At 38.6% G+C, this 144,179-nt stretch overlaps 1 protein-coding gene, 2 non-coding genes and 1 gene segment (V, D, J or C); 1 reads left to right on the forward strand and 3 right to left on the reverse strand.

Annotated features, from left to right (window-relative positions):
- Positions 1 to 5,067: 5,067 nt before the first annotated feature.
- Positions 5,068 to 5,843, reverse strand: LOC118805112. The segment is given in 2 exon segments: positions 5,068 to 5,542; positions 5,682 to 5,843. Coding segments are annotated over 2 exon segments (354 nt in total).
- A 7,299-nt stretch (positions 5,844 to 13,142) lies between these two features.
- On the reverse strand, positions 13,143 to 13,214 carry trnap-ugg. The gene has a single exon. It is a non-coding gene; the product is annotated as a tRNA-Pro (tRNA).
- A 689-nt stretch (positions 13,215 to 13,903) lies between these two features.
- On the forward strand, positions 13,904 to 13,975 carry trnap-agg. The gene has a single exon. It is a non-coding gene; the product is annotated as a tRNA-Pro (tRNA).
- A 1,355-nt stretch (positions 13,976 to 15,330) lies between these two features.
- Positions 15,331 to 97,309, reverse strand: grb10a (growth factor receptor-bound protein 10a). Of its 2 annotated transcripts, XM_036567258.1 has the most exons (17): positions 97,109 to 97,309; positions 82,172 to 82,264; positions 72,596 to 72,683; positions 65,391 to 65,637; positions 60,285 to 60,420; positions 34,167 to 34,323; positions 29,483 to 29,598; positions 25,920 to 25,994; positions 24,658 to 24,795; positions 23,839 to 23,949; positions 22,993 to 23,091; positions 21,760 to 21,837; positions 19,997 to 20,113; positions 19,839 to 19,905; positions 19,615 to 19,702; positions 19,418 to 19,511; positions 15,331 to 18,843 (listed from the first exon to the last, which is right to left on the reverse strand). In XM_036567258.1, exons 2-17 carry the CDS (start codon positions 82,220 to 82,222, stop codon positions 18,697 to 18,699), a joined length of 1,809 nt encoding a protein of 602 aa, XP_036423151.1. In that variant the 5' UTR covers positions 82,223 to 82,264; positions 97,109 to 97,309; the 3' UTR covers positions 15,331 to 18,696. The 2 variants fall into 2 exon arrangements, with proteins under 2 accessions (XP_036423151.1, XP_036423152.1); XM_036567259.1 differs by lacking the exons at positions 60,285 to 60,420; positions 65,391 to 65,637; positions 72,596 to 72,683; positions 82,172 to 82,264; positions 97,109 to 97,309 and adding an exon at positions 36,317 to 36,466.
- Positions 97,310 to 144,179: the final 46,870 nt, after the last annotated feature.

Consider the following 144,179-nt stretch of genomic DNA (forward strand, 5'->3'; position numbering starts at 1 on the left):
TCTTTAAAATAAGCAACAATTAATTTAAGCCCAAACAAGCTAACCATGTAATTAGTTTAATACATTGCTAGGTAACTTTAGTTGAGGCATTTAAAATTTCCCTCTTACATTTATGAGTTTTACACAGAGAATTTATTTTTGTCAGTGGGTCGTGTCATCTACTCCCTCAGCGCCTGCCTTTGCACGATGATATATCAATGTATGAACACAGTTTTTGTTTCCATTGTCATTTAGACTCTGACAGTAATAAACTCCTGAATCTTCAGGCTGGACTTTACTGATGGTCAGAGAGAAGTCAATCTTGTTTCCACTCTCACTGCCACTGAATCTAGAGGAAACTCCAGACTCTCTCTCATCTGTGTTTTGAAATCCTTGAAGAGATTCAACTAAATGTGATGATTCATGCTAAAATTTAAATGTAATTGAAATGTAATGTTTTCTTACGTGAGGTGCAGGTGATGATCATCCAGATGAAGATGGTGATTAAAGTCATGATGGCTTTTTGATGTGTGATCATGTAGATCAGCTCTCAGTCATGAAGTGTTAAACTGACAGAGCTATAAACTCTCCCAGAGCACTGAAGCATGAGCTGCTAATGCAAAGTGTCTTCAGCGTGAAAATCATCTTCCTGACTGCAGAAACAGGCAGAGCTGTGGAGTTAAAGATAACTGAACTGCTTTTATAAAGGGTTGCTATGTGTCTTTCACTGTATGTGTGACATGACTGTGAGTCTGCATTATACTATTTTATTACTCTGTTGCATTTTCTTCATTTTCTATTGATGTGGTTGAAATTCTTCTGATCTACTGACAGTTGGCTAAAGTTGAAATGGCTCGAGGTAATGCTGATGGTTACTGCACTACAGGTGCCTCGCTGTGTCTTTTTCTGTTTATTTATTTGTATGTTACACTGCAATCTAGGTCTATCAAACACTTATGAATGATGAATGAATGATATACACTTGCCAGCAATGTCATTAATTGTCATAATTAAAAAAACATTGAAACTGCTAACAGTACAGCACAGGTTACAGTGCAGTTTAAAATGGATTACAAATCAATTGATGTTAGTCTTTTTCAATTAACCTGTCTAAAATGTTGTTAATCAGTAAAACTTTTTTCACTTCTTTTCAAACTTTCATTGCAGCAACACAATCTAAATGCTGTTCATCTCATTGGCTCTTGGCTCTCTTGTCATTGATGGCACTCAATAGGCAATTCAAACACACAGTGTGAGTTGTCACTAAAGAGCACTATTTCTAAAATCGCACAGTGTATGCTTGGATTTAAGTAAACCTAACAAAATAACTCACAATTCATATTCAATAGTCATCTTTGTAATGCCCCCATGGCAGTTATTTCCTGTCATACAAGTTCAGGCTCCTACGCCACATTCACATTTCATATTACAACATGTTAAATAAAACATATTTGAAAACATTGGTAAAATCTGACAAAAATAGCATACATACATTTCTATGTGCATATTTCCACAACTCACTTATGGATTAACATACAAGTTGATTATCTCTTTTTATTTAAGGACAGATTTTCCATAATACAGCCACCACATTAAGCGTTAGGAGCTATCCCATTCATACTTCAACCAGTGAAGTGTCTCCTCCTTTATAATGTCTCTGGTCATGTCTTTATGGATACCATTTAAGGTTTATTTCTCTTTTATCCTTGGTTATTTCAAAGTGCTGGCAGGTAAAACCCCTTTACATCAGAAGTTACAGACAGAGACATCAACACATTTGCAAAACTTTGGCTTCAACCTACAGCAGACAAAGACGAGCTAGAAGGGAGAGAGCTAATATGCATAGAGCAACCTTTTCTAGTTATCTTTGTTTTGGCAATATAGTTAATAATAATGCATGGAAAATCATAAGGAATTAAAAAAAAAAAACACATTTTCCTTAAAGGAAAAAATGCAGTTACATTGATTTGGTATGACTATTTAGTAACCCAACAGAATATAAGAGCGTGAATTCAGACATGCACTTAGTTCCAAAATATAAAATTGTGCCATTAATACAACTTGTGCATCAAAGTATTATAATGCAAATAGGAGTTCGATACCCAAATGTTTTGATGAGCTAAGACCCTGTTTTTATGATGCAAACACATCATATATCTCATATGGTGCAAAGTCATGATAGCATTTATAAAATGTATTAAAGCACTATGTATAAAAAGTTTGGGAGCACCAGAACAGAAATAAGAAAGTGTGGAGATTAATTAATTTCTCTTTAGTCAACAATTTTAATCATTTTGTATCTTTTAAACAGCTGCACGGAGGGGAATTCCTGAACGTGGAAATGTAGCAGTAAAAACACGACTAAGAAAGATTCAGATAGGCATGTTTGTGTTTAAGGTGCAAGCCTAAATGAGCAAATATTTAGAACTTTCTCCAGTTTTGCTTGCATGTGTCTCAGGTGAAGAGAGCAGACTAAATTCAGGTGCTCTGTGATCAAAACAGTTCACTGTATGTGTGGATGAACTAGCAGCAGCCTGAGGTTCACCAGCAATCAAGTCAAGGAAATGACCCTTTAGTGCATCTAGATTAGCATGTATACAACACTTCAATATTTGTGTTATTGTGGTATAAAAGCTTATATTAGTTTACAAAGTGATTGTTTGAAAGCATCACTGGCACACATGATCGAGGAGGTAAGGGTGGTGTTTTTTTTTAGCGGCTCAGGGTCAAACCCCTGCCTAAATTAATAAAAGCCTTTTTAATGAGCTCTAAATGCCTAATATGCTGCTTTGCAATACCTGTGTTAAGCTAAAAAATGTCCCTGATTGCAGTTTTCGGCCTGTCGCTTTCAGTTTACATCATACAACAGCACCAGCGGATCTGTGTGAGACTGTGAGGTACATTGCTCTTAATTGTTATGTATGGCAATAAAGATGTGTCATAAAACAAAAGCAATGCAGTTTGATACTAATATCAAGACTGAGCTTTTTTAGGTTTCATGGCATTTTAATTACTGTTATAAGCAAGTTTGGCCAAAGTTTTCCTGGCTAGCTAACTTCTGTTGTCACACAGTGTATATGCATGGGTTTCCTTTTAGAGTATGTCATTGTCCTCTTGTCTACACTCTTAAAAATAATGACTCTTCCAGGTTTCTTTAACAGAACATTTTATAGCACCAAAAATGATTCTTTTACTGTAATGACATCGAGCTAGTAACATCGTAACACTTTTGCAGTGCCATATAGAAGCCTATTCCAAAAGCCATCTACAGGACATTCGCAGTCAATCTGAAGAACACTTTCATGATGCAAAGAACATTTTAATCATGCAAAGGGTTGTTTGAGTATTCATGGGTCTATACATAATCATTTTCTTCACTAAAGACTCCTTGAAGAACCATCATTTTCAAGTGTGTATCATAGCCACCTAGCCATAGTTCTACATTTTGTAAAATGCTAATGATGTTTGGTTGATTGGATGAATTCCAACTTCAGTTTGTCACAACACACAGTCCAACCCCTGCCAGAAAATAAAAGCTTAAAAAAAGAAACCACAGAACCGTTTTTTGCAGTATTCAGAAAAAAACAGAACATCTCTCACTATTACAGGAGACTGTCCATTTTAAACACACTCTTTGGTTAACTACTAGTTGTGTCAGTCAATCTAAATCATAGACACAGCAATCACAACACTGGAGATTTATTTACTATTGCTGTGGGATTTTAAAGAGACAGGTTGTTAGGTTTTTTTTGTTGCTGTTGTCATTTTTTATAGTATAATAAATAAACGATGCTTATACTGAATTCCCCATTCATCCAACATCAGTGTTAGAATTCTGAATCACAGAAATGGCATAAGACGTCTTGCTTTCTGGGTTATTTTTGACTGGGTTTATGGACTTTGGGACCCCTGTAGTTGCACTGGCCACCCAAACACCACCCCATTTATATAGTCAGTCAGCACAGCCACTATAGGGTCACATACAGGTGCCTTGCCATGCTTCTGTATTGAAAAAAAAAATATTTCATACATCCAGAATAGATACAGAATCACTTTAAATGAAGAATGATATCAATCAGCTACAAGCATGTGGCTATTATTATAAAAAACTATTATTGTAAAAAATGACAGTTAAAATTCAGTTAAAATATTTTCAGTTAAAAAGAACTCCTAATAGTAAGTCTTACATTCTGTTAACTATTTGAAGTTTAATTAACTGAAAAATCTTAAGGAAAGCAGTTTGTTTTCTTTTTCTAGGTTGAAATACTACTGAAATAATACTTTTTCTGACAGTCAATTTATTTTTTCTAAGATAACATTGCTTTTTTCCCTTCTGACTGGGTGCCTAGATTTAATTCCCAAGGGACTGTGTTTTCTGCATGAATCTTTATCTCTACTATTTTAATAACTATCTCTTGCTAACTGGAAGTGATGGCTTGTTTAACTTCAGATTCATGGTAAGAACAGTGATAGATTACTGACCAGGCATTGGGGCCAGTGCACATAGGCCTCTGACTGCCAGGGGCCAAGAGTGGGTGCAGATCCACTGCAGTTGCAAACATTAAGCCCTTGAATATGTGGCTATTAATAAATGAAATAAACAAATAAATATTGTCTGCTTTTAGGCCCATTTTTAACATTATCATCATCACTCTTGGTAAGTCAAACTCGCAAGTAAACACCAATTCAGAGTGGTCAAGAAAAAAGTAAAATAGCCTCTACAGTTAGAGCAGCACCCTTAGCCTCACAGAGGAGCAGTGGCGGAACATGTGAGCAGTGAGTAATGTTTGCCAAGAACATTATTCTTAACATCACTGTATTAATTGTACAGCACCAGCATGCATTTTGTTTGTGCTTAACATCCAGCAACTTCAAAACAGCAGACTGAGCTGATTTTACACTATGGAGACGACAGAGCGTAACTTTGTATGTATTATCAGCAGTTAAACTGGTAAGCATTCATCTGTTACATCTGGAGGACTTTCTAATTTTTTTCATAAAGATCACATTATATGCAGTAAATATCACTGTAGCTGTTTGCATGGAAATAAAAGTTAACATGAACATTGTGTGTGTGTTTGTGTGTGTTTGTGTGTGTGTGTGTGTAGGTGTGTGTGTGTGTGTGTGTGTGTGTGTGTGTTTGTATGTGTGCAGTTCTGTTCTGTGTCTCGTCATCTGCCTTCAACACCTGCAGTTGATGCAGCGGCAGCAGTGCAGTCTCTGTATAGTCTGACTGAGGGGGGTTTTTCTATGACGGTTTATCAGTGTGTGAACACTCCTCCACTATAGAAACCCATACAGTAATAATCTCCTGCATCCTCAGGCTGGACTCCACTGACGGTCAGTTGAAAGTTAAGCTCTGAATATGAACCACTGAATCGTTCTGGGACTCCAGACTCACGTCTGTTTGCCTTATAAATCAGGAGTTTAGGAGCTTCTCCAGGTTTCTGCAGGTACCAACTCATATCACTGCCAACTCCACTAGTTCCAGTACAGCTAATAGAGACACTCTTTCCTGCTTGACCAGACAGAAACTCAGGAGACTGAACCTCTTGATGGGAAACTGAAGAAAGAGAGAAAAAAAAAAAACATATTAGAGAATCAATATAATTTCAAAAAATGGTAAAACACTGTTTGCATTGAAGTTACATTCTTATCAGACTCAACACTTCAGAAGAGTGTAGAAATAAATGTGCTCTTACCCTGAGGAAAGAAGACCAGTGTGGTCAGCAGTAGAATCAGTGTGGTCATCATTGTGCTGTGTGTGAGTGAGTCTGAAAGGACTGAAGTCTCCAGTGTTGATCACACCAGCTCTCTTAAAGTGTGTGGAGCTGTGATCATGCAAAACCCTCTTCTATCAGCTGCACTTCCTGTCTTTCATATGCAGTAACTCACACAGTTCATAATAAAAAGGGTAAAAAGAAAGAAACAAAGGTTTGATTTTAAACCAAAGTCAAATCGAGGGACAAATAAATGTTAAGAAAAATGAAGGAGACATGTTGTTCAACAATACAGTTGTTGATGACAGTGTGAATTAGAGAATTAGACATATCATCTGAATGAGGTTGTATCACTGTGGAACACTTTTGGTGGAGGAACTCGACTCTCTTCTTTAAAGAAAGTATAACACATTTCAATTCAATTTTCTAAAGTTTGCAATTATTCATAATTTAATTTAAGTATCATTCAAATTGTTTTACTATTGTTTTACCACATATTACCCAGGTTACTGGAATTATTAAAGTGAACTTCAGGGTAACATCAAGATTTACATTTTATACAAGCCTTTAAATGTGTTTTCTCTCTCTCTCTCTCTCTCTCTCTCTCTTGCTCTCAGTAAATGTCATATTTTACTATACACTATTAATAACAATTATAACTACTATAAAATTTCTTCAGTTACACCAATATATGTATAATACATGGTCTTCTAGTTTAACATATGAAATATTTTAAAAATACTGCTACTACGTTATTCATTTTTTTCAGAATTCATCTTTTGTTTTTCAGTGTTTATTAAGTTACTACAGTCACACAAATAGAAGATTAAACACAGTGAAAACATGTTAATTATTTACTATAAATGGTGAAATGTGTTTGAATGATCTGCTGCTCTCAGTTCTGCTTTATGAACATAAAGTCTGTTAAAGGGAAGTGAAAGAGTCTCGGAATGACTGATAGAACTGAATATGACTATTTCAGACAACAGAAACTCCGGACTATCACATCTCTCTCTCTCTCTCTCTCTCTCTCTCTCTCTCTCTCTCTTTCTCTCTCTCTCTCTCTCTCTCTCTCTCTCTCTCTCCAGGTGAAACTTGGCCCACCCTCACAGTGTTGCCCCATAGATATAAATACATAGATGCAGCGTTGTCTGTTATTCTCTATATGCAGCGACACGTCAGCATGTCTGCCATGTTGAAGCAGTCAAGATTCCTTTGTAAACATATAGACCTACACATGTACTGAGATGAGCTCTTTCAATTAAATCGGCCATTAGTTTCTTAATACCCAAACAAAATTTGTTATGTTATAATTCTCAGACAGTTAGGCACATTGCTGATTATTTAAACGTATGATTTATACGGCACTATATTTGAGATTCTTCTCAGTTTCCTGCCAAATTCAAATAAGGAAGCTGCTACAGCCATAAGAAGAGTCTGAATAAATTAATATTTAGATTTACATTTACCTGATGCTTCAGGCAGCAGATCAAGCACATAACTATTAATATGCTTATATATCTAGATTTTAAAAATCTGAACATTAATGTTGAACTGGCTGTCATAAAAATACATACCAGATGCAAATGTAAGTGTATTTACGGTCAGATGGTGGAGCTCAACTATCACAAAGTACAAAGTAGATTTCATTGTTTCGACAATTTGCTTACACTTGTGCACAGACTATGTGCCAAAAATAAACTCAAATAATCTAGGTTGCTTTGATTGCTCTCTGTAGCTTTTACTTCATAACTATGAAAGGTCTGTCTGGAGCAGCAGGAAAAGTATTCGGTCACCTGATGGTAAAGACTGAGTTTAGCAAGCTCCATCAGAAACACAATCACACACACATCAGTAAATAGGCCAATATGTGAATTGGTTCCAATCTCCATGCACATACAAATGCAGTAAACCCCCCAAAACACAGTAAGAAGGTGCTAATCTAATATGAATATCTATACGGATTAAGGAATGCTGTACCTACAGTGCTTATTTAGCACTGACAATCATTGTAAATTAATTAACTATTTCACATCAAGTTAAGATTCCCTATACAGGTTATTAATTGAAAGAAGCTTAACACAGCGGAGGAACATACAAGCAGTGAGCTCTACATAATCAGCAGCACACTGACCTGAGAGTGTAGCCTACTGTACATACTTAATTATACAAGCATATTCTCATGTCAGTCTGTGCTGTTTCAGTGTTTCTGCTGATGATCTTCAGATTTATTTCATATTTTATTGTCATCAATTCTGACCTTTATATATTTTCAATGCTTTAAAAAGTACTTTATATGGTTGCATTATAAAGCATTTTGAATCAAAAATGTCTATTCTGATATTATTTGCGTGATGTAGACGTTAGAGACTTTTTTCAAAGACATTAATAATTATTTGGATAAAGTCCTTGTATTTGGACATTTGGATATTGTTATCAGATGAACAATTACAAATAATTACAAATATATTAAAATCCTGTACAAACCCAATTATACAAAACCAAAAAAATGCTCAGTAGGTAAAATGCAATAAAAAAAAGCAGTGATTTGTAAATTCACTCTGACCTGTATTTAGTTGAAAGACAAACCTTATCTGTAAGCAGTCAAAACACAAGATCTGTTTTTTGTAAATATGCTCTCATTCTGAAATTTATGCCTGCACCTCGTTGGGCAACTGGGTAATTTAAGACAAGAAACTTGGTGAAAAGTCCAAATCTTACAGTTTTTTTTTCTAACCTGCATTTTTAGTACTGAGTTCTCTTTTTCAAAACTCTTCACACAGTTAGCACAACACTCTGTTTGTGTTCTAGTCTATTTGCTTGTTTTTTTTTTCCTTGAGTGAATACAGAGTGCATTTAGAGACCATAATTTCCAAAACTCTTTAATACTCAGCCTTTAACAAAACTGTACACTTCTGTGCCTGAAACTGCAAATGCTTACATACACTGTTACAAAACTGTTAACCACATCACTAGAAATTGAAAATAAACTGGACATTCTTTTCAACAATTTGCTATTGGACAAAAATCAAAGCCCAAAACCTGCTTTATCTGTGCGTAAAGGGCATAGCAGAAAACCACAACTGCATGCATGTGATCTTTGATCCTGCAAAAGGCACTGAATTACAAATCGGCATGCTTCTGTGATGGATATAACCGCATGGGCTCAGGAATACTGTGACATAGTGTTATCAAGAAACACAGTTCCTTACTGCACCCACAAATGCAAGATTAGACTGTACAGAGTTCAAGGGATACCATATGTCAATACAGTCTAGAATGCTGCCAACTTCTCTGGGCTTAAGCTCATCTGAAATGGACTGATGCACAATGGAATCGTGCATTGTGGTCTGACAAGTCAACCTTTCAGATTGTTTACGGAAATGAATAGAGATGTCATGTTTTCTGGGCCAAAGAAGAAATAGACCATCCAGATTGTTACCAATGTGAAGTTCAAAAGCCAGAGTCTATCATGGTATGGGGGTGAACTGGTGCCCATGGCATGGGTAACTTGCGCATCTGTCAAGGCACCATTAATGGTGAAAGATATGTACACCTTTTCCATGCTTATTCAACATGACAACAAAAGGATATATTCCGTACATATTACAACAAAAAGAAAAATATGTAACAGGCTTGTTACTTTAGTTTTAATGATCTCTTTATTTATTTTATCTCTGTATTGATTCATATCTTTTTTTAATCAGGCAATCATTTTCAGGCACCTAATGAATTGGTGCTGTGAAATGGGAAAGGGGGAGGTGGGAGAGGAGTGAACCTGTGATTGGCTACTTTCACAGCTTACAGGCCCCAGCAGAGCATGTGGGAAAAGGAAGAAAAACAAACAGATGACACAACGGAATCCACAGAAAGTGATGGTGTTGAATCAGCGGTTAACGTGGATGATAAGTATAAAAATCTGTATCCATGGCCTTACTCAGTGCCAGAGTGAGTGACTGGGAGAGTCTGGAAATTCCCAGTGGGCCCGTTTTGGGCTGGTTACTGGGAGCTAATGAATACAGTCTTGTTACATCCAAGTGTGTATCTGTAGTAATTTAGGGGTTAAACCAGAGGCCCCGTCTAAGGTGATACAGCCCTGGTTTACTGACTGTAACTTAAATTCAAACAGTGGATAGAAATTAGACATTAGCTTCATTTCCCGTTCCACCTTAAATGATGTAGCAGTTATGTTCAGACATATGTACGGATGTTACTTCAGTGCATCAAGTCATTACAGGTAAGACATAAACAGACATTAAACATGTTTCATTCCTGCCATGGCAATATGCATTTGTCTACAATGATGATTAGGTTTAGGTTTTTAAAGATTGCTGTGTTGTTTTTCTAAGTCTTCGAACATCAGCTGTTCGATTTAACTTTCGTGTCACCTTCTTTCGGGTCTGCCCGCTGTGGCAGTACACTGCGTTCTTGGCTTTGGGAATTATCAGGTTTTAAGTTTGTACGTCTTTAAATTTGTAGGTTACCTTTGCATAAGTCTCAGTTGTCTGATTCAAAATTTTTGTTTGTTATCTTATCTGGGCAGAAGTTGTGTCTGTGTTGAACATGCTTTATAGTGAAGGTGCTGCAGTGTTGATTGTGTTTGTGTCCAGCTTTTTAATTGGCTGCTGTTGTTTTGTATCAGGGTGGAAGTGTTGGAATATGCAGGGTGATGACTGTAAGGCTGTTTGGAACAGCCTATAGCTGGATGTAATGACATTGCAGGACATTAGTGGATTTTGTGTGTGTGTGTCTGTGTGTTTATGTGTGTAACTCCAGGTCTGAAAACAAGTCCCACTCCGGCACTGGTCTTACTTAAAGGAATGATTTGATCTCATGTTCAGTATTGACTGAAATAAAAATCTATTTTTTTTTCTTAGTAGAGATTCCAACAATATCCATCTCTAATTCTTCTAAAGGAAATCAAACACATAAATGTGGGTGCTCTAGATGTGTGGATTTTTGTGGATGATGCATGCAGTTCCACTATAAACCATTTTGTGTGCTCAGTTTGATGGATGTTTACCTCTAACTCTCAGTAGAAAGATATCCTCTTTAAAAAATTTCATTAGAGATGATTTTTAAATAAATACTTTTACTTTTTTACTTTTAGTACATTTTGAGTATGTACTTTTATATTTCTACTTAAAAGTAAAGTAAGTAAAAATTAAAAAAAGTAAAAAATCTGCCATACTTTAACTTGTACTTGAGTATTTTTTTTTTTACTAAATTACTTGTTGAGACAGTAGCTTATCTGTCGCTGCACAGTTTGTGTTGGTCATCCTCTAGTTCCACAGTGGTCACAGGATGCTGTTGGCTGGATATTTTTGGTTGGTGGACTATTTCCTTTAGTGCTTTAGAAACGAATGACGTTTTAAAACACTAGAAGATAAAGATTTGGATTTCTGTCCCCCAAAACACAACAGACTTCTAGCTGCTGTTCAAGCTTTGAGTAATTAACCTTTTTAATGCAACTGAAAGAAAATATCCTTGCAGATGTCATTAGAAATCAGTAAAAAGGCAAAGGGAAAGGTGGATACACTGAATTTTCAAAAAATATATCTATATATTTTGTTTTATATTTAGTTATTGAGCCTTTTATGTAACTTTCTATGTAAGTGTGAACTGTATCAGTGTTATCAGAAGTTGTGCTCTGCTATACCAGTGATTAGACTAATGACAGCTCTTTTAAACAGCTCTCTGATGAACTAAAGTGAGACTCTAGTTTGTTTTTAAAGTTCACACATCCTGAATCTGTCCTTCTGCACACGAACTCAAACCTACTGAGATGGGTGTGTGTTTAGTTTCCTCCTCAGTGGGTCGTGTCACATTCCCCCTCAGCACCTGCAGCTGCAGCTGTGCAGTCTCTGTACCGTCTGACTGAAGGTGGTTATTGTATGATGATTTATCACTGTGTGAACACCCAGTATCCAATGTTAAGAGCACTCTTACAGTAATAAATGCCTGAATCTTCAGGCTGGACTTTACTGATGGTCAGAGTGAAGTCAATGTGGTTTCCACTCTCACTGCCACTGAATCTAGAGGAAACTCCAGAAGCTCTATTATCAGTAAAATATATCAGGAGTTTAGGAGCTCCTCCAGGAATGTGATGATACCAGTACATACAGCGCTTCTTTGTATTTGTATCAATACACCAAACTGCTGGTTCATGTTTGCAGGTAATAGTGACAGTGTGATCAGGCTGCACTGTCTGATCTCCAGACTGAGTCAACACAACCTGCCCTAAAGAGACTGTGGAGAGAGAGAGAGAGGGAGAGGGAGAGGGAGAGAGAGAGAGAGAGAGAGAGAGAGAGAGAGAGAGAGAGAGAGAGAGAGAGAAAGGCTGAAACTGAGACTGCATTGATACACATTATTAAAGAAGATTCCCTGTGTTACTCTGATGATGAGAATGCAGGAAATAAAAATTTCTATCTTAAACACAAACTCACAGGTGGAATAATAGTAATAATTACAGTTCACTTTTTATGAAAATACTTTCAAAAAGTCTACTATATAATCTACTGTATGATCCAATTTAAGTGAACATTAATAATAAACATTGTCTTACTCCGAGTGCAGGTTATGATCATCCAGATGAAGATGGTGATTAAAGTCATGATGGCTTTTTGATGTGTGATCATGTAGATCAGCTCTCAGTCATGAAGTGTTAAACTGACAGAGCTATAAACTCTCCCAGAGCACTGAAGCATGAGCTGCTAATGCAAAGTGTCTTCAGCATGAAAATCATCTTCCTGACTGCAGCTTGGTAAGATGTTTATTATCTTCGATTTTATTGGTATAATAATAGCATTAGATGCTTTTCCTTTTTTTCCTTTTGTATTCACTATTCATTCAGCTGTATCTTATTTTCAAAGGACAGATAAGACAAAGCTAAAATAGTCATAATGAAACTGGCACCTGCAGTACTGCCAGTGATGATGCTAACGCTCTAAGCTCTATGGTTTATTATGTAATTCCTCATTATGTACACAGATTTAGGAGACAGTGGGCCAATATTCACCAAGGCTTTGTTTTGGTGGAAAATGATAAGCACTTCACTAATTATAAGTATTATTATTCCTATTATTATTATTGTTGTTATTAAAATACAAAAAATACAAATATATTTACCTAAAATGCAACTCAAGAACTTTGACTCCAGCAGAGATTTTTAGTCTTTTTCATTACTGGGTAGTTGTGCAGTTAGGCCTGGAAGGTGGTTAAAATTAAAACTAAATTCCCATAATATAATGATACTGGTAATGAGACAGTTGGATCAAGAAGTGGTTAGAAATGAAACCTTGATGGAAGAAGATCCACAATAGAATATATCCTAATTGTCACCACCAGCATTCTGAAATACAAACATTAGGTGCTTTACAGTCCGGCTGACTGCTGTAGTAAGTGAAGGTCGGCGGGTCAGTATAAAGCGTAGACACAAAACTCGGGCTCGTCCGGGATTTGAACCCGGGACCTCTCGCACCCAAAGCGAGAATCATACCCCTAGACCAACGAGCCAACTAGTGATAGGACACCTAGGCACGTAGTTGTTTGCCGTCGTGTGCCGGGCTGTGAGTCATTCTAGTCCACGTTGTGCGGTAATGTCCAGGATTATTCGCCTGCCATCTGGTGGCGGAAAGCGTCATTACACCAACGAGGGGAACCAACACTGCACAGATCTGCTGTAGAGCAGCGGGAGACGCATAATACACATTTAGTGAATATTGTCAGAATAGCACAGTTTGTCAAAATAGTGAATAAGGGACAATTGTTCTGACTGATGTGATCTCTAGTTTCATGGTTAATAAGCTGCATCATGATTTCTTTTTAAAATAGTTGCCGGTTGACTATACGGCCAAAGTCAGTCGTATCAGCTGCCACGCCAGCAGTGCTTTGCACGTTTTGTGTTTTCCTTGCTCTTCACACCCGACCGAGCCAACGAGGAGCTTGTTAATTAGTTAATGAGCTGAATCGGAAGTGCTAGATGAAAAAAAGCACAAATGTATACATACTGTGGGGTCAACTGGACAAGGAACTCTTGGAAACTCTTGCTTTAAACGTCGGGACGCACTACATGCAACTGCCGCTAGATGTCGCCAAAGCAACGTAGGAGAATCAGCATAATACGGTCATATGTCCTTAATACGACCACTTATGCAACGTGGCAGTACTTTCAGAAGAGTTTGCTCTGTGCTGGACTTCAAGTAGGCTCGTTGGTCTAGGGGTATGATTCTCGCTTAGGGTGCGAGAGGTCCCGGGTTCAAATCCCGGACGAGCCCACCTTTTTGTCGTAGATGTAGTATGGAAAGGCTTTCAATAGTTTTTCACTTGGATGTAGGCAGGCCTTAAGTAATTTACTCTGTGTGTACCTCAATAGCAATTCAGGTGGTGGACATTCTCATATACATAGTGCAAATTCCCAAATGAACAGTATGTACACACACGCACACAAACACTGCAGGCAAAACAGGTCAGCTTAATATACTCTTTATAAAAAGACATTTGAGACATACAAATGAAAACAGATGATATAGTTATAATATGCACACTGGTACAAATCACTGAGAGGGAGTATGCAAAATACACACCATAATAATCCAATCTTCATTTTGTGTGGGAGCCCAACCCTTTTACGTAGTTATAGATAAGATAGCGTAGATACAGTGTTAGATCTAGACCTTAAGCTTCACGTACTTAGAAAAAAAAAGTATTGCTGCTGAAGCTGTGTTTGCATTAGATATGGCTGCACAGGAGTCACATGGTAGAAAGACACCCCATCCTATAGACTACTGCAGAGCACCAAGAACGTGTTGCATATTGTACTTGACTCTGTTCTTTCCTTCTCTGTTCTGCTGTTGGGATTTCAAGCTCCTGTTGTAGCCATCTGCCCCCTAAGCGCATCTGCCTAGTACTGCTGTATACTCAGTTTACGGAAGCCGGACTAGAGAATGCTCCACACAGACCATGCCTTACATGCTTTAGACTTAAACTACTACACGTTCTGTTGTTTGTCTGAAATGGAAAGATGCGCGAAGCGTTTCAAAAGAGTGAGGCGTTAAGGTGCAACTCAAAATAGCCAATGCCAAGATGATGATACACTACTGGATAAAGAAATAGAGATGTTTGTTTGGTGTAGCCCCAGAACTTTGTCTGGAAACCAGAAAAACAGATTCCTTGAGTAAATATATTAAAAGGGAGCTCATGTAACACTGCAGAGCATCTCCCGATCGTTGCGTCCATCTTGTGCTCTCTCTCGTCCATTAGATATGTGTACTTCGGCATCAGCAGTTTAACAGTCAGCTGTCGGAGTCTAGCATATCGAACTGTGAGAGGTTGTCATAGCTTAGTCTTGCTGGGCCCAGTGTAGGGAGGGTGTCAGAACTGACTTAAAATATGAGGAGACTGCCGCAGTGCTGTGTGTGGCTCGCACTCACTCGTCAATTCACCTGTAAGCTGAGGCTTGAGCCCCTAACCTTCTCGAATGAAGCAATGTGCGGGAGCAAATCTCCTCAATGCATGATGTCACACAGCCCTAGAGGATTTGCAGTCACACCAAGGAGTCCTGACACTGCAAATGCTCCACCTCTCCAGAGAGTGTGTGTGTGTGTGTGTGTGTGTGTGTGTGTGTGTGTGTGTGTGTGTGTGTGTGTGTGTGTGTGTATGTGTGTGTAGATGTTCTCTTTCTCCAGCTCTGCCACCTCTCAGGTGTTGTTGTGGCTCAAGGACATCACAGTGATGTAAAGGCAATTCTTAATTATAGCTATTCCAAAGTGTTTTCCAACCCCAGTCCTGTAGAACCCCCAGCACTGCACCATTTGCTCCTTAACCTTAATTATAAACAGGCTAATGATCAAGTGCTTCTAAGGCCCACAATATAAATAAGAACATCATATTGCAATCATATTGCTAGTAGTGGTGTTAAAGTTAACGCATCAGTAACGCATTAATGTGGTAAATTATTAACGCTGTTAACGCTTTTTCCTAGTTTGACCCTTGTAATCATCCACAGTTTAACAGTGAAGCCCAGCTGCAGACTATGTAGGTATGACTCCATGACTGTAGCTCTCTGTAACATTTAAAAGGGCAAGAAGTTCCACTGATGTTTCTCTCGACAAAACCAAAGTTGTTTCCAGCTACTGTCATGCTGTGAACTGATCAGTGAACTATGACTCATCTTAATTAAGTAAAACAGAGCTGATACTGGCAATGTCAGTAATATCAGTAACAGCAGCACTGGAGGACGCCTCAGGAGACTGCACTGAAGAGTGCTTGCGGGAGACCAATGGATAAGCAGCAAATTAACAAAAGCAACAGCAAAATGGAAAAGCTGCAGTTCTTCTCATAAGACATAACGTAAGGCTAAGAGAGCTGGAAGTCTGCAGTCGTGGAGGAGTTGACTGTACAGGCTACCATTGACTGTACGGGCTATGTGATACATGATATACATTCACTGGTTGGAACATGCAGCCAGTGTTGCTTTCAGTGGATGTTGGTGATGAAATTTGGATTTGGATGTTCAGACTGAACTCTGCGTGTACATGATAAAAATAATGCCAGTGAAACAAAAAATATATCTTGTCCACTCATACAGCTATGACAAAATGCACTGCTTTATAAAGGGAAAACAATCTTTCTTTAGGGTTCAATCTGACCAAACACAAATACGATTATTCGTGATTAACTACACAAAATTGTGATTAATCGCATTTATTTTGTTGAATCCCTAATTACTATATACGGCAAGTGAAATATGCAGAGCTTGCCCAAATCATTTGGAGTCTTTAGTATTTGTTTATTTGGTTGGTATTTGTTTCACGTACAAGTATTAAGTATTTGGAAGCTTCATCTTTTTTTAAGCCACCAAAGTTGTTGCTTTAATATGATACATTTCATCAGTAATGGCCTTTCTTACTGTTAATATATGAAAAATGTTATAAGTAAATAAATTATATCTGGTTAATTTGAATGCATTATAAATTTATATCAGGCATCCCGGTCACCTCGCCTCAGAGTGCTACAAACTGCACATGGCAAGCAACCATGCGTCCAGTCCACATCGTCTCCAACCTTAGGTGTGTAACCACTTCAGGTGGGAATATTTACTCTTATCTCCCTTTATTTTCTAATCAAACAGTTGTACAGCAGGCTTAAAACTTGGTTATTTTGACAAAATCACCAGTTTTACCACTTTATCTATGACGTTTAACCTCCACACAGGATTAGTACAGCGCAGTAGCTGCTCTGCGACAACTAGGCCACAAAGATAATTTAGTAAATTATTTTAAATATAGTTTAGGACTCCATGAAAAGCAGGAATGTGTGATTTGACTAGATTGATAGGAAGCTTATGCTTCACTCGTGTTCAAGTGGAAAAACAATATGCTCGTGATTAAAAAAATAAATAAAAAGGTCGGAATAGCCGTACCGCCTTTGTGAACTGAAACACTGATTAAAAGGCAAGTATGTCTGTTCCATAAGATGGACAACAAAAAGCACTTTAAATATTATTATAGGAATGATGGCCCAGCCCCAAAAATGCCTTATATATTATGTATTATAACACATTAGGGTGATGTGAAATGACTAATGACGTTTGTCTGGATATCCTGATTCATTTAATCACCCACAGAAACTCATCTGAAACCTCTGAGGCTGTTAAAAGCAAACAAAGCCATTACTAACTTGATAGTACATTTGCATATTACAACCTTCTACAATATCGTACTGCAAAGGCCAATATCACAATAACAATAAACCAAAGATATATTGTGCATTCATAGGTCGTTCTTGAGGAGAATCAAGTGTGTTAGAACAGAGAAAAACATGCAGGGCTGGTGGGCTTCCAGGACTGTTGTTGGAAAACACTGATATCCAGGATTGTACAGAAATTAAATAAAGACTGCTACATATTTAGGGGCTAAATCATTAATCTCAGTGATTGTGCTCTGGGCAGCCAACCTCAAGAAGTTGAGCATGGGTCAAGTTTTGTTTTTTCTTTTGTGGCCACATATGGCCTGGGTCAAGTTTCTACGGCCCCCCATAGGCTATACTTAAACAATATTGCACTTTTAATTAAAAGTAAACCATTTTTGTCCTCCTGACTTTACTGATTTAATGTGTGTCAACAAAGACTCAGATTCTAATTGTTCCAGCCAAATGCGCAAGTGACCTGGACTGTCGCTGAGCAGCCTCTGCCTCTGGACTGAAAGAACTGATCAGAGCTGAGTTACTGCAGCCTTAGCCCAATGCCCTCATATCTCCATTCTCTCTTAAGGCAAAGAGAACTGGGTGAAGAACTACTTATACTCAGCACAATGAAGCAGATGAGAGATGTGTCAGTTTGCTGATCCACAATTTTGCTAGCGTGTCGGCCGCCAGGTATAACCTTGGCAACAGAAAGCTCTGTCATGGCTCTGTGGATGTCCTGTGCTGTAATCCAATCAACATGCAAGGATTCCCCATAGAGAGCTTACCAAGGGACACGGAGAAACAGAAGGGACGGCAAGAGTGCAAGGACGGACAAAGAGGGTCATTTTACCGGTCAAAAAAGTGGGGCACCTGTTTTCAGCTTGAGAGTGCAAAATGTTGCACAGGTATGAAAACATCAACACCACAGCTACAAACCAAATGTAATCAAGTAATTTTACAAGATTTTTTTTGCAACTGTAGAAGTCCTGAATGATAGCATCGAGGTGACTGACACCGTCTCAGAAAACGAGGACCTAAGTGGCAGTGTCATAGAAACTGGAAGGAGGGGGGACTTCCAGAAAGTGTGTGCTTGTCAGAAGATCATTCGCAGCAGTTCTGCATCGATTCCCAGAGCCAAAATATGAAAAAAAAAACAAAACCGAAAGCGTCCTCCAGGTCTGAGGTATGAGTCAGCTTATCACTGATGTGGGACAGGGCCAAAAAAAAAAATCCAGTTTCTCAGCCATGTGTATGTAGAGATGTGTTTGTGTGTGGTGTAAGTTAATTTGTTGGGTCACGAGTGGGTGAGGGGTCATAAGGCCACCATGGTACAGGGGTGTTTGAGTTTGCAGGGCAAGACTCCTCTGTTGAGCTGGTAGAACTCCACCAGGTGGATCAGGTCTGTGAACTTGGTGGAGCCATCGTCAAGGCTGAAGAAAATCTGACCGTCCTCTTCATGCTGATGACAGCAATGAAAATGATGGAAATGAGCAAATGGGAAAACAACACAGATATACATATGTGGAGAAAACACATTTTGAACTGTGAATGGACTAAAATCCTTTTGCTTTGAGAGACCCTATAGCTTGATTATATTTATTTAATTAAAACAAATGACTTAACATTCCATTCTGTCACTATCAAAACATATAATAACTGTTTGCTTAAGGTGAGTAAAAAGGCACATGGATGCTACAATACAGCACATTGGGGTTCATTCTGTAACGTAAGAGCACAAGACAAAATATGTTCATTGGTATTAGAAAACTTTGCTGAGCAGTCAGAAATCTGGGGGACCCTGGCTTCCAAGTGATATGGCTGGCCCCCCCCCAAGATCACCACCCTGGTACAGTTATAAACTATAACACATTGTTTGTAACTAATAAAATGGCCAGTAAGTGTTAATACAAAGGACCTAATAAACGGCAACTCTGAGTAGACGGCCTTAGATTTTAAAAAGCAATTATTTATAATTAAATTAGATGAAATTGACTAAATTTGTGTTAGAGAGGAAGCGATAACTAGAGACTTACAGGTAAGATTTGGAAGTGTCTGATCTTCTGATGATGGCACAGTGTGAGTACAAAAGCCTTCGGGTTGCTCTGACTATCCCGCAAAAGGAACAACCTTCAAAGAAAAAACACTATACTTAACACATTGACCTGTCTAAACAGCTGTGCATTTGTTCTGAGAGGGACACATTGATTTGTGGGCAATGTAAGTGGCCTACCCATCCACTTGACCCTGCTGCATGATCATACGGTGGGACTCTTCTCTCATGATGCGACCGTGGAACCACAGTTGTGTCCGGTGGATCACTTGAAACAATAAAAGAAGAGGAACCAATTTAGTTGCTAAAGCACAAAAAGGCATTGCCTGTACACAGTCTTGTGGTGCACAAAGACAAGTGTTCTGGCAGTAAGATGGCTACCATATGCTAAAGGCTGTTCCTACCTGAACTTAAAGAGGAGGGATGCAGTGGACTAGGGTTGCCCAATGCATTCATTCTCTGACTCCGCTTCTACATAGATGGAAATCAGCGTATCATATACAGGGGAAAAGAGACATGGACTCTGCATGTGTGTGTGTGTATGTGTGTGTATAAAACTCACTCTCCAGTTGTGTCCCTCCTCCATTGCTGCACTCATTGCCTCCTCAGGATTGTCAATCACACGGCCTGTCCTTCCCGAGAAGTCCATGGCAACCAGAGAATTCTCGGACACACTCCGCTACAGAAAAATATCACAATATTACTATAAATTATACACTGTCAGAAAAAAGGTACTTTACCGGTGCATTTCAAGGTACAAAACAATAATTGAGCGTTCTTTTAATTTGGTAGAAACATTCTTGTATTTTGTTGGATGGGCATCTCTGAGGAACTACAATGGACAAAACAAAACATAAGACAAGCTTTTTTCAGGTGTTAAATAGCGCGCAGAATCATCTAGTCATTATTTAATAATTAAACTTTGGTAAACTGGAATAGATGGTTCATTATAAAAATATTCTTCTAGTATTTTGTGGTTTGCGAGGGAAACACTTGTAGGCACATGTGCAAAGATTGTATGATCTTATTATAGGCGCTAAAGAGCTGTCACACCTATATGGCTCATTCTACTGAGTTTGCTTGAAGTCAGAGTTTTATGTATAGAAAACACATTTCTATACCTTATGTTTTTTTTTTATTTATTTTAAAACACTTATTTACTTTATTAAACATTATAATGCTGGGATGTGGCTGAAAAAAGGTTCAGCCTATGGACTAAAACTCTGTTTTGCTGGTGACATGAAAAGACAGCATTTTTTTGGATAGTTTGAAAAGTTCTTTTTACTCATGATAAATCTACATCTTTTGACTTTAAACAAAATCAAAAAGATCATTTTAAAACAACAACAAAAAAAAAGTATTATTTTCACAAGAAATTGGGTCTGGGACAGTCACCTCCCACCAGGAAGCACCCTATAAATTATGATTTTACATGTCAATTAATGTTTTGGGTTTAAATAGATCATAACAAACAAATATCTATGATCTGAATACTTAACAGTTTTTATTTTAAAACTGTGCCTCCACAGTTTGAAACAAATCAGTAGAACGGTCTGTATGGTAGATAACCACAGTCACTTTAAGGCCAAAATAGGGTTTGTGACAGCACAAATCACTGGTAAATCTGCCATTAATGCTCACTGCACTTTTTGTGTGAAATATTTAAAATTATTAACTGTTGGTATCTGTATCTACTACAACAAACATTAATTATCAGTTGTCATCTGTCATGTGTATTGGTCCTGAAATTTCATATTAGTGCATCCTCAACAAAACCAGCTGCAACAATAAGGTTGACAGTGAACACTTTTTGTCATGTAGCTCTAAAAGCTTCCTCACTGGAGTGTGCAGTCTTGCTTGTTTTAAAATACCTTTGCTGACAGCCAACAAACTTTTGTTGCTGCCAGCTTCAGAAGCACACCAACTGCGAGGCAAACTAAACCTTACTAATTACCTGTGATATTAACGGCAGCTTCTTAAAGACAACTTGTCTTGTTGTTACCACAGAAACCCTTTGTGGTAGCCCGGTCATGCCACATTATCGAAAAGCTCCCGATGTAGAAAAAGGCATGAAGGAATCCACAGCTATGCGCCTCATTTGCGTTGGCGCTGAGTGTTTGCACGGCATCCTGCACCACTGTGATCTGATGAGCTAATATCGGCTTCATTTATCATACTACGGCGAACTAGGCCAGGCATGAACGGAGGATATTTAGCACAAAACTGTACTCAAGACCAAGCGATCACGACGGCTTAATGTAAGGCAAAAGCATGCACACATGCACACACTCACACTCTTAAAAAAAGAAGAGGCGGAACTCTCACCACGGGTGTAGTGAAGTTCGAGTTGCCCGACTTTCTCTGGTGAGGGATCTTGTAGTTCTGGTAGAGCAGAATTCCATACTGCACAAAAACAAATTTTTATTTATGTGAGGAGTGCCAGCTATGTATGTGAGAATGAGTGTCTGTGAGAGCGAGGATTTGAATTTTCTGTGTGGAGAATCTGACAATGGAGCATTAAGCTGTAATCTGAATTCGGCTCCCTGTAAACATCGAGAATTCCAGTTTTATTTAAATGATGATCTTTTTTTACATAAAAATAGAATGCATTTAAAGCTGCATGGGAGACGAACCTTAAAGAGGAGTGGGGGGAGGATTTATGTAGAATTCATGCATGTTCCATCAATGCAAGGCTTCAATTAATTCAATTAAATTTTTTTCATAAATCTACTATTCAAAAGTAAACCTGAATAAATCTATTCAACACTTGGAGCTCTGGTCCTGTTCAAATTTACACAAATTTGCACATTTGTGAATTTGATTCAAAGTGTATGATAGACTGATTTCTCCAGGCATGAGGCTGGTTGTTTTTGGTTATTCAGATGCTTACCTCACATTACCTAGCTGCTAGTTCCAAAGTCTTTTGACTTAGTAATGGTAATAGCTAAAAAAGCTTTCAGAGGTGGTTTCTGCTTTAAAACTAAAGATGACACAGTACTACAGAACTGGACCACAGGGCGAATTTGTCTGGAGCCCTTTCCTCGACTGCTAGGCCTGTCACGATCATGAAATTTTCACTGATGATCAATTGTCATATAAATAATTGTGATGAATGATTTGATTGTCTTTTCGTTGTTTGCAAGTATTAAAAGACAAACCTAAAGTCAACCCATGTCAGTGTCACTGCAGTGCTGAGAATGATCCACCACCCAAATAATACCTGCTCTGTGGTGGTCCTGTGAGGGACTACAGTCTGTAAATGTAGAACTACAAAGTGCTTCTATATGGTAAGTGGAGCTGATAAAATGGACAATGAGTGTAGAAAAAAGGAGGTGCACTTAATAAAGTGGCAGGTCGGGGTATATATGTGTTTTCTTGCCATCCGCACCAGTCCTAACTATGACTGCGATGGCAGGTCTGTTCAAATGCTTGTTTTTAATAAGACACTAAATATTTTTTTTAAAATAAGTGAATATCGGTATGAATATTTGTGTGTGTGTGTGTGTGTGTGTGTGTGTGTGTGTGTGTGTGTGTGTGTATGTGTGTGTGTGTGTATACCTTAAGCACTCTGAAGGCAGTCATCCAGCACGTTCTGCTCTGCTCATCATCAGCACAAAGCATCTTCAACTCCTTCACGTCAGTCCTGCTTTTACTGGGCTGTGAGTCAAACAACCAAACGATGAAGTCAATAAGTCAATTACTTAATTCAGCTTTTTCCACAGCACAAGCTTTACCCAAATCAAGCTTCAGCTTAAAAATATTTCTGAAAATACTACTCTATCAAGAGAAAATCAATTTAAGTGTATATTTGTTGAACAAAATGTACTAAATGTATCCAATACAACATTTTGCCACATCAGTATCATTAAGAATGTTTTTAATGCAATTTTAAACATGTCTGGCCACATGTTAATGTGGCAACACCTCACACACTCCTACTTTTTAAGTAATACATCATAGGGCTGAGTGATATGGCAAAAACAGATCAAAGAAAAAGCCCCAGCACTACCCCATTTAAAAATAATATAAAAAAATATGACTACAATGACGTTTTTTATACTGTGCTGCACTAATCTAATTATACAGAATTAATTATGCTCTCTTTTTAAACTCTTCAGTGTCCTTTAAGAACTGACATTACTGTTATTGTGGTAAACTGCCATGTGTCAGAGGAAGTTAAATTGGTGAAACTGCCGAATTACATTAAAAGGCAGTGTTACTAAAAACTAAATGACTGTAATTTTACAGATTTTACCCTCACTGAGAAAACATATTTTCACTGTTAATTAATGGGTTTTGTCTGGTACCTCAGGTGCCAGATTTTTTATTCTTTTTGTGTAGAAGTCTTACTACCAAATGTGTTACTGTGTACCAAAACCTAACCTTTGATTGGTTCAGAGTTACCTTAATGCAGAACTGGTAGTCTGCTGGAGCGTTGTACATTTTCCTGCCAGTTGTCACGGTGAACACGTTACTCTCCTCCAAGTCGGATATCAACTGCAAATGCCTGGGCTCCTGAACAACCCAAATGAAACATAATCACAACATTTCCACAGTCAACTTGTACCTCGACCTGACACTAAAATCTCAGAAACAAAAGGAACTGTCACTGGGGTGGTACTCTCAAGGATGTGTTCAGTACCTTTAGTTAGGCAACATAACTGTATTATAATTCACTGCAATTATATATTTTTTAATTGCATTGACTATACTTGCCTTGTCGAGTTCAGACATTTAATTAAAACATGAGGTTATGAAAAGTTGAATCTTGATTAATTAAAATGTACCTGTACAGTACCTTTCTGATTGTGTAGAATCAGATGATTAGCACTGTCCACTGTAATACTCATCACAATAATTAGCTAATAATCCACTACCAAATTTCAGAGAATGTGCTCAAACTGGTTTGAAGCTCAAATTAAGATATACAGGCCAATTGTAGAACTCCAATAACTGAGTGTTTGCACAGCTGTAAGTCTGTGTCCAGGACGGGAATCAAATTTGACTTTAATTTCACATATCCGATGCATATCTGACCCATATCTGATCTTTCCGCTGACGTCCAAACATGTGGAATCAATTCCGGCTTGGACCACATTCAGCAAACCATGCATTTTTTTTTGTTTTGCACACATTATTATCAGGACATAACAACAAATTCGATCTAAAAAAATATGGCCTCTTTTGAAAATGCAGACAAACGTAGCCAAAAGCTCAGCTTGCCTTGGACGTTCCTTTTGTGGAGTAGTAGAGGCCGGAGCGCCGCAGAAACATGTAAAGCTTCTTCCAGGACTTTCGGCCTGTCTCCTTCATGTAGAGGAAGCCCTGGATCTCCGGGCAGCGGCTGGAATTTAGGAAATTCTGCACAGGAGAGGAGAGCCGGCGTTATTTAGTCTGAAAAGCTTTCGGTTCCTCCACAAGGAGGCCTCTATACTCTCTCATTTTCTCTCTCTCTCACACAAGCGCTGGCATGAGGCCATATCTCATAAAGATGTGAAAGCACACACACACACACATAGCAAACAGTGTGACACACAGAATTTGCCAAAAGTAAAACAGTTTGAGTGCAAGGTGGGAGCTGACCTACATTTGCAGTGTCATGGACTTAGGGCTTTAGCTGAGTCATATTTCACAAGATTGTAGAGCACAGATAATTAGGGCTGGGATGATAAGCAATTTTGAATGACTGATAAATTGGGATAAAATCATGGGATTTTTACAGTGACGTACACAGTACATCTAGAACAGTTTGCATTTTCACAGACATCATTTAACTTCACACATAATGATTGGTACGTGAGAAGTACAATGATTCTGGGGCTGAGTAATACACATGACTTCTACTATAACCAAAGTCCAGCATCCCGCTGGACTTTGCTCGTATACCATTAAATAATAGCTCGAGTTTCCATATTACATAAAAGACCATACAATTTTATTAGCTAATATCACAGCAGCTAATTAGCACAGTGCTGGCTCCTACCGCACTACCTGAGGTAAGAATTACTTACCTGTTTTAAGATCACGTTTTTTAATTTATTTAAATGTGGCTTGATTAGTATTTTTATTATTAGAGACTTTGTATGATTTCTGCTGTTTATTTAACATGCAATTGACAAGTGACAAACGTTTGACAACTCATAGTCATATCATGTTAAATATATATATATATATATATATATATATATATATATATATATATATATATATATGTGTTAAAACACGTTCAGTCCGAGACCACTAGAGAAAATGCTCCTATTCTGCATTTGTTCTTAATTTAATACAATTCTTTAATGACAAATTATCATTGCTGAATCTTGAATATTTCTTTTCCATTTTGCCCATAATAACTATTCTTTGTTTAAACTTTTTTCAAAATTTGAAAACTTTGTTTAATTCCAGGTTTAAATGAAAAAATCCAGATTTTCATTGTGGTCTCAGACGTTTAGACCTCAGTGTGTGTGTGTGGTATGTACATATGTCACCTGCAGAAGCTGAGATGGTGGGATTGTGACATTGGACTCCTGACACCATGCTACCATCTGCTCTGGGAAGAAATTCTAGAAGAGTGAAAGAGACAGAAAGAGAACTGGTTATGTATCTTACCTGTGCGTAACGTTAGCAGCTAGCAGCAAGTCTAACATAGGATGGAAAGAATATGCCAACTCTTTGTTAACTATTGTAGATGAACGATGAATGATGTGTCGTCTTTATATTGAAATTGCAAGAGTGCAACTTCCAGTACACAAGAGCTGCAACTGTAATTATATCTTAAATTACTGAACATTATCTGGTAGGCCTGCAGTACTCAAGACTCAAAACGTTGTTAATAGTCACAGACTTGTCTTGGACTCCACAAAATTTGTACTTGGACTTGTCTCGGTTTTGGCCATCAGTCCCACCAAATGTATTTTCTGGTCTCAACCAAGTCTAACTACCATTTAAAAAATAGTTTCTTTCTCTTAACTGTCACAAGCACAAGCACCTCAGGGATTAACTGGAGCGAAGCTTCAGAACTTTTAGCTCGTCTTGACAGCAGAGCTCCAGTGCTGCAATCTGACGGAAATGTAAACCATTTTGTATAAAATCTTTGTTAAATCCATTTAACTATTTAGTGTGATACACCACTACGAGAAATAACCACTAAATAGTTAAACGAGGCAGCTGATCCAAGAAGGTAAATAGACTGAAATGGTTCTTGACATCATATAGGTGGCATTACTGATTGGAATCAGAAAATACCTTGATATAATTTTGGGGCACAATTTACTTTAACAGCCAAGTAAACTGACATATTAAGCCATAAAGACTGTTAATTTTAATCACATTTTCATGACGTGGCATTGATTGGATTCATTCAGAGCAGGCACTGATTGGATTCATTTAGAGTGGGCATAGGTTGGATTCATTTAGAGTGGGCATTGGGTAGACTGGTTGGATTTATTCAGAATGGGCATTGGTTGGACTTATATAAAGCACACATTGTTTGGATTCATTCAAAGCAGGCATTGGTTGCATTTATTTCAAAAAGCATTGGTTGCATTCATTCAGAGCAGACACTGAATGCCAAGAAACTTTTAATCCATACCACATTTGTACATGTAAGTAGTATGGTATTTGATTCTGATTTGAATTTGATGAAATGTATTTTTGTACACACTGTTTTTGTTTTGTGGAAAGAAAATCCTTCCTTTATATGTTTTCAGTAATTTGTGCTGGAAGGAAAAAAAGAGTAAACTGTCCCTGGGCTTGACTTGGTCTCAATCTTAATTGAACTCAATCTTTAGTCTCAGACAATCTCGACGAGTCATGGTCTTGGACTTGACCGAGGTGGTCTTGACTACAGCCCTGTTATCTGGCCAAGTGTAAAGTGGATAATTTAACCTAACAATGCAGAACTTGCAGCCTAGCATATCACATTCAACGTTCAAGCCTCAAGTCTGAAAAAGGGAATGTGCTGGTCTTGGTGACAAGAGAAAGGTCTGGAGCTAAATAATTGATAGAAAGTAATCACATTCTGGTTGGAAAAATCACAATGAGGTATTTTCCTTAAATTATTCAGCCTTACTCCAGTTCCAGATATATTTCTGCTCAAAGCAGAACCACTGACAGTGATGGAAACCACTCTATAGCATCTCGGCATGAGACCTCAGCACCTAATGAAACCCAGTATGGGGTGCACGCATGCGTATTGGTTACACAGCAGGCCTGTGCATGAGGTCATTCTGACGTAACCCCTCCAATGTGTTTGTGCGTGTGATCCTGCATGTTTCCCTCCGTTTTTCGTTAGATGAGATCAACCCAATTTCCATGAAAACAGTGTTAAATCATAATGACAGGTCAAGCTCTGCTAGCATACTGTACTCGCTGCAGAACATCCACACACACACACACACACACACACACACACAAACCCACACTGGCACACAGATTTTGTCCCTTCTAGAGCTGATTTGCGTGAGGTGAACTAAGCATGTGGCTATACCAGAGATTACCAAGACCAGTTTAAGTGCCCTGGTCAAAAGAGAGTCTTCATCACTTAACTACAAGAAACACGCAAGCACACATATTGCACATACCATTCTAAAGCACCGGATCTAGACAGATTAAGCTTTTGTCTGAACACTAGTGTTCAAAAGTTTGGAATTACTGGTCTCTACATAATAAAATCCATTTGGTTGCACAAAAAAGTCCTGAGACACTTGAAATAATTAGTTGGAAACTAGGAAGCAGTCAAAAATTAGGACATTTTAAATGTATCCTGAATAATACTGCAGTGCTGCAAATGATCCTAAAATAACACAGAATGCTGTAGAACAATCAAGAATTAAGCTAAAATACAAATATGTAGAATGCCTGTTTTTTTTTTAATCAGTTTTTAAGGCAGACAAAAATGACTAAACAATTACAGTAGGGCTGAAAGATTAATCGTTTTTATATCGAAATTTAAGGAAGTGCAATTTTCAAATCGCAAGAGGTGCTATTTCTAAAAAAATTACAGACTACATGATCAAAAACGCTGTCCTAAGTTTTAAGAGGGAAAATTTAACCAAATAACATAGACTATGGAACTGTCTGTAGATAAGGTAGACCAATCAAAAGGGAACCGAACCTCCATGTTTTGTGACATCACCACCACAATTTACTGGCAGTCTGGCACACTACGTACAGGGATCAAGATTCAAGCTAGGACAGGTCAATATTCTGGTCTGGCCTGAACCACAATTTATACCATATAATTTAAATCCCAGTGGCAACATTAGTACGAAAAATTGCAATTAGATATTTTATCCAAACCGTTCAGCCCTAAATTACAGTATGTGATGTATCAATTAATAAATTTCTGTTGATCACAAAATACTCTAAAACATCCAAAAACTTCATTTGGTGTCTAGTTTATTAGATGTAAAACTATGTTATATAAGTTATCATTGTATATAAAATAGTAAAACTTATGATGAGTGACATACTTTTCCACAAGTATTTCTGTCCATGCTTCCACTGTAGGAAAACAACTCAACTCTGTGGATCTAAGAGAATGTGTAGCTGTCAAGAAGCTGCTTTGAGATGAAAATCTGCTAAACCAAGAAGCTGCTGGTTTTCTCAGAACAAGGTACTGGCCACCCTAGAGTCCAGGCCTCAGTGAGTGGGTTTGGGATTACTTGGATTGTGAGATGCAGAAAATTCAACCAACTTCTAAGATTAAACTTTGTAGGTGCAGAAAAAAAAAAACACAACCAAAAAACGTCTGAATGGTAGTGTACATTCACCCAATCAGACAGAGTAAGGGGCTTAGAGAAGACAGCAGTTAAAGGAGGAGTTAAACTCTCATCTGAGACAAATTCATGTGCTCTTGACAAAAGTTCTTGTTAATCAGTGACGCATGCAGAATTATGGTAAACAAAGAGGGTTATAAGATGGGAACTATAGGGACATGACGGGTTAAACAGCTATATTTCAGCTCGGACAAAACTGAAGTTTAGGACCAAATTTGGGCAGTTTGGAGCCACAAGAACACACACAAAACCAGAGAGAACAGATTTCTTACCAATGGGTTTCTGAAGAACTCGTACTTGGCATAGTTCTTTCTGAAGAGGAACTTGCTCTCTGGAGGCATGCAGGCCTGCACCTGAACCACCAGCTCATGGTCCTCCAAACACCTCTCTACAAACACATACATACAACATGAACACAAGAGCAATCAGTAACAGCAGATGAGGACTGCACTAAAGCCCTGATACTGTGAAACCCCCAAAAGATGTTAAAGATGTAAATAGTTCTGATACTAAAATATAACTAGTTCAGCCACGTTCACAGCCACTGTGCATGCTGCTGTATGCCCAAATGACGGCACACAGCAATTCAGTTCAGTATTAATTAAGTAAGTATTAATGCGCCAAGTTAATCATTAAGACCATTACTGTTAACAAGCTCTATAGCTTGGTGAAAGAACTTAATTCAGTTATTTATAGACTATAGATTTATAGAACACTGGTTTAACAGATTATATTTTGTCAGCATTGTATAAGAGCAATAAGCCACATGAGGCCAAATTCACCATAAAGCATTGTGGCTTTACAGATGAGACCAAGGGTTTGAGAAGTATATCATTTGGTATCATTGCAACAGGCTGAATAAAGGCCCTTTTGTGGAAAATATATGGGTGTGATAAACAATTTGACCCTAGGTATCTTAGGATGGTGGTCTATATTACAAATTTGTGGCTGATATTGATTTATGGGACTAAAAATTTGAATAACTGGTAATGTTGGCTGTATATTTTGTATATGTATATTGTATATTTAGCTTTTAGATTTTAATTTTATCTTCCAAAAGCTTTAGTTAAACACTGCTTTACTGACGCACGTGTCACGATTCTATGTAAGTAATATAAATATTGTACCTTTAGGGACGAAACTACCTAGAATATTTAGTTTGAATACTAGTTTTGGTTTCTCTTAGTTACAATTTGCTTGGTTTAGGGACATTTTACGTGTTTTAGTTATTTCAACCATTTAAGTTCAGAGTCATCATTTCAGACCTGCATTTACAATGTAGCCGAATTACAGGAAAAACAAGTGACTTAAAAAAAAGAGAATTCTGTAATAATAAAAGCGCAACAAAGAAAGTGAATAAGCGTAAGGAAATAATTAAGTAAGAGAAAAGAACATTTTTAGACACTTTTAGAAAATTATGAAAACAAGCAAGTGAAATTATTAGTAGAATAATGAATAAAAAATGTACATACAATATCAAAATAGGATTAATATGAAGACGGTATAAAATAATAAAAATAATAATTATAAAAAAAATAAATAAATGAAGAGACAAACAACAATAAAACAATGAATAAAATCAACTAAGATCAACTAAAAACTAAAAACTAAACCTAAAATCGACTAAAACAGTTGCAGGCTGAGTGGAGGTGGTTAGAGATTAGAAGTGTAAAAAGGTGATGCCTCATATTCAGCTAACAGTCTAAGGTTTCACCCTACTGTTGAGAAGCTGCACGTTTGAATCGCAGTGATGCAGCAACCAAACAAGTTGCTAATTATCAACAATATTTTCAGAACTAATGACAAAACTGTGGGTCACTTATATCAAGCCATACAACATCAGCCAAACAATATACTAGTCGGACTCCAGCCCATATAAACTGTAGAAGTACGGCAGCAGGTTGTAAGAGTAAATGGGCATAGAGTTCCATTTTTGCCATTAAGAGTTTTACCATTGCTGGCCTTGCATCCTAGTTTTGGGGTCAAGTGAACTGGGTCTGTGCTTTAGACTAGAAATGGAACTACAGGTCTCTCTGGGATCTGCCCTCTGTCTCACCACACTCACTCTCATCTAATAAGAGCTCTGCCACTAGTGCGTGCGTGCGCACAGACAGCTAGAGGGAGGGAGGGGAGAGGGAGGGAGGGAGAGAGAGAGAGAGAGAGAGAGAGAGAGAGAGAGAGAGAGGGAGAGAGAAGAAGACGAAGAAGAGAAAAAAAATGCAGACAGCCTCAGTATTAGCTCTGTCTATTCATATGAGACTTCTGCCTCAGGGCACAGCTAAAATGAACAGAATATTTATTGTGTGTGTGTGTGTGTGTGTGTGTGTGTGTGTGTGTGTGTGCGTGTGTGCGTGTGTGCGTGTGCGTGCACAAGTCTGTCTGTGTGTGTATGTAAGGAACAGTGGATCCATATGAAAAAGCAAAGTAACAGTGGAGGTGTATTAGTGATAACAAACAGGTTTTAACAGCTGAAACCATATTGTGCAACGGCCTACATGTGTATGTGTGTTTCAGACATTTCTGTTTTTTTGATAGCGTGCGTCTTTGTGTGTATGTGTTCCAACGAAAGCAGCCAGACAACTCCACCCTGCCCCCAACACAAAATGCAAAGGGAGAGAGAGATCTTAAGAGACAGAGAAAGAGAGAGAGAGAGGGGAAAGCATTGCAGGGAGATGAGGTCATGTATTTAGCTTGATTGCATTGAGGAGCAGGGCTGATCATAGCGCAGTCAGGAGCCTCGCGGCTAATGGCTTACGTAAGACGAATGCTGCTGGAAGGTTGCTGTAACGTTGGGCTAGCGTTAGCGCCCAGATCAAATCTAAAGTGTCCCGAACTATCGGGAACATGGCCGAGTGCACTGCACACAATGTTCGGCCTAACCAGCAGCCCCGGCCAATCTGGTGTCAGCTGACCAAAGCAGACCGCCCCACCCCACGTCATCACATTGGGAACCCAGTTTTGAAAGGCTTCTGTTTTACAACACAAGGAACTAGCAAAATGAAAAAAAAACTCTCCAGACACTAAACTAGCATTAGCTTCTACTCAGAGTTAGGCCTAATTTTTGGCTGGTGAACTTTCGGATAACTTTAGATTATTCTTTATTCTCCCAAACATCAAGACAGTAAACTACAACCGAGGCAGCAAGCTACAGCTCCGTTTCCTTGAAAGGAAATGCAGCTAGCATCAGACTTTCCAAATGCCAAACTAGCATTAGCTTCTACATGGATTTAGGCCTACTGATTTTAGGCTGGTGAAGAATCAAGAGAGCAAATTACAGGGGTTGTATGCAAATGCTGATACATCTCAAACAAAACTCAACAAGACAGTGAAAATAAACCATCTTCTTCTTCTTCTACTCTCTTAGATAAGTGGTGGTGTGACTAGCATAGCGGCGTGATTCAGATGTTCTCCCTTGGCTCCATCTCCGTGGCAATGGGGGTGGGGCAGCAGGGCTTTAATCTGTAATCGGACTGTGAAATGGTTGGCCACACACACGTGTCCTCATTGATCAGCATCCAGATTAGCAGCTAATTCCTCCCTGGCCCTGAGTCCTCCTCCTCCTACTCTTCTCTTTCATGCTAGCTTCCCCTCCCCTTTCCGTTACGCTCCCACTTTTCTTGCAACCTCTTCTCTATCTGACACCTCTCTGCTCTGCTTATCTAGTCTGACGCCTCCTCACATCCTCTGCTTTCCTCTTTTCCACTTCTATCCTTTCCACGCCGTCCCCACAGCAACCATAATGCTCCTTCTAAACTAGTATAGAGCAAAAGAAGAAGACTCATAGCAGGCACTGTATCTACCGTATATGAGGACTCAATGACAGGATTAGTTTGTGTGTGTGTGTGCTGCATAGAGGTGATTTCCTGTTGCATGAGCTCAAAGAGCCTGGCAGGTCTGCACGAGACAGAGCTGTTCCAGGACTGGGCGTTTATGCTCTCTCCCTAACACACATGCAGAATTTAAGCCTAATCCTAAGCCTAACCTTAACCTTAACCACAGTATCCCAAAATAAATGGATTTGTTTCAGTTTTAAACAGGGTTGCCAGCTTTGGTGAGATGACTGGAGTGAGTTTTTAGGATGGCTAAAGTGAGACCCGAGTGAGATTACCAATTCAACAAGTGCATATTCACTGTTGCAATGGTTAGAACATTAATTTGTACTCAAAGTCTAGACCCGTGGTTCTCAACCAGTCAAGTACCCACGAATGGTCCACATTTGCTCTAATCCAGCTCCAAATACACCTCAAGCAAGCCATTCAGAATTTTCAACAATTCATCAATTTTCATCTTCATAACTGCCTGTTGTTCAGAGTAAAGGCAGCAATTAGTAACATACTTTTTAAATTATGTTTATTATGGTTACTAAAACTAATTTTCCCTTGTACTTTTAAGTTGGTACAGACCACTATTGGTAATTCAGAAGGAAAGAAATTAATAGTGATATTACTTTTCAAGTAATCTTATTACACTTTGAGAAATAATAAGTAATTTGGATTCCCTTTTCGAGTAAGTTCCCCAACAGGCTGCAGATGATGGGGATACCAAGTTAAACCGAACAAGAGTTTAAATTCTAAATTCAGGGATTCAGATCATCAGCTTTCTGGACATGCTAGTGACAAACAAGGAGACACAGCCCATGTCTTCTCAACATGCTATGATGTGACTCAGTCAGACGTCATGACACTGAAAGAACAAGTTGAAAGCTTTTTCTGAGCACATGGTTTGAAATTTCTTTGCATGGCGTGAGAGCATGAGAAAAGACCCACAATTACGACTCTCATGCCAAAATCATTTAAAAAATATTTTTGTAAAGAAGCACTTTACAAAGTCAAGAGCATTGTTGTTGTTGGTGCTGACAACGTAGGCTACCCTGTTTTTCTCTGGTTTTCCCACATCATCAAGATATTCTCATCCTTAAAGAATGTACAAAAATACATACATACGTTGTGCACTTACCAAGTCCAAACAACGGATGATGCTCCACCAAAGTCCAGCAGTTGTCATCCAGACAGTGGCTCTTATACACCAGGAGCTGACACACGTCTCTGGCCGTCATATCAGCAGGAACTTCCACCACCTTTCCAACACCATCCTCACTGAAAACTTTGATAATCTGGAGAATATACACCCATATTTTCACAGTTAGAATGCAAAGCTGAACGAAGACAATAATACTAATACAGAACATTTTTATGTTATACTTTACAACATATATAATATAATGTTACTTATTCATATATCATGTTTATGAACTACAAATAAATATTCTGAAAAAATCTTCATCCGGTCTCAGTCTTGACTACTACAAAGTCTTGGTCTCGATTTGGACTCAATGTGTCCAGGTCTCGGCCTTGACTCTGACTTGCCTTAAGTGGTCTTGACTACAACACTACACAGTTAAAAAAAAATTATTATTCAAGGGTTCTTTAGTAAAGAAAATGGTTCTATATAGAACCATGAACTCTCTGAGAATGCTTTGCATGATTAAAGGGCTCTTTGCATCATGAAAGGTTATTCAGAATGATGGAGAATGTGTTGTATATGGTTCTATATAAAACATTTTTTGAAAAGGGTTTTATATAGCACCAAAAAGGGTTCTTTTATAAGATAAGGTAAGGTAATTCTTTATTAGTCCCACAAACGGGGACATTTGTTGTCACATTGCTATAATGTCAAGCTTGTAACAACAGAAGAACACTTTTGGTGCTATACAGAACCCTTTTCCAAAAAAATAGACCCATCTACAGCACATTCTCCATCAATCTGAAGAACCCTTTCACAATGCAAAGAACCCTTTAATCATGCAAAGCGTTCTCTGAGTGTTCATGGTTGTATATAGAATCATTTTCTTTACCGAAGAACACTTAAAGAACCATCTTTTTTAAGTGTGTACAACACATAAAGCCACTGTATCACATTTGAGTTTGAGTTCTGCATTAATGTGCCAAGTAAATGTATAACCATCTCTGACCTCTGTGTTGCTTGGCAACCACAGACTACTGTTAAAGTACATTGCTTGATGGAAAAATCACTCAGTGATTATTATTATTAATAATAAATTATTTATTGAACATGAACAGGGTGAATTTCATCATATTTGTGAAAGCAATAACCCATGAGAGACCATGCACTACAATGATTTTACCACAGTAAAGGGAGTTTTATTGCTTCGCTTTATGCCAACACCCATTAACAGTTGTAAAACCACTGTCTATTACGGTTTATCGCTTTGATTTACTATTGTCATAATATTCAGGTTAACCCCTTAAACTCTCAGGAACCCATATGTGACATGTCAATGCCTCACTTTCATAACTACAGAGCTTGTATATTCATTGTGTAGTGTAGTCTTACTCTAGTAAGACATTGCTTATGAACAAAAATGTTCAAAACGTTCAAAAATGGATATTTGTGTATGCGAGAGCATGTCTGTTCCGTCATCAGCTGTATTTGAACAGCTCCAGATCACGTTTAGACATTAGCCAGGTCTTGCGTGCTCAGAAGCCTGAGTTTTACAGATACACACACACACACAGTTCTAAGACCCAGAACTGCCTCTTAATGCCAGCGGTCCAGAAAGATCACCACGCCAACCGCTTTACATTTTTGTTCATAACACATGCAAACATGCACATGTATACATACACCCCCCCACACACATACACATCCACTACTGTCAGCAACCAACATGTACACATTTGCACATCTATGAACACAACTCTTTTGTATACTTCTATCAGCAAAGAAACAGGTCCTCTTGCATGAACAAACACAAAATACAGTACTGTATGCATACGACATATGTGCACACACACTTTACAGAATAAACTGTTAATGGCAGCTCCACAAAGAGAACTACATAAAATCATACAAGTTTAAATTAAGTTACAGCGCTCAGAAGTACCTGTACTTTCTCTTCTAGGTAAAGCTAATTATACATGCTCAGGTTAACTGCAGTTTTATATAAAGGCCATGTAAAGTAGTCAGTGGTGAAGGTCTCGGCCTATATAATTTGTGAAGATGTAAAAAGTGCCTGCAAAGTGTATGTGAAGACGTAAAGCGCACGCGAAGTTAGCCAGAAAGTCTACGATAATTGTCAGCCTTACCTCTACAGCCTGGTAGAGGCAGCAGTCCGGAGAGCACGATGGCATTTTCACACTGAACCAACCTTCACTCGCTCAGAGAGAGAGAGAGAGAGAGAGAGAGAGAGAGGGAGAGAGAGCGCAAGAGAGCGACAGAGTGGGGGACGGGTGGGGGAGGGGGCGGAGGGAAGGAAGAAAGGAGCGGCTGAGATAGGAGTTGGGGAGAAGGGTGAGATTTGCTGGAAAGAGTGGTGACAGAAAGGAAGGACTGGAAAAAAAAAGAACAAAAGACAGGAGAGAGAGAGAGAGAGAGAGAGAGAGAGAGAGAGAGAGGGAGAGAGGGAGAGAGGGAAAGGGAGACAGAGGGAAAGGGAGAAGGAGAGAGAGAGAGAGAGAGAGAGAGAGAGAGAGAGAGAGAGAGAGAGAGAGAAAGTCTGCTGATGAACAGCCTGAACTGCATGCTACTCCATTTCTAGTGGATTAAGCTGTGTGGAATCGACACCTCCTGCAGAGTGTGTGTGTGTGTGTGTGTGTGTGTGTGTGTGTGTGTGTGTGTGTGTGTGAGAGAGAGAGAGAGAGAGGGATTTTAAGGCCACAGGAACGAACACCTCGAGAACTTTTACTTGATGATAATGCCTACATATTTTCTTTCTAAGTTACTTTTAGAACTTCAGCTTACATAACGCTGTTGTCGGAACAAAACCTTGTATCTTCAAAATGATAACGTTACAGGAGAAGGAAAAAACATACTTTACTCTTAATGCAAGTCATTCCAAGTCATTTTGGGCCATTTCTTTTGGTTCAATCATAATGACATTTACACACAATGTAAAGAGCAACAGGCATTTTCAAACTATGTCAAAAACTGAAAAAAGACAAAAATGGAAATACGAGATTTTGTTCAGACAGCAGTAATATATATGACAAATGGCACTTAAATGGCAGTGACAGCATTCATATACAGCACATACTCAATTCATTATTATCTTCTTAAACTGCAACACAGACTGGCTGAAGTAATAAACTGGTCAATTGACAAGAGATAAGATATAAGATAATGGACATACAGGGTTACCAAAAGGGTCCAAAATTCTTAAGACTACTAGTTTTTTGCATTCTTTTCTAATTTAATACAAAATGTTTTATTATAAATTATATTATCAGCATAACAGTCTGAGTGCAAAGTAGAATCGTTGAGAATCTCATAGTGTTGGACCTCCCTTTCGTTTAATGGCAGCGTGCACTCAAGCTGGCACAAAGTCTGATCAATAACAGTGACAAAAGCCTTTGACATGTAGATCAAAACCACCTCAGAGAGTCGTCTACATAAGAGCTTCAATGGAAAACGTAAGACTCAACAGAAATCTGATCTTTTGGTAAAAAGTCCTTAACATGGCCATTTGCGTAAATTTAAATAGCGAAACTTTAACCTTTCGTCTTCATTCCATTTTCAACTTTTCTTTATTCTCATTTTTTTCAGAATTGTAAAATGTTCTGTTTATTTCTAGAAAATAAATAAAAACAATCCCACATTTTTAATGTGGTCTTAGACATTTGGACTCAAACATGTAATATCATCAGGTGTGCATTTTTGCATTTGACTGCACATGTGTATATGTGAAAATATATAAACGTCATACATGCGCACACACATTCCAGCTGTGGCAGTAAAAAAATCCCGAGCTGTAAAAAGGCTGAGTGTATCTGCTGTAATCATTCCCCTCCGCATGCATACACATACACACTCACGTACTGCAAACTTTGCCTTGGCTCTGTAAAAATTTCAAATTCTCTCTGCTTCTCTGAAAGCCCTGAGAGCAACCCCCACGTCTCGCTCTCACCACGCAGACACACACACACAAACACACTGTGAGATTCGGCTCCTTTTCTCTTTTTTTCCAGACCATTTCTCCCCTGAAGTTTGGCTTTGAACTGCACAGCCAAAGAAAACCTTTCCCTCTCTCTTTCTGAAAACTCAGCATATCAGAATGTTACTGCTCTCTCTACACACACACACACACACACACACACACACAGACACTCACACCACACATGCCCTCTCAACCCAAATCGCACCCTGTAATATCCCTACAATGCAATGCCTTCAACACAAAAGGAATGAGCATTTGTTTAAGCTGGCCACACTGAACATCTGATATGACCAGTACTAACGGCTGAAGTGCATGTTCAGAAGGCCAAAACAGTTTATATCAACATGCACACATTCAAACACTCACACCCTTAAGCTGCGGGAGAACAATATCGTGTAATTTGACTCGACACTTAGCGCAGAAAGGCGTTGGTGGGGGGTTACTGGCAATCCTCTTTCATAGTAGCAAGCAAACGTTTGCGGAGCGTTGGTAAAACGCCCTCTTTAGGTTTTGCATACGCTCCCCTATTGATTCCAGGGTGTCTCTGGGTCAAAAAACCCTTCCCAAGGGTGTTTGCTTAAGGCTTTGCAAATGTATAGCCACAGTCATGTGACCGCTAGCAAATGTTTGCTCAGGACTGGTCAAGACATTATTCTTCTTGTGTTGGTCACGTGGGAGGGAGCTGACGCTGCTTAAACTTTTTATAAAAGGTTTTTCAAGTGTTCTGAAGATCATGTAGTAGTCAGTCAGGTAGTTATTAGAAGATACCTGAGGGTTTCTGCAGACTTGTTAGGTTGCAGAGACATTAGAAGGTGGGATGGACCATTTGAGTTTGATATTGCTGTTGGAACAAACTGGTAACTTTACAGGGGAAGGAAAAACTCACTTTAGCATAGCTAGAGTTGCTGCAATTGCAAACTGTAGTTAGTTACAGTAGCCTTAAATGTGAGATGACAGCTTTTTAAAAGGTCCGTATCATTTTTCATTAAAATGTGTCGCCACTGTGACCAGATCCGATTTTACTCAAAAGTGCATCAACACATACATCGTACATACATTTCCCCCATTGCGATAAGAGTCGTCAAGCTCAGCTCCAGTGTTGTGTATCCTCCATCTTTTGTTTCCCTTTCATCCTCTCACCTGCTATCAAACCTTTCATAATAAAGTCTGTCAACTTAACGACCACATTCAACACCCCCCTGGCAAATATTTCCACTCATGCAGGCTTCCTAATCAAAAGCTAATTTATAGTTTAAAAGCATATAGTAAATCACTGTTAAAATCTGACCACAATCGCATAAATTGTTTATAGCATTTGGCTCAAATAACACATTTTCAGCTTGTTCTGGCTACTGTAAAAGCACCAGTCTCAACAAGTGGGAGTATTTCTGCCTGCAGCTTTACCCACAATCCAATTGGCTCATTTTATTTAAGGGTGGGACTTTCCTTGTAAACAGATACCATGTCGAGCATTACTAGTGTTCCCATTCATTTTCCAACTAGTGACGCGTTTTCTTCTTTTTTACATTTCTGCTGCTAGTCAGCCCTCATCAGACACATTTACACTCACAGAATTGCGTACGATTAACGGAAACGCATTCTGTTTACTTATATTAAATGTGTTAAAGATCCGTCTTTGACAACGCGTCCTAAGGGTGTTTCCCCCTGGCTTTTCATGCGGTCAAATGAAATTTGAACTTGATCCAATCACCAAAAACCCATGCTGATGCAAGATGTAAACGGGCCCTATATGTCCAAGAGTTTGTAGATACCTGCTTATCCAAAAAATCTAAAGTATTAATAGAGAAGTGGTCCCCATTCTGTCACGGTGTTGGAGCATTTCTGTGAGGATTTGACTGCATTCAGCCACAAGAACATTAATGAGGTCAGGGACTGATGTTGGACCCACAGCCCAGTGCTGGGGGCGGGGGGTTAGATCTAGTCAACGCTTGGCCTGGAGCATGGTGACCTTAAGCTCATGTATGGCTGCTCCAGCATGTCCCATTCCATTAGCAATGCTTTCTATGGAGATTTGCAAGCTGTTTGTGCAAATTGTATTAGCAAAGGATGTGCTTTAAAGTAGTTGATTTCACTAATTAGAAGGAGTGGATACTTTTGGAGAAATAGTGTTTCATGTAATTGTGCATGTAGATGTCTTTAACATGGTGATGCTACCTAAGCACTGGGGCAGGTTTACTCAGCGTTTTCTGCGCGTGCAAATACTGGAAAAACGCAGGTAATGTAATACTGAGTCATAATCAGACTCATGTGTGTCTGAGAGGCCAAGGCTGCTGTGTGTGAGTATGTGTGTGTGTGACACTAATAAAGACTGAGAGAGAAATGTCTGCTATGTTAACCAGCGCCAGACACACAGTTCCTGCTGAGGATGTAAGCATATTGTGTATGTGTACACTAGAGCCCTGTGTGTCAGAGTTAATCCCCAGGTTAAGTGAGGTCAGAGTTTTCTAGTTAAAGATGGGGACTCAAGCAAGTGACTCAGATTCAGGACTTATGACTTGTGAAATTTTAGCCTGAGGAAAAAACACGAGGAAAAAAAATGAGCATGGCCAACTTTAATGCAGTAACTGAAGAAAGCCTTGCGTTTCCAACCATGTTTGTGTGACTTTGCCTGTCAGCTTTGCTATCATGGCTATCATGACCAGTCATTACAATATTTTTATCTAGCAAACCACATGGGGATCAGAATCAAAACAGAATAAATAATGAAGCTTTTATTATAGAACAGGCTTGTTTAAGAACCTGCTATACTTGGCATAGTCACCATTTTTGTTATCCTGTTTATGGTATAGCTTTCAATTCCTGTGAATACCTTTATTAGAGAAGTTTATAGAGAATGACATCGCATTATAACTCTCAGATATGTCTGAAATCTGAAATCTCAGTCTTACTGATTCAAATTGGTTTAGTTAGTTTCATCCGACTATTCATTAAAGAGCCACCTACAGGTAATTATAGCTCAACAGTTCTCCAGCGTATGCTTTCATACTTCAAATAAAAAATTACCATTAGGTTAGAATGTCAGCTTTGTTGAATGTTTACATACACAACAGCTAAACAGATGAAGCACAATCCTTTCTATACATAGTCTTCCAATGTCTACAAATAATAAGATTGCTTTGGGGGCTTATTGCCTTCAGTCTTGTCTCCAGTAAGTGAAATGTATAATGAAATGGGCATTTGAAATTTGAACCTGATATAAATAATCCTTTTTAGCAGTTCTGAGGTATTTGTTTTAATGAGAGCAATTACAATGTTTCAATTCAAAATCAATCCTGCTACTCACTCACATCATCGATAAGGACAACTGAACCAGTTCCAGCTGCTGTACATTCCTAATGATGACACTACCTCCATCATGTTTCGCAGGAAGCATGCTTTGGCTCATGCACAGTTCCTTTTAGTATAAGGCACTGAGCAAAAGTAAATCTCTACTATAAACCTGTCAGGTTTGACATGGAATCTCACTTGTTGATTATGTCCCCAGTTCCATCTTTTAACCTCAACTGAAACTTCAAATTCAAAGACTTGTGGACTGATAAAAAACTGAAGACTTGAAGCAACAGCAGATAGCAGAGGTTGCTTGGCAGAGAGTGTAATTATTTCATTGGCCATAATACAATGACAGCACTCACAAAAAACAAATAAAATTGTATTACCTTAAAAAATGTAGCTTAATGATTCCTCATTTGATTGAGTAGGCCTGTGATCGATCTGGACAGGCCCAGACCCAACCAGGCCTACCCGTTTCTATGCCCCTGATCCACCCAACATGACAGAAATGCTTGTTTTAGCTGTTTTCAAACACAATGAATTGTAGTTTTGTTTTGTTACAGAAATATTATCCACATTTTCTGCCTACTGTTCAAAATGTTTACCCATCAGGTTTCATGTTCTCTCCAATCGCCATTTTGTGTTTACTTGTCAGTCTAATGTGCTAATCTGTTCCTGAACAGTGTGTCCTGTTTCTTTAGCACTAGATGTGGAGTGCCTTGCAACCGAATAGGCACTATCTGAATGCCCCTTTTGTCTTTATTGCGTTCAGTTGTTGAAAACTGAGGAAAAAAACATTAAAATCATTTAAAGATTGAGGTGTCTCTAAACTTTTGACTGTTGAGATACTGTACATTCAGATGAAAAATCACTCTCCCATATTGTGAGGGAGCAGATACAACAGAGGATCTTCGAGGAGAAGAGAAAGACAGGGACAGAACAAAGGAGAAACAGAAGAAAAGAAAAAGAGAAGAACAGAGAGAACCAGAGGAGAGGAGAGTTCTCATGATGGTGTTTTTAGCAACGTTGGGTCAAGCCGTCCCTGGGGGAGTCGTATACCAGCAGCATTCATAATCACACTCAGCTGACTGAGCGGCACACACTGACACTGTGTGTGTGCTTCAGTGTCCTCAGGCTTGGTCACACAGACTAAGAGTGGGCTCCCACAAACAAACAAGGACAAAATGCACACACATGCACACACACACACACACACACACACACACACACACACACACACACACACACCTCTTGTGCTGCTATGGAGGTACCCCATGTCAGGCTACAACTACTGGATAGGTCTTCTGAGTTCGAGATTCTGGCAGAAGCACCACAAGTGGGGAGTATTTTAGTCTATGTGGTTAACCCTGAGCGACTGTGTGTGTTAATATGTGTTTTCATACATATCAGTACATGAACTATGTAAGAAACCCAGAAGAAGTTAAGCTACAATGTCATGCAACAGAAAATTCTCTTTACATATACAATAGCTTTAGATCACGTTTTATTTACTTAATTTCCAGTCAAAACAGCCATTCAACGCAAGTAATTCATTTTTCAAGTGATATTTCTGATTAGATTTAAGATAATCCACTTGCATAAGGAAGGGGAAAGTTAAAAGGAAAAGAACTGAAAAAACAGTTCAAAAAATGATTAAAAGATAAAGAGAACAGTGGGACAAATAACCATGCAAGATCTGGCAGACTACCAAACCATCAGATAAACATACTTAAAAACTTTTGTTTCTGTCCATTCTTCCACTGTGAGAAGACATCTCAATGCTATAAGTCTGAAAGGATCTGTAGCTGTCAAGAAGCTGTTATTGAAAAAAGAATCAGATATAAAAGGCAAAATATGCAAGTCAAATAAAGAAACGGCTGGTGTTCTCCCCAGAGTGTGGACACCCTGACCTCAACATCACTGAAAGTGTTTGGGGTAACTTGGAAGATAAGAAGCAGAAATTCTAACCCACGTCTAAGAATAAACTTGAGTACATTGTTTTGAACAGACATCTCTAATGCCACCCACTTCTGAGGACTTCATTCTAGCTTTTACAACTGCAATACAGGCAGAAGATATATATATATATATATATATATATATATATATATATATGGGACATGTATGACCACATGTCATGCCCTGATGAGGTATTAAACAGATCTGTGTGCAAGTGTGTATGTGTATGTGCGTGTGTGTGTGTGTGTGTACTCCAGCAACACATCACAGTTTTCACACACAGTGTGACTCAGGAGTCAAATGAAAAGTATGCGAATCATTTCAGCAGCACAATGGCTCTCCAGACTGTGCGTGTGTGTGCTGTGGTGTCCTTTGTTTTGCTGTGTTTGTTTAGTTAAGCATTTCCAGTAACAAAAAAAGATGAGTGTTTGGGGAAAGGCTGATCCCGCAGGCTGGGTGTTGGTGAAAGAGAACTCCATCACAAAGCCTCCCAAGAAGCTGATCTACAAACAGCTAAAATCTTCTATTACTCACTTAACTAACAACATGTAAGAAACAGATCTATCTACAACCAGCAACCAGCTAGATGTATGGTTGCGAAATGTTTTAGTCAGGTTAAGCTACAGACCATTGGCTTAACCTTAGAAATCAAAAGTTATTATTTTTTTGCTGTAGAATTCAAATTTGATTATGTAATTACATATTTGAGTACATTGTTAGTTATGCAATAAATTATGTTTAGATTTCATTTGCATATTGTGCCAACAGGTTGGAGTCTGCTCTTCTGGCTTTTATTCATAGTATTCCGATGATGTTATGCAATCGCGATGACACCATAACAGGGGAGGTTAGCTGCAAGAGAACAAAGTCATAACCAATTCAGTACACATGTTTATTTTTTTTAGAATACTCAGTTTAAAAATATTTTTAAAGAATATTAAACAATATATTTGAGTGTATGGCCTTGATTTTATTTGATTTGTTGCCGTAGTGATAATACAACTGAAATCTAAATGGTTGAGATTTCTCTCTGTATTACTTTGCTCATCCTAAACTGCACATGAGCACGATAAACAGTATGTAAAAAAGGAGCATTTCCATTAGAAGTGCACTCATTAGTAAAGTGTGTGGTTTGGGAAGCAGCATTAGATCAGCCAGAGGCCTTCCTCCACTTCCAGGGTTGTACCTGAAGCAACAGTGATGCAACAAGTTATGTTCAAGTTGCAGGTTGCTTCAGCAAAATGGCGGTGTGGCTTTCTTAATCTTCGAATACTATGAATTCTGTTACTATGAATGGCACAAAAAGACAAAAATGTAAAGGAGAGTATAATAATAACTTTCAAATTCAAATCATAACAAAGCATCAACTTATTTACTTATCTCCTTATCTACCAAACACACACGTGGCATCGATTGAAAGTTTAAAATCTATACTTTTAATTACTCCACTTGCCATAAGTAAGAAATAATTATTTACAATATATTTTTATCACCAGTAATACTTTGACCATTTCGCCAAGAATTAAAATTAGTGTCCGACCAATGTATCGGTCGGTTGATAATATCAGCTGATATTGACGACCAACAGTTTTATCAGTGTTGGCAAAATATTGCTAATAACGTCAATAATTAGCGATGGTTTTGGATGTGACTTGACTCTCATTCCCCCAGTAATATGGCAAAACCTTATGGGAACCCAACAGAGGTCACCCCTGTTTAAGTTATCATAGCAATACAGACTAAACTGGTAAATATGAACACAGACATGTTATAACACAACTACCTTTTTAAGGAAGAGAACTAACGAAAAATAAGGAAATAAGAGGTGATTATCACAAACCAAAATTGTAAAGAATTATGGGTACCTCCACCCCAAGTGCTGCAGTCTGTGAGTTTCTGTTCATTTGAGTTTCAGAAATCAATTTATATCAATCAGTAAATCACTGTTTAACAACTGTTTCAAAGTAGTTCTTACTTACAATTAAAAAGTAAAATAATTATGAAATATATTTTATAATCACGTATTATTGATTACTGGAAAATGTAACCCCCTAAAATGTTCACATCAGTCAGGCCCTAGTTAAACTCTCTATGAACTATAATTATAAAATGGCTATTCGTTGAAACAGCCTTGCGGTCAAATAAAGAGTAATAGGGTCTGAGCTGACCCTAAGTGAAAATGAACTAAATAAAAGAAAGACGAAAACAATAGTGCAACACAAGCATATTACTATTTGTACACAGGCCAATATGAACTGAGGCAATGACTGAAGCTGCTAATCAGGGTTGTTTTGACATCATTACTTCTCCACAATGTATATGTCATACAAACATGGGAATAGGGCCGCACACATGGAAAAAACACACACATACAGAATGCTTGCGTACACACACAAACAAAGACACACAAACACACACATTTATACGTAGAGAGTGTATTTTAGCCCATGTTCTGCGCTCAACCTTATTTAGATGAGGGGGATTTCCAAGAAGCCAGCCCATGACGTACACAATAAGTGCGTGTGTGTTTGTAACTCGTGCTGCTTGCTTGTGTGGCCTATTGTGTGTGCGTGTATAAACAAGTCAAACACAACAAATTTGAATGTGCAAAGAGCATGAAGAGCAGAAGATGCACAAATGTCACATACATAAACATACCATGTACATACACAGATAAACACATATGTACGCACATATATACATCTCACATACACACATATACAGGCCTGGCGTCAGGGGGCCATTTAGTGGAGCAATGCCACACCAACCAATCATCACAGCCCACTAAAACTAGTGGCAAGCAACAAAACACAATGTGAAAAAAAAAAAGTTATGAGTAGTGTTTTTTATACCTTCTCTTTAAAATCTACCATGAAAGTTTTGCTCCGACAAGGATGATATGCACTACTTAAGATAATTCAATATTAATAATAATAATAATAATAATAATAATAATAATAACAACAACAACAACAACAACAACAGCAACAACAGCAACAACTTGGAAAAAGTGCAATATTCTGAGTGGGACAAGGGCCAAAAAGACAAAACAATACACAAATAAAGAAGGTAAGAAAGTTTATTATATAATTAGATATTATATAACCTGTCATAACATTTTAAAAGAAGAAAATAATGTAATAAGCCTCTACTAGAGGCACACAGATAGTATAGACAAGGCTTCTATAATCAGTCTTCACAAAATATATCACTACATCTCTTTTTTTCTCTAGCCCTCATACACTCACACACACACACACACACACACACACGCACGAGCACTGAATTACTCTTCAGTTAGGGTCTACAAGGAAGACGGCTGCCGCCTACAACTTGCACAACAAGCAGGATCTTTTGAGGACAACCTCAGATCAAACAAGGAAGCAGACAGCTTTACAAACAGTGAAGGCCGAGCAAAGCATGCCATATGAGGGAGGGAGAGAGAGAGAGAGAGAGAGAGAGAGAGGGAGAGAGAGAGAGAGAGAGAGAGAGAGAGAGAGAGAGGGAGAGAGAGAGAGAGAGAGAGAGAAGAGCAAGCATGAAAATAAGTTGGATTTGCATGTTTAAATGAAGTGAGGATGCAAAGTTGCATCAGCTGAGCACCTCGTCCAGAGGCAACTACGCAAAAAGTGTAACCAAAAAAAAAAAGACAGCCATTGAAAAGTGCTGTTGAAATAATGGAAAGTGGACAATGGAAACTATTGCCTTAATATTAAATAACTGTGTAAGTGAAGGCAGCTGTGAGCTGAGCTAAATTTGAAGATGACTGAGGTCTGGAAAGCAAATGGAGGTTAAGTGGTAGTGATTAAAGGTGTAAATCTTCAAAAAAAAAAAAAACTGCACAGAGGATCTATTTACACACTGGTGAAACAAACAATCTTTTGGATTTTTATGAAAATACTGGATTGTATTTTGGCCAAAATTAAGTAATAACACAAAAGCAATTGTCTGCTGATACCACTGTGGGGTCAAAAGTGCAATGTGTTTGGTGGACCCAAAAGACAGAACAGTACACAAAAGATAAGAGAAGGTAAGTGGCTTACAAATTTGTACATTTTTATTTTATAAACATTATACCATGTTTTCTTACTAAAAGTTCTTCAAAAAACAATAACAAGAGTGAAGAGGCAGAGGGGTTAGAGTGACCTTCTAGTGGGCAAATCAAACATCCAGGGCTCCACTTTGGACAGCACAGCAGCTATGCCAACTTGATAGAAAGCATACAAACCAGGAACGGAGAGTGAGTGAATGAATAAAAGCAGACTGTAGTTTAAACAGACTAAGTAAGCAAGCACCTTGTATCATCATCAGACTTCAAAAGCTCTCAATACAAGGAATTAGAGATGTACTGAAATTTAAATAGGCCTACAACTAAAAGCCTGTTCACACCCCGCATTAACGTGTTTCTTGTCCGGATCGTATCTGAATAAATGTTTGCCGGATTCCATTTATACTTTTCACTAAAATGTGTCTCCAGTTTGACCAGATAAGATCTGATTTTACTTTCCTCTCTAAAAAGCATCAACAAATATCTTATTTCCATTTTACTTTTGATTACTTTTCCCCAGTTACAGTATGAGTCAACATGCTTTGCTCATATGCTTTTTATCAGCTCAGAGATCAAGAAGACTCTCGCCTGCTAGTCAGATGCGTTTCCGCTCATGTAATTGTGCATGGATAACAAAAACCCATGAGAGAATTCAACATCAAAAGACGTTTTCCTATTCCTCTAGCAGCAAATCAGCTCACATAATCTGCCTGTTTTAATGTCTCACTCTTGATAGACGCTCCTATCATTCTTGCAGCATGAACTGCTGTTAATAATGGCAGATGAGCAATAAAATAATAGCCAAAAAATAAGGAATCTTGATTTTGACACACAGATCCGAGAACATATCTTTAGCCAAGTATCAGTGATCTGACTGACTAAATTCAAATTGATAAACTAATAATCAACTAAGATTTATTATTATTGCTTCTATTGTGAGATTGTGACACACACAGATGTCAACAATCTCTATGTTCTGTTATTCTGAGGTCATGGGTGCAAACCTGACAGTAACAAAGCCTGTATCCTTTCAAAATTTCTAACCAATTAACACCTACATGTGTAATCTGGTGTACTTTAGCTGCTGCAGTGTGAAACCAACCAAATCAAATAAATAATAAAGATTCAGTATCACAAAAACCCAAATTCCGGGGCAGATTTACCAAACAAACTAGGTGTAAAAACAGCCAGAAAATGAAAGGTGCCAGGAAGGTTTTCTGTGAGATGCCACAGAAGAACCACTTTTGGTTACCTAAAGAACATTCCATTTGGCGGTTCTTTATGAGAACCACTTTTGTAAACGAGATGTGTCAGTCTGAGGAACTTTTATGCAGTGCCAAAGTAGAACCATTCTTGGTTCCTTAACGAACATTTCGCATGGTGGTTCTTTACGAGAACCTCTTTTGTGAGAGAGATGATGTCTGAGGAACCTCTGCGAGATGCCACAGTAGAACTACTTTTGGTTTCCTAAAGAACATTTCATTTGGTGTTTCTTTAGGAGAACCACTTCTGTAAATGAGATGTCTAAGTTTGAGGAACTTTTGTGTGTTGTCAAAGCAGAACCATTTTTGGTTCCCTAGCAAACATTTCGTTCAGTGTTTCTTTAGGAGAACCTCTTTTGTGAGAGAGATAATATTTGAGGAACTTTTGTGAGATGCCACAGTAGAACTACTTTTGGTTACCTAAAGAACATTTCATTTGGTGTCACATCTTGTAAATGAGATGCGTTAAGTTCAAAGAACCTTTGTGCAATGTCAGAAAGAACCTCTTTCAATTCCCTAAAGAACCTTTCATTGGATGAACTTTTATAGATGCAAATTTGAAGAACCCCTTTAAAGTGTAAAGAGTAAATAGTGTAAATTTAGTAAAAGCTAGGAAGTGGCCTAAAAATCTCTATTATGTGAAGGTTCTTTAAGACTTTAAAAGGTTCTTCTTATCATAAATGTCTCAAACATAGTTCTTTAGGGAACCAAAAGTGATTCTTTAGGGGTTAAAAAAAAACTATGTGGCACCCCTTTTTTTGACAGCAGAATAGGTTGGAAAATGCTGGAGCACCACTTTTTTGCCATTGTCTTTCTGTATGCGAGAGCAAAATCAAGCTCTTTGTGTAATAATATTGTTTTGATCTGTTGCTATACACAAGATAACTACACTACTCCACACTGCCTGAAACAGTGTGTAATGCAGCAGCCCAACAAACGTCCTAACCTGTCAGTGTGTGAGTGTATGTGGGATTTTATGTTGCACGCACGACAAAATACACACACATACCAGCTGACTGTTGGCATGCTACCAACAATAACTCCACCAGTCACACACTCTCACAAATGAGTGCAGGTCATGGCCAGGCCAGCACTTCTAACTGTATCAGGTCTACCATACGCACAGACAGACAGACACAGTGTGTATTTCAATAATGGAAAGTGCTTAGTGTAGGAAGGCAAGAGACTGGCATGAGAGCACTGATAGAGAGCATGAGGAGAGGATCTGTCTTCTGCAAACTCTCATAAACCCCTTTGTGCCTGACCTGGGGTCACAAACACGCACACGTGCAAGCAAGCACGCATCCAGCTCCCTTTACTTCATATAACTATCAGCCTGAGAGATTTTAAACAGACCAGCTGCTCGAATGTCTGAGCAATTCATTTCTCCTGCTGTTATTGATTTCTACAAGCTTTTATTGTGTCTGTGTGTATTTGTGTGCTTTCTGGAATTTGGAATTGCCAAAGTTTGTTCTGTTTGCAGCGTGCTTAGAGCAGTCACTAACCCTCTTCCTGGAGATCTAGCAGAGTTTAATTCCAGCCTGCACCTAACATGCTGCGCTCCCCTTAACAAACACTACTGCATTTAATCCAGCCACTCAAGACCTTCTGAAGAAGCTAAGTAGCTGGAGAAGGTGTGGCAGACTGGGGTTTAAACCTGATTCCAAACGAAGGCTGATCTCCAGGACCAATTACCACAGCAACTTGTGGTGCACTGAAATGAAAATTCCTGACCAAAACCAAAAGTCAAGACAGACTCACCTGAAAACTATTAGATATTATTTATGCTTTTGAATAAATGTAATAAACATGAACCAGAAGGTAATAAAGAAAATATAACTTCATTATTGATAAAATCCGCTTTTAATACATCACCTGTACGTAGGACAGCGAAGGAAACGTTCACCATTCATCACTATTTCTCATTTTCTTCATGATTCAGATTATCGGTTAACTGATAGATTTTGACATTTCAGATATTTCATTATAGACCTATTTAATCTTCTGGCTTTTGAAAGTGCCAGTCTTGACCATTTTCAGCCATGTTTTAGTTGCTGAAATTTCAGTGCATCCCGAATATCAACAGAACGTTTTGAGATAACTCTGCACATTGTGCATGCTAACAAGACCACCTGCTGTTTAAGCAAATTATATTTGTGGGCTTTGTTTTCAAGCTAAGACCCCTGACACAACAAGCTTATGAAGAACTAGGGTTGTTATCTGCTTTGCTCACTCCCTCTTTTCTACCCATTCATGGAATTCTCTAGGCTGAACAGCCAAGTGGCCAAAACAGCATTGAGATATTCCTGAGCTGCAAGTATAATTCATCCCCAAAGAGCAAAACACAACACATTTTTTGACACCCACAGAAAGTAAACAAAAAGACTGTCTTGTACACACGGGCCAGTTTGAGGAGCACTCTGTAGGTTTCCAATCAGATCACTGTTGTGTCCGAAATGGTCCCTTATTCACTATATCCTACCCTACCATGAAAATCTGGATCACTATGAAGAACATTATTATAGGGAACAGAATTTGTGCTGGTAGGAAACAATTTTGGACACTATGTTACACCAATTTGGTCACTGTGCGACAGCAGAAACCATAGCATAAACATTGTACCCATCATGCCACCAGTACAAAATATCTGCTAACTACAAACATGAGAAGAGCTTACTTAACATTGCACTTTTGTAACAGGTCTGTAGAGAGGTCCGTGGAGACATTGCCATTGTAGCTGGTCTTGGTAATCCTACTCAAAGAAGTTGCATGTGAATCTTCAAACCAAACAATGCAATGCATTATGGGTATCCTCAATCTACTAGGGCGCATTGGTTGTGCACTTTTTATTGAGGTGCACTGTGGGATTATTTGAGTGTGCTGGACTGTTTTCAGACACCACTATAAAACAGCGGAACCCCCAAAAAGTGTAGTAAATAGGGCACAGTTTTGGACACAGTTCACATTTACACTTGGTAATTTTATGTGTCTTGAATATCAGAATTATATGCTGATTACGAAGCGCATATGGTAAATGCATATGGTTTAAATCTTATCAGGTAGCAATCCAAATACAAGCCACATGACAACCAGGTGTTAATAAGGTCAATCGTGTTCATGAAGAAAAACTAGTGCTGTCGCCTCACATCCTGTGTGAAAAGTGCACTTTGCATCACACTGCAAAGACTTCAGCTGACAACCAACGAGCAAATACTTACGTTTTGTGTCAGCATGAAAAGAAACAACACCAGCAGGTGGCAGTAATCTATGTTTGTAGTTTGTAGTAAGAAAAAGCCTTCTTTCGTTTATCTGTCACTACTGTGTCAGTGCCACAGTTGTGCTGGGAATGGTCCACCTACATAATATGCTCAGTGGTGGTCCTATAGTCCCAATCCCTTACCTCTGATGGATGGGGTAGAAGGGAGGGCTGACACAGATGGGCTTCAGTCAGTAATTGTAAACCTATACAGTGCACCTACATGGTGCCTAATAGAGGGTATGAGTAGCTCCTGAGTTGTTTCCATTATTTTGTAGAACAACAAAGGAAGAGCCCCTTAAGAACACATTAATGCTGTGGACATTTAGCCAAAGCCTTTTTCATCTATGTAAACATATTTCATCTTTATTTTTACAAAGCTGCTTCCAAGCGTTTGGCCTGGCGTTCACACACCCACAGGTGACGTGATGCAAAGCAAAACACGTACAAAGTAAAACATATTCAAAAAAGGTCAAAAATATATCACTCTGTTCTTCCTGACAACCCATTCCCACGGTCTGTATGCCAGTTTGTGCAATGTGTCCTGTGCCCTCTTTAACATGGGCATCTTTCTGACGGCCGCCAGTCACTCAGGGTCATATAAACCCCCTGAGAAGAGTTAAGAAACCATCTGTGTTTATATGGGCGAGTGAGAGTGCGTGTAAAAAAGAGAAAAATGGGGAGAGAGAGAGAGACTTGCTGCAGCCTTCTCCAGCCATGACATCACCTTCAAAAGAACAGCTGGTCATAGGGCTGGCCTTGAGCTGACCATTTCACCATCTGCCCTTTGTGTGATGTGCTTTACCAGACTTCATAATGAGCGCAGTGATTTCACAGCAATGTACCCAGGAGTCCTGGGTAGATAGAAGAGGATGGGGAGACAACAGAACAACAGAGCGAGAGTATGAGAGAGAGACAGGAACAGGGAGACACAGAACAAAAGAGAGAGACAGCCAGGAGTTTAATCGGAGTTTAAAGGTGGTCGATCTCTTGACAGAGAGAAGGGATGGGGATGTAAATTAACTGGCAGTTTTAAAATCAACTTATTTGCTAGCTAATTACCAAGACCACATTAGCCTATATCAGGGGTGCTCAGGTCCTGGAGATCTACCACCCTGCACAGTTTAGCTATGAGGCACTGAAGGCCTTCAGGGCATCTGAACATTAGAATCAGGTGTGTTGGATTTGAATTCTTCAGGGTGGTAGATCTCCAGAACCAGGCTTGGGCACTCCTGACCTATACCATGAGCCAGTAAGCTAGTAAGCTAGCTAGCTAACTCCACGTACATGAACAGATGAATAAATGTAGAAATTATGGACATTAATTTGCCTGACTTAAAAGTGTAACCACCAAATATTTCATGAAAAGTTTGATTAGGTAGGTAGCCTTACAGCTTTACACCATGTAGACACTGAAGAACTAGCATCAACCAAGTTGCTAGCAGCAAGCATCCCAGTATAGTGGAATGACAACATTGGTTTATCCTCTCGTGCACTTGTTTGCTAGGCTTAAGTGCCAATCAGAAAAGGCCAACTGGCACCAATTTTTCAGGATTCAACTTAAAAATCAACAGACGACTTTAAGCCATGGACAATGACGGCTCAACAGCACTTAAACAGTGACCTGACTGAGCAACGAATGGGATACAATTTGTCAAAGATTAAACCTTTAGGTTTTCCTGAAAAAAATTACCAGTCCTTATTTTTTTCTGTGGCAGCAAACATAGACACTGGTTCAGTTTAGTCACACTGTAAATAAAACTATAAGTTATGAAGAAGGTGACAGAATTTTGTAGCCTAAATTTATCTAGAGGGTGCTGGTATGTTGTTCTGGACGGTTCTGATCCAATTTAATCTTCGGAGACCTAGGCAGAATGAATCCGAAATGACTCACTGGTTCCTATTTATGTTCTTAATACTGATTTTCGGGCCTAGAATGTGCACTACACGTCCAATAAAGAACCGTTTCAAATTCGAATACAGCAGAGAGCGAGATTTTTAATATCTTCAGCTGCGGGACGGCTGACTCAACAGGCGCGCTCAGTAAACAGGTTATAGATCATGCGGCTGGTTAGTGGCGGGCGTGTTTGGAGCCTGTGTTGTCAGCCAGCTGCAGCCGAGCTTACTGGAACTGGGAGGGCCTACTCGCTGATCTGGGACCAGCCAAACCGACACTGATCTTGGTCTCAACCACTCGGCGTCGGTACACAAAGCTGGGTCCCTTCCAGCAACTTCCACCAACATTGGAACTTCCTATATTTACTCAATTTTCTCAGCTTCATATAATTAACCCCTCAAATCCTAAGGGCCTGTGTATAGTCCCACACTTCAGTTTTTCACTCTTATAACTACGTAAGTTACATATTTTCATAGTAATTACTGAATAATCAGTTAATCTTGTTGAACGGTTATAAGAATTGTGATTAATAAGAAGCCTAGTTTAAGGGGTTTATATTGGTCATGATCAACATCAGGCCTGTGACAAATCAATATATAAGAGCTTGATATTTGTATAGTGCTTCCCAAAATTTAAATGGTCAGTTCAAACTCAATGTCATCTACATCTTCATAGAAGCTTCCATGGTTGCTTTGAAGAAGAAAACAAGGCAACAGGCCACATACTCCCACTTATCTGACCCATGTTCTTCAAACCAATGTTCTTTTCAAAGCAGAGCATTTTTAAATAGCTTAATCTTTGTACATTGTCAGATGTTCTCTGACAGCAGTCCTGCTTACTGCTCTCCCCACCCTGCGAGCTCCAGGGTTTGGAACGTGATGTTGCTCTCTGAGGCGTTTGATTTATGAGCTTGTGCGTCCTGTGCTGCTGGAACATTCCGCCTGTTACCCTCACAGGCCAGAGCTGTGGGCATGTGGACGTGATTATGGATAGTGCAAGGGCTTTCTCGGAATATCCGGCAGAAGAGGGTGTACTCACGCCCACAGGGACGAGGGCTGCTCTGTATGTCATTTTGGTATTGTGATATTGGCTGTTGCAATGTGGATATTGCAGCAGACTGCAAAATGCAAACACGCTTTAACAAATCCCAATATTCTATTGAGTGCTGTAATCATCTTGACCAATCTCAGACATTCCTAATGAGTGTTTCTGTTGGTGTACATTTATGCCATTCAGAAAGAAAAAGTAATTGGGTCTAATTTAATGTGGATAATTCCCAATAGATTATCTATTTATGTTCAACTTTTTTGTTATTTTTAACAAACTATCTGTTGAAAGTAAGGGTTGATGTTTAGGTTTTGGGTTGAGGTCAAGGTTAGCTAAATTAAGGAAAACTGAATAAATAATTAGTAAATTGCAAGATCAGCATCTACAAGGTGTGTACAGTGGGATATCCAAATAAAGCACTTCCAACAATCATAATTAAGGCTTCACCAATGTGTTTTAATATATTGTAAAGAGCATAACGGCTGCAGAACTAGAGAAACTGACTACCCCTAGATGGAGGTGACCCTCAAGGATCTGGAAAAAAGTTAGCCTCTAAATTTGACAAGCGGCTCTCCATCACTATATCTGCACAGGGCCCAGAAATTTAGGGAAAGGGTGTTGTTTACAAGGCATTTCACCCTATGGTATTTTGTTCATATTGTGCAGCCCTAATGAGGACCAGGGATGTGAATTCTGGATAATTCTGATATTCAAGTACCCATAAGAGTTAAAGAATGGACATTTGGTTGAGCGAGAGAGGCTGCCCCTTCAGATGAGCTAACATTTGAGCTTACAAGAGCAGTATTCTCACAGTAGATGATAATAGCCCAGTTAGTTAGTTTGTTAAGGTAATATTGAGCAGAGAAATATCTTCTCATTTTTTCTTATAGCTAGAGTTGAGTATTCCTCCCTTTTTTCAAAACTAACACCTTGACTTTAATATAAATCCCTAAATGATACTTTTTTTCGAGGCCTTCTTTTAAATTATATATGGGAAATGGGCGTGGCTTAAACCAGAAAGGAGTGCAAGCAGCTAGAAATGAGCACATTTACTGACCGCAACAGATTGCAGAGTAATGAACAAGCACTGTTAATAACACGCATATGGAATGTAATTTACACAGACAATCAGCAGTCTAGGTTTTGGAACAAGCATGCTTATTGGATCAGTGATGCTGACAAGACGGAGCACTTAGGTACTAAAATTTAGTATTGACAGAATCTTTGCATATTATAACAGGTAGTACTGAAGTAACCCTTCAGTACCATAAAAGTATTCAATTTCAATACCCAGCATAGTTCTAGCTAGTGCCAGCAATCATAATTAGTCTCAAAATCTACAGCTACCATTATCTACAGCCAATATTCTCCTACTGCATAATGGCCAAATGAGAACCACAAATATGAACAAACGTGTCACGCTTTAAAGGTTTGTTATTACAAAAATCTGTTTTTAACAGGGTTCGATTACCATGCAGCCCTTTCAAGAGGACAGAAGTAGAAGAAAGAATGAGCCATGACACCGTGGCATGTTGGCAAATATCTTTATAAACATAACAGAAACTGAGATAAAGCTTAAAAAAGAGGAAGCATGTTTCGCATGTGTTCGAATGGCCCTTTAAGCTGCAATACGTAAGGTTTGGAGATCTGGAGAAATGTGTAATTGCGCTTGGTAAAGGATGTGTCTTCTGAGGATATAAGTGAATTCTCTACTATTGTCAACACATCATCAGTATAATGTTCATTTTGCATCTATATAGGACTAAATTTTTAGCCGAAAGATGCTACATCTTTTAATTTTAACAAAAAAAAACTGTATAGTATATAATAGTGCAACTTCAAAGCATGTCTGCACTTGGCGAATAAAGCACCCACAGACAGATATACTGTCCTTGAGTTACTGCCTGCAGCAATGTGACCGGCTTCACATGAAAAGGACAAAAATAGTGTCAGAACACCACATGCAAACAGGACGGGACACCACCCGGGATTAAATCACCCGTCATGAGTGTGTGTGCACATCCAGAAAAACGCCATTACACACCCGACTCTCAGATCTTTATGAAGGAGTGAAAAGCAACAAGCCCCTTATACAACACATATGTGCATGCCAATGTGCATATGTGTGTCTTTTCGTTCGAAGAGGATCTGTGGGCCAGGGATTGTGGGAAAGAACAGACAGAACAAGGAGGCGGAAGGAAGGGTTGAGATGGTTGGCAGGGAAGTGCAGGCAAAAACACACAAAAACATCCACATACACACACACAGAAACACAGACAGGCGTGTGAAAGGAAAACGACTCGCATCTCTTAAGGAAGTGCCTCCGCTCAGAGGATACTGAGGAAAGATATGGAGGGGCAGAGTGCCAAACCCAGACACACACTTCTTCACACAGGGTTTTACGTGTAGTGTGCGTGTCTGCAATGCTTGTGTGTGCTTCATTGCACAACCTGAGTACAAACTATCTGAAGTGGTTTTACGTGCTCTTTGTCTTAAGATATTCTTTTTTGTGTCAGAGGTTGTTTGTGTGTGTGTGTCTGTCTCTTTGTTTTCATACAGAACAAAATGCCCTTTGAACTGACAGAGAACTAAAGGACCAATTTAAACAGCTTGCAATATTAACAGTTGTAAAATTCTTCAATATAGTAGTTCATGGCTTCCCAAAGGCATCTAAAGCTGAACTGATGATCGCGTCCACAATAATGATGAAAAACACCTAGTTTTTTTAAAGCACATAAATTTGAAACTCCTATGTAGCAGTCCTTTTCCAGCAGGGGGCGTTATGAGCATGCAAGTCACTTTAGCATTCATCCACTTCTAAATTTTAGCCAAATCTAAACTTTCAAATCTTCTGATGCTGATGATGTTTTTAAAAACAGAAATGTTCATGTAAAAAATTATGTTTACTTAGATTTAGGTGGGCCTTCTGGGGGCTCTTCCCTTGTACGTTAAAAAAAATGAGAAGAGAGATGATAAAAAAATAAATAACAAAATCCAACAAAATCACTAAGAATATGTTCATATTCACAAGACATATGTACAATATTTCTATTCAAGACTTTATAAGTTCTGCTGTTTATTTGGGTTTAATCAATGTGACGGTGAAGTAACAAATTAGTCAGTAGAGCACTGCTTAACCAAAACTATTCATTTTTCTCCACACTGTAAACAAATTTTCGCCTAATATTATTACTTACCAGAATTTTTAGCTATTTGAAACTTGTATCATTAACAAAATTAGGACGCATCTGTCAAGCCCTCTTACATTGATTATATGAGGTGTTCATATAATACATATGAGATGCATGCCTCCATGCTCTCACAAGGTTTAAAAACAAACATGCATGTGTATGTGTGTGTTTGCGTGTGTGGAAGCGCGTTTATGAAAAGACGGACAGCCCAAACCGCACACTGTGTGATAACCTTTGTCAGCGTCATTGTGTAATCTCTAAAATGTAGGTTGGAAGCCAAAGGCAACACAGGCAGTAAATATCCCCCAAAAGCAGGGGGACTGCGAATGCTTCTGACCAGCTAAGCACTTCTAAATGATAAAAAGAGTTTAAGAGCTAAATCCTAATACATACAAACAGTCATACACACACACACACACACACACACACACACACACACACACACACACACACTTATCAGGAATACAGCCTTCTCACAGCTCTGTTCCCAACCCAGAAACTATTTGTTTTGCCATTTCTCTTGCCAAGGAGTTAATCTGCAGTACTTTCTCTCTCTCTCTCTCTCTCACACACACACACACACACACACACACACACACACACACATATATACATATATACATATATGTGTGTGGGTGTGTGTGTGTGTGTGTGTGTGTGTGTGTGTGTGTGTATGTGTGTATACAGTCATGCAGTTGATTTCATTGTAGTCCCTCTCATTATCATAGGTGTTTGTTAAAGAATGAGGGTTAAACTAGGTGTAAGAGATTACAAGAATTTAAAGTGTAGTGTAATCACATTATAGTTACTGACTTCATAAGAAGGGACATAGCCATAGTGTGACCAGTTCCTACATGGCATGAAGCATGGCCACTCTTCTGGCCACCCTAGTTAAACAAGGTCAGTCATCATCAATTAAGCAATCACCAGAGACATTCTTTCCTACCAGCACTTGTTGTCATGACTTAATATTTACCAGACGACTAGCTGTCATTACCATAGTAAAAAAAGCTTGAGTGTTCTGGACATAGGGGTTGGTTCTAGCAGCAGATGCTGTGGTTTGAGGTGTGAGATGTGCACTGCAGAAGAGTTTCTGTTGTATTTCAGTAAGTTTAGCCTCAGGCTCTCTGCCCACAGAAGTACAGAGACTGTCTGATGTAAACTGCATGTTTGAATCACCACAGCAGTCAGAATCTCACCACTCACAGAGAATTTAAATTGGCTCCGGTCCATGCACTGCCCAGGGTGAGGTACAGGTATAGTCGCTGAACCACGAAACATTCATGATATCCCATTTTAAAGCGTTATTTCTGAATTGTGTTTGAAACCTTAAGTAGCAAGTAAGAGAGACATCCCTGAGCATTCGCCCAACAGTTCTCCAAGTTTGTGTTTGTTTCATTAAACAGTCTGTGACTGGATGTTTTGCATGTCTGTCAAATGGCCCATTCCTACTGCAGTTCCCTAAACCTACCCAGTCTGGCTTACAAGCCTGTATTTCAGTGAAGTCTTACATCCAGCTTGCAGGGCAATTGGTTTCATTTCCTGTAGTATGTCTGTACTATTAAAGCACATTGGGCTTTGTGTTTAACAGACAAACTGATTGCTGTTCTCTCTTCCTGCCTATTCACTGCAGTTTTACCACTGCTGTACTTCTGGCACTGCCCTCAACTAGTGATTGCTGCCCGTGAGACATGACACCTATGCAGGTATGTTATTTAGCAGGGTAGTAAGGCTTGTTGTGATATGTGTGATGACCGCTTTCTCAACCATGCCCTGTAAATATAGTATCCTTTGCCCAGTAGCACACAGTGTTACTAAAAAAAAACTGATGGTGCACGTTTGTATTCATGCATAATAATATAGTGGTAGTCATCATAATGAAAGTGATAGTTATGTTTTTCACCAAGCATAATTAACTGTCTTGTGCAGAGCAGAGGCATGGATGTGGACATGGCTTTTAAATGACATTCACTGTAATTGGCTATTTCTATTTTCTCTATTTGGGTTTTATTGAGTAACACTAAAGTAAATTCATAAGTGGTGAGATTACTTTTCCAGAAGCTAATCAATAAAGGAATCTCGTTACAAACTGTGAGAGTAGTAACATAAAAAGGAACAATCCCATGTGGATAGAGAAAAAGACTGACTTTGTGAAGTGTGTGACTCTTACGTGTGCATCTGTAGGTTGTGGCAGAGATGCTGGGCTGAGTGTTGGTGATCCTGCTGGACTACACAGTTCGGGGAATGGGTTGGGGATGGCCGGCAGAGATGCTGGCCGCACTTGCTGCTCCTCCTCCTGCAGACGCCTGCCGAACAGCAGTCACAACCCACTGTTAAAGCCCATTCTGTTGCATTTTGTTCTCTTCGGTTTATTTTAACACTATCTTTATTAAAACGTAAACTTGATCTTTAAAATATAATCAGACACCAACACATTTATTAAGTTTTTGACTAAATGTCTGCAGCAACAGTGTGCAACAGATTTATTTGCCTCCAGCTGAGCCTCCTGCAGTTTTATTGTAGCTCTAATCATATCCACCTCTCTCTCACAGCCAAATACTCATTAAGGTGTGTTAAATTAAGAGTATATAAAGAATTAAAGACTGGTTAATGTGACTTTTCCTATATAACACAGTAGAACTGAGATCTTCAAATCGAGACATTGTATCCAGATTAAGGTTTTGGATTTTGTGATCACTGGTAGGTATAAAACTAGGCAGCCAATCAGTTATGTCAACAGTTCAGTGCACCGTCATTTACAGATTCCGGGACTGCAAACTGGACTCAAGTTTGGATTTGAAGATCTCTGTGTCAGAGTAACACTTCGTCCTAACAGCACGTGACAATGACAAAACCAAAACGCTCCCATTATAATTAATGAAGCTATCTATAGCAGCTGTGAGCAGCAGAGCATGGTGTGGTGCGACACGGCGTTTTTGACAGACGCAACGTTTCTATTTTTAATGTGCCGCATCGTTCTGCCAAAAAGGATGAGGAGAATCTCATCCATGAAGTGAAGAAAATGAGGGATTTGTATGACCCAACAAACTGGTAATTTCCACATAAGTGGGGAAAAAAACAAGATATAATTTCATCTCAGATGGCTTTAAATAAACAAAAATAATAATAATAATTACAATAATGTTACTTCTATTAGAAATGCATGTTTGTTTATTATTACTTTATTGCTTATTTATGTGTATTTTAAGAATTTGTTTATTTTCCTTTTCCTTTCTCAATGTTTTTACCTTCTCTGCTTTCCAAAGTTCGCACCCCAATCACTGATGAAAAAGTTAATTATTTTACTTTGTCGTATTTTATCATATATTATTTGGTCATTATTATGTAATAGCAATGAGTCAGTCACTTAAGGATGGGTGTCAGTGGTTTTACCACAGTTAAGGGCCTTATTGCTGTATTCTGCTCTCAAGTAAAATGAGGATCTGAACTATGAAAAGGACTACAGTTCTGTACCACCACACAGCAGTCTCTTTAACGCTTTAGTACAACTCTGAACTGCAGTGGTGGATGAGAGAGATGAAGGAGATTTAGAAAAACAGCATCATGTAAAAGATACGCATCATAATGAGCCGCTCTACATGTCGGCCTTCTGTTCTCCTTCTCTCTCTGCCTGCAGTCTCACTTTGTCTCTCTTTTTTTCTCGAACACACGGTCCTCTTCAGTTCAACTGCAAGTGACATCTCTCAGTTTCTCTCTAATACAGAGAGAATATATGAATGAAGCTGGAAGGCTGAAAACTTTCGTTAAGCAGCTCCCTCCTTCCTCAGAGGAGAGAAACGAGTGCGCGAGAGAGCGGGTTCATGAACTCGCGTGGTGTTACGGCGAGTTCAGCAGACAGCCTCGCAGCCAATGGCGGCTCAACCTGCATCCGCATGCTTTGATCTAGATCAATAAGACTGGGAATAAACGCAGGCCTGCTGCGGCGCAGCCAGAGCCGTACAAAGAAACCGAGAAAATGATTTTTTTCTGAAAAAGTGAAGCGTAACGGAGGGGGGTTTGACGCCTGGAGTTCACGGCCGAGTCAGAGTGGGAGAGAGGCACGTGTGCGTGACTGTGTGTGTGTGTGTTGAGTCGGAAACCTTTGCGTGAACCCGTCTCGGTGCTTATGGGTGTAACACCCCGCTGTCAGCGAAAGTGAAAAGGAGAGCAGAGAGAAAGAGAAAGAGGGAGAGAGAGAACTGAAAGGTGATGAGCAGAACAGCTCATTATGACACGCAGCTCAGGAAGGATTTGTATGAGGGTGACGGATCGAGGGAGGGAGGAAAGCTGGGGTCTTCAAAAGGTAACTAGTTTATAACCCACCCCAGAGCGCTGAAGCAGCTCAAACTGAACAACACAAAACCCTTCTGTGAGGCTGCTCCAGAATTTCATCATCATCATGTATACTGAGTATATTTCATAAAACTAGGGCTGTAACTAACAACTATTTCTATACATGTCTAAAGTCTACAGATGATCATTCAATTCAATGACTCATCAAATCCTTATGTTATGCAAATCATTATGCAAATACAATGCTTACTTCAGTCTTGTTCATTTTTTTCAGTTTTCACAAATGATAGACAAGCAATATATGGAGTTATGGAATAAATGAAGTTTGGGGGGAGGACCATGCCTGAAACCCCTCCTCCTTCCAATCTAATGCCCTATAAATTCCCATCTATACTCTGTTTCCTGAGACAGTTTTTGCTGCTCCCACTACCAACCCATCTCCTCCCTGTTCCTCAGTCTTATGCCAGTCCTAACACAGTAATCACTTTGAATAACCAGCCGTTCTCTGATGTCAAGGACACTGGGTTTTGTGGCACACATTGGATACTGTAGCCTACATCCTTTAATCATTTAAGTTTATTTCATGAAAACTGTCATAATATTGTCATTTTTTTGGTTTCGGTTTTCGGCGCTCTGAATTATGGTTTTGGTTTCAGCCAAGAATTCAGTTTTCATGCATCACTACTTGCAACAGCTCTGTCCACCTTTAGAACATCAACATCCCAAGCTCAAGTTTCAACTTTTCTCAAACATGAGCAAGCAATGTGCCACTGGTATTACTGATCTGCATTCCTCAGTCAAATATGTGACGCACAAGTTATACAAAATGTCCCAGGAAAACCAGAGAAAAACAGAGATAATCTACTTCAGGTAAAGCACATTTACGGCAGCTCCATACAGGCTCCCACATGACACTACCACCCAACTGCCCGATCATTGGGAGATCACAAGTTTGATCCCGAGTGATGGCTGGCCAGCAGTCCAAGACGCCATAATTGCCTGTGCTCTGTCTGGGATTGCCCTCCTTTTCCCCCCATCAGCCAATGTGATGTTAGCCAACCTTCCAAGTGGGGCACCTTCCTAGTGGGTGGAAACTGAACATGAATAAATTGGGGAGAAAATTTGCTAAAAATCCAGTAAGCTACACGCTTCATTATCAAATCTGGTTAGATTACTAATGTTAAGGTTAGGTTAGAATTGGTCAAGAATGCTGTATTCTTTCTCAGAGGCTTTGTTATACATATAAGAACCATTCTACAAAATTAGTTCAAACCTCTTTAAAAAAATGAAAGACCTTAGATATTTATGAGGATAATGTTATGATCTATTTAAACCCAAGGCACTACAAAACCATCATTTATAGGGATCTTTCTATTGGGAAGTGGCTGTCCAAAACCCTAACCACAAATGTTAACCTGTGAAAATAGCAATGCAGTCTGCCTTTACAAACATTTGCGAAAGAATGGGTCGTTCTAAAGAGCTCACTGAATTTGAGTTTGGCACTGTTATAGGATGCCACCGTTGCAACAAGTCAGTTCGTGAAATTTCTTACCTCCTAGATATTCCACGATCACTTGTGAGTGGCATTATCGAAAATCGTTTAAGAACCACAGTAACTCTGCCACGAAGTGGCAGACCACGTAAAGTTACAGAGCGGGGTGACTGAGTGCTGAGGTGCACAGTGCATAAAAGTCACAAATGCTTTGCTGGCTCAATAACTGTAGAGTTCCAAACCTCCTCTGGCTGTAACATCAGCACAAAAACAGTTTGCCAGGAGCTTCATGGCATGGGTTTCCATGGCTGTGCAGCTGCATGCAAGCCTATCACCACCAAGCACAATGGCAAACGTCAGATGGAGTGGTGTAAAGCATGCTGCCCCTGGACTCAGCAGTGGAAACGTATTCTGTGGAGTGATAAATCAAGCTTCTCTATCTGACAGTCTGATGGACAAATCTGGGTTTGGCGAATGTCAAAAGAACGTTACCTGCCTCAATGCATTGTGCCAACTGTAAAGTTTTGTGGAGGAGGGATAATGATATGGGGTTGTTTTTCAGGGGCTGTTCAGTATGACTGTGTACCAGTGCACAAAGCAAGGTCCATAAAGGCATGGCTGAATGAGTTTGGTGTGGAAGAACTTGACTGGCCCTCACAGAGCCCTGACTCCAACCCCATCAAACACTTTTAGGATGAACTAGAACAGAGATTGCGAGCCAGGCCCTCTCATCCAACGTCAGCGTCTGACCTCACAAACGCTGTTCTAGATGAATCAGCAAAGATTTCCACAGACACTCCAAAATCTTGTAGAAAGCTTCCCAGAAGAGTGAAAACTGTTATAGCTGTAAAGAGGGGACCAACTTCAGAATGGGATGTCATAAAAGCTCCTGTAGGTGTAGAATAGTTGGTCCCCTCTTGACAGCTATAACAGTTTTCTGCTTTTATTTTATTTCTGTCCATATAGTGTAAACGCGTTCCCAAGTCTGAATATCAGTGTGTAACATTAAGAAGTTTCACTACCAAAACAAACATTCTCTACAATTAAGTAAGCTTTTTTGTGTTTTAATGAAAAACATGATTTTATGTGTGTACAACTGTTTAAAGCTGTATTTGCTACTCATGTACTGAGTAGCGTTTAAGTTATGCTTAAACTTAGCTAAAATTGATTCTACTGAATCATTTGGTAATTTGACAATGTTTCAGTAGTGTTATGATTGTTTGTTAGTGACAAAATGAATTTTTCAATGATTTATTTTAATAAAATAAACATAAGGTATAGGGTCACTCAAAGCAAAGGGATTTTAGCCTAAAGTCCAAGTTAGTTAAATGTCTGAAATGCAGTTTGAACCCTGGCTGTGAAGCAGTTCAGCAGAATGATCTATACACAATGGTGCATGTGTACATATGCGAGACATATAAACACACACATTGTATGTATCTACCTCACATCCTGACAAGATAAAATAAAATACATGTGCATACGTGTTACCTAACAGCCAGTATGTGCATGGGTTGTGAGCGGCGGACGTTCTGGGCGGGGGAGTGAGGGGCGGCCGCCCGGCTGCTCGGAGGACGCAGGGGGTGAGGTGCTCTGTTGCCCTGGAAACCGTTGCCGTGGCCATTGTGCAGGAGCGGGGTGGAGTCAGAGTGCTGGGTTTTGCACATGGAGTAGAGGCTCTCATAGGGCGAGAGGGAGGTCATGTCATTCACCAAAGCCTCCAAATCTACATCATCATCTGCAGGGAGGGAGGGAGAGAGTGAGCGCAAATAATTCATTTCATTCACCATGTCACTGAGCAGAGCACTTAGTGTCACCCTTACTTTCACCTTTACTTTCAAGCCCAGCTGTTAATGCAAGTTAAAAAGGGATTATAAAAGGTGAAATGAACTGGCCCTCAGGCCACAGAAGCCTCTGACAAATGCAGAATACATGCCATGTAGACAGTTGATCTAGTGATCATGAACCTATCACAGAAAAACTTTGACAAAGCCACTGGCTGTACTAGATTTAACTCATTTAAAAAATAATCCTTTAAAGTTTACCTTCTCAATAAATTAGCAGTTAGTAAGTTTGCAATTTACATGATGATAATGCATATTTTAAATTCTACTGCTCTCTCTTACAGAAACAGCCCGGTAGATATAACCATTTATGTGCATACCTTGCCACATAGTGTGTGTGTGTGTGTGTGTGTGTGTGTGTGTGTGTGTGTGTGTGTGTGTGTGTGTGTGTGTGTGTAATTATATATCTTTTCTTCAATAAACTATTTTGTTTTTTGCTCAGTTAAGTCCACTTTTGTTTGTTGAATGAATTAATCATCAATAATAATCAGTAGATCACTCAATCACTCTTGTAATCAGTAGTGACAGCCCTAATATAGCGGTATGCTTTTTCAGGACCAACATAACTGTAAAGATGGAGCTTAGTAATGCTTTCAGAAGCATTACTGGAATTAAAGGAATAGTTCTAGGAACAGTTCAACCACACTTGCTAGTGTTGCTATTAATAAATTGAAAGGAGTAATTACTCATAAGCATGATAGGATTTGAAAAACATCAGTGAACAATTCATTATCATTCTTTGTTAGCAATATTAGCACTACTGACTGAGCCATTGCTTTAAAATATGTACATACACAACACTCTCTCTCTCTCATATTCAAACAGGCACTTAGACACATGTATGTTGCTTGAACACATCATATAGTTGCATAGTTTGAAATGCAGAGTGAAAACATATTCTACTAAACTGAAGACATTTCCACTCTTACAGACTCAGAGGTTAACACTTTAAAAGTTATGATCAAGTTCCACCACTAGGTGTCAGCAGTTAATTAACTGACAGAGATGAACAATTCATCAATGTATGGAATATATTCATTTCATAAGCTACTTCCAGTTGAGCCATGAAACTGCCTTTACACGTCCAAGAGTTTTCATTTGTGTGAGCAGTTCATTTCCTATGACAAGAAAAAGATATGACTTGTTTATTCTTTTTTCTATTCTGTAAGTGACAGCTTTTGTTCTAGAGGCTGTCTGTCTCTTGCAATGTGTCTTCCCAAGTGTCATCTCATCCCAGAGTTCCCTGTGTTTGGAAACCTTAATGGGAGCTTACTGTTTTGCTTAATTGCTATGGAATTAATGTGTTTCTTAATACCAAGATCAAGGTTCGCTTTAGGGGGTAGTCTGCACTAATGCACATTTTAAAAGACAGCTGCCAGAAATCGCATTCCTTATGGTCACTTTGCAGAACATCTAGACAGATCGGAATGTTTCACTTCATTCTGCTGTGTAGTCTCAGTCTGTGTCTTTGCAGCTGATTCGTGTCCACTTTTTGGCCTAGTCCAAACACTGACCCTATATGAACCATGGAGATGGTCCACTCTGGCAGGGTTGAAAAAATGATAATACCTTATAAGCACTTACTGCAGACCTCAAAGCAGTGTTGGAGGATTGACCATATACGGTACTGTGAAAAAGTCAGAGACCACCCTAATGTATTTAATCTCCAGTCCAAATGGCCAATACACATAAGTAATTTTTCAGGAGGAGATTGGATATAAGATAATCCACCTGCACAAGGAAAGGGAAAGTCAGAGGAAAATAAGTGGAAAAAACAGGAGTTTCTAAAAGAGTTTAAGATTAAACAATACTGAAAAATGGGACTCCTAACAACTATGAAAGGCCTGGAAGACCACCAAAACTGTTACCACCCAGCTCTCACTGGTTTTAAGCAACACTCAATTGCAGAACAAACCTTTTCTGTGATACTGGGTGCATTGACAGCTACATTTCCTCACAAACAACAGGTGACCGCAAGTGAGCACCACCCTCAGGTTCTATTCAAGACACAGCAGTCTGTAAGCTTGTACTCAGTAAGTGGGTCAATATATGAACACATGCATACGCGCACACACACACACACACACACACACACACACACACACACACACACACACACACACACACACCTTTCCCTCTCTACTCATTGAACATTTCTCATACTCATTGCACACATACAAAGTAGGGACAGAACAACAAGAGCCAATGAGATCACAAGAAAGGAGCATGACCAAGAGAGTAACAACAGACTTTTATTTACTTATATCCTTTATGCAACTAGGAAATCATTCTTAGATCAGTTAATTGAAAAAACTTTCATAACAACCTCACTTTGTACCATGTACAGCACACTCACGCACAAAGCATCCTCTTTCAAAGTACTCATGCCAGATACACTGACCGGTCACTTCATTAAGTACACTTCTTTGTATGTACGCTCACTGTCCAGTTTATCAGCTCTATACAGTTGCACACATATAGATTGTAGGTCCTATGGTCCTCTTAGCCCCTTTTCACCCTGTTCTTCAATGGTCAGGACCCCCACAGGAGCATCACAGAGCAAGTATTATTTGGGTAGTGGACCATTCTCAGTGCTGCAGTGACACCAACGTGGTGGTGGTGCATGTATGTGTAAAAAATTACCAGTAGATTTCCATAAAGTTCCATAAAACAGACAATTCCATCACTCTGTTAAATAACAGTATACACCGATCAGTCATAACAGTGTGACCACCTCCTTGCTTCTATTCTCATTGTCCATTTTATCCGTTGCACTTACTATATATGTGCACTTTGTAGTTCTACAATTACCGACCGTAGTCCATCTGTTTCTCTGCACACTTTGTTAGCCCCCTTTTACCCTGTTCTTCAGTGGTCAGGACCCCATGGACCCTCACAGAGCAGGTACTATTTGGGCAGTGGATCATTCTCAGCACTGCACTAACACTGATTTGGTGGTGGTGTGTTAGTGTGTGTTGTGCTGGTATGAGTGGATCATAAACAGCAGTGCTGCTGGAGTTTTTAAACACTGTGTCCACTCACTGTCCACTCTGTTAGACACTCCTACCTTGTCAGTCCACCTTGTAGATGTAAAGTCAGAGACGATAGCTCATCTGCTGCTGCACAGTTTGTGTTGGTCATCCTCTAGTCCTTCATCAGTGGTCACAGGACGCTGTTGGCTGGATATTTTTGGTTGGTGGACTATTCTTAGTCCAGCAGTGACACTGAGGTGTTTAAAAACTCCAGCAGCACCGCTGTGTCTGATCCACTCAGACCAGTGCAACACACACTAACACACCACCACCACATAAGTGTTACTGCAGTACTGAGAATGATCCACCACCTAAATAGTACCTGCTCTGTGGGTCCATGGGGGTCCTGACCACTGAAGAACAGGATAAAAGGAGGCTAACAAAGTATGCAGAGAACAGATGGACTACAGTCTGTAATTGTAGAACTACAAAGTGCACCTATATAGTAAGTGGAGCTGATAAAATGGACAATGAGAATAGAAACAAGGAGGTGGTCATAATGTTATGCCTGATTGGTGTATATGCTGTGTATGTACAGGACAGTTCCTTCACATCATAGACAAAACATTCCATATTTTTACAGTTTGACCCGTTAAAATCATGTATGCTTCCTTTAAATCAAAAGAGAAAAAAATGTGTATCACCCCAGAACTCACCTAACACATCTGTTAGCTGATATCAGCCATAACTGATGGTTAGCTTTAGAGGTATCACTGAAAATATCACAATATAATGTGTCAAGTTGTGGCATCATCAGGATTTAGACATATGATATCCTGATATCCTCCCAACAGAGAAGAACCTTACAAGGCTCCCACCTGAGAGCCCAGTTAATGACTGCTAAGCTCAAAGTCACAACATGTTTACTTTCATCACAGCAAGGCAGGACAAACTGCAAAGAGAGCAGTACCTTTGGTTTTAAGAGGAAAAATAAAGTTAAAGTTAGACCTTATAGGCAAGAAGTCCCAGACATGACTTAACATTAACGTTATTAACAAGTTATTTTGAATGCAACTGCTTTATTTACATTGTTATTGCTATTACTGATGCAATACTACTACTTCTAAGAAAAAAAATGATGATGCCATTAAATGAAATATCATTATGCAGTTAATCTAATTAATAACTATGTAATTAATGAACAAAACTGGCACTCGGAAAAGCTTCTATTTTACTGTCCTGTGTTTTTAAAATGAAGTGGAATCATTAGAACCTACAATGAGTGAAGCTTTAATGTAATTTATTGTGTGTGTGTGTGTGTGTGTGTGTGTGTGTGTGTGTGTAGAAGAGTCTTCTAACCCCAGGTAGGGGGGCTTCTTGTCCCTATAGGGGGACAAGATGCTTATTTCAGAGATTTTACTTTTTGTGCTATGAAACAAAACCTCCTGTTCCAGTTTATGTCTCAGAACCGTGTGTAGGTTTATGCACCATCCTGTACATGCTAAACCTATACAGCCTTTACAGTAAATGGACACTGTCCTTAAAGGGGACATTTCCTCTCATAATGCACATTGTAAATGTCACTGAAAACCACTGGTGTCCTATTAATGACTGATTACACAGTATAATACAACCAATGTCAATAACAGCTGAACGTTGCCAATAAAGTTTTATAGTAGACTTTACTTCAGCTCTCATGAGAGACGAGCGCTTAGCTAACGCAGACAGATTAACCATCTTTCTCTCAGCACTCAGTTCCTCCCTCACTGTGGGACTCTATTAGTTCACAGTCCAGATTTCCAAACTCTGTGTTTATGTTTATGTGTGTGGGCACAATGTAGGTCACCTCATAAAAATCTATAGTAACCAACAGAGCATGCACATGTACCCACACCCCACAGCTTACCAGATTTCAACACAACAGGACAGATTTATAGCCTTTCTGTGTGTGTGTGTACTTATAAGTTTGTTTATGTATCTACTTCTACGCGTATTTCAAGTCGTACGTGCACGCACACTGAAATCATCAACACACTCGCACAAGTGCACACTCGCACCTGTACACATGCACATGCACACACGCACGCACACACGCACGCATGCACCCAGAAGCCCCAGCCAACAGCTCTGCCCACAGCCATAAAACAGTGGGTGATTTGGAACTGCTGCTGCAGAAGGACCAGCCAGAAAAGCTCACTGCCATGACAGAACCCTGTGACCCCTCCATCAAACGAGAGCGAATGACAGGGTCATGGAGTTTAATTTAAAAGAAATGTCGACACTTAAAAGTTTCCATAAATCAGTAAGATTAAGAATAAATGCAGCTAGCAACAAACGGAAGAAACCAAATTATATGCACATGTGCAAAAAAACATGGAATGGCATAGTTTCAAGGTTCTGAACTCTTTCATTATATTTATGCAATACAACACAAGGGAGTGTGCTATGAGGGCATTTTAGGGCCACTGTTAAAAAAGTAAAAGACAAAGTTGTAATATTTTGAGAAAAAAAGTCATAGAATTATGACATTAAAGTGGCATTAATACCAGGAAGGTAGCAACTTCCTCATGTTAAAATGAGGGGTTGGTAGAGTTACACGTTCATATCAGTTTCGCCAATAAAGGCACATCAGCACCAAATTGTTATAGTATAAGAACAGTGAAACGGCTGTGCAAGAAACTGTGTTTATTAAGAAGATAGAACCAGACGGACTCAGAAGAAATTGTCTGTTTTGTTAAAAGGAGAACTCACAGGCAGTGGTCGTCTACACATCTATTGGTGGTTACATCTTCGTGCCATTCAAAGAAGGCATGTAGTTTCACAGGAGACAATGAGAATGATAATCGAAATGAACATTCCCAAAGGAGCGGAACTCCGTCACCTCTTCGTCGTCGCCTGTACAGCAACCGAGGCCCCAACGCGTTCTGATAGCCCCCCCTACATTTAGCCTGCTTTATTCTCTAAATATTGCAAGTTTATTCTTGTAACCTTATGACTTTATTATCAAAATATTATGACTTTATTTTCAAAATGTTACGATTTTATTCTAAAAAACTTATTTCTCGAAATATGGCAACCTCATTCTCAATGTCTATTATTATTAATTTTTTTTTTAACAGTGGCCCTAAAACACCATCGTAGTGTGCTATCGCTAAAAATGGCTGATTTGGTTGTAGTTACGAACCAACAGCTACGAGTACCATAGACCATCACAGTCATGATATTGTTTGGTGTGTTCTATTGCTTTTATACAACTGTTCTGCAAAATAAAAAAGTCAAGCAAAAAAGCACCAAACATTGCATCAAATGAGCTTATCATTATCAGTAATAGTAGTAGTAATAGTAGTAATATTGACAATTCCTTCCACCAATAAGCATTAGCTTTTGCTGTGTGGAGTCATTAAACCATCATAGTAGCTCAGCTTTTTAATATTTGCAAGATTACCAAAAACTGTTATATTCCAGTAGGCCTGCAAACCATTCCACAGTCCATGTTGTTTGCTGAAGTACATTCTGTATTTTTCTGGCTAATTCCAGATTGTTAAATTCAGAATTTGATAGAAAGTACAATTAGTAAAGATTAGCTCCAGCATAAAGCAAATATGATACAGTTATTGCGAGAAAAAAAAGAGAACGCTTCTCAAACATTCAGATTGTGCTGAAACTAAACTAAACATTCAGATTGAGTCAATGCTAAACTGCAACCTTTGTGTTGCTTTGTCTGATGATTTCATCAAGTAAGATTTTCATTAAATGAGAATAAATGACACTGGAGTAAAGACATATCAACAGATCATTACTGTGAATGATAAAGCAGCAGACAAATGTATAGCTGAAGAACATTTTGTAGATAGTCATAAACTGATGAAAAACAACCAACCTGGGTGATTAGGGGTGCTGTGATTGGACGGTTGCTGGAAGCGAATAAGACCAGGCGATCCATGAGAGGACGTGTGGTCAACGTTATCCTGAAAGAGAAAACAGTGTTACAGGTCCCAGAAGTTTTTTCTGCATGAACAAAGTAAGAACTTGCATCCTCAGCTTGGAGGAGGAACATGGGAACCCAATTTCTGTGTACATAAAGTAAAAAGTGTAAATATATTTATAAGTTACCAACCAGTTCATCAGACAGCTAATCCAGCTAAGAGGCTAATCCAGTTATAGTCAGAGTTAGGCTTTACGATGAAATGTTTACTGAAAGATACACTGTAAAACATACAAAAAATACCTGAATGTCTGTTAAAAGCTTCGAAGGACCATGTGTAGGTTGGAGGTGTGTAGTATTAAACCTTTAGCTTGATGCTGATACGCTTTTGCTAAGTAGATATTAGCTATGCTTAAACAAAATATAGAAAATAAACCACAGATTTCCATGTTAAGCAATTTATATCATAATAGATGTGGCTGATGCACATGTATGAGTATTTGATTAAACAATAAAAAAAAAGTTATCATTCCGGTTTCCACTGCTCCAGAGTCCAGTGGCGGCGTGCCTTACACCACTCCCCCACACCGTTTGCCATTGTGTGTTTTGATCTTAGGATGCCACCTCTGCCACAAGTCAGGCTGTGTGTTTTGATCTTAGGATGCCACCTCTGCCACAAGTCAGGCTGTGTGTTTTGATCTTAGGATGCCACCTCTGCCACAAGTCAGGCTGTGAAATTTCTGTTCTGCTAGATCTGCCCCGGTCAACTGTAAGCAACAATAGCTCAGCCCCGAAGCAGTAGACCATGCAAACCCACAGCGTGGGGCCGGCAAGTGCTTAAGTACACAGTGCCTATCCTCTGTTGAATCACTCACTAAAGAGTTACTCTGGAAGCAACATCAGCAAAAGAACTTTGTATCAGGAGCTTCACGTTCCCATGGCCGAGCAGCTATACGCAAGCCTAAGATCAAAACACACAATGGCAAACGGTGTGGGGGAGTGGTGTAAAGCACGCTGCCACTGGACTCTGGAGCAGTGGAAACTGGAATGATGAACCCGCTTCTGGCAGTCTGATGGATGAGTCTGGGTTTGACGAATGCAAGGAGAGCATTACCTGCCTGACTGCATTGTGCCAACTGTAAAGTTTGGTAGAGGAGGGATAATGCTATGAGTTAGTTTTTCAGGGGTTGGCCTAGGACCCTTAGTTCCAGTGAATGCTGCAGCATACCAAGACATTTTTGGACAATTCTATGTTTACAACTTTGTGGGAACAGTTTGGGGAAGGCCTGTTTCCATTCCAGCATGACTGTGTACCAGTGTACCTAGCAAGGTCCATAAGTGCATGGTTGGGTGAGTTTGGTGTGGAAGAGCTTGACTGGCCCTCACAGAGCCCTGACTTCAACCCCATCAAACACCTTTAGGATGAACTAGAACGGAGATCGCGAGCCAGGCCCTCTCGTCCAACATCAGCGTCTGACCTCACAAATGCTCTTCTGGATAAATGGGCAACAATTTACACCGAGATACTCCAAAATCTTGTAGAAAGCTTCCCAGAAGAGTGGAAGCTGTTATAGCTACGAAGGGGGGCCCAACTCCATATTAATGCCTATGGGTTTGGAATGGGATATCATTAAAGCTCCTGGGGGTGTAATGTGTAGGTGTCCCAATACTTTTGTCCAAATACTGTATTTAAAAAAATGGCATATAGCTTGTTTAGCTTTAAACCTATAGCTTATTTTTTAATACAACATAATGGTAATATCGTAGACTGTGAAAAAAGGTAATTATCGTGATATTTAAAATATTAATAATAATGAAGTTACATCCAGTGGGTCTGTCTGCACTCTGCAATGAAAATAAGGGATTTCTTCTGAATCTGAAAGACCACGTCACGTCCAAGATGACCAAGATGCACATTTGCACAAACACGCACACAGCTCAGCAATGCACAGACAAGCTTAGCAAGCGAAAACAGATATGTCATTCCCAAAATATAAAAAATAAAAAGAATCACACAATGGCCCTTAAACACTTTCTAATTTAAAGCAGCCCCACGAATCCAAAAAAGCTGTAGAAAGCTCAGCCGAGAAAAATATATGAAGCCACATTTTCAATTTCCAGTTTTCTAGGAAACCCAAGAACATGGGAAGCGGTTTCCAGGAACTGGTTTCTGCCAGAGGTCTCCTAGCTCCTCTTCTCTGGCGTCCAGACGAAAAAAAAGGAAAAATAAAGGCAAAAAAAACACAACATTTAAATTTATAGCTCTGAGAAGAGCGTCTCTAATGCCTTAGCCAGTGGAACATTAACATTAGTGTGATGGCCAGAAAGGAGGCAACAAGAGCCAACAAGACTTTTTAGGGTTTTTTTTTTTTGCACATGTCTCTGTCCAATTCATTGGTCAAAAAAGTTGCCGTTTCTTAAGAAATAAAATATTTTAAGTGCTCGTGTACTTCCAGAGAGTCGGCTTGAGCAGAAACTGGGGCAATTCTATTATCTGCAATGGCGCTGGGGAATAGGGGGGCAGAGGAATGCGAGGAGTGTATGTGTGCGTGTGTACGTATGTGTGTTGAATTTGGACGAGTTCCAGTCCTCGGGGCCATTATGTAAACTTTAACCCCCCAGCTGATTCTGCTGGCCTTGAGGATAGCGCTTTTCCTAGAAAGAGGAGTCACATGATCCTGGCTGAGACTGTGTTTCTGACAAATAGCAATTAGAAAGCCAAACCATTAAGGGCTTGACCTGTGAACTACTGGCTATAAATCGGGGCGGGAGTGCTTTTAGAAGCCAAGGCAGCACACACACGCAAGTGTGTACACACACACACACACACACACGTACTGACAGAGGCCCTAATACAATAGATTTAAGTATGAAAAGCAGAAACACATGCCATTAGGGATGGGCATTTCAGCGAAATTTCATATCTAAATTTGTAAGGCATCTTACTGCTGTTGTACTATATTAAACCCAGACCACAAACATCCACAATGACATTTAGCTTGAAATGTACACAGAAAAGACAAAAAAACAAATGCTAATTGTCTATTTTCACCTCAGAAACATGACTAGCCAAGTCGCGTCAGATTTCACCTCATACTTTCTAACTCGAAAACAGTGACTTTGTGAAGAGTTAGTTGTATTCCATTCAATCTATACATGTTCAGGGTAAAATGAAGTTGAGCTTTTTATCTGCATTTGTCTGCTATGTGCTTCCTATGTGCTATAGCTGTGCTTTGTACTGCCTGCTACTGAGCACCAAAGACCCCACAACGTGGCGCTTCTCGGCTGGAGCTTTGTAGCCTTTAGCTAGCTGCAGTAGTCTTCCTATGCTTTTTTCTTTGGATTAAACAAATAAACAGGCTCTGTACTACCCACTGGTGGAGTACAGAGTTTAGACATCGCATGTGTCTTGAAAGTGAGAACATAAAATGTTAATGAAGCTAGCTGGCACATAAAAGCCCTACTTAACTACAGATTTTTTTTTACTTTTTGAAATTTGACTCATCACTAACTAATATATTGTCATCTTTATTACAAAAATCCAGTTTGTATTCTTTGGCAAAGTGCCGGATGCCCTAACCAACAAAAAAACTGAAAAACTTCTTAAGTTATATTAACAGAAATTAAGTTAAGAAAGTTTTCTTCCCCTCTTCTGTGAACTTACCACCATAGCAATGATAAGCTAAATCATGGATCCAGTAAACGAGATATATGCAAGAAAACAAGATACATATACTCCTAAAATGATAGGATAAATGAATGGTTTTTGGCTTGGACAGTTCTAGGTAACCTTCGACTGGTATAGAGCCTTTACATTATGTGAAGTTTCTTTAAACAGTTTTTCCATACTTGCACATCTCATTTACAAAAATGGTTCTTTCAGGAATTTAGTTTTATTTATAAGGTTGGATATACATACACACAAAAAAAACATCTGCAAGAGCTCTCAGGCTCTTCAAACGTGTAGTGTGGAGAAGGCTAGCAGCTGAAGAGGCCAAACCACCACGAGAGAAAAAAAGGAAAAAAAGACAAGCCAGAAAAAATATGCGAGCCCAGCAAGCAGGCCTGCGCCCTTCACTGGGTCAAACACCCAGTGTGTGTGTGCCTCTATCTCTCTGAAATGTGCAGCTAAGTTGAGTGCACACTGTACTGAAGCCAACGCACACATACATTCCCTGGATAGTCCTTAACAACCACACATCTCTCCATGCCAATAAACCTGGCTTTCTCAGCATTTGACCTTTCACCCTAATCCTCACTATACACTTAAATAAACATTCACCAATCTTATTAAACCAATCCACAATCACATCACATCACTGACCAGCTGCAACCAGTACGGGCCGGCTGTCAACACAGGTGAGTCACAGTCTACTGGAAGTGTTATGATGAAAACCTTCAGAGAAACAGTGTGGTATCAGTTAATGCTTTTTATAGTTGAATTGCCTTATTATTTGTATTTTCGTTTTTTATAAATTTTATTTATTAGTTATTTTATTATTCTAAAAACGTTGGGACAGTATGTGAAATGATAAAAAAAAGAAAGCAGTGATAAGTAAATTCTATCTGACCTGTAAATGAAAAAAATGAAATGAAAACAGTATAAAAAACACAAAATTGAATTGTTTTACTTTATAACCATCACTTACTTTTGGCTATATATATGCATACCAAATCTGATGGCCGCAACATATTCCAAAAAGTTTGGGACAGCAGCATATTTGCCATTGTGTTACATCACCTGTGCTTTTAACAACATATAATAACCGTTGGGGACTGAAGACTTCAAATGATTCAGATGTGAAAGTGGAATATCTGCCATTGTTCTGTTATACAAGTCATCAGCTATGCAACCATACAGGGCCTTCATGGTTAATAAATCCACCGCACATTTTCAATGGAAAACAATTCTGGACTGCAGGCAGGCCTTTCTAGCACCCACACTCTCTGATTTGCCAGATATGCAGAATGTGGCTTGGCGTCATGTTGACATAAGCATGGACGTCCATGAAAACATCAGGTGGAAGACACCATATGTTGCTCCAAAGTGTTTTTCGGTGTTAATGGGACTTTCATAAATGTGCAAGTTGCCCATGCCATTAGCACTAATACACTATAAAAACCATGAGAGACCTTGGCTTTTGAACTTTATGCTGGTAACAGTCTGGAGGGTCCTTTACTTCTTCAGTTCAGAAAACAAGTCTGACTCATCAGACCTCAATACAGTTTTCCTCAATGCATCAGTCCAATTCAGATGAGCTTCAGCCCAGAGAAGTTGGCAGCATCAGAACTGGGTTGACATACGGCTTCCACAGTTCAGGTAGAACTAGGTTGACAAATGGCTTCCACTGTTGATAGTACAGTCTAACTTAAATTAAGCTTTATTGATGACGGTTTGTTGAAGTATTCCTGCGAGGTGAAATCCATCACAGAAGCATGCTGTTTTTTATTGCTGGGCTGTCTGATGGATTGAAGGTCATAGGCATTTATGCTTTTTACATGCCTTTTTTATGAGATTTTTCCAGATTCCCTGAAACTTTTGATAACATTATGCATTGTCGAGGCTGAAATACCTAAAATTCCTGCAAACACTTGTTGAGGAACACTGGGCCTCATTCACCCACCGTTCTTAAGAAGAAATCTCTTCCTAAAACCCATTACACAGTTTTCACGAAGATTCCGACATTCACCAATATTTTCTTATTTGGGATTTATTCTTAAGTAAGAGCAGGATCTATGCACATTCAAGAGCACAAAGGTGCAAACATTTTGGCAGTTTAAGAAAATGTTTTCTTAGGACCTTTTTCAAGAACAAATTAAGGGAAAAAAAGCTATTTGTGAAGGAGTTGCATTTCTTACTGATGCACTACGGCGCACCTCAACCCATCCTTGCTCAAGAAGGACTAGGCCTTTCCTAGATGCTCCTTTTATATCCAAGCATAATTACATCATCTCTTTAAAAATGTTTTCAGAACATTTAACAATGTTTCTAGTCCTATTTTGTATAAGCATTTACTCCATTTTGGAGGTGCTATGAATGGCTGCTTTCAATTCAGCCAAAGCAGGAGTGCTATTAGTAGAGGATGCAAATTCAAGAGTCAAACTTCACCCAAGTTTAAATTTAAGTCTGCAATACAAAATTGCTCATCATGGCAAACTTCACTGAAATTAATGCAATTAATAAATAATGAATAACTGCAAACGCAAGTGTGACTGAGGCTTTAGAAACAGAGGTTGGAAAATGCTCATACAAAAATGAATTCTAACTGTTTTTGGTACATAAATGTCATAAGTGGACGTCAGGGAAAAAGTAAAATACAAAGAAAATGTAGGACATGGCCCCTTTAAATAGTGACGCAAGTACGGGAATGTATTAATATTAAGATGTAATTGTTTATTGTGAACATGTAAATACTGTCATTAACGCATTAGTGTTGGTAAAGTTTTTACAATCATTAGTGGTTAATTTGAGTTTGAGGTATGTTTAGAAAGGGAATGAGATCATAATAGTATGTGAAGTAACACCTTCACAGGGGATAAAAGAACACTAGAAGGAATAAAGAGGTAGAAAGGGGCAAGCGAAAGTCCAAGTACAAAGATGTAGAGTCGTGGATAAAACCAGTCAGACTGCCAGTGTGTGCATGCTTGCAGCGGATGTTTGGGCTGCATTCCCGGCCTGGGATGACTCTGGCTCGGTGCCAGTGGCTCTCAGAAACCACCCCCTGCCACCCTACGGAGTTATATAAGCCTGCAGAAAGAGGGCAGCCCCTGCCCCTGCCCCTGCTGAGTATACCAAAGGCCCTGCCATGTTCGTTCCACTGCTGCGGAATTGGGGGTGTGGGCTGGTTGGGCTAGGGAGCTGAGAAAGTGGGGCAGAGGGAACAAGGCAATAAAAGTTCTGCAAGAGTCAGAGAGTGTAAAGGATGAGAATTTAAAAACTTAATTAATAACAAATAAAAAGTCCTACTTAACTTAATGCACACTGGTACTACTGGCTTGGTACAATGCATAGACTTTTGCCTGACTGTTATCACCACCAGCACAACAGTCACGATGATATGAACCATGATAATCTTGTGGGAGTGAGTCGATACATATTAATTTGCAAAGAGATGCAAAAAACAAAGGTACACAGATACTGTACGCTAAGGTGGCCACAGACATCAGACTCTTATCAGATTCTGACTGGCTGTCTACACTGCCATAACAGAGTGTTTCACACTGGTCTGTTTTTGTTGTAGCACTATTGTGACTATCTGCCCCTACAGAAACAGCAGTCTAAGAGTAGACCATTCTTTGCCATGCTGAGCAACAGAACACTCCAGAAACTGCCAATAACCAGAAGACTGGCTTGTATGGCTAGGATAAGCTTCTGTTTGAGCAGGCAAGTATACTCAATGTGGGACGAGTACCAGAACAAAACTAACCAAAATTTCATGTTCCAGTAACAAACACTTGTTCTATTTTCAGATGACTTTTCACATTGACATGTTTTACTGGAAATGGACCACATCAACAATCTAATTACTGTCATCATCCTTTCACAGTATCGTCTCACAAAGTGTAATCATCCAATCACTGCACAGGATGCATGCAGAGAAGTTATACCACAGATCTATGTCACGCGCTACAATAAAAAAGGCTTATGTGACATAATGCAGGCCTGCACTGAGCGATCAGTGACTGGCTGGGTGCTAAGCACAGTGTTTAGATTTTTCGCCTGGCTTGTGTCAGCACCACTGGCACATCACGATGACACAGACCATGAAAATCTCACAGGAGCAGGGTGGCGGCAGCCTTCAGAGCCAGGTGCTGCAGTTGCTTTCCAAGGGCTGTGCAAGCTGAGAGAGGCCTTGACAACAACAGAGCATAATTCTCGTTGGTTGGAAGCTCCACTGACAGAAACTGTGAACTCAGCACCATGAATTCAATGTGTAATGTTTCTGCTTATTATTTTCACATTTACAGTTTAAAGTTCTATTCATTAAACAAACATTACTGATATGATCTCTGATATTAGAACACCATGAGATCTGCCGTCGCTCAAGTAGGTGGCAGCTACTGGGCAGTATATTGGTTATGATTCTTCCTCAGGTATGAGTTTTGTCATAATGGTTATACCGAAAAGCCAAAAATAAGGGGAGATAACGCAACTTAGAAACAGTGCAAACATCGCTAACATTAGTCCTTTAAGCTGAAAGGCTGAGCAAAGGACGTTCCATTATGTTTCAAGTGAAAAAAAAAAAAGAAAACACAGCACAACCATGATCACCTCACGCTTTTAAGCCCATTGCATCTAAAGTAGTCTTCTTTGTTTCTGAGGTGTCGGGCAAAAGGAATGGCCAGTCTTTTGGGGTTAGCCTTAGCCTAACACTAAAGAAACGAGGCCTGGCTGGCCTTGTCCAGAAAGAAGACCAAGGACCAGCCAGTACTGAAGCTTGAATGAGCTGAATATTTCTCAAACTCCAGCAGTGTCTGACTGTCAGAAGCATGAGTATATGGGATGTGCGTATGAAACAAATGACTTGAGAAATTCAAAGTTTGAAATAGTAGCAGTTCCCACAAGATATACCTTGATACATACCAAAACCATCAGAAATGTGAATGATACCATGATATACATTTATGGCCATACCGGCCACTACTAGTGGCAGCCAGTAAAACGGTATGGCTTAACAGCTGTCTTCAACTCCACCTCTGACTTCAACTGGCTACTCTCTGCAACCAAGAGACGCAACTGAAATCGAACAAGACCAAACAAGCATGTACAAGTTCTTCCCTTGTTCTAAGCACATTGAATGGTTTTATACGTACTTGAAGATGACTTTGATCAGTTTCTGTATCACAGGCTGAAGGACAGAGGTGAAGGGACAAGAAAAAGTGAGTAAAATTTATTGCTAATTGCAAAAGTGTTACACCCCCTAAAGTATGTTCTGTATGTGCTGTAAAGTTCAACAAAAAAACAGTTTGAGATGTAGAGGAAATACCAGCAGGAGAGACAGAGAAAAAGCGACACCCAGGAATGCTAAAAATCTCAAGCAGCAGTCGAGTTAAAGGAGAGAGCTGGAGAGGGGAGTGAAAGATGTCCAGAGAGGGCTGACTGCGCAGCTCCAGTATAAATAGCAGCGGCCGCCACTTTGCATGTCAGCATGTCAGCTGTGCAGTGCCATGGCAGCACCATGGCGACGACAGGCATGCCGGTCAGGAGCGTGTTTGTGCATGTGCATATGCCACTTCGACCACGGGCCAAAGAAATGCTGTACTTAACATACAGTGCTCAAGTTAGCTTGCTTAGGCTGCGAAAACATCTGGACATGGTCATTTGGGGAATAGCACAACAGCAAGTCTAGTCTGAGCTAAAAGGAATTTGCAATGGAGAATCTCCATTAACAACATGAGCCTGTGTCTGTAAAAACAGCTCAGAGTTTTTGACAGAAACAACTCTATGGTTACCCGACTGCTGGAGTTCTGCTTTGAAGTATGAACTGTGAGTCAGTGCAGAGATGTTGCTACAGGTCAAATGGAGTGTACCTGGTAGTTTGGGTGGTGGAGGAAGTAGTCTGGGCATCCAGCTATAGCCATGCTCTTCTGAGGCTCCCCAGGCAACCAGTGCTACACATTCACCTGATGAAGAAAAACAGGAAAAGAGACCAATAATTTAATTCATAAGCTATAAACTTTATCATGGGGAAGCACCGGTCATGAATTTCTTTACAGCCAAATTGGCCAATGGACAATTTATTTGGTCAATTTGTATTTATTTTTTGGGACAGATGAAACACATTTCATTATGAAAGTCCATTTCCTGTACTTTCTATTAGTCAAAGTTGCAATATATATATGTATATAACATTATTGCTTTTAATTGGGATACACTGGCATTTAAAAGCCACAAATGAAAAATATGTTGCCAATTCAAACAACACGAGTCAAATAAAGATCAATAAAGGAAAAGCCAACTCACTATTTAGCACAAGTTATGCATTATGGTACAATATTTCTGTGTTGGTGCAGCTACGAGGCTGTCACAATCAAGATCTTTTTTCTGACAATTATCACATCATTATTGCGATTAATGATTGTCTTTTATGTTCATTTTATGCAACTATTAAATGTAAAAGTCTAAAGTGGTCAAGCCTGGTTAGCCACCTTGCTTCCTAGCTGTGTTTACTTACATTCACGCACACTTTATTAACAACACCTCTACACCTGCATATTCATGCAATTATCTAATCAGCCAATAATGCCACACCAGTGCAACACATAAAATCATGCAGACACAGGCCAGCAGCTTCAGGTGATGTTCACATCAACTATGAAAATGGGGGGGGGTGTGATTTAGACATGAGTGTTGGTGCTAGGTGGGCTTGTTTGAGTATTTCTATAGCTGCTGATCTCCTGGAATTTTCACACACAACACTCCATAGAGTTTACTAAGACTGATGAGGTAAAGAAAGAGTATCCAGTGAGCATCAGTTTGAGCTGACAGAAGAGCCACAGCAACTCAGATAACCACTCTGTACAAATGTGGCGAAAAGAAAATCATCTCAGAATGCACCACACATCAAACCTTGAGGCGGATGGACTGTAACAGCAGAAGGCCACTGCTTTCTGCTGAGGCACACAGATAGTATGGTCAGAATTTCGCTCCAACAGCACGCATCCACGGACCCAGCCTGCTTTGTGTTGACAGTCCAGGCTGATGGAGGTGGTGTAATGCTGTGGGGAATGTTTTCTTGATACATTTTTGGCCCATTAGTTCCAATTAATCATTGCTTGAATGCCACAGCCTATTTGAGTATTGTTGCTAGGTATGTGCATCCTTTCATGGCCACAATTTACACATCTTCTAATAGCCACTTCCAGCATGATAACGTACCATGTCACAAAGCAAAAGCCATCTCAAACTGGTTTCATGAGCATTGCAATGAAACAAAAAAAATTCCTCCCTCACTCACTCATTTCACATGTTGCTTGTTGCAGCATAATATGTGAAATAACAGCTGTGGAAAATGACTGCAGTCATTTTAAATAATTGCTAACATCTGAAATAATTGTTTCTTTAAATATGCCAATAAGCTAACAGAGCTAATCAGTGTTGAATGCTGATGAGGACTCATTGTCTTATTTTAACCCCTTAGTGAATGATGTGACATGTTATTTGTCAGAGAAATATGTTTTCATTGTTTCTGGACCAGAAACCAGGAGCAAAGTATAACATAAACTTACTTGCCAATACCAGCAAAACCATCACATGTCACTGAATTGTCTGTATATTTTCTCTGTCTTCCTGTGATTAAACATAAGTACTCGAATGGTGATCTCAGTATTTCAAATACTGGTATCTCAAATGAGTAGTCGAGTATCAAGTTGAGTACATCCCTATTATTTACGCCACTTAATTGCAACACAGAACAGACAAAATAAAATGAATAAATTGCTGATTGCTAATTGCATGTTTCAACATATTGCAACATGCTGCCCCAGCAAGAGTCCTAAATGCAAAGGCTAATAATCACTTATTGTTTTGTAGATTTTCTGCTTTTACATTCTATGTATTGTTGCTCCTTGAGGAATTAAAAAAAAAGAGATTTTTGTTTTCCATAATGTTTCTATGCAGTACAGCTGTAAAGAAAAGGTTTAGATCTCCATCTTCTGAAATGCACAAATTGAGTTGTTCACTATCATTTAATGAACACGTCATGTGTAGTGGAGTTTGAGGCACAGGTTCAAATCCCAGTAGTACCACATGCTGTCCTGTGGCTGGAGGCCATCAAGAACACAACTGGCCTTGTTCCCATCCCTGCATCACCAACTGACAAGATAGAAAACCAAGCCATCATTGCTGCCTGGTAAAACTAAGTGATTATCATAGTTTAAATAAAACTGAGGTGCAGCCTTCATTATCTACACGATAAAGAGTGAGTGGAAATGAGAGGAAAAGAATTTTAGCCAAAGGTGCCAAGTGTTGGGAAATTACAGAAATGTATAATGTAAAAAAAGGTATATAGTACACACATACTATAACTAAAGGAATGCACTGTAGGTACATGGGTGTCTTGATGAACAGTGCTCCTATATATTTCTGTACTTATCTCTGTGTGTGTGTGTGTGTGTGTGTGTGTGTGTGTGTGTGTGTGTGTGTGAGTGAGTGAGTGAGTGAGTGAGTGAGTGAGTGAGAGAAAGAAAGAAAGAAAGAAAGAGAGAAAAAGAAAAAGAGAGAGAGAAAAAGAAAAAGAGAGAGAGAGAGAGAGAGAGAGAGAAAAAGAAAGAAAGAGAGAGAGAGAATGAAAAAGAGAGAGAGAGAGAAAAAGAGAAAGAGAAAGAGAGAGAGAGAGAGAGAGAGAGAGAGAGAGAGAGCAAGAGAGAGAGAAAGAAAGAGAGAGAGAGCAAGAGCTCTCTAAAGCTATGAAGCCCGGGAACATACCAACGCCACGAGAGACGTGCCAAATGCCAAAGCCTCAAATTCACTTCCAGAGCTAAAAACTGCACAGGGTTGCCCAACACACACAAACACACACACAAACACACAAACACACACACACACACACACACACCTCATTATGTCATTCAACAAGTTCTAACCAGGACAATTCATTTTTGCCATCAATGAGGACATAATGGTCCTTATTCAGTTTTATCAGTTTCATCTTTTTTTTTTTTTATCTCAACAACCTGAAACATGCTTTATTTGATTAAATAGTCTAAATAATGATCTATATATTCAATATTACCTCTACCAATCCAAATCCATGTAGAAGAATTGTACATGTGCAGTACTGAGTTATAATTATAATTAGACAAAAGCACTTGTATTCTATTACTGGGAGGACTTTTTCATAGATATGCAATGGCTCGAGTCAATGCGCCACCTAAATCCATTCCTTTATATGCTCACTACCACAACATCTGCACAAATTAGGGCATGTTTCATGTAAATGATGTAGAAATGAAGGGTAAATTGGGGTGTGTTGTCTGCAAATGAAATGTAAATAAGGGACTAGGGGCAGGTGCTTGTTTCCATTCCCATGAAGCAGATTCATCAACTGCACTCATATCGTCACTTGTTTCAATGCCGTACAACGGTTCCACTGATCAAACCGCAAAGTGGATCTTATGTTGTTCCAGCTATTCCAATCTGTTCTCGTTTTGACATAACTTGATCAAGAAGGGTCAACGAGTTCACCTAGTTTGGTAACTGAATACGCATTCACTGTTATATTCACGTATATCTCCTGCTAATATGACGCAGCACTGTTTTGGGTTGTGCTGTGCACAAAACAACAATGTTCTGCTGGGGAAAGCCGAGGGAAGCAAAAGTAGTATTATGGGATCAACACGAAGCAAAGGCAAACTTCCTTGCTTCTTCTCCAAACCAAAACACAGTGAAGTAGGGAGAGATAACTGTTTTGAGAAAGACAGAACAAGTACAGTTAAACTCCAGCATCCTCAGACACACCAATTAGCAGTGTTTGGGTCGTCCTGGTATCTCTTTCACCTCTCACTTTAAGGCTCTAATTCTCTCATTCAACACGGTATGGTCTTCTTCCTCCCTCTTACACACATACATAAACTCTCTCCTGCACATATACCTGTAATGCCCATCCTCACAGAGTGGTCCAATTTGAGCTAGATGTTACAGCCCAGTCAAGAGAAGCAGACTAGAGATTCCAGTGGCTTTCACTTAGTCAGTCAATTCTACTGCCTCTCATCTTTAACTGGTCGAGATCGTGCTATAGGTCTTAGGTGTAGTGTGTATAGGCCATCTTTTCAAACCTGTTTCACAATATTTGAAAACATTTTCTGGATGTATAACATAAATCATGACTACTTATAACAAATAACACACTTCTGCACATTGTAAAGTACAATTACTGTTTATTTACTGAATTTAACATATCGAAAAAATGAACATAGAACTGCCCACCCTGCGATGGACTCGTAACCTGTCCAGGGTGTATTCTGCCTTCCGCCCAATGTCCACTGTGATAGGCTCCCTCCACGACCCAGAAAGATAAGCGTAATATCGTATTTAAGTGCGTTTTCTGTGGAGGATGTGTTCATTTATTTTCACCAAGAAAATCAACAAAACATGTAATTTGATGGGGGGGAGGTGTCCAGGCTCTCTTAATCTTCAGGGATCATCAGGATTCACCAGGCTGAAACCTCAAAGGTACACAACACAAGAGTGTTAGACGTATTTTAATGTAACTTCATGTAAGACATACGTCCGGATGTAGGGCTGAATAATTTGGGGAAAATGTGTAGTTACAATATTGAGATTGTGATTTAAATTGTGATTATTTTCTATAATTTAGGTCCAGACCATTTTTTTTTTAAGTCAAGAAGACCAAACACTTGAATGCTGAGTTCAGGGTACTACATGGCCAGCTAGTTGTGGTGGTGTCATCAACTATTAAAATAATGACTTAAAAATCCAGCCCCCCCCCCAAAAAAAGTAACAAAAAAAATAAATAAAAAAAAACAAAACAAAACACAAAAATAAAAAAAGTACTGAGTAATTTATAGACCTGCAGTGGAATCTCAGCATCTATCACTACAGGAACTAAAGCTTACTTACCTCTATTCTTCTCTTTTTCTGTTTCTGGTCTACAATAAAATGCTAAAGCTCCGAAGTCAGAGGAGTGGCCAGTCTCAAAGCAATACAGATGTTGTAACTAACAAAGCATAATGAAATTAAACACAAAAAGGAAGTAAATATGAATGGCTGAAATGTAATTGATCCAAAAAGATCCCTTAACTTACAAAAATATTGAAGTAAAAATAAAAAATTACAATTTGGAAATACTCAGGAGAGCACAAATTCATCAATATTTCAGTGAAATACATGTACTTAAGTAAATGTAACTAGTAACCACCCACTTCTGGTTGTTGTGTATGTATCATGTGGGTGTTCCATTGCTTATGGTTGGTCTAACTCATGTCTAGGCAGTTCACAAGCTTACAGGGTCATAGTTCACAGTAGTGGTACTGGCATGGCATTTTTAACAAGCACACAGAAGAATAAAGGCTAGTGAAGAAACTACTGTGAAACTGAAACACACAAGGCAAAGTAATGTTACTTGAATGTCCATTACAAGTTTTAAATGTCGGTGTTTAAGCTAGAGATAGCCTAACGCTTATTATGCTCACTGACATTCATTTCAGCTAATGGCCCTATGTGATTTGCAATGTTGTGTTAGCACCAGTAGCCAAGATTAACCAATTCAATTTGAAGCAAAACTGTTGCAAGTTGCTTTAAATACTTCTACCAGAGAGGTCTCCTAAACCGCATACTTACATTGTGTTGCTTTAAGCAGCTGCACCATTTGGAGGCCTCTTCTAAACCTAATTTTAATAAAACATGCAGTTGATCTGTGTTCTTTAAGCACTGATGATACACAACATACACTCAGAAAAGCTTATTGTTCCCATCTTTCCTTAATTTATTTGTCCTATTGCCAGTCCAAGTGTGCAGAATTACTATGGCGTGTAAAGCACGCTGGGAGGACTGACAGCACAGCAGCTGTCCAAGGTTACAGCTGGGCCGCTCAGTACGCAGGCGTGACATGTGGTACACATGTGTAGAATGTTATGATGTCACGATCCACGTGGAAGACTATTTCACAGAAATAGGAATGTCAAGCTTTTGGCGCCGCTCACTGCGCAGCTATTTGTCACTTATGTAAAGCTGTATTGCCTCTATACTTGCCAAATCCACAAAAGCAATTGAGTTAGCATGTTCTTAGAAATCTTTTAAGGGCCCATATCATGTAAGATAAAGGGCCAAACTCATTTCTGGAATAAAAGAGTTTGATGTAGTATTTACACATTGTTAAAAGTTTTGAAATGCACTGTACATTCCCCTCTCTTTTATGGACACTAAGCAGCAAAAACGGGCAGTTATGCAAAAGTTTAAGCACCGCGGTAAAATCACGTGTTGTTTAATTTTAAGTGGCGACAAGTTTATACACACCTCTGCACATGAAAAAAAAAAAAAACAAATAATAAAATGTGGCCTCTGATAAAGTTATGGTACATTTTATATTATTGCAACTGGTTATATACTGTTAAACTCACCAAATAAATAGAAAGTGTGCATTAAATTAGCAGAAAAATGCCATTTTTAAGTGTGATCTCAGTAGAGAATGTGTTAACGTTTATTTACTTTTTTAATTTGACTAGGGGTGAACTTTTCCATATTGTATACAACTGTATGTGTCTAAGTGAGTGTGTGTGTGCCTGTGTGTCTGTATGTGCCTGTGTGTCTGTGTGTGTGTGTGTGTGTAAAGAGGTGGGGAAGGAGTAAAGCAAAGGGAGGTCAGTTTGTTGGCAAACATTCAGTGGCCCTTATCTGCCTCTGGCTTTAACCCTATATTACCTAATAAACCCAACATCAGTGACACATTTAGAAATTGTTCCTTTAAACTCATTAAATTCTGCCCCTGAGCAGCTTAAACACATGTTCAGTATAGTAAAATGTATCAGCTTGGGGAAATGCAACTTTCCGTGTCTTACTGTTTTTTTTTTTTGTATCACTATATAGACGAAACATGATGCTGCCTTTTTTATTAGATGCACTGTGATAGCTTTTGATTTAGTGTGCGCAAACATTCCAAGAGGAATTCAGATCAATAAGAGATTACTATTGATTTAGTGTTTACTATTGAGTCAACAGTTTATAGTATAAAGTAATAAAAAATGTCAAAGTTAACGCTACATTATTTTTTTAAGCGTTTAATGTATTTTCCCAGTTGTACACTTTAAACCATTTGTAGTTCCAGCCTGAAGCCCTGCTGCCCTACGCTGTTGCTATGAGCTGGAAATAACTTTGGCTTTATCTGGGGCTGCAACAACTAATCTGTGTTATCCATAATATGGATAATAAAAAATTGTTGGCAGCGAATCTGGTTATGGATTACTTGGCTTCATGATATCTGCACTCCCCATTCACATCACTTGCCTGAAAGAGGGAAGAGGGAACACTTCAGTTTAACAATCTAAAAAGATGTTTTCCTGTAAGATGTGTAAAACCAAGTTCCCCTGGCACAACAGCATGACCGCCAATAATGAGGCTCTAGAGAAACACACTGGTGGCACGTAAGGTCAGCATGGTGCATAACTGGTAAAAGCAAAACTGTAGTTAGAAGATAAACAGTGTGTCATTGTCTGCTTTACAGCAAGCTCTGTTTTGGTTTAGCAAGATGAACTGTTTTCATCTAAATTGCACAACTAAATTATACTTATTCATTGTTCGTGCATTAATGCACACAGATTAACTATTTGTCATGGGTATTTTCTATAGGTTTATGTTTTCACTGCATTTTGGCCTTCAGCGCACATGAAAACATAATTGCATCACTAAGCATAATTGATGTCCAGGACAGAGATTATGGTTAGTTCATGTGAACCTAAGATTACTGAATTATTAAAAGTAATAAATACATTGACAGCACTTAGTATGTTTACTCATATAGTGATAACAAAATGCTGCTTCTGAACGAAAAAAAAAGTCTCTTTAGGTTCAAATGTGAGCAAATAAGACAAACGCGATTAATCACGACTGCACAAAACAATGCAATTCATTTTGATTAATTATTTTAACCGTCCCTAATAAAAGATACTCGAAGAGAAGTTAAGAGTATCGTTATTTAGTGCACAATGGAGTAAGGTTCTCTATTATACTCTGTTAAAGGTATTCGGCCCTTGGCAGGCAAGCAGTGGAATGGTGGGGAGATCAAAGGAGTTAGTGCCCCGAGACGGACTGGCACTTGGTCAGCGAGAGGCGGGAGAGAGATGTGTGTGTTCTACCGTCTCAAAATCGGGTCAGAGTCGATCTTCCCTAGACCACCCCAGTGACCACACACTGGGTGAGAGAGAGAAAAACAGCGAAAGAGAGAGGCTAAACCAGAAAGGAAAACTGCAAAGTGGTACAGTCTGCACAAAAAAAGGTTACCATGGACACCATGATGTGAACAAATGAAATAATCATCAGCAAAACACCAAATGTTGGAATTTCTCATGGAATACATTCAGCAAGCTTCTGTTCTTGACAACGGCCTTCCTCCTCAGGACATCATGTGGTGTTTTGCTTGAAGCTGCTGGAAAAACTGCCTCATTGACCACTCTGGATATTCTCAAATTGTATTCTGTTTGGTTAAGATTTGGAGTCTGAGAGGGAAGGTGCATCATGCTCAACAATTCATTCAGCATGACGGTACAACAGCCCAGTTATTTGAGGTATCACACTTATTTCTTATACATGTGGTCCCATTTTTTTGACCCTATTAGCTTTTAGCAACAATTCAACATCTAAAATACAACTGTAAACATGAGTAGTGACACATTGCCAATCAATGCTCTCAGACCACTAGATGTGCATATTTCTAAGCTTGTATAAAACCTGTTAATGCAGGTCATTTTATCTTATATCAGCTCATCCTTGTAGAGCTTGCTGGTACTTTCTGCATTCTGTGGACTTTGCTGTCACACCCATCAGTATTGTTCACAAATTCAAGACATGGCATGGATTATCCAATGAATTAGTCAAGCCTCTTCCATTGCTTGCAATATTATTTTATTTGCCTTTCTAATTGCCTGGGATCATGGGTTCCATCATGAAGCAACATTATGTAGGATTTGGAGACCTCTCTGGTGGAAGTATGTAACTGCATGCAACGTGACTGGTTGTGCTTCTAACCCCCAAACATTGATGAATCTGATTTTTGCAAGTGCATTGAAAGAGTCCAAGCATTGGCCCTATCATCAGGAAATCACGGGTTCAATCCTCAGTGATGCTACAGCCATCTGTGGCTGGGAGTCCCAGAGAGCACAACTGGCCTGGGTGGGTAAGATGGCCCTCCCTCTCTCGCCATCACTCAGCATAATGCTAGCCAGCACAGGTGTCTGTTAACTGACATAACAGCTAACAACATAACAAGAGTGTTCAGCTGTCCAATGATGTATCAGCAACAGTTCGAAAAGATGTAGTGGCTGGCTTCATATGACTTAGAGGAAGCTTGGGTTTGCCTTCGCCCTCCTAGTGCTGGTGGTTTCATGTGATTAACGAAGTCCTAACTAGTGGGTGAATTTGCATACAACTAAATCGGGGAGAAAATTGGAAAAAAAAAATTGTGAAGGACATTTTTTCAAAGAGTGAGTAAGTTATCTACTACTGTCACCATATTTTCATCAATATCATTGCATTTAAGACCTAAACATCAAGCCAGACCTTTGTGACCTTTGAGCCTGTGTGTGTGACGTTAATACGTAAAGACTTTTAATTAAGTGACCCTTATTAGCCCCACAACGGAGAAATTTCACCTCCACACTTAACCCATCTGTGCAGTGAAACACCACATACACACTAGTGAACAAACACACTAGGGGGCAGTGAGCACACTTGCCCAGAGCGGTGGGCAGCCTATCCGCAGCGCCCGGGGGGAGGTTGGGGGTTAGGTGCCTTGCTCAAGGGCACTTCAGTCACTTACTGTCAGCTCAGGGCATCAAACTGGCGTCCTTCCAGTCACAGGGCTGGTTCCCTAACCTCCAACCCAACTCCCTGCCAAATCCGTCCGAGTACCTCTGTATTTCAAATGATTGTTTCAGGCTTTACACAGTGACTTCTAGTTGTGAAAGCACACCATTTTTGAGGGTTTTTTTTTCCTCCATACTCGGTGATGCTACTTCTTCCAGAAAATACTGACAAGTTTGTGACACAAAAGAAAACACCTACAAGTGGTGGGAGTTACACATACAAATCAAATGATTTAAATGACCTTTATTATTTTATTAGAATTATTAGTAGTTTCATTGTCCAGGCATTTCTCAGATGTTGTAGCCTACAAGGAGTCTAAAAATATCTAAAAATTACATTAAAAGCTTTGGGTCCTTCATTCCAATAAACACAAATGACTGACAGTGCCATACAGCCACAGTGTACATTTATTTGTGAATTTTCAAATGCAATTTGAATAAGCAGTTTTACCCCCTCAGCAGCTTATTACTGACATCATGTCAGTTAAAATGTTTGACTTTTTGATATTTGTACTTTTTTTTTAGTGCCTTTTCATGCAGTTCATTAAGAAATTTTGAACATTTTTTGTCTAAAACTATAAAAGCAATCAATCAGGCAACCCTGATGGCAGCCTGCAGCCGCAGAGTGAAAATAGTGCAACATTCAGTGCACTTTTTCAGCAGCTCAAGTACATCATCCAGGTATGCATTTAAATCTGACCACTGGTGGCAAGGCTGTGCCCAACCTCAACATTTGCACCTCTGGAGGAGAAGACTTCAGGTATAGTACATGTCACAATGTATCCAGACACAAACACAAATACAGTATTGCTTCTGTTTTACAGTGATGTAAAAACATCACACTTTAAAATAGTCAGTAATATCTCACTTTGAATTGACCTGATGGTGATTTTAAAACTTCAAAAGTATGATTCTCTAGATTCTCCAGAACTGTCCCTGGATTGTTATTAACACCACTATGAAGTGTTGAGTGGTGTTCGGATCCATTCGCAACTACCTCAAACTACCTCAGCTGCAACTCCTAGAATGATCCAGGCCAAGATTTCATAACATTACCACACATGTTGGCTACCAACAACTGCTGACTGTAAATAAACTAAACACCAACTATCTATTTTAGATTTGAGTAGTTTTAAAATGCATGGGAGTACTTTGCAAACATCCACTATTTAACAACTGAACATAACATAACCTTTATTATGTCAATACATACACAAGATAGCAAAATAAGCCACAAGGTTAATTGCTGCACACTGCAGCCAACCACGCCAGTTAAAGTTTTGCACTCAGTCTGCGTATGCTGTCACTCACACAGGCACTCTCTGTTTAATCTATAATCTACAATGACAATGGGATTTGATTGGTGTGGAAGATTTTATAGAAAAGTCATTGTCAAAGCAAAAATCAAGGAGAAATCTGAATTTCAATTCTCAGCCCAGCTGACATCCATAATCAGTATGTTTAGTAAAATGTTGTATAAAATGTTGTATAAAACATGCCAAGCGTTTACATTAAACTAAGTCATTACATTAGACTAAGTCATTGTACGGTCAGCACAAGAAGGCTTTGCGAGGTAAGCTGACAGCTCATTGGCAAATCATAGCCCTTGTTCACAAAATGAGTCATAAACAGCATCCCACATTGCACAATCACTGCCAGGTATCTTTCAATAATGTATGAATGGAACAACAGTGACTGTATTGTAGTACCTCCTAGGAAAAACTGCTTGAAAAAAAATCTGAGATTACACCATTAGGGCTGAATGAATATTTTATAAAGATAAAAAGGCTAATAATTTCAACCTTTTTAAGAAGACTTTGTAAAACAAAAAAAATCTAATGATGCCATCTCAATGTTAGCTATGAGATATAATTTAATAGAGGTCAGTGATTATATTTATCATTAGTGTGATAAATTGTCACATTATTCTTTTCCGAGCATATTGTGGATATTGTAAGTACTTAAAGCCACAGTAAGTAGGACTGAGAAGAGAGCGGATTTAGCTTGAAAATTTGAATGAGTACAACTTCCAGGTCCCAACCTCTCTGCTGCGCCCCAGCCCTGCCTCTAAAGCCCCTCCCAGCAGAGAAGGCTGCCATGCACACGTAGGCTAGCAACTATGGCAACTGAAGAGGCCAAGTAAACAGCATGGAGTACATACCGGTAAGAAAGATAGGAACTAAACTCCACACAGCTAGATATAACACGCTGTGCAGTGACTTTCACCCAACTATACTTTAGCTAGAAACTTGATCCTCTGGTGTTGTTTATTCACCATTGACACTAAGACACTAAGCTTGTCCAAGTGAGTTGATTTGGTCACAATGGATTCTTGCAAATTGCATTAGGAGCATTACGTGGAGCCAGGAGCCTGATCTTTTTTCACAGATTATCTGTCTCATGTACTACTGTCATAATGAACATCAGGACAGTTTTAATAAATATGACAAAATTATTTTTATACAGGTTACCTACTGCAGCTTTAAAGAACACTGGCCAACTGCATGATCCATGACAATGAAATCATAAATAGTCCTGCTAAACAGCATTTAGTGCAGTGCAGTACCTGAAACTTCTTGAAGTATCACATAATATTTTTGCTTTACTGCCCACTCCAATCATTTAATATGCTAGATTTACAGACAGCACGTAGCCTACTGAGTCGTATGCGAGTCCCTCAAATTCTATTGTGGAAAGCACTTCACTCGTCCAAATCTTTCCCCTTCTCAATATCTCTCACTATACTCCCCCACTCCAGTCACTCACTAACTCACTAATCAATCTCTTGCACTTTTTTAAGGCCACTAGGTGAGAGCAAGCAGCTGTTTTGTATCAGTTGGCAGCGTGAAATGTCACACGGCCTGCATATCTTTTGTCCCAAACAGAAATTTGTCATGACACTCTCGGACCAGGCCTAACACTTCTATCCAAGATCAGCACCTATGAAGCCAACCTAAATATTTAGAGAAAACAGGTCTGAGAGTTGGCAACTAAGAGCAACTTCTTCCAACAAGTCCAGTGAAATGGGCTGCATGAACTCAGACGTTTGATAACACGCATAAAGTTTTCTCTCGAGTCCCCTTCTTAAACGGAAAACGGCACCGAAGACTACGAACTGAACTGACATCAGATTGATCTCCTGCCCTGGAGGCAGCAATTAAGCACTGCTGTGTTGCTTCATTGCCTTGTGTTTAGAAACACTGCCAACTCATTGCTATTTGGACATAAAAAGTGTGAGGAGAGAAACACAGATGGTTAGGCAGACCTTGAGAGAAAGAAGGAAAGAAAGAACATAGAGAGAGAGAGAGAGAGAGAGAATGTATGTCTGAACATGCCCATTAAAATCTTAACTAGCACTTGGCTGTCCCATTGTTTGAAAACCTCCCTCAAACCTTAACCCCCTCCTAACCTTTTTTTTTCCTACTGAAATCTCATCTCGAAAATCTGCTGACTGGACATATTGCCGAGGAAAGGGGTGCCAACTTATCTTATGAGGGCTGGGAGTGAGCCAAAACATACGCTCCATATATTTCTCCTCTCCAAAGCCTTGGGGGATATACTGTGGCTGACTTTTTGGCTGCATGTTGAGCTAAATTACATAGCAAATAGAACTTCAGTGTTGGAAAGCACAGGACTAAACCAAAATCCAGAAAACCCTCTCTGGTCCCTGCTAGAAAATAGACCAGCATAGCTGGGCACCAGCAAAACCAGCATGTTGTGTTTTGGATGCTGGTATGCAGGTCAGCAGCAATAGAGGCTGTTATGCTGATGACCAGCAAAGCCAGAGTATGTTTTGTTTTAGATGCTGGTATGCTAGTCAACCAGCAGGACCGTACCGGGTGACCATCTAAACCAGCATGGAGTTCTCGTTTCTGTTTCCGGTCTGTGCTGATATTTCGGCAGAGGCTGTTTGAACGTGCAAAGTCTATGAGTATTTGTGACATAAATGGCTGTTCAGTTTAATGTGTTCCTAATTCTGCTTAAAATGAATGTTTAACACATACACTACAGGAGTGAGGAGGCTGTGGTTGGTGGTCTCAGCTATCACACTGTCCCCACAATCCTGGCAAACTTGCTGAGTCGCCAAGGTGCACCTAGCCTCGTATTTCACACCAATATCACTTTCCTCAGGTTCCTCAGGGTAGCACTTGGCTCATGTGGCCTCTTTTGCACACAGGCTACACACACACACTCCCTCATGTTCTGCTAGCCAAGATTTTTATCTAGATTTACCTGATGGAGCAGAGAACCATGCATCGTTAGACTCAAACTGACATAACTGACAACACGCCAGTAAGGTAAACTGAGAGAAACGTGGCGCTTCTATCTTGTTTGACCATCTGTACAACATTGCTAGACACTCAAACGTGTAGCCACAGCGAACACAGAAGGGCTACGTGTGGCTACATGCACTGACTGGCCACTGGACAATGTGAAAACCGTGGCTATGAACATGTTGAACATGTCACAGTTTTTCTTTCCTAGCAGGCAGCTGTGCTGTAAAACTAGCCAGGCGGCTAAAACGGCTAAAAATACACCGCATCCTGAGGCAAAGGTGTTTGTAAACACAGGGAAGCGAAGGAAATTACCGCCACATTCTGAGCTAACTTAACTTACAACTCTATTAGAAGAGCACAGAGAAGTACCGGACTTAGAAAATGTTACATAAGTACATCATCTCGCTGTAGTGGAGAGTTTAGCCTAAAGCAAAAGCAAACCCACCAAACTCTACGCTAGTTTTGCCTCGAATTCGTCTCGCGTTAAAGCGACGCGCTTGGAGCAACAACCGCCCTCAACACTGAGAGGGACGCAAGAAACCGTCGAAATACAGGCGAAGCACTAGGCGCAGTGGACGGAAGGAAGGGTGGGCGTTGTGTCTTCTCCAGAGTTTGACCTCATGAACAGCCCCACACTTCACACTTCCAGACTCACCTTCAGTGGTCTTCGTTTGGGGGGAGCCAACGGCAAATCCTGAGTTGTGTGAGTTGTCAGCGCGGAGCTGTCACCGTCCACATGGAAAATCACGACGGGGACTCAGCTGACTCCTCCAAATCCTCCAGACCCACGAGGGTTGAGGGTCTTCTCCATGCCCGCCCACTCCTCCACCTCCACCGCTCCGTATCCGCCTCCTTTAACCCTCACTGCAAGCTGGCCAACCCCTCCTCCCCCACTCTCCACCCGATGTACAGAGAACAGTCAGTCCAGCGAAATAAGTAGGCTCTCAAAAAGATGGTTCTGCATGGGTTCTTTAGTAAAAAGGAATGGTTCTGATCCATTTCATGCTTGAATGTTTCTTTGCATGGTGAAATGGTTGATGGAGGATGTGCTGTATGTGGTTCTTTACAGAAGCAAAAAGGGTTCTTCTATTGTTATGGTGTCAAGCTGATAACAACAGAAGAGCTCTTTTTGGGTCTAGTACCATTTTCAAAAAAGGTTCTATATAACCATGTAAACTCTTAAAAAGATGGTTCTTCAGGGGTTCTTTAGTTAAAAAAAGGTTCTATATAGAACCGTGAAGACTCAAAGAACACTTTGCATGATTAAATGGTTCTTTGGATTATGAAAGGGTTCTTCAGACTGATGGAGAATGTGCTTTAGAACCTTTTTTTAAAATGATTCTACATAGCACACAGAAGGGTTCTTCTTTTGCAATGATGGCAAGCTTGTAAAAACAGAAGAACTCTTTTTGGTTCTAGGTAGTACCATTTTCAAAAAGGTTCTGTATAACCATGTACACTCTTACAAAGATGGCTCTTCAACGGTTCTTTAGTAAAGAAAAAAGATTCTATATACCCATGAATACTCAAAGAACCCTTTGCACGATGAAAGGGTTCTTTGCATCATGAAAAGGATCTCCATACTGATGTAGAATGTGCTTTAGATGGTTCTATATAGAACCTTTTTGAAAATGGTTCTACATAGCACACAGAAGGGTTCTTCTATTGTAATGATGGCAAGCTTGTAAAAACAGAAGAGCTCTTTTTGGTTCTAGGTAGTACCATTTTCAAAATGGTTCTATATAACCATGTGCACTCTTGAAAAAGATGGTTCTTCAAGGGTGTTTTAATAAAGAAAAAAGGTTCTATATAGAACCATGAACATTCAAAGAACCTTTTGCACAATTAAAGGGTTATTTGCATCATGAAAGGGTTTTTCAGACTGATTAAGAATGTGCTGTAGATGGTTCTATATAGAACCTTTTTGAAAATGGTTCTATATAGCACCCAAAAGGGTTCTTCTATTGTTATGATGTCAAGCTGGTAACAACAGAAGAACACTTTTTTGTGCTACATAGAACTATTTTCAAAAAGGTTGTATACAGAACCATCTATAACACATTCATGCATATTTTCCATTAATCTAAAGAACGCTTTGATGATGCAAATAACTCTTTAATCATGCAAAGGATTCTTTGAGTGTTCATGGTTCTATGTAGAACCTTTCTTCTTTACTAAAGAACCACTGAAGAGCCATATTTTTGAAGAGTGTACAACACATTCTCCATCAATCTGGACAGCCAGTTCACCATGCAAAGAACCATGCATGAAATGGTTCTTGGCTTGAAGAACTTGTTTAAAAGTTTAGAGGGAAAACTATACTTAAGTGAAATTGTGTACCATGTCAAAATCACAAACCCCTCAATGAAAAGTGGAAGAAATCAAGCCAAAATTAGGTCAAGTCAAAAAAAAATCTACATTTAAACATACTGAAGTGTGAAGCAGTGGTGTGAGGAGTAACGGTCCTGTCAACAGCAGGGCTTGATGGATCTGAGTAGGCAAAAAATTAAAAAAATTTAAGGAATATAAAAGCAGAATGCTTTGTTGACACTTCTCTTATGATTTACTTTGGGAATTTCCAGCAAGGCAGTATTCAATTACCTTATTTTTTGGACAACTCTGTTTTGTACCTAAACTATATGACAAGAGTATCCAATCTTATATGCAAGGGATTGGTGTGGCTGCAAATTGTCACTCCAACAAAGCAGGAGACTTAATCAAGTGTGATCCTGCTCATTTTTAATGAAAACCTGCAGCCACACTGGCCCTTTGTGGATAAGGCTGGGCACCACTGCTGTATGATATTTAAAAAAGCTCAAAGAATCATGCGTTGTGGAACACCGTAGTGGAGATCAAGTTCCTTAAGGTGGTGGTGTGGATGTAACGGTCCTTGCATATTTATTTTACATTAATATCAAGTTAAAAATTACTTTCAAGGTCTAAAATACTGAGTAAAAATAAGTCTTTCCTATAAATATATGATTGAGTAAAAGTACAAATTCAGCTACAGTAATACTGTAAAAGCACAAATCTTCCAAATGAGTGCTTAAGTATGGTAATGAAGTACAATCAGTATTTTTGCACTCCTGCTTTTTGCAAAAGCTGTCAATTTTCAAAGTTGCAGCTGCACCAAGTTGCTTCAGTGAAGTTAGATGTATGTCCCATTGTATAGAAAAGCAGTTGAGTATTTCAGCGTATGCAGAACATCAAATGGCATGGTTTGTTGATTTTCTTAGTTAAAATAATAGCACATCATCTGTATAGAACATATTTAAATATGACATTTTTGAGTTTAACATAGTAAAAATAGGGAAAAAATGTATAAAATGTGCCATAACTTTACACAGGCCACATTTTATGTTTTATTTTTCTCTTGATGTGTTAAAATTCAGCAAATTAACAGCAACTGTGCATTAAAATGTGCAGAAGTGTGTTCTCTGTAGAGGATGTGTTAACTTATTTTCACTTAGAAAATCAACAAAACGTCACTTGACCAGGGGTGCAAGTTTTCATGCAACTTTTGCATATAACTGTACAAAACATAGGCAGCTAAAATTAGCCAAAAGTAAACATATTCACTACAGGCAATCAAAAAATCATTTAAGTTCATAAGGTTGGAAGAGAAGTGGACACTCAGTCACTTCATTGTCATTGCAGCTCTAAGTTTATGGACTTTATTCTTTATTCTAGTTTCTAAGATATTCTAAGATGTAGTTTGCATGATGGCTGCTTCTTGATGATCCTCTCGTGGTCACATTATGATTAGCTACTTGTCCACTAGCTGCTAAGATGTCTCAACAGCAGTGGTCACCAGCCCTAATTCCGGAGATCTACAATCATGTGAAGTAGTTCCAACCACAGTCTGCCACAACTGCTCCATCTATTTAACTTCCTCAAAAGTCCTTGATTAGATGAATTAGATGAATTAGTATTAGAAGTTGTAACTAAACTTTTCAGGAAAGCAGATCTCTGGTAGATCTCTAGGAGGAGTGTTGGTGACCACTGCTCTACACTTGCTGGGACAAATTGGCATGAGTTTGCTGCCCAAGATTTTCTATTTTCAAGTTTTGTATCCTCTGTCTGGGTCAAGCAATTCATGGCATCTTCAACTGACACAATTCAATGCATTGTTCTCTCTTATGAGAATTCTCTGCATGAATTACCAGCAATGGAGACTTAAGGTGTCTTATTACTTCCTGAAAAACTTAATGAAGAAGTATTGACCATGACTTGAGCGCTCTACATTCAGTAGATCGGTGGAACCCCTCCGAACTTACCCTCGTGGCCTCAAATACCAGGACCATCCCCCTCCTCCCATCCCCATACAGTACATGATTTAAGACACAAAATCACCATGCAGTTAAGTTACACAAACATCTGCTGTTTCAAAAGCTGTGCTTCACAACACTGAATCCGTCTCAGGCGTTTGTCTCTACCAGGAATCTGAAGCGTCACGCTTTGGATTGGACGTCTCACTCTGCAAGAATTCCTTGGCAACCTCTGGGCCAGCAGTTCCAAGAGCTCTTGGGCTTGACAGGACCTGGAAAAGGGGAAGAGCGGAGGGGGGGAGGTGCATTGGAGAGCGTGTGGGTCTGCAGTCATCCTATGAAGCGTGGCCCTCAGCCAAACCTGGCGAGACATTCCAGGACGGGCGGTCATGTTACACTCGCTCGAGACAGATGAGCCGATATTCAACACCACTCTTGTCAAAAGTATTGCACAATGCTGAAGATGAAGATAGCATCTCAGTCTGCCGGGCAAAACTGCTGGCACTTGTACGGGGCTGTTTGAAGGAGACTCGACAGAGACATTTTCGAGTGTTTGTCTTTTCTTTTTATTTGTTTATTTGACCATTTTAGTACATCAAAAGCCTGCGCAATGACTGTTCATATATAACTTTCATTTTAACAGACAGATGAAAAATAGCTCTGAAGGCCACTGGAGGTTCGCAGGACCAAAATTTCCAACTTTCATTTGAAATCTCAAATGAAAGTGGGTTAACCACAGATGTACACACTCGTTTCCTACAGCCGGGGAACCATGTTATGTAAAAATTCCACTGGTTTCTCTTGACAAAATGTTTGAAGGGCCCAGATGTTTCAGGGACTTTGTTTGTCTTTTTTTCCTCCATGAACATCAGAGAAAGCCTTAAGTGAGCGACTTAAGATATGACCACAGTGCAGAGCCACTGGCTTAACCTCCCCTGTAAACACAAATTACACATCAGTCATGTTCAAGGGGCTGACGACAAAACATTTGCACTTCTCCAACTTTCTGAAATGCGTAAACTGGTACACCACAAAAGTAGCACTCTGCCAGAGTGCCTCCCAGTAATTTGGGGTGGTCTGTGACTCATGGCTTTCCATCTCCGAAAGCCTGAGGAAGTTTTATATTTGTGGTGAAATTCCTGCTAATATGCCATCTGAACTTTGACAATACAGATTGTTGATAAATTGTCACTCAGCGGAAAGCTGATTATTGTTTGTTTTTGTTTTACTCTTTTTTTCTCTTTTTTTTGGCAGCTGAGGCCTTGAAAGCATTTCCAAGCCTATTTTTGTAGCTCAAAAGTCGGTTTTCAGCTCTGTACAAGTTCTTGAAAACTTGCCATTGCCCTTTTGGAAGCACAAGCAGGAAACTGATTAGGTTTGAAAGCCTTAATCCAGCTAACAATCAAAAGTAATGTAAACATGCATCACTGCCTAAATTAGGAGTCTAATCCCTGAGGTCCCAATAAGAAATAATCCCTCTTTTCAAGTTGTAGAGCACCAGTCAGGCATTGGTCAAGCCCACACGACATAATGAGGCAGCCGTACAAGCAGTGCTGTGGCTTCAAATCCCTGAACATAGTGTGCTTGGACAAAAAGAGGTTGCTTTCTGGTTTCTGGGCGCCGAACTCGAGATTGATCACTCTCCAAAATCCTTCCCCCTCTATTGAACTTCATGGGACCGAAACATGTGGCATGCACAGCTTCCTCCGAGAAAGTCACTCAGAGTCCTCGGGGAGATCAAAGTTTTTCTAGCCATTTCTGTAATCCACAGAACATGATATTTTTCTTGCTAATAACTCAGAATTCCTCTCATTCTTGCTGGCGACTGGCAGAGGGAAACTCGAGAGCCTTCAAACCCACATTGTTTCTGGTGGCGGAGGCGAAAGGACCATAGAAGCAGAGAGCTGCAGACCACGCCGCTGTTTGATTTGGCCTGTTAAGGGCAGACTTTGCACCACCCTGACTGCCGTCTGGCTAAAGCAAGGCCTTTCAGAATAAAGTATTGAGAAATGAAGAACACTAGCCCGTTTTCTGACAGAACCATAAAAATTACAGCTAGCAACTCTCTTGCACCTGCAAGTCATTTCGCTGCTCCACTGAAAAAGAAAACTCCATTTATAAAAAATGATTTGTGCAATAATCAGCTCCGGAATTTCATTTTCACTCAAAAGGAAGTTCTTCCAGGTATTCCAGCATCCAAGACTAATTTCTGAGGCAGACATGTTTTCATCGTAACAATTTCACAATGTGGAGAACTTTATGACAAGACTTTGTTGGTGTTCTGGCCATTACTGGAGCTACTAAATCCAGCCAGAGTAATCATATTCACCATCAATCATAAGCATGTTCTGAGGACTTGCACTGTATATGTACATAATTCTATCTGTGTGTGTAGTGTGGTAATGTATTACAATTAACAATTATATTTGGCATCAACATGTTCAAGTCTGTTTCAATGCCAGGAAATGACACAAACATGTAAACCAGGCAAACATTTCTGCAAGATAAAACTGTATATACAACAATAATTTTCCATTAGTTACCCAATTCCAGTTGGCAAATGCAAATAAAAACAGAAAGCAATTTGTATGATATACGAACAAAAACTGCACCAAGACATGAAATTTTATGTTTTATTGTATCAACTTAATTGTTTCATAAATAAGGAACAAAGACTAGGCCAGTTCTTTATAAGCAAGAATGGATCAAGGCCCATCACTTTGCCAAAAGTAAATCAACAAAAAAATCCAATATCATTCCTGAGCTAGGGAATTTTAGATATTTCATCCTCTACAGTGCATAATATCATCATTATATATCAAGATTTAGGGAATTTGGAGAAATCTCTGTGTGTAAACGTAAAGGGTAAAAAACACAAATGAAATCCCCAGATGTTTAATCCTTCAGATGGCACTGCAATACAACCATTATGTTTCAGTGATGGATATCACCACATGGGCTCGGGAATATTTTGGCAAACTGTTGTCAATAAATACCATTCGTGGCTGCATCCGCAAAAGCAAGCTAAGACTGTACAGTGCGCGGCAGAACCCAACAACATTCAGAAACACTGCCGACTTCTCTGGGCTCAGGCTCGTCTGAAATGGAGTCAACCTTTCAGATTATTTATGGAAATATAGATGTTGTGTCCTCTGGACCAAAGAAGAAAGTGTATTTACTTTATGTGCACTCTTAAAAATGAAGTTATCAAAGGGTTTGAGTGGTGCTATAGATGAACCCTGAAGAACTATGCTTGAAAAGAAATTTGTGAGAGTGAAGAACATTCATATGTAAACATCTAAACATATTATACAAGTTTAGGGGTTTTTCTATACTATGCGGAGGTTCTTTAAAAAAAAGGTTCTGCACATCGCACTCATTTCATTTATAAAACTGGTTCCCTGACGATTGAAAAGTTCATCTATGGAGCCCAAAGGAACCAAACGTAGTGCTTCTATGGCACTGAACAACTTTTAAGAGTGTGCAGAAGTACCAGAGTCACAGTGTCTTGTTTTTGTTTATTTGCAGAAGTACCAGAGCTGATATTGGATTCACACTCAAATATCTATTCTGTATGATGTTTTGTAAGAATACTTTACAAATGTTGTTATATATGACTTTGCATCACACGTAAAATACAGCAACATAAAAATATATAGCACTGAGTAGTTACATAGTAGTACACATCTTATTGATACATATAAATTAAAGAAGACCAGTGAGGTCGTACTTTACTTGAAATGGCCACAATCCTGCTTCGAAACCATGGAATCCAGCTTTAATATTAACTTTGGCAAATACACTACTGTGTATTCCAGTCTCCTTTCACTTTGAGTATCAAATAGCTGCAGTTCCTAACTCTGTGAGTTATTTATAACTTGTCTTTCACATTCAAAACCATAGTGTTCTGTGAGACTGAACCATGACAGCCAATGTACTGGAACAAGGAGAAACAAGATAAACACTAGCTATAGACAGTTAGGCTTGTGTAACAATACCTTAAAAATAGCGTGTCAAATGCACAACACTAGTATTGTGATTATATAGTAAACATATTGTTGTATTTTCTTTTAAAGCGCCACTGTTTACGATTTATTTGTTATGATGTAAGATGAAGTAGCCCTCGATGTTTAGGTCTCAAATGCAAAATAAACATTATACAAACAAAGATGTGATGACAATAATAGATAATTCACTTTTATTCTCAGAAGACGCATCCTTCACCAAGTTTTCTTTGAATATTCTTTCAACATGCTCACAATCATTAGACTCATCCACCAAGGGAAGGGGTACAAAGCACAACTGATGGTACAAAATGTTCTTCTGCATGTTGCATACAAATACACATTACCACCACAGAGGTCTCCAAATCCCCACCCCACGTCCCTAGTGTAGTTTTAATGTACTGGTGAATAAATAATGTGACATCATTTTTCATTTAAGTTAACATTATTGAGTAACATGAATATCTTGATTCATTGAAACATCCTCAGAAACTTTCAACTGGAACTGTGTCTGGTCAAGATGCTTACAACACACAATAAGTCTATGTTAGGTTTGTTGTAGTCTTTCTGTGATTTCAGTATTGCATTAGGATAGAGATCCCACCACCCTGTTTCTTTTTTATCTCCACATTATATATCCAGTGACAGTAGCTCTCCAGCAAGAGAGATGGAGGCCACTGCTCTAGTCATCAGCAGGCAGTTCTGATCAGTTGGTGGACTTCTCTGAACCCAGCAGTAACAATGAGGTGTGGAAAAACCTTTTTCAGTACAACATACGCTACCAAGCCAGTACCATGTTTGTGCCTAAATGATATCTGGTCACTGGTGGCCCTATAATGGCTTCTCTCCACTGAAGGTGGATAGCATCAGATGGGCTACAGTCAGTAATTGTACACCTACAAAGTTTAACAATATGGAAGATATATCTGACAAGATTTACCCCTATTATAAACCAATATCATCAACATTACATGTAAAACTCAGCAAACGTGTAAGTTTACTGGCTGTGTAATTTCACTGGCTAGTACATAAAATGGCTAAAATGTGTTGTAAACATGGTGACCCCTGGTTCATATCACCACCACTGTAAAGGGAATTGAGTCAGTACATTTCTCAACAACAAGTTTCTTAACACTTAACAATTTCGCACCTCAGCCCCTCAGAATGACTTAGTTTACATCCTAACATTTGAAAAAATTCTCCTTTAACAGCTACTTAATGAAGTTGCATCAAAGCACTTGACAACGTTTTTAAATAAATTCAACATTTCATATTTTGGGGGATGTTTAGTTAGAGATGATAGCTCATCTTTTTCTGTGCACACTTTGTGTCAGTCATCCTCTAGTCCTTCATCAGCCGTAGGTTTGTGGTCATTTGTTTGACTTTGCTGAACCCAGCAGTAACACTGAGGTATGAAAAAACCCAACAGCTCTGCTGTGCCTGATACACTTTGACAGTACAACATACTCTACCATGTACCTGCAGTGCTAAGAATGGTCCATCATCCGAATAGAATCTGGTCAGTGGTGGTCCTATAGTGGTTTCTCTCTACTGAAGGTGGACAGAAACATATGGACTATTGTTAGAACTTGTAAACCTACAAGTGCAACTACATGGTAGATATATCTAATAGAAATACAATGAACTGGAAACTCAGTGTTTGTAATAAACACTGAAAAAGTCTTTTTCTGCTCTCTTTATGATTCTTTCACCAATTTCCATTTCAGGCCAGGCCAACTATGAGACATCTTGAACTGAGGGACGGATTTGCTGTTGTAAACACCCTTTTGACGCCCAATAACAACAGATGTCAGCGCAGTGTGTCTGTGTGTGTATAACTGACGAATCTCAACTTTTGTTTTCCAAAAACATCAATATCTTGACCTGACCTTTGTTCTGTGCTGTGGTATCCACAGTTCTTCACTCCCATATTTCTCCATGTTTCTCAGAGGTTATCAGTGAGTGTATGGGTGTGTGAACGCTCATGCAGTAGTGGGAGGTCATTGTTATTTTTCTGCTCCCAAATGGCTCTTATTGTGTTCCTTGCTATACCGGGTCATGATGACCCCATTCAGTCAAGTGCGCACTTGTAGCCCTGCAACAGCACATGTTTGTCCACCAAGGAAAAACAAGATAAAACATGAATTTGACTTGTTTGCCAATTGGATTTTGTAATGCTTCATTAATCTTCTTTATTTTGTTTAGAATTGTATGTTTAAGTGTCAAAACCTTTATTAAATGGTTATAACCATGTTATAACAAACTCCAATGTTGTAAAAAAAAAAACACTGGTGAGTCATGTTTACTACATATCCAGCATATTGCTGCATTCTGTGATGCTTTGATTGACTTATGAACAGAACTTCCAGTGAAGTATGAATATCAATAATCTTTATTATTGCTTTACACTGTCAGGCACAGGGAGAGAACTGCAAGGCAATGCCATTACATAGCATTGTCCAATGTGGAAATCTGTTTTTAAACCAGCGTTTCGATAATGCCCCTTGAATGTCATGGTACACAGCTATTTTAGCATCAAGCTAGCAGTGTTAGCTCGATGTCATTTGAGATTTTATGTAATTTCTAGTTTAAATATGGACATTTTTAACTCATAACAGGCATGTAAGTAACATTGTTTACTTTGTATGTCTCAGTATTTAATAATGCTTTATTTGGCTTGAACTTGAAGTCTTTCATTATTGCAATAGCCTGATAGACGGTTAGCTTTCTGTTTCTGTTAGATGTCTGTAGCAGACATCACTTCATCCAAGAAAGCCTCAGAGTCATTTAAGAGGGTAAAACAATCACTTAAAAGGTAAGTGCACTTTCTGTGGTCATGTGAAAAATAAGGTGGATTTAATCATAGAATTTCAAACAGTTGCACAGAACATTCTTAAGTTGAAAATTCTTTTTGGCAATAGGTGTTATGGATAACGCAAGAGTAGCATCTACATTACCATAGTTTGCAAGCAGTAGGGAGAACATAAAGTTCCATAAAGATCATAAATGCTATTTAATAAAAAATAGTGCTTTACTTGATTCTGATATCTAAATCGGCACCATGTGAATATAATGTCTCAAAATGTATCTCATCAACACTATTTTTTTTTTCAGTGTAGACTTTTTCTCAGATATTATTCCAGATCATAGTGGGTAACATCACTCCTCTCTGGTAGCACAAACACACATTCACCTTGCCTTGATTGACATAGTTGAGCAAATTGACCTGTATTAGACCTGGAATGAACACTGTTTTTATGTTGTCACCTTGAGTGTTCTCATGATGTCAGTTCCCCCGGGGGCCTCATTGCCAAATGTTCAACTCTCAGGTCAGTAATACGCAGGCAATACAAGTGTCAACAGTGCTTGACCTTGCACATCTTGTACGAACGCTGTGGGCTCTGGACATTGTATAATTCCAGTGTTTGACTGAAAACATCAAAACTCTTCACGTAAGCTTTTAAGTTTCTAGTTTTTCAGAAAGAAAACGTTGTTGTACATCTCAGAGCATTTCAGCAAAACATTTCCAAAGAAACAGAGGGTTATTAGTGCCTGTTTTTTTTTCACCAAACTACAACTGTAGTGCCCACACAGTGCCATACATGCTGAGTGATTTTTTATATATTTCTAATAATCTCAGTCACTGAATTTGAAAGTGCCCATAAAAAGCATAAAACAACTATAGTAACAAGACAGGGATTTAGGAACCAGTTTAACCCCTTAAAATCCCAGGTTTATCATACTAAGCCTTCTTATTCAGTAACTACAGGGACTCCAATGCAAACTGGCTGGGCTATTCTTATAGAGGTTATAGAGGTGTGTAATAAAACCTTGGGCCTGCCAGTGGGCCCTGCCCATTTAAGGGGTTAAAAGGCCTAAAACTATCATCTCCACTAACATAATCAATTGTCTTTGCAAGAATGAAATGTTCTCATGACACAAAGTGATAAAATGAGAAAGTCTCAAGGTTTTCTTTGCCTTATTTGCTGCTGTCTCACAGCTGTAATTGTAAATATCATGATTTTTTTGGCATTCTCAAAATGAAGTTTCACAAAATTGTGGTGTGCTACATAGCATCATCACAGTAACAGCCCAAACTCATAACAGCCCAAACTCAACGAAAATCGAATCAAATTCTACAGGTTTTCCATCACCCACCATCAGAATTAAGTTAAAAAAAGGTGTTAACACCATTGATTTAATCTTAAACTTGCTCTTAAGACCAATATTAATTAGATATAAGGACTATTCTACTGATTTAGTTCAAATTGCAGTCCCACAGTAAAAAAAAAAGTTTACAATGATTAGATGATGTTTACAATGATTAGACTTTAGACATTTACAATGATTATTTTATGATCTATTTAAACCCAGGGCATTAACTGGGATAGTAATAAGCTAAATATATACAAAATCACATTTCTAGAGGACTTTCTATTAGAAGGTGTCTGTCCCAAACCCTAACCACTACAATTCAACTTGTGAAACTTGAGAAGATCTTTTTAGTTCGTTTAAAGTGAAATTGAAAGATTTAGATTTATCATGAATTTAATTTTTAAATAAAAAAATGCTGTCCCATGTTTTCAAGTCACAACTGAAACACAGTTTTAGTCCATAGGTGGAGTCTTATTTTAGCCACACCCCTGCATTTTAGAGCAGGAAGTGAGACTGTATCCCTGTCCTTCATGGCCACATGGTGAGTAGCTAGATCCCAGTGTGTAACATTAAGAATTGTCACTGAGGAAACACGTATTTTCTATAATTAAGAAATTTTTTTAGGATTTTATGTGTATAAAAATGCTAGGAGCTGTGGTTTCTAGTCATATTACTGACTAGTGTTTTTAAGTTCTGCTCAAAATGACCTAAAAATTGTCACCATTGAAACATTTGGTAAAGGTATGATTATTTTAGTATTAACATGGACTGGAACGTTTAATCATTTATTTGAATAAAATAAACATAATTGAGGTAGAGGGTCACTCAAAGCAAAGGCATTTTAGTCTAAAGTTCAAGTCAGTTAAAACTCTGAAATGGGTTTTTAATTTCTGATTTTGAACCATTTCAGTGGAATGATGACACAGTAATTGATGAAGATTTTTGTCATCACTTTCATTCATTCATTCATTTATAAGATAAAAAAGCTTCACATAGACATTATTCTTTTTAGAATTATTATTTTGATGTATTACGGCATGAGTCTGAGCACAGGCGAAATCTGAGCTATGCCTTGAATGGAGGTATGTTTCCTTGTGCGTCAGTGTTAAATCTTAAATCTGCACTGAGTGTCAAACTGTAATTTATGTGTTGTTTTTGAGCTTTTCACACCAAGTAGTCTATATTTAGGTGAAGACAAAGTATTTCAACAGGCTGGTTAATCCAGCAGAACAAGTACAGAGAGAGTGATGAGGGATGTTTTTACACTGCATTGGTGCCAATGTTCCCATTTTTTTTTCAATTAAATCTTGAGGCTTCGCTGTTTGTGTTGTACTGACACTAACATTTTGGTGGTAGAATTCTCTAAATGCACGGTTCTGTTTGGATCTACTGTACGGTAAATTTTCGTTCATCTCTTGGCATATTGCAATTCATATCTTGGTTTCCTTTAACAAAAACCCTTGTTTCTTTCACAGTGTTTCTGAACCCCAAAGCTATATTGCATTGCTTGAAACCTGGTGTATTTGAAGTCTGTGGTCACATCAAAGACATCGTAGAGTGGTAAAGGCATCACTCAAACAGCTGATGCAGTAAAGCTTTGGGCTGAAACATAGACATCCTGCAGTTTCATCATAGTAGTACTGAACACATATATATATATATATATACCTAAAAGAACTGAAAGAAATGCTGAAGAACAACATAATAATAAACATAAAGTGAAAGAATTTTATGTAAAATGTTACTAATCTACTCACTACTGAACTAGACTATATTGCTACTAACCTTGTGGAAACTGTGGACTATAGCTTTAGATCATTTCTTCTAATAACAGATTTTAACAGATAAACTGTGATATGCAAAAAATGAAACAAGAATTTAGTTATTTATTTGTTTGTTTCTTTAGAATTTACACTCAAAATGCCTATTAAGTACAGAAAAAAGCAGAAAGCATACATTCAACATGAAACTACAAAGAGGCTTCAACAACTAAATGTAATATCTACTTTATCAGCATTTAGTTTGTCCATGCTTTGCTTTTATTACAAAATTATTTTCAGGAGAACTGCTTTCAGGTTTCCAAAGAAATCTGCAGGGATGTTTTTTCACATCATTCACATTCAGTTCAGTCTTAGAAATTGGTTGCGTTTTTATTTTTTCATTGATAAAAGTTTCAGATCAGATAATATGATGCAGATTTTCTGGCTTTTGTTGCAAGAAAATAATGACTGCTTATACTTTGTTTTTTTTTGCCAAAAAGATAAAAAAAACACACGAAAAGGTGAAGAACGAGAATTTGGACCGATTCCTGGCTGTGGTAAAAGGTGTGACATGGAATGGCCATTCTCCAAAATGAGTTTGGGGTCATTAGGTTAATTTGTCTGTCCACTACGAGAGACCATTTAAAGACGGGACACTCTACATCAACCGGCCATTTCATTAGTGCATTTACCATATATCTGCAATCTTTCTTCATTTTAATCAGGTTCCCTGTAGTTCTACAAATATAGACTATGGTCCACCTGTTTCTCTGCAGACTTTTTTAGCCCCCTTTTACCCTGTTCTTCAGTGGTCAGGACTCCCACAGGACCACCACAGCAACAACAGACAACAATCAGGTGAAAATTGTACAGTGTAAACCTGTTTTTAGATGCGAGTCACTCATTTTCGGTGTTCTCCAAATGTACGTTACTGGCAGTTGAGTCACTCAGACAAGCAGTGCTTTTCCCACGTGTGTCCTTATGGGTGCACAAAAGCATATCAGTGTTCCTCCTTAATCCCGATATTTGGTGGTTGCATTTGAAAGCAAAGGTACTGGAACAGTAAGAGGTGAGTGAAAACTGTTGGGTTGAGCCACCTGTCAGGTTGAGTCACAGGACATGCTTTGCAAAGTTTTGGGAAATCAGACAAAGTGTGACAAATCAAGTAGCTGTGTAAATGCCCCCAAATTCCCACAGATACCAAATATTTTGATAGTGAGTGTTTCGGAAGTGACCATTTTAGCTCATTTTGAGCATAATTCAAAAACACATTGGAAAAAAAAGACATTACATGACTTACAAACACAGCTTTGAACAACTGTACACACATAAAATCATAATTCTTTCGTTAAAATAAAATGAAGTTTACTTAACTGCAGAAAATATGTGTTACTTTGAGTTTTGGTATAGTGACATGAAAACGTGTGACAGCGATTTTGAATAACTTTTTTTTATTTAAAAATTAAACTTAAGATCTAAATCTTGCAACTTGACTTTGAAATACATCAAAGAAGATCTTTTTAAACCAAAATTGAAAAATATGCAAAAGAAATGTAAATATTATTTTCACAAGTTGAAATTTACAGTTCAGGGCTTGGGGTGGGCCCTAATTTGATTGAATGGTCCATATGCACACATGCACACACCAGCTGTAAGGCTGAGTTATGGCAGAGCAGAGGTTTAGTAAACATTAGGCCTGATAAGGCCAGAAGCGATAAGGTTGTGCTGATTAGGGTGAGTCTGTCTCTCCCTTTCTCTCTCTCTATCTCTACTGGAGCGACAGAAGCGTCTTTGGCTACATGCCATCAGCAACAGGACATAAAGCTTGGGTTCAATCAGCACTGAGGGTGGAAAACATCCTCCCTGCAGTATAGTGTTTGAAAGAGAGAGAGAGAGAGAGAGAGGGAGAATGATAGCGGAATTGTGGGAGAATTGAAGAGAGAGAATGTTAATTAATCAGACAGTCCTAACGAGCTTGGCAGAGAGTCAGAAAGATTGGAGGACAAGTTATGCCCGCAGTGAGAGGGCATGAACTCAGCTGACCCTCTCAGTGCAACACAGAGAATGAACAGTGGCTGCTTTACAAACACACGATTCAACTGTTCAAAACTTGATTATTCTTTGTCTTAGACAGTCAAGTTTGATACACAGGACAAAAAAAACTCTTCTAATCTCTTTAATTTAGCTTTTAATCAAAGTTCTACTTTGTACTTTGTGAAAATTTTTAATGTTTTAATGTTCTCTTTTACAACTGTAATTTCTCAATTACAACTGTATTATTATTATTATTATTATTATTATTATTATTATCAAAGTTCAAAATAAAACATGACTGCCACAACAGCTTTAATCCCTCAATTCTACTTTCTTAATATCACCTCAAAATCTCTGAATGAAGAGTATATTGGTCATTTGGCCATAGAGTTAAATTCAGCCCCATGGAAAGGTATCTGACCCCCCCTACACACACACACGTACACACACACTCCCAAGTTTAGAACATACAAGAACACAAAACATTCCATTTATTGAAGAAAACCAGCTTTGCAACACCCATATCACCCATGTGAAAAAGTAATTGCCCCTAAACTTAATAACTGGTTGTGCCACCTTCAGCACCAACAACTGCAACGATTTTGTGTCACTCTTCTTTGCAGAGTTGCTTGAAATCAGCCACACTGGAGGGCTTTCTAGCATGAAACGTCCGTTTTAGTTCCAGCCACAGCATCTCAGAGGGTTCAAGTCAGAGCGACTTCAAAACCTTAATTTTGTTTCTTTTGAGACATTCAGAGGTGGATTTGCTCTTGTGCTTTTGAAATGTCGTCTTGCTACATTACCCAATTGTGCTAGAGCTTCAGATCATGGACTGCTGACCTTGCATTTTGCAGGGTGTTTTTTTTGGCAAATGTGAGACAAACCTTCATGCTCCTCTTGGTTAGCATTGTTTTTTGCCATGCTACTCGCATGAATGAATGAGTGGAATCACAAAGCCTGCCCTTATCTGAGGTGAGCAAGGCCTGCAGTTCCTGAGGATAGCCACTACAGGGGAGATCAATCAACGTTCCAATTTTTTTTTGCAGATAATGGAACTTACTGTGGCTAACCGGAGTCCCAAAGCCTCAGAAATGGTTTTGTAACCCTTTCCTGACTGATATATTTCAATAACTTTCTCATCTCTTCCAGAATTTCTTTTGATTGTGACAGTGCGCTGGTTGTTGAGACCCTTTAGCCTACTTAACACTACTGGACATATTATACCATGTCATAATATATATTATGGCTTGTTTTGTGCTAAATTAGTGGTTCCTATACTGTGGTATGTGTACTCTCATGGGTATGTCAAATGCCATTTGGGGTACGTCAAAAAATTCACATTAATCTTCATTTAATTTCACTTAATCAGCCAGCTGCACAATTGCACACTTGCTTGATAAAGACAGCACAAACAGCTTCCAGAACATGGCAAACTCATTTTATCAGAATAATTAGAAAAGAAAGTGTTTTACTCTGGCCCTTTCTGAGCACTGAGTGTGCAGGAAAGACTAACAGTGGAGTGAATTCAGTTTATCATGCTTAATTTAGGAGAAATGCAAAAAAATGAATTTTGTTGTAGTGTACAAGTGTACAACCCCAATTCCAAAAAAGTTGCAAAGTGTGTAAAAGGTAAATAAATTTAAATAAAATCAGAATTTAATGGTTTGCAAATCTCATAGACCCATATTTTATTCACAATAGAACACAGAACACATATCAGATGTTGAAAGTGAGACATTTTACTATTTCATGAAAAACGTTAACTCTTTTAGAATTTGATGGCAGCAACAAATCTCAAAAAAGTTGGGCCATGTCTACCTTTGTGCAGCATCCCCTCTTCTTTAACAACAGTCTGTAAATGTCTGGGAAGTGAGGAGACCAATTGCTGAAGTTTTAGGAGAGGAATGTTGTCCCATTCTTGTCTGATGTAGGATTCTAGCTGCTCAACAGTCCTGAGTCTTCTTTGCCAGATTTTTCGTTTCATGATGCACCAATGTTTTCTATTGGTGAAAGGTCTGGACTGCAGGCAGGTCAGTTCGGCATCGGACTCATCTTCTGCAAAGCCATGCTGTTGTGATGGTTGCACTATGTACTTATCATTGTCTTGCTGAAATATGAAAGGCCTTCCCTGAATGAGATGTTGTCTGGATGGGAGTATATATTGTTCTAAAATCTCTATTTACTGGTCAGCTTTGATAGTGCATTTCAAGATGTGTAAGCCGCCCACACCATAGGCACTAATGCAACCACATACCATCAGAGATGCAGGCTTTTGAACTGTGCTCTGATAACAAGCTGGATCCTCTCCTCTTGAGGACATGGTGTCCATGGTTTCCAAAAAGAATTTCAGAAAAATTTAATGTTGAGGAACATTTTTCTGAAATTGTTCCACAATTTTTAGATGCAGTTTTTCACAGATTGGTGAACCTCTGTCCAGCTTTGCTTCTGAGAGACTTGGCCTCTCTAAAATGCTCTTTTTATACCTATACTATACATTTGTCATGTGAGTTAGTTGAAAAGTGATCCTCCAGCTGTTTTTTTATTAGTACCACTTACTTTTCCAGCCTTTTGTTGCCCTGTCCAAACTTTTTTGAGAGGCGTTGCTGCCAATAAGTTCTAAATGAGTCGATATTTTTCATGAAATGGTAAAATGTCTCACTTTCAACATCTGATATGTGTTCTATGTTCTATTGTGAAAAAATTATGGGTCTATAAGATTTGCAAATCATTGCATTCTGTTTTTATTTACATTTGACATTACATTTATTTACATTTCACACAGCCTCCCAACTTTTGAAGTTGGGGTTGTATAATAACAGTACTTTCTTAATTTAAATAATGTAAATATACCCTTAAAGATACAGTAATGGCTTGTTATGTTTTCTTACTAAAGGTCCTGAAGACATACCCTTGAGACCCCAGTTTAGTACCTATTTTTCAGTGTACATCTGTAGTGTTGTGTCATCACAACATAAAATAAAGGTGGGCAAAAATGTAGTATTGTGATACTTTAGGAAATTTTTACAATATATGATATGTTCTGATATATTTCTTTCTGACATCTGATCAATTGGAACAAGTCAGTGCATTAAGGACAAAGAATGCAGTGATTTGTACTCAACATTTCACATTCTGTCTAATTAACCAGGCCTCATAATACTCTCTTTCTAATCAAAAATGCAGTTGCAAACATGCATGGAAGTGTTTTTCTAAGTACCGATCCTATCCACGATATGTGAGGAAAAGCATATTGTGGCATATTGTGTAGAAGTTTACATGTTATATAGTTATAAGTCTAAACATCTTACATAAGCATCATGGCAATAAATGCATGTATGTGTGTGACAGACAGGGGGTGCACCGCAGGAAGTTTAATGTCTGTAGGAGTATGGGACTGTACAAAAGTAAAAAAATAATGTATGCGAAATGATAGCAAAAACATACATTTATAAGCAAAAGTTTGAAACCCCCGTCAAACGTCATGTTTTGTTGATTTTCTAAGTGAAAATAAGTAAATAACACATGTTCTACATGGAACAACCTTAAATATTTTCACTAACAAAATCAATAAAACATGTTATTTGACAGAGGAGATACAAAAGACATTAGTTAAACCTGTAAGAAAGTGATAAAACAGTAAAAGTAGTCCCATATGCATTGGCTATAGTTAAAAAGCCCAGTACTTTATAAAAGACATGCTGCAGCATTTTTCAAGTTTCTGAAAAAGACATTGGAAGAAGAACTGTAAGTACTGTTCAGGAGAGAAATTGCTTGTGGTGCAAAAGTGTTCCTCTTAAAAACTGTATTTATTTAGCCTTATGGATAATATCAAGCATCAAATGGACTATCTAATAATAACCATGTGTTAGTTTGTTATTGTTTAGGCCCTTTACAGTTAATTCTCTTTAAGTCTCTTTTGGCGGATAGTTGAGTTATCTGCAGAAGCCAAGCATTAAGCCCTAAAATCAATATTCATTAGTAGTACCCTCAGTGACAGAAGAAGCCCTGTATGTTTACGTGTGCTTCCAGAATAGTCTTCCAAAGGACATATGACAACCACATGACAAGTGCTCAGCTTTTTTACAGTTGATTCCAAATGTCACCATCAGCTGTAAAGATGTGTTTACTTTTACAACCCACACCTGGTGATTTAATCAAAATCTACACCTTATGTCATCTTATATATTTATCTCAGAAGGACACTGAGGGCTGCAACATGTAATAAACACATACTCTGGTGCAACATGTGTTACAGTGTAGATGAAGAGCATGAAGCCACTCAGATGAATAATAAATTATGATAAATATGAATTACTCCAGTACTGAGCTCACTTTCAGTTTTTTCAAGTTCTATAGTTAGCAATCTTAAACTGTACTAGAAACTGATGAAGCCCTTTTGGTTGCACAATCTTGCATGATGCATGTTATGATGCATGACATGTGCAGAAGTCAGAGACCCTTTCATTTATTACATTTAGTGCAAAGTTAATATGTATCACTGCTGTCCAAACAAAACCTTTTATCTCCAAATGATAACAGGAGAAGGAAAAAACCTACTTTACTTTTAAGGTAAGTCAATGGAACCAGAGTTTTTTCCAAGTCATTTTGGGCTGTTTCTGTTGGTCCATTCATCATGAAATTTACACACAATATAAAGGGCAATAGGCATTTTCAAATAATGTCAAAAACTGAAAAATGGCGGTACAAGGTTTTGTCCAGACAGCAGCGATATTTAACAGAAAATAACAAATAAGCCTCAACAACTAAATGTAATAGCATTTTTAAATCTTTCTTTTAATGACACTTGCTTTCAGTTTTTCAAAAGAAAGAGATATTTTTTTACATCTCCAAAGTTCAGTCTTAAAAGTTGTATTTTGTGCTACTCACGATTCAAGTAATCCCACTTTACACTGCTTTGAGGTGGACTCAGTTTCATCAGAAGAAGATTCCCAACAAGAGGCACTGCATGAGTCAGATGCTGCACCAGAATTTTCAGTGTGTTTCAAATTGGCTGAGTTGTGATGTTAAGACCAAGCAGTCCATCAGTGGGAAGTAATCAAAAACTCTGTACAAATGGTAAAATTTCTGCTCAAAAACACCCATAAATAAGCCCAAAATTGATAGATACTAGCTGATTGCTAGCTACAAAACTAGCTAATAAACTACAACAAACATGAACCAGCTCCTCAGAGAAAACTACCACCCAAAGCTGCACCTGAAAGCAGCATTATCTCTGCATCTTCTTGCATTCCTTGTGTCTTCAGAGGAAGCAGCGATAACATGTCAGAAAAGAAAAGAAAAAGAAGACGTAAGAAAAGACAGACATGCAGTTAAAACATGTTTTAGCTGGATTCAGGATGTAGCTTTAGTGTGCTGCTTAATGACATAACTTATGTTGCTTAGATCACAGTTTCCAAACCACTTGATCACAGACCAAAAGTAGGCTGCAAAGCATCCTCTGGTGGTCCTTGAGCCTATACTGAGGGGGAGCAGGTAGGACATCAACGACACTTTGTACTAAAAATCAATAGAAAAATGTAAACGATATCAACACAAGCACAAAAGACATAATCAGTTTTTTGCTGTTTTCTCTAGAGCCTGGAGTTTTGTTCTCCTGTGGGCTTTATGCTTTCTAGAGATAAATGAGTGGGCCTTGATGTGGAGAGGGCTGAAAATCCCTGGCTTAGATTGTATTATGTGGCTTATATTATGTGGGTAGGAACACAAATAAAATTCGGTATTTGGTCTGGATGTGCAAAAACATACCGATCTACACTGTAGTTTGCATGTCATAGCAATCATGTTGCAGGGAAATGGATTTAGTCGAGTAAGACTCACTCACTATGACTGATTGAATCCAGGCCCAACTGTACTCTTCATCTCACTGTAAGATAACCATGTCTGAGCAGTTCTACTCTGCTGGTTTTACAAGAGGGCAATCAAAGGCCATCCACCACTGCACTTGTTTAATGAGAATCCCTCTGTTTAGCAGAAGCTTCCAAGGAAAGGTCACGCTATGATTTCTGTTGTAAATGCTGCACACAGCACCTGAGCCAAGTCCCTCATCCAACACATCTCTATCTCTTTCTCTCTCTCTCTCTCTCTCTCTCTCTCTCTCTCTCTCTCTCTCTCGCTCTCTTTCTTTTTTTTTCTCTCTCTTACATACACACACTTATTTCAGCAATATTCCATTTGTGATACAGGTACATCAGGTCACCTGAGGTTCATGACCTGTGACTGGCTGTATGCACATAGCCTAGCCAGTGTCAATGGTCAGTATATGCACTATATATTCAAAAGTGCTCGTCCAATGTTTCTTCTGAAATCAAAGGTATTAAAAAGGAGTTTTTGCCTTCTTTGCTGTAATACCAGCCTCTACTATTCTGGGAAGGCTTTACACTAGATGTTGGAACATTGCTTTGAGTATCTGATTGCATTCAGTCAGAAGAGCGTTTGATGAGGTATTTAATGAAGCTCCATCACTCCAGAGAATGCAGTTCCAGTAATAAATCTAAGTGCAGAGTGAGTCCAAAGGCTTAAGCAATTTGGCAGGAGTACCGCAAAACCGTGAAACTGGCCATTCTGGTCAGTTGGCAACACTTTATTGTAACAGGCCCTAACACACATTTATGGTATCCAAAAATGTTTATGATTGTGTATTTTTATGATTCTGTGTAAACATTAACAAGGGCACAATGTGTTTTTAAACTGGTTTCCTTTAGCTAAACCAAATCATAAACTTAGAGAACAGAGGACAGCACTGACACAGAGAATGGCTTGAGTAGTAAACATCAAGAGCATAAGTGAAGTCAGATATTGATGCTGGATGGTCAGTTCTGGGTCACAAACAAAACTGCAACTCATCCTAAACTCATCCTCTCCATACTACTACTAATAACTCATCCTCTCCACAGCCAAATGCTGGAGGGCTTTATCCTCCTCTAACTGACGCTTGGCACTGGTGACCTTAGGCTCATGTGCTGCTCCAGAGCATCCCATTCTTTTTGTTAATTCTTTTTTACATAGGTTATACAAGCTGGGTGTGAGCAACTTGGTGTGTGCAATGGGTGCACCTTGAAATAGCTGAATTCCCTAGTTAGAATGAGCTGTCTGGATACCTTCGGACATATAGAGTACTACGCATTCGAGAAGCAAATAGTCACCAACCCTGTTTTTGTAAAGTTCATATTTTTGTCTGCCTTTGCATAATTATCAGACCTTTGCATAATTATCAGAAATTTGCATAATTATCAGACTCTATTATGTAGAAACATCGACAGGAGAATGTAGCGTTAGCCATTTTGTACAGACGCTGCCTGGAGAGATTCAAGCCTTGGACTCTCGTGTGCAGGTTGAAGGCTCTGTATATAGCCAAAAAGGGTTCTTCTATTGTTACAAGCTTGACATGATTACAATAAAGGAACCCAGCATCATGGATGCTAGCTTTTGAACTGTGCACTGATAACAAGCTGAATGGTCTTTAGACCAGAGGACACAGCGTCCATCATTTCCAAAAAGAAATGTCAAATAGAAATTTCAAATGTTGATTCGTCAGACCACAGGACACTTTTCCACTTCCCCTTAGTCCATTTTAAATGAGCTCAGGCCCAGAGAAGGTGGCAGCGTTTCTGGATCCTGTTTATATATGGTTCCTTCTTTGCATTTTAGAGTTTTAGTTAGCATTTGTGGACGCAACGACGAACTGCGTTCACAGACAGTATTTTTAATAAGTGTTTCTGAGCCCATGCAGTGATTTCCACTACAGAATCATGTCTGTTTTTAATGCAGTGCCGCCTGAGGGCGCAAAGATCATGGCCTAGCAAATACTGTTTTTTGACCTTGTCCCTTACTTACAGAGATTTCTCCAGATTCTCTGAATCTTTTAATGATATTATGTACCATAGATGATGAAAAGCAAAAGTTCTTTGCTATTTTATGTTAAGAAATGTTATTCTTAAATTGTTGCACGATTTGCTTGTGCAGTCTTTCACAGAGTGGTGAACCCCTCCTCATCTTTACTTCTGAAAGACTCAGCCTCTATTTAATGCTTTTTTATACTCACTGATGTTACCGACCTGTTGCCAATTAACCACCATGTGTTTTTTGTAGCATTACACAACTTTGCCAGCCTTTTGTTGCCCCCATCCTAACTTTTTTGGAACATGTTGTTGGCATCAAATTCAAAATGGACATATATTTAAAAAAAAACAATACAATTTCTCAGTTTCAACATTTATTATGGTGTCATTGTACTATTCTCAATGAAATATATGGTTTAAATGATTAATGATTTATTACACATTATTGCATTTAATTTTTATTTTCATTTTGCACAGCGTCCCAAATTTTTTTCAAAATGGGGGTACATTTAATGCCAGTTTCTTGCTAGAACGCCTCTTTAAGGCTAAGTGTCATTCTATCAAATGTAAAAAATTAAAGATCTTTCCAGGCTACTCTTGAAGTCCAGCCAAATTTTACCCTAAAATGACAGATTCTTAATGACATGGAATATGATCAGTAGCTGCATTAGGATCCAGTTACTGTGTTGCCATGTATAATGGCCTGGGTAAACTTATTTTTGCACTTGTGTATTGGTAACTTCAAAGAATTCCTGATTTTCATTTTTCCTCATAATCCACACAACATTAGCATGTTGCAAAGCAGAGTGCATAGTTGAGAGCACCCACACAGCTCCCACCCATGTGTGTGTGTGACAAGCTGAAAAAGACTGGCTGTGTCAGTGACTTTATAAATATCTGATGATTAATAATCCACAAAACAAACATTGGCTTCCATTGTTTACATTGTCACCCATGCTAAGAATATGTCAGCATTTGGAAATTGATGCAGCCATGTGTTTGTGTTTACGTATGTGAGTGCCTGTGTTCATGTATGCGTGTGTGGCCTTTGACACTGTGCTGAAGATGGAGATTTGTTATGAGGCTTGGTATTTATGACTTATTGTACAGGACTGAATGAACTCGATTATCCGCATGTTACGTAAGAAGCTGGACTGAGCAAGCCTGTGGTGCAAGACGTCAAAACTCTGTTATTATGGGAAGTGTGACAGGTCAAAGGCCGAGCAGGATTTCCCTCTTAGCAACCGTAACTGAGGTCCCCCACACAAATATAGGCCTCCAAAACAATTATGCTGTCCCTTCTTCAGTAGCAGGAAATGTACAAGCGCCTGTCTGGCGCTGGCTTGTTTGTGTGCGTCATTGACAAAGCAGTGACCAAAATTGCTATTAGTAACAGACATCTCTCCCCATTCAGTTATGCAGCCAGTCATAAAGCCTGTGATTTTAATCACAGCTATTTGCTTCAGTAATAATCAACCTGTTTGATTACCAATGGGGAAAGAAACAGTTCAATCAAACCTGCTAATGTAGCAATGAATTACTCACTGTACTACTAGTTATTCTTCATTAATGATAAAGTAGGCTTCTAAGATAATTAGTAACTACCAATGTTAAAAAAGTAACTTGTTACAGTAATGTGATTACATTTTCCTATAACAAATGAGTGGGAAGTAATTTTCATGCAGGTACAGCTCTTTAAGCTTTACACTTTATTTATAAGCTTTGTAATTTCTTCAGAGAGCTGTTTATAAACCATATTTTTCTGGCTAGTTTCTGGGTCTTCAAATAGCATTAGCCATTCATAAGTTTAATCAAGCATAACTGATGTGTCTTGTTAAGAGGCAGGCATACCACATGCCTTTTAAATTATGTTAACTGTGCCTGACATCTAAAGAAATTACTGAATGATTGGACGATGCCTTGTGTTTTCCTGTTAGTACAGATTTGAGAGTTAAAGAAAGTATTTTAGACGTAAATTAATGTGCAAGAAATGATAAGTGAAGTAATTTGTAAGGGATTCAATTTTTTGAGTAACTACTCCATTGCCATTGGCTATTTGACATGGTCTGTTGAAAGTGGTCATAATGCAGACACTCTGTAAAAGACATACAACAAAAAAGAAATTACAATGCTGAACATAAAGAAGCAGTGTCATACCAAACAGGTGAAAAATCTGATTCTGAACCCCTTAAATGGCCTGTGGTCCAAACCTTTAATACACTTGTATAATTTAAGAATAATAGTCCATGTACTTACTGAATAATAAGCTTTAGGATTTAATACGTCTGGGTTTTTAAGGAGGTAAAGATGGATGGCTGACTTTGTCTAATTGTTGGCCTTATCATCAGGAGATCATGAGTTTGATCCTTGGTGATGCCACAGCTGTCCATGGTTGGGAGTCCAAGACAGTATAACTGCCATTGATGTCTCTGGGTGGGTGGCAGGCCCTCCTTCTCCTAGTGTCCCTCAGCATGATGGCAGTTTGTGTTCCTTTTCAAGCGTGTGGAGCTGTTCAACAATGTTGTGTTAGCAACAATTTGAAAAGAAATCACTTCATGTTTCTCTGAGAAAAAAACTACATCTTGCCAGCTTGGTAGCATTGCCTGGTCTAGCTAATGGGAGGCAATGGGTGGAAATTGGCCATGGGATCACTCAAACCACAGGTGATCAAAGATTGATCTTGACCACGTTTAACACAAGTGTAAATGAAGTATCCAGACACAAATGCATCTGCAGAGTACAGAGAAGTGCAGATGAAGGACATGCAAGGCTGGAGTTATCCCCAAACCAAGAGCTGTCTTTCACTCCAGGCTGATGAAAGCATCCAAGCCAAGCTTGCCGACCTGTATTGTAATGGGGGAAAAAAATAAACAAAAGTAAAGCAGAAATGACGCATATGAGGATGTGCTTTTTATGTGAGGAAAGTATGATTAGATCTCGTCTGGTCAAACTGAGGATGTATTTGAGTGAAAAGTATAAATGGAACCCATCCAAAGTTTATCCAGACAGAAAACACATGACTCAGTGTATATTTACAATATGTGAAAGAAATATATGAAAGAAATGTATGAAACTGTAAACTACTGTTTACGACCACAAGCTCCATGTAGGTGACATGCAGCCACTGCAGTGATCATCAACACTGAAGGGGCAATATTTTCATTCCAGGGTTGTTCCTGTTTCCTGTTTGGTGACTGGTGCCCACTGAGCTCCGGTTGGAGGATGTCATCTATTTTTCTTTTTTTTCTTTAGACGTATACTTCCTCCCTTTGTGTTGGAGCATGCACCAAGAATGCAGACATCTGCACATATATATACTCACACGTGTGGAATGAAGAAGAATGCGTATGATGCGGCTACTAAAAAAGACACTGCTCCAAATTGAACTCTTTTTCTTTCCTGAAAGGAAACATTTACATGAAAAACATACAGGAGGCTTTAAATTATAGGCAATGACTGAGTACTTTCTTGATGAAGAATGTGAGGGAGGTTGATTCTGATAATACTACTAATAAACTCACGGTCACACTTAGTTAAATGAAATAAACTCTATCTTTATTTTATTCCATTAAAATGTAATTACACTTTGTTCTAGTATGCTACTCAGGTAGTAGAGGCCTGTTCATTGCCTGGGCCATAGTGTGACTAGGGGGCCCCCATGTGGTGTTTCAAGTATATTACTGGTTTTTAGAAGTAGTAAAAGAAGAACCATTGTCTTTACTAAAGAACCCTTAAAGAACCATCCCTTTTAATAGTGGCATCAAGTATTGTGCTATTTTAATGCCACCTTCAGTTTGCTACCAATTTAAGGCAACTTTAACTTTCACTGTGTGGAAACGTAACAGAATAAATTTTAGTTTAGAATAGGCCAAGTGAATGTGTGGCCTACTCTTGAATAGCCAAATCCAACATACATAATATGTACATACATTCGCCTTCAATGGAGTAGAGGAACAGCCCTGCTCCTCTATTTCAGTGCCGTCCACGTCAGTGTTTACCTGCCTTTTTAACAGCACAGTATGTTGCTGCAATGCTCATTAGCTGTAGTCGAGGGATGATTTTGAGTTAATGGATGACTTCATAGCCTCGTTCGCTAGCTTGTTCCTGCATAGCATAGAATGGTTTTGGGGCATTACCATCACCAGTGGTGATGAATCCATATTTTATGTAGCTGCTAGCATATTTTAGATTGAATGATGCTTTTTTATCTCGGTATCTTTTTTGTTCTTGTCTTCAGTGTTTTTTCCTGGATTTGCAGCCTCAATAAAGAGTTTGTTAATGTTTTAGTTTCTTCATTGTTGACTTCTTATACTAGCCATCAGCTGAAAGCAGCCAGTAATAGTTACTAATAAGGCAGGATATTTAGCAAAGGGCCAGCTGGCTGATTTTGTAAACTGTTGTACGCATATAGAAGTTAGAAAGCTAGCAATAAAAAATGTTGTTGGTGCAAGTCAGACTGTGTACCTGTACCGTGTATTTGTTTTTTTTTTTTATTGTGTGTGACTTGTGTTGCTGGGAAAGCACTGTGAGGTGAACTAGACGACTGGTCTTCACCAGCGTGCAAGAGTAACAGAAGCAAAGTTATTATGAAATATTCCAAATTTATTATTATTTTTTTAAGAAACAGGAAATGTAGCCTATTTTAAGCTCTGTTTTTTTATGTCTGTTGAAATAATAGAAATTGTTCATCAAAAAATTTAACACAGTACTTTTAATTTAAAAGCAGGTACTTTTTACTTTTGTATGTTAACTTAAATAGGAAAATTAACAGATGACTTCTGTGTTTACTTGAAAAATATTTTACAAAGGGTGTCTATACTTTCTCTCAAGTACAGGATTTATGTACTTTGTTGCTTACAGTATATTCTGAGTGCTAAGACATTTTATGAAAATGAAGCTCTGCGTCTCAGTTCTACACATAAACGAATGAAGTTAGTTAATTTCAATTAGTGTCTTTTGCAGAGTAACTCACATTCAGCAGAAGCACAAGAAACAGAACATGAGAGGAGAACTAAGAGGAGAACATTTCATAAATGAATTGTGACATTCAGAGTAGATAGAGATCTAAGTAGATAGAAACAATCAGATAAGGTATTTCTCCTGTCATGGTGGGCCCACTGGTGCATAGAAGCCCTCACCTGATCTCTCCTAACTGCATTGTTCAAATACAACCCAGTCTCTTAGGAAATCACAAGCAAAAGCGTCAAATATATTTTGTCATGAGCATTGTGTGATTTTGGGCATAAGTGCCTGAACAATGGATACATACATTGTTGATGGCCCACATTTTATTGTGGGTGTAAATATATGTAAAAGCTGGTAATAATTGAGCATGACTTTAACACAATTTGATTTGAAATTATCAGCCTTCTCTAAAAACAAAACTGCCAACAAAACAAAACATGAGAATGACAGCAGTGAGGATGCCTCTTCGCTGAGAGATTTGATTCTGAACATTGTGATGTCTATACCATCACAGTGAAGATGAGCAGATTGATCATGCATGCTTGGAATTAAACATGGACCAAAAGGATAAAGGTAGGTTTGCTGAAAAGACCAAATTAAGCTTCCATACCCTATAAGCCCACTCAGACTTTTAATATGAAACATCTGAAAAACTATAGAAGTTTAAAAAATAATAATTACAAGGCTTGCCATCCAGTCTTCTTTGTCTGTTACCTTGTGAGCCTATAGAATTCTTTTAGCTTGAGATTTTCATGTCCATGGAACTGTCCTCAGCAAAACCTGAACTGTCCTGAGTTCAGTGAAATGAAGCAGGTCTTGGGATTGGTCTGATTGGACACTGATGTTGGTAGAGTCTCTTAATGTCCCTGCCTTATAGTCTGGCACTCAGTATATGATGACTACTTAGTGGATACTATACCACATACCAATATGAGGAGTAGCGTGCAGTATTCAGTGTATACTGGTACAGCATGGAGTGTTCAGTATATGCTTATGCACTGTTGTGTATATACTGGTACAGCATGCAGTATATTGTATACACTGGTATAGTATGCAGTATACAGTATATACTGGTACAACATGCAGTGTGCAGTACATACTAGTACAGTATGCAGTGTACAGAATATACTAGTACAGTATGAAGTATACAATATTATTGGTACAGAACACAGCATACAGGTGAACATGAAAGCTCTACTATTGTGGCAAAAGTGACCTGTGAAGATACAAGAATCCTCAGTATCAAATGAGACATATATATATATATATATATATATATATATATATATATATATATATATATATATATATTCCAAATATCTTGATTTTAAAAGGTAATAGCATATGGAATGTGTTTTGTTTGGATCACTGGCTACTTTGCATTAACGCATAAAAAAAGACATTTTGGTTAAAAATAATTTGCAGTTTAAATGTTTGTAATTAGTCCTTCTTAAAAGAGTGTACTTTTGTTTTTCTTTTTATAAATTGTATAAAACATGATTATTTGCATAAATCATCAAACATTTTAAATGCAGTACTGTACCTTATTATGCTACAATGAATAATTAACTAATATTAAGTTTGTCTCTGTGGAAAATGTTTGAAAAAAAGTAATTTTGGCTGGATTGAAGGTAACAGTAATATTACAATATTACAATAAAAATTCTTCAACCTCACAAGATCAGCACTGATGCTGTAAGCACAGAAAAGCATGACTGCACTACAGAGTAACTCATATTACTTCATCAAAAGCACCTGGTACAGATAAGAGGAAATGAGAAAAGTGCAAACTGATGAGTTGTGAAGTGTAGAGAAGTAGAAATACACAATCAGATAACAAAGCATACCTCCATCATGGTGAACCTAACGGCTTTGTCAAGCCTCACACACACAGGGATTGTCTTTCATACACGTGAAGAAATCTCCTCTTGCCCCCCTGATGCACATAGATTTATTAATAATGAGCTCAGTTAATAATAATATTAATATTATTTTAAAGTGCAGACATTCAGCTTTAATTTGAGGGCATTTATATCAAAATCAGGTCAATGGTGTATTAATTACAACAATGTTTTTTATTCATAGCCCCCTTATTTTTAAGGGTTTAAAAGAAATCAGACAAACTAACAATCATAAATAAAATTTTTGGTTGCAGATGCTTTGTGGTCAATGACTTTCTGAAGAAATCACCAGACGCTGCATTTTCTTCCCTGTAATCCTTTGCCAAGCCTTTACTGCAGCTGACTTTAGGTTCTGCCTGTTCTTGGGGAATTTTACTTTCAGTAAATGAAATGCATGCTGGATTGGTTTGAGGTTGACTGAATTCTGGCCTGTTTAGTTGGGTTTTGTTTCTCTCTTTGATGATCACTTTCACATTAGCATGCTGTGTGATTAGATGTTTCAGACAGTTAACAGTTGAGGAAAGTTGTTTCTGGGTTGGGCAACTAATTAATTCAAAGTAAAGGAAATATGTCCACTTTTGGAAACATCAACTTTATTATTATTCATTTACAGACATATAAGTAATGCAAGTAGCAAAATTCTTAAGTCAGTAACTATATGTGTAGTAATCATGAGAGTTTAAGCTGTAATGTTTCAGCAGTTCATTACATTGAAAACTAATTATATTATTACCATGTTTGTTTTATTAAACATTGTCTAACAAGCAACAGCTTTATACACATAACACTGCTGCCATCTAGGGACTGATGTGGGCTTATAGCTGTGTTTCTATGATTCCTAAAACATTAAAATGAACCACATAAATATCAATATCTATGCAATTATGCTGTAGTTTGTAAGTAAGTTGTTTCATAAATTTATGTTTTAGTCATTCTCACACTGATGTTTCAGGCAGTCATTGTTATACTTTAAAAAACCTTACAGAATTTTAGTTTTAAGACAGTTCCATATGTACACTTAAAAAAAAAAAACTAACTTCACTAAAATCACACTAATACAGTAAAGTTTTTACATACAGACAATTTTACAGCAGTACATAAAATCAGGAATCAGTGGCTGTAAATGCAGAAAGTATTTCCACCACCTACTGTTTAAAGCACAGTTGTATGTGTGAAAATCAAATATCCACAAAGTATCCAAATGACTTCAATAATCACTTCTATCCTGACCAGGAAACAAACTGTAATACATTCTTACATAAGAATGCTTCTGTACACCAAAACTTTTATCATGATCTGATTACATACAGTGCATGTGGTGTTTCAATTTCATTAGAAATATCACACACCCAAGATGCTGTATTATGACAGTTATAATAAACAGTAACCCATTAGTTCTTAAATACACATTTTGTTTTTTCTGCTCTAAAATGTTTCGTTTAACTTATCCAACAAACACTAAAAAACACTGTGCAGTGACTCACTAAAGAAGCTGCCCTTGCCACTGATCCTCTAAGCACAGCAGATGGCAGCAAAATGCAAACACAGACTTTATCCCTTTAAAATCACGACCGGGACAATGCAGTGTTTTTTCGACTATGTCAAGAGGGCTTAGTCTTCTCTACACAAACATAGCAATCAACATTAGTGTATGTAATCACACTTACACAGTACATTTAAGATTAAGCTTAAGTGACCCTTATTAGTCCCACAAACAGGGAAATTTCACCTTTGCATTTATACATAAAAGTCTCCTTTAATGTTCGTTTATGCACACTTTTACTTGATTGCTTGTAATATATTCTGAATTGTTTTATGGCATTATATGAAAGAGGAAAATGTGCTTTTACCCACAGAGACAGATGTAATATGAATCTTAGCTTTTGAAATACTCCCCATAGTTTTCACAGGTGCCATTTTTCTGAGTCACTGCTGTTGGGGGCACCTACTGATTCTGAATCTATAATGCTGAAGGGTTGGGTTTCAGAATTCTGCAGTATTCCACAGGAGAAGTCTCCATTAACAGTCTGCAGTAACAGACTTCAGGCAGTGCCATGTAATCTAATTTTTGTGATAGATAATAAAGACAGTAAAGAACTATGGGCAGAACATAGACTTTAGCACATATAATTTCTTCTGGTTTGGATATTCTCCATCTAGTCTGCTTTTAGGGGCATTTTATTTGCTTGACATTGGTCCATATCTGGTCTTGCTGGTCACAATATTGTGTTCTGGAGAATATGCAGAATGATAAAGAACAAGGTATTATTTACTACAGATGATTCTGGCACTCTGTCCCATCAATTGTGTAAAATACCTCACCATATTTTTGGGTGGGGGGCATTAGTGCTGCTGTACCAGCTGGCTACCAATTCATTCACTGTACATAACCTCATTAGAAGCAGCTTCAGTTATTTTCCCAATCCACTCTGTTAAATCAGGAGGGTTATTCCAGTTATTACCCTGGCAGCTGAAAGTATGCCAACTTAATTAGATAGATTGCTTTTAGATAGATTTAAATATATGGGGAGTGGGAGTTTTTAGGTTCACCAAGGAAACAAGGTTGTGGAGAAAATGAGCTCAAATAAAGGAAATTTATTGGTGGGTCTTTAGAACAGCAACTTTGTGAACTTAAGCAGGATAGGCAGGTTCAGTGCTATTGACCATTGTAATTCATAAATAATTCTTGGTGTTTCAGTCCTTTCCATCTGATCTCAATAGTTGTAATGAATAGTTCAAATGAAGTCTAGGATGACTGTCTAATAGGTTCCTGCTGGCATAAGAAAAGAGCCAGGTTTCATCTAAAATGAGCCTATTCTGTCTAAATCATAACTCATATCAATAATCTAAAGACATACATATAATGGGGATAATGTTTCAAGTTAGTCCATAATTTCATAATGTCAGAATGTTCTTGACTGAATTTACTAGTATTCCTCCACACTATGCACTAGACAACCAGCCCTAGCTGGGTTTTTGAAAAGAAGAATTGTTTCCTGTAGCTCATGGTGATTCTAAAATAGCACAATAAATAGACCAGAAAACAGAACTTGTACAATCAGACGAGCCGCGAAGCATAAAATGCTTATGTCCCTGACCAAATAAATACATACTTCTGATATGTTGGGCTTGTTTGCATCTTAGGCATTGGTGCATAAAAACCCACATTTGCTTCTCCTAACAGCCTTTTTAATAGATCTGAAAGAAACACAATCAAAAGATAAAATTCACAGTCATTGGTTGAGAGCTGGCTTTTACATAAATGATGTATGACAATGCCTGAATATCAAAATATGAAAAAAAGCAAAAATGGTTTTGAAATATTATATTGCAGAGCTTTGGAGGAACGTATGATAGTGCCTTAATACATCTTCAATACACATCATAAGAGGTTAATTTTTTTTTTTTTATATTTCAAATGTTTCTGTATGTTCTTACATCTTTTTGTATAAAATTCACGAACACTAATAACATTGCCTGTTTCCAGATCAGTGCTGAGTGCTTTTTATTGTAAAACTAACCTAGAATCTTCAAGGAAATAAACAAGCAAATGAGCATATAAGAAGAATTTATTGATTTTATTCTGTATAATTTCAAACAAAACATAACACACATTTGATATATAGTTAGGCATTTCAGGTTACTGAGTTTCTTACTGAGATAAGTTGAATAAATGTTTTGCTTGCCTTTAAGGTGATTAAGTACATCTTACATTTCTGTCTTCACTGAGGTATTTCAAAACATTCAACTTTGGCATTTTCTAAAAAGAGCCTGTTCACTGCTGATATTCATATGTTTCAGTGATTTTATAACCGTCTCGATTTCTCCTTGATCGTCCTCGCATCCTTTTCTCCATCTGTGTGTTAAAGTGGCTCATCATTCTCTGCTCAGTCTCATTTCTTTCAAGAATAACTCCATTCATCTGAGTCTCATTTGCAACCCTTGTCTCATTCACAAGGAGCTTACTTATTGCCTCAGTTTCAGCACAGTTGCCAGGGTTATTTCTGTTATTTGTGTGATTGGGCAGAGAATAAAGCTCATGGCAGCGCCTACAGGGAGGCTTCAGATTCAACTCATTCTTCATATCAAAGGCCCTACACTCAACTGAAGCTGGAAGTCTTATAGTACCATCTGGAAACCTGGGTTCAGTGGTGTCTTCAGGAAACACACTCAAAACAGCAGATGAGACATATGGATGCCAAACATTCAGGCAGGACACAGCAGTCATGACCTGTCTCTCTATTTCACCTGGACAGGTCAGAGACCCCCCATAGTACCTCTTACTGGACTTGGATGCCTGACAGATGCATATGACTGATGAAATCAAGCAGTAATTAAGGCCCAATTCTGCATGCTCTTCTAACATTTCAAGCAGCATAGCCTTCGCTGCATCTTCACTGTTTTCACGGCATCTTGCAATCTGGAAAAAAAGTGAAAAATGCACAATGCAGTAAAAAACAGTAAAATGATACTAATCATAGTAATCATAAACAAAACAAATACTTTATAAGTAATGATATTTTAAACTTTTATTATTTCTGCTGTTATATTTGAAGATTTTACTCACCAATTCAAGAAAGTAGGAGAAAGGTGTCCGTAGAGGCACCTCCCCTCTGTATCTGTCGAATGGTCTTGGGAAATCATGAAAGGTTTTATCATACATGTCCTTATCGGGAAGGATGTCATTTGGGAGGTACCTTGCAGCATGAATGTTCCCTAAGAACAAGATGCTATGGAGCATCTTAGAAAAAGTAAACGGCATAAGCCTGAGTGTTACCTGCACAGACTCAATCAACAGCCATGTACCTGTAATTATACCATATCAGTTAAATGTAAACCTATAACTATGTGTGGCATATAATGGAATAAAAGTACTTCACTATTTGCATAAAACTACAATTAAGGAAAACAAAGTACAAAAAAGGGCATCTTATTCCTTATAACTCTCCTCTCATCTTTGAATGCAACAATAACTCTTCATTGACAATTTTATTTATATTTGTGTTGTTTGCAAATAACATTTTGACTCAAAGTTGGGCAGAATGGTAAGTTAAGCAGAACAGTAGGTTAGGCATCTGACAAATAGGCATCTTTTATTATTGACAATTAATATTAATATACCAACAGACTCCTGATTGTGCCTTTGGATTCTAGAATGTGGCAGCATAAGAGTTTTAGATTCATACCTGATCCAAAAGATCCACCCTGCCAATTATTCCACAAATCTTTGTTGCTTTGAAGAAGATGAAAAATGCATTTTGAGGGAAAGCTTCTCTTATCATATACAACACTGCCCTGTTGAACAAATATATATATTGGAGATAAAAGAGAATGGAAACCAGCTGCTGCCTTCTTCATTATTAAAGTCCTTTTACAATGTTGTGTGACAGTAAAACAGAAATTAAACCAGTTTGACAGAGGTCTATAGCCGATCAAAGATCTCAATAGGTAAGTAAACATCTGTAGTTAAAGGAATGTGGCTTACCTTTCTGCTTGCGTCAGTTTTACTCCTTGTCCCTGCTATTAAAGAAGTTTAAATATATATTATCCACTGCAGCACAATATCAAACACAGATTGTAGAAAAGAGAGCAGTGTTACCTCAGCCATCTCAGAGGCAGACATCAGTGTGAAGTGGCTGCCCAGTGATGCTGTTCGTTTTATGCTGACTTCTCTGTAAAGGAGTGGTCAGCTCTAAATTAGTTTCTCTTTCACTTTTAAAGGCATAGAAGAAAGCATCAGTAAACTTTACACAATAGCTGTTTAAGCTTATGACCCCACAAGCACATACTGTAAAAAATGTCTCGCCAGATCAACCTAAAAAAATACAACCCCAATTCCAAAAAAGTCTGCGTAAAATGTAAATAAATGTAAATAAAAACAGAATGCAATGATGACTGCAAATCTCATAGACCCATATTTTATTCACAATAGAACATAGAACACATATCAGATGTTGAAAGTGAGACATTTTACCATTTTATAAAAAACATTAACTCATTTAATACTTGATGACAGGGGCAACAAAAGGCAGGAAAAGTAAGTGTTACTAATAAAAAAACAGCTGGAGGAGCAATTTGCAACTAACTCACATGACTGGGCATAAACAGAGCATTTTAGAGAGGCAGAGTCTCTCAGAAGCAGAGATGGGCAGAGGTTCACCAATCTGCAAAAAACTGAGTGACAATGAGTAACAATTTCAGAAAAGTGTTCCTCAACATAAAATTGCGAGGACTTTGAATGTCCCACCACCTACAATACATAATGTCATCAAAAGATTCAGAGAATCTGGAGAAATCCGTGTACGCAAGGGACATGCAAATTAAAAACAAGCAAGATTCTGTACTGGAAATCACTGCATGGGCTCTGGAACACTTCCGGAAATCACTGTCTGTGAACACAGATCGCCGTGCAATCCACAAATGCTAGTGAAAGCTGTATCATGCAAAGAAGAAACCATATATTTTCAGGATCCAGAAATGCTGCTACTTTCTTTGGGCCCAAGCTCATTTAAGATGGACTGAGGTATATAAAATATACAGGTTTTGGCAACATATGCAGCATTTCTTTCAGGGAGGGCCTTGCATATTTCAGCAAGACAATTCTAAACCACATACTGCATCCATCACAACAGCATGGCTTCGCAGAACAAGAGTCCGGGTGCTGACCTGGCCTGCCTGCAGTCCAGATCTTTCACCAATAGAAAACATTTGGCACATCATGAAATGAAACAAATCTACATCAGACAAGAATGGCACAATATTCCTCTCCCAAAATGCCAGCAATTGGTCTTCTCACTTCTCAGACATTTACAGACTGTTGTTAAAAGAAGAGGGGATGCTGAACAATGGTAGACATGGCCCAACTTTTTTGAGATGCGTTGCTGCCATCAAGTTCTAAATTAGTTAATTTTTTTCATGAAATGGTAAAATGTCTCACTTTCAACATCTGATATGTGTTCTATGTTCTATTGTGAATAAAATATGGGTCTATCAGATTTGCAATCATCATTGCATTTTACACACCGTCAGCTTTTTTGGAATTGGGGTTGTACTTCATGTGGTAACAAGTAAATGAACTGGTTTTATTCAACCTAAATAAATACTTAAGTCAATGTCATTTTTTGAGGTGAATAAAATTAGTTCAATTGCTTGTTATTGATGGATGAGCCATTTTTTTACAGTGTAGTTTATCAGTTTTGAGACTGTGTCTCTTTGACACTTTAGAAGTTTTTGTGCCCGGTACTTCAGAAACTATTTACTTGGCCTCTTTGGAACTCTGTCTCATGCTGCTTTTTGTAAACTCACACATCAAATGATCAACTGTTAAGCTTTTTTATAGCCAAGATATAGAGTACCATGTAACTGGCATTGCAGTTGTAATTGTTACTTCAAAGTAAGTGTAGTGTGATGTGAAATGCATTATTAGGGGGGTCTTAGAGCTAACTGAGTTTTTGGTTAACAATAGGTGGAGGTGGTGGTAATGGAAGGTGAAATACGCTATTAATGGTGAATATTCTTTCTCCCTGCCCACTGGTGTGCAGTGATGTAATCACTTATTTTTGGCAATCAGGTTGACATTAGCAAACCTTTATAATAAATAAAAATAATGTTGTTTTGACCTTAAATAACTACCAAATCAATGATATAAAATAAACACACCATCATTTTTTCTTTACTGATTTTTATGTGAACTATGTAGGTGTACCAATTATGGGGGGGCATTACGTAGCATTATGGGGCTGTCATGGGCTGGAGGTTAGGGAACCAGCCTTGTGACCAGAAGATTACCAGTTCGATCCCCTGAGCTGACAGTGTGTGACTGAAGTGCCCTTGGGCAAAGCACCTAACACCCAACTGCTCCCTGGGCGCCGTGGATAGGGCTGCCTACCTCTCCGGGCAAGTGCGCTCACTGCCCCGTAGTGTGTGTGCATTCACTAGTGTGTATGTGATGTTTCACTGCACGGATGGGTCAAAATGTGGAGGTTAAATTTCCCCGCTGTGGGACTAATAAGGGTCACTTAAGTATTAAGTTAACAATTAGAACAGTTGCCTTTTAATTATCAGTTTATTATTATGGTTACCCATAATGTATTCATAATGACTTTAACACTGATATACAGCACATATTAATTAAATTTAATATGTGCTGTATATTTAATTATATATATATATATATATATATATATATATATATATATATATATATATATATACATATATATATATATATATATTTAAAGACGTTTTAGCTAATCAAGTTCAGCAAGTTCAGAAATGAACACATATTTCAAATATTTTTGCTTTGGAAACTGTAATATTGATTCTTCTTAAAGCAAAAATAAATCAGGCCATAACAGTATGCCTTGATCTTTCACAAAGCAGGTACTGGTACACATCCCTTCCCGTCTCAGCAGCGTGCAGCTGTAGGCAAACATACAAACGGAAATTGGTATCATCATGTTAAAAATACTGTTCTAAGTTGTTGTCTGATTTCTTACATATAGTTTCTAGTTATTCTTCCTAATCTCATGACTAACAATGTAGTGACATTAGTGATCAGCAGCTGGAGGGGTACCAGCATCACTATCGTACTCTGGAATACTATAGTTACTAAAGATTCAAAGTCACAAATGCCCTGTGGATGAGGCTATAGTCAAGCTGGATACAAAGCATTCCATTCTGGTTAGAGATGTTTAAGAATTTTATTCATTATACTAAGTATGGTGGTATAGTAAATAATTATTTACCTATGAAACCACATTTTGTTGGATGTTGCCTAAATTATTGCTTCATTTTTAGAAGTTACTTCTACTTCTCAGGTCACTGAAATAAGGAACTTCTTCTGTCATGGTAACATTTACCTTTCTTTACTGTTTCTGTTTGATAATCTCCAAGTTTTTCAAGTAGGAAGACTTCACATCATTTAGCATGTTTTGGGGCATTTGCAATCATTTTTTCACCTTATTCCAGTTCTTGTCTGTCTAAAGAGCAAAGGTAAGAAGTGTTACACATCATATATCTTTAGTGTCGTGAACATCACTTTATGTGTGTATGATTTACACGGATGGACTACTGTAGGTGTAATTGATATACACCCAACATTTAACTACACATTGATTAACCGTTACCTTGACGTTCCTCTAACACTCACTCTAACAATAATATCAACTCAGACTCAGATGTTCTAGCCCTGGCCATAATTAAGAATTTAAATTTATTGAGTTTCACTCAAAAGCACTGTGTACCATCAATAGCAGAGCATTAAAATGAAGCAAGATGTAACTCATTATCATTTCAGTCTTGTGGTCTGTAATCCTTCTCACCATATCTTCAAAGCTTTGGACACGGTAGTAGTACTGAATGCCTGGAAACTGGACTCCACATTCAAAGAGCTCTTTCAGATTGTTGGCCACCAGATGCAGCCGCTCATCTTCATAAGCAACTACTTTCCCATCCTCGCACACCATATGAACCAGCTCAGCACTGTCTGCATTACACGGGAACTCCTCTAGAAACCCGATCACCACCACTTTCATGTGATCTGGAAGATAGAACTGCTCCCACTCCTCTAAAGGTCAGGTTCATCCCTGTATGATGTGTCTTTGAAGGATCCAATCCTGAATTTATATTATTCCACCTTTTTTATTTCGATCTGCTCATGGCAAAATTTCATAACCACATTGCTGATCTTCTCGAGATATTTCACTGCATCATCTAAACAAACAAATGCACAGATTAAGTCTATTTAAGATCCAGATTGATGGTCCTCAAGTTTCAGAGATCTCTGTGGTTTGGTTGAACTTCAACCAAAGAGAATCATGATATCAGTATACTCACTGTGGTGTTGGAAAAAGCTCATTTAAGCAGGAAGGACTGCTTTGGCACTGTTGCTTATTGTAATTAGTAAATAATTATTGGTCATATTCAGTCATTTCCAGACGATCTTGAAAGTTTTGATGAATAGTTCAAATGAAATCTAGACTGATAACCTGATAGGCTCCTGCTGGCATTTTTGTCTAAAATTCAGGAAGACCAGGAACCCTGCCGGTTTCCAGTTCAGTGCTGAGTGCCACTTCAGTTTGGTACTATAAAACTAACCAAGATTTTTCAAAGAATTAATTAAGTAAATGAGCATATAAAGAGAATTTATTAACTGTACTGCTTTACACCACTCCATCCGATGCTTGGCATTGTGCTTGGTGATGTAAGGCTTGCATGCAGCTGCTTGGCCATGGAAACCCATGCCATGGAGCCTGGCACACAGTTTTTGTGCTGATCTTAATACAAGAGGAGATTTGGAACTCGTTGGAGCATTGGAGACTTTATGCATTATGCACCTCAGCACTTGGCGACCCCACTCTGTAACATTGCATGGTCTGAAACTTTGCCGCTGAGTTGCTGTTGTTCCTAAACACTTCCACTTTCCAATAATACCACTCACAGTTCATCGTGGAATATCTAGAAAGGAAGAAATTTTACAAACTGACTTGTTGCAATGGTGGCATCCTATTACAGTTACTCTTCTCTTATACCCTGTAAAAACAAGCATCTACATTAGCAGCAATCAACATTAGTGTATGTAATCAAATTTACACAGTAAATTTTGACATACAAACAATTTCAGCAGTTTGTAAATGCAGGAATCACTGGCTATACTCACATCACTAAAACATTAAATATTAAATGTCATGGTAGATATAGAAGTATACACATGATATATATGTATATCTATCAGGCCTAGCCTAGAAACACCTTAGCAACAACCTGGGACATCATAGCATGGCCTAGAAACACCTTAGCAACCACCTGGGATAACACAGCAACACCTTAGTAACTACCTGGGATTCCAAAGCAATGGTCTAGTACTGCCTTTCTAACTGCTTGGGATTCCGTAGCAATGGCCTAATAACACCTTAGCAACTAGTTGGCATACCATAGCCATAGCCTAGCAACACTTTAGCAACTACTTGGCATTCCATAGCAATTACCTTAGAATATATTAAAAACCACCTGATATAATATAACAACACTTTAGCAGCAACCTGGTATACAATAGTAATGGCCAAGTAACACCTTAACAACCACCTGGGATTCGTAGAAATTTTGCTAAGCTTAAAGTTTGTTCAGAAACTTTCTCCTTAGAGTTTGTTTTACTCATTTTGCAGGTTTCAATGACAGTGCATCCACAGTCAACCACAGTGCAATTACAGTCCATGTATTATTGGAGTTCTTATCTGTATTGTGGCTTTTAAAATGTTCTAAGATTACATTTTGGTGATATATTGCTGTTGAAAACATTTACTGGCTGATGCTGGATCAATAATGCCTGCTGACAGTTTAGGCTTAGTTGCTTATAATTTATTCTGAATTGGTTTATGTCATTTTATGAAATGGAAACTGTAGGTCACACTATCACATGTGCTTTTGCCCACAAATGCACATGTAAGATGAATCGTAACTTGTAAAATTCCCCCATTAAGGCTTCCAGATGGCATTTAGCTGAGTCACTGCTGTTGAGGGCACTTGCTGCATCTCTAATGCTGAAGGGTTGGGCTTCAGAATTGTGCAGTGCTCCACAGCAGAGCTCTGTAGCAACAGTTACATTAGTGCTGCAGTACTGGCTGGCTTCCAGTCCATTATCTGCTGCTGTGCTGAGACTAATTACAGTTGCTAAACTACAACTGTACAACCTGTATGTAGGAGAGGGGTTTAGTGAGATGAACTAATTAGCTACAGCAACACTCTCTACAAGACCAGTGCCTGCTCTAATTATGACATATTTTACCAGCACCTCATGACCAGGGTTGGGATAGCTACTGAAAAATTAGTAGTTAGCTACTTTGTAGCTACCTTCCCAAAATTTGTAGCTAGCTATAATTTAGCTACTTTGCCAGAAAAAGTAGTGGCTACTTTTTAGCTACTTTCAAAGCGCGATTGTCAGAATGGTTGTGAATCTTCACCTGACACACCAAACAAGCCCAGCTGAAAATGTGAACGAGACACTGCATTCAATCATGTGCCAGAAAGAAACAATTGAAAAGCTGCAAATCTACAAAAAGATCACCAAGAAGTAAATTTAAGTGTAACCAACAATCAAACACAACAAAGGTGTGATATCCAACAAAAAATTAGACTAAGTAATGGCAAAGTCAATCATTCCAGGTTTTTCCTAACAAAAATCAACAAAAATAACTGTAAACAAACCAAACAATTTTGTGCAAAGCATTGTCAACTATCGAAACTTTTATTTAAACATTTCTGCGAGATCTGTACAGACATAACTTTCAGAGTCCTTTGTTAAACTTCACCAATAATTTAGCCCAAAATTCTCATCAGTGAGGCTGGCTCTGCACAGTACTATTAGCAATAGTTTATTACAAAAATGTTTTTTCCGCTTTGGCTAAGCCAGGAGTCGGCAACACATGGCTCCTCTACTGCCCTGTTGGGGATCCACAGCAGAACTAAATAAAAGTAAAAAAAAAAACATAATAAAAATAATGGCGTTAATGTAGAACTGCTAATTCACCCTTCAATGCTGAAGATTGGTGCGCAGACTGCTGGTCACCATAGCAACGCAGATAATAACAGTCTTGCCTAGCTCGTAGCTAATGAAAAAGCAAAGATTTAAGACGAACATTGATAATTTGGAGACGAATGGACTTACTTGCATTTATAATCACTCCAGCTGGTTTCCTGATATGTTTTATGTGCAACCAGAAACTGTCAAACACTAAAAAGTCGTGAAGCTGAAGTCAGTTTCTCATTCTCCAGCTTCTCATGTGAATTTTCCTGTTCCACCTTAAATGGCGCAGCAGTACATTCTGGCACCTCAGGCACCATTTAAGGTGGAAAGGGACAATTCGAACAAGAAGCTGGCGAATGAGAAGCTGACTTCAGCCTCGTAAAAAGTCGAACATTGAGAGACATTTTACGAGAAACTCTAGGTTTCCTGACTGAGATGGGAGAAAAGTGGCTACAGCTGACCTAAAGGTTAAAGCAGAGCAAAGTCTGCATTTTTGTTTTTATTTTTAGCCTGTACTAGAACATCAGCATATACTGAGACATACTTAAGCATTAGTGCAAAGAAACACACACCATCTCCTGAAAACCACTCCAAACAATAACATTTATAGTAAATACATTTGCACCGGCTAAAGTGCAAGTAACTTAATTGTAAGAATAATCACTAAATCCACCCCTAACCATAAACATTTGTGTGATTTTTCTTAAAAAGTTTGCTTGAATGAATGCTTATAAATTTACAGTCCTTAGATTATGTAAATGACATGCACAAGCAACATCAATTGGTACTGAACTGACTATTGTTCTTACATACTATGGATTAGACAGTCAACACTAGCTGGATTTGAAAAATCAACCAAAATGAAGCTCTGTTTCCTGTAGCTCATGTTTATTCAAAAATAACACATTATATAGACAAGAAAACAAAACTTGTACAGTGGAAGTGAAGCATAACGATGCATGAAGACATCGAGCCGAGTGGTTTTTATTCAAGTGGTCATTCCTCAATATAACGTGGATACACTGGAATGAAATGCTGTTGTCTCATGGTGCAACACACAACAGCAGCATAGTAAAAAGGACTACATACAGTGCAGATACATGACAGTGTGAAATGAGTGCAGAATAAATACACCACACTATAAACATACAGAACAGTAATACTCAAGACCATAAATACTAATCAGGACAACAAAGCAATATATACGACAGGGCATCATATATGTTTATATACACACATATGTATATATTATGTACTGCACATCAGTTTTATGCTGAGGAAAGAAAAAATCATTGTTATTTGCTTGTCTTTCAGCTGATTTCATTGCCTTCTTCACTGAAATATACCAAAGCATTTAACTTTGGAATTGTGTAGCACTGGTAATAAACATAGATTCTCCTGATGTTATAATTCCCTCCATTTTTCTTTATCTTCATCTGTCTGTCAAAGTGGCTCCTCATTTTCTCCTCAATCTCATCTCTTCTGAGAACAACTCCCTTCATTTTAGTGTCTTTTTCGACCCTTTCCTTATTTTTAAGAAGTGTACTTATTGCCTCCGTTTCAGCACAGTTGCCAGGGTAATGCCTTCTACCTCTGGGATTGGGCAGAGAATAAAGCTCATGGCAGCGCCTACAGGGAGGTTTCACCACGCTGAGGTTCTCTATGTTCTCTAAGAACAAAATGCTGTGGAGCATCTTAGAAAAAATAAAAAACATAAGCCTCAGCATAAACATCACAGACTCAATCAATAGTCTATGATTGTACCAGACCAGTTGAATGTAAACATATAACCATGCCAGTGTGGCTTATAATGAGAACTCATGGTGATTCTAAAATAGCAGAATAGCAGAACTTGTACAAGCAGAAGAGTTGTCAATAAAATGCTTATGATCCTGACCAAATAAATACATACTTCTGATATGTTGGGCTAGTTTGGATCTTATAAAAACCCACATTTGCTTCTCCTAACAGGCATTTTAATAGATCTGAAAGAAACACAATCAAAAGATAAAATTCACAGTCATTGATTGAGAGCTGGCTTTTACATAAATGATGTAGGACAATGCCTGAATATCAAAATATGAGAAAAAGCAAAAATGGTTTTGAAATATTATATTGCAGAGCTTTGGAGGAATGTATGATAGTGCCTTAATACATCTTCAATACACATCATAAGAGGTTATAATTTTTTTACATTTCAAATGCTTCTGTATGTTCTTACATCTTCTTGTATAAAATTCAGGAACATTGCCTGTTTCCAGATCAGTGCTGAGTGCCACTTTTTTATTGTAAAACTAACCTAGAATCTTCAAGGAAATGAACAAGCAAATGAGCATATAAGAAGAATTTATTGATTTTATTCTGTATAGTTTCAAACAAAACATAACACACATTTGATATATAGTTATGCATTTTAAGTTACTGCATATCAGTTTCATACTGAGGCAAGTTGAAAAAATTGTTTGCTTGCCTTTAAGCTGATTAAATACATCTTACATTTCTGTCTTCGCTGAGGTATTTCAAAACGTTCAACTTTGGAATTTTCTAAAAAGAGCTTTTTCACTGCTGATATTCATATGTTTCAGTGATTTTATAACCGTCTTGATTTCTCTTTGATCTTCCTTTCATCCTTTTCTCCATCTGTGTGTTAAAGTGACTCCTCATTCTCTGCTCAATCTCACTTCTTTCAAGAATAACTCCATTCATTTGCGTCTCGTTTGCAACCCTTTTCTCATTCACAAGGAGGTTACTTATTGCCTCAGTTTCAGCACAGTTGCCAGGGTTATTTCTGTTATTTGTGTGATTGGGCAGAGAATAAAGCTCATGGCAGCGCTTACAGGGAGGCTTCGGATTCAACTCATTCTTCATATCAAAGGCCCTACACTCAACTGAAGCTGGAAGTCTTATAGTACCATCTGGAAACCTGGGTTCAGTGGTGTCTTCAGGAAACACACTCAAAACAGCAGATGAAACATAGGGATGCCAAACATTCAGGCAGGACACAGCAGTCATGACCTGTCTCTCTATTTCACCTGGACAGGTCAGAGACCCCACCGCGACCCAGAAGGATAAGCGGTTTAGATGATGTATGTATGTATGTATAGGTCAGAGACCCACCATAGTACGTCCTATTGGACACCTGACAGATGCATATGACTGACGAAATCAAGGGGCCTGATTTTTTACAACCCTGTAATTTTTCACACAGCTTGGCCTTCACTTTCTCTTTGTTTTCACCAAAGCATCTAACAATCTGGAAAAAAAGAAGAAAAAAAAAACGTAAAAAGATATTAATCATACTGATCAAAAGCAAAAAAAGGCTATTGGTAATGAAATCCTAAAGTCTTTGTTATTGCTGTTTTTATATTTGACGATCTATTTACCAATTCGAGGAAGTAGGAGAAAGGTGTCCGCAGAGCCACGTCTACTCTGTATTTGTCGAATGGTTGTGGGAAATCTTTCATGGTTTTAAGATATATTTCCTTTTCTGCGAAGATGTCGTCTGGGTAGTATGGTGCAGCATTAATATTCCCTAAGAACAAGATGCTGTGGAGCATCTTAGAAAAGATAAATAACATAAGCCTCAGCATAAACATCACAGACTCAATCAACAGTCTATGATTGTACCAAACCAGTTGAATGTAAACATATAACCATGCCAGTGTAGCTTATAATAAGATAATAGTACTTTTTACATAGTACACTTCTTCATTCAGCCTTATGTCACATTTATAGTGCAAAAGATATGCAAATCATAAAGTTACAATCAGGAAAAACAAATTGGAAATAAAGGGCATCTTATTCCCTGTAAATCTCAGCTTGGAATGCACCAATAAGTATTTACTGACAACTCTGCTAATGTTTATGTTGTTTGTAAATAACATTTTGGCTCAAAGTACAGAAGAATAGTAGGTTAGGCATCTAAAAATTTGACATGCTTAATGCAGTCAGTGGTAATATTTCAACAAAATCTGCAGTGCGTCTTTAGGATTCAAGCTTGTGGCAATACAAGAGATTCAGTTCCATACCTGATTCAAAAGATCTACACCCTCAATGTCATATTCACTAACCAACTCTGTTGCTTTGTTGAAGATGAAAAATGCATTTTGGGCAAAAGCAGATTTTTTCCTGTATTTCTTTGCCCTGTTGAACATACACATAGATACCTTAGAGAGAAAAAGGAGAACGGAAACCAACACCTTCTTCTCCATATTTAGAATGTTATGTAACAGCAAAACTACAGCCGATCATCCTGTC

The sequence above is a fragment of the Colossoma macropomum genome, unplaced genomic scaffold (genome assembly GCF_904425465.1).
Source record: "Colossoma macropomum unplaced genomic scaffold, Colossoma_macropomum, whole genome shotgun sequence".
Classification (NCBI taxonomy): domain Eukaryota; kingdom Metazoa; phylum Chordata; class Actinopteri; order Characiformes; family Serrasalmidae; genus Colossoma; species Colossoma macropomum.

What these genes read in the sequence shown, in the direction of transcription:
- grb10a (XM_036567258.1), bottom strand. Translation starts at nt 82,222, where the DNA reads ATGGCTATAGCTGGATGCCCAGACTACTTCCTCCACCACCCAAACTAC. An exon ending in CACAACCTACAGATGCACAC is followed by an intron (nt 34,324 to 60,284) that starts GTAAGAGTCACA and finishes TATATTCTCCAG; the next exon opens with ATTATCAAAGTTTTCAGTGA. An exon ending in AGGAGGGACACAACTGGAGA is followed by an intron (nt 19,906 to 19,996) that starts GTGAGTTTTATA and finishes CCATCTATGTAG; the next exon opens with AAGCGGAGTCAGAGAATGAA.